Below are 121,896 nucleotides of genomic sequence, written 5' to 3' on the forward strand. Positions count from 1 at the left end.
AATGGGTATCACCATAACATAAATGCCCATCATCATAATGTAAATGAACATCATCATAATGTAAATTGACATCATCATAATGTAAATGGACATCATCATTATGTAAATGCCCATCATTAAAATGTAAATGGATATCTTCATAATGTACAATGACATCATATATTGTAAATGAACATCATCATGATATAAATGGACATCATAATGTAAATGCCCATCATCATAATGTAAATGGGTATCATCATAATGTAAATGGGTATCATCAAAATGTAAATGGGTATCATCATAATGTAAGTGGACATCATCACGATGTGAATGGACATCACTATCGTGTAAACCAGCTTCACAATAGAGTAAATGAAGATTATCATAATGTTAATGGTATAATCATAATGCCAATACACATTGTTGAGTTGGTAACAGCTCCCTAAGACAGTGACGGCTTTCCATACAGTACGGCACTTTATACACGAGAGACGCTATAAAGAATCGTTACTATTTAAACATTACGGTACCCTATATGTGTCTTTCAGGTATTGGGTACCGTAATGTTTAAACACAGTACGGCACTTTATACACGAGAGACGCCTGTAGGGTACCGTTACCTTTTAAACATTACGGTACCCTATATGTGTCTTTCAGGTATTGGGTACCGTAATGTTTAAACACAGTACGGCACTTTATACACGAGAGACGCCTGTAGGGTACCATTACCATTTAAACATTACGGTACCCTATACTTGTCTTTCAGGAATAGGGTACTGTAATGTTTAAACACTAGTACGGCACTTTATAAACGAGAGACGCCTGTAGGGTACCATTACCATTTAAACATTACGGTACCCTATACTTGTCTTTCAGGAATAGGATACTGTAATGTTTAAACACTAGTACGGCACTTTATAAACGAGAGACGCCTGTAGGGTACCGTTACCTTTTAAACATTACGGTACCCTATACGTGTCTTTCAGGTATAGGGTACCGTAATGTTTAAACACGAGTACGGCACTTAATACACGAGAGACGCCTATAGGGTACCGTTACTAATTAAACATTATTGTACCCTTTACGTGTTCTTAAGGTGTAGGTCCGCAGTATTTTAACTTTACTTTATACTTTACTTTATTGCTCAACAACACACTCAAGGAGTATGGTAAGGCCACGTTACCATTTAAACATTATGGTACCCTATATGTGTCTTTCAGGTATTGGGTACCGTAATGTTTAAACACATTACGGCACTTTATACACGAGAGACGCCTGTAGGGTACCATTACCATATACATTACGGTACCCTATATGTGTCTTTCAGGTATTAGGTACCGTAATGTTTAAACACAAATTGGCACTTTATACACGAAAGACGCCTGTAGGGTGCCGTTACTAATTAAACATTACTGTACTCTTTACGTGTTTTTAAGGTGTAGGTCCACAGTATTTTAACTTTACTTTATACTTTACTTTATTGCTCAACAACACACTCAAGGAGTGTGGTAAGGCAAAAATTACAAAACTCGGCAAACACTGGCTGATGCTACTGCTGGGGGAGGAACTAAATTTGAAAATACATTTGGCGAGAGGTAGTTTATCTTTGTGAGTAAAGATATACGTGAACTTTCTCTGTCATTCAAATCATGAAAGCCAGGATTATACAAACTGGTGGATGAAAATAGACTATCTCGATAAGTTTCGTAATTTCGACATTCTATTACAAACTAAAATTCATCCTCAACTAAAGACTTGAAATACTTGCAGAATATTTCATTTGCAGGAACTTTTGGAATTTACCTTCTACGCAGTTCTATTAGTAGGTTGTGATCTGAAATTCTTAGTTTTGTCAGCCACCTCCTATAGATAAAAGATCTTATATCTAGCAAGTAACTTTCAAATTCGAATTTTGTCTTAAATATTCTGTAAGTTCGGAGCTTGTTCCTCTGCATTCCACACTTCCTTGTATCATTATGAATATTTCTCAGCCACGTTTGTTCATAGGGAACAGATGAAAGGACCCTGGGGTGGGGAGGAGGGTTTTTTGTGCAACGGTTTACCTTATTTGATTTTATTAATTTTGACTGTGATATTTCAAATAAAGCTTTTGACTCTAAACTGTCTGACTGTGTTTTCAATACCTACAATGCCTTATCTCCTCTTCAACCAGTGCACATACCATTCTAATTGCTGATTATCCTTTTTGCCACAAAAACGTTGATAACGATGAGTTTGAGAACATAAACAAATATTCTGAAAATTCTGCACAGAAAGAGCTGAAGGGTGAGCTATCACGTTTCCTGCCTCTCGCATCTTGCACATACATCTACACAAACCTTGGTCAATCGAGGTGGTAGCTTCTTCAGCCACAGAAAAGGAGAATTTTTTCTCCTTTTACCGAGGCTCGGACAGCATCAACCGAACGAACACCGCTGCAGGCAGCTCAATATAGCTTGATGTCATCATTAATACAAGTATTGTACACTCTCCGTATTATTCGATGCCACCATGGATTCATCGTTATCGTACATCTATAGCGTGTATCGTAAACTTAGCACACCGTCATCGACTGTGACCATTGATGTAAAAAATCGTCTTTTTTTTACATCCATGCTGTGACCGACTCGTTTGCCCGGCTTCCCCGATAATACATCAGCGACTATCCATACTAATGAAGTTCTCACCTACAGTATTTCAAAAGAACCTCCACCATGTTCACATCGTATCAACAAAACATCTTGAATGGCAAGGAACACGACTTAGACTTCCTTGTATTACCCGCGGTATTACCAGGCTTATGAATTTGCTTACACTTTCTTGCCTGTTCTCGTTTTAAAATGTTAGTGTGTTTTTCACTTCCGCGTCCATGTGAAGCGTAAGTCATAGTATTTTCCCCAAAAGACAGACAGCCCGTCAGCCGCTGCGTTTAGGTTGTTGCGCGGCACAACAGAGGGTCCACGCTGACTTTTATATATTTTCGCTGTATTGTAACTGTTATGCACTAAAACCATTATCATTCTTCAAACACGCAACTCAACGACGGCAGAACATAATATGAATGAGTTTAAAGCATGGACATAGCTTTTTAAAGTCCTAGGGTAGGAAAATGCAGTCAGGAACTTAATCTATGTCATCAAAAATTTGTAACGTAACGGTTGCTGTTCTCCTTCAGGCCGTTCAGATTTATTTTGATTTTTTCTGAGCTGTCTCTCCACATGGCTGTTTCTATTGACTTTTTAACTTTTCTACATTTTCTCTCCTGATCGGTCGGACGGTAGCCTAGTTGATTTCATCACAGACAAGGAGCTTAAATTTCTCCCAACGAGAATATTTTAAGCGTCGACGGTCGTAGATTTCAGGTTTCCGATTTTTTCTCAATATTTTATCTCCACAACCGATCGCGCCAGGTCGTGGCTGTAAGGTGTTGAATTTTCACGACATGTTTCTCAACGACCGTGGCTTTCAGGTATTCAACTTCATTTTCTGTCCACGGCCGGTTGAGGTCGTGGCCGTAAAGTGTTAAATTTTTCCCGACATTTTCTCAACAATCGGTCATGAGGTTACGGCTTTCAAGCTTTGAGTATGACTTTTTTCCCGGTAATTTTTCTCAACGATCAGTCGTGAGGTCGTGGCTGTAAAGTGTTGAATTTAGCCCAACATTTTCTCAATGATCAGTCTTGAGGTTATTGCTTTCAGGCTTTGACTTTTTTCCTGGTAATTTTTCTCAACGACCGATCGTGAGGTCGTGGCTGTAAGTGTAAAGTGTTGAATTTTTGCCAACATTTGTCTACACGACCGGTCGCGAGGTTGTGGCTTTTAGGTTTTCGACTTTTTTTCAGTCATTTCTCTCAATGGTCTGTCACTAGGGAGCTCCTTTACCGTTTATTAATGAACAATAAGTTGTTTAGTTTCCTGTTTATTTACGAATTCATGAATATTTTAAGCGTCCACTAGTTTTACGGACGACATCGTGACACTGTGTCTGTGATTTTCAACCCTTTCCTTATTTTAATGCGTGTGGGACGGCTGTGGTGTTGACTCAATCACTTAATCCGCTGATACCGACAGCGGATTAGCAAGTTGACAATGTTTTCGGAGCAATTACAGTGGTGTATACACAAGTTGGAAAGGAGATAAGGACTTGTCGGTAATATATAAAGCAGTCAGATGGCGTGGAGTTGAATTCTTTACCTGAAATATCACAGTCAAAATTAATAAAATCAAATAAGGTAAACCCAGGGTCCTTTCATCTGTTCCCTATGGTTTGTTCATACATTTCACATAAACTATCATATACATTATTAACTGTGGAATTGATATTGCAAACACAAGACCATATATCGCTCCCACTGTGAGAATTCAATGTGCCTTGTATGTAATTAGACCAATCTGAATTCAACCTGGATGTATAAGCAGATCTCAGTAAGATGTCATCTGATAAAACAAATCTATGCCAGTATTTGAGCATGTGCTTTATCACCATAAAGTGAATTGGATATCTACCCAGCTCTCCAACAACACCATCAGACGGTGCATGTTTAGGAACTCCTGGTATAAATCTATAATATGATATACTAACATCATTGAGAAAGTTATACTTGTCATTAATTTCATGTCCCCATATATCGCAGCCATATGTCGTAATAGGAAAAATTAAACTATCAAACAGTGATAATGTAACTTATACAGAAAGTGAACCATTTTGAACAGTGACGGTACCCTGTACGTGTCTTTCGGGTATAGAGTACCGTAAAGTTTTCAATATTATAAGACACTTTAGACCCGAGAGACGCGTTTAGGGTACCGTTACCATTTCAACATTACGATACCCTATACGTGTCTTTCAGGTATAGAATACCGTAATGTTTAAACACTTCACGACACTTTATATCTGAGAGATGCGTATAGGGTATCGATATTGAGTACATTTTTATATGGCGTACAAATTGTTTCCTGTGACATATCCTTAAGAAATAGGGTTGCTAGGTATGGAAAATATATCTACCTTATTCTTCAAATTAAAATTAGGAAAAACAGTATCCAAAATGTTAGTAGTTTTAAGCTCTTGTTTTATTTCTAAAGGGATTTGCTTTCAAACATGAAAAAAGTTATGGGTCAGAAGAGTGTGGAAACACTTTTTCTACGCTTAAAATTGTTTTTTTCAGTATAGCACTAACAAGACATGGGTTTGAGTGTTCTGATTAGTGGAGCTTGTAGGCATATTTGCTGTCTGTCAATCAATCAATCAATCAATCAATCAATCAATCAACTCAGGTTGTACAAGGTTGTTTTTTACCATTTTAATGCAGCATAAATCTTAATCCATGATTGGGCAGTTATAAACTAAAACCATATTGTATGGAACTTCCGTATTTGAAATTTTGATATATAAAAAAGGTGTATGATTGTATTATTGACATGTTATAGGGACAAAGTCTCTCTTCCCCCCCCCTTTTCCGTTAATTATTTTTGATACAAGACACTGTTTACGATATTTGATACCATGAAGGATTGAGAATCAATGTTCGACCCAGGCACGACTTCCATCCTGCTTGTAGACATGAGAGTTAACAAGCGACCTAACGGCCGATATAGCTCCACTGTGTTTATGTAGAGCATAACTATTTTTGACACATATGTGGTGATGAAGGCGGAATGTTTTGACCAAAAGTGGCAAAAATGCCACAAAAATACAAAATTACAGATTTTTATCATAATTTCTATATTTCACATTTAGTTCAGCTGTAGTAACCGGCATACCAAATTCAAAGCTATCAGAGAAGTAGTTTTGGAGAAAAACATTTTGTGACAAAAAATGGAAAAAATTGCCCTAAAAATACAAATTTGCATATTTCTGCACAATTTGAACAAATCTGAAATAGATCATCTCTAGAGACCTATATACCAAATATAAAAGCTAACCGACAAGTAGATTTGAAGAAAAAGATTTTTAAATATTTGCCAAAAACTACCAAAATTGCCTTAAAAATACAAATATGCACATTTCACCACGATTTGAACAAATCAAACTGAAGGCACCCGAAGTAAACTGAATATCAAATTTCAAAGTCATTGGATAAGCGGTTCCAGAGAAGAAGATTGTTTACCAAAGACAGCGAAAAATGCCCCCAAAATTCAAATATGCAAATTTCACCACGATTCGAACAAGCTTAGGTGAAATCACCCTACGTGAACTGCATATAAAATTCCAAAGCAATCAGACTTGTAGTTTCAGAGGAGAAGGCAATTAATGAGGGTCGACGGACGGACGACGGACGGTTGACGACGGCGGAATATCAACCTATTGATAAAGCTCCGCATCGCTGACAGTAGAGCTAAAAAACTCAGAAGAATAAAATAAAGTCATTACCCTGATAATCGCAGTATGCAACTAGACTTCACTTGCCAGGGTTGAACATGGCGGTTGGTTCAAATTGTGCATATGGCCAGACGTAAATTTAATCTTAGAACAGAGTCCGTGGATAGAGGGACTGTGCTTAGAATAAAGGGCAAAAACATAGTTCACGGTATTCTTATGCTATACTAGATATTTGACAAAACAATGACGACATTAGGTAGGGACAGTTTCTCAACTTGATCGCTAGTGTTTGAAAACATTTTTACATTTGGTAATATAGGAACATACCTGCAGCAAATAAGGGCACCACATGGTTGATATCCCCTCTAGGATTTCTTATTGCAGTCCATGAAATGTGGATTGGGTCCTTCATCTCAGTAATACAACTACATGGTTGTAAGCCATGGCTATACCCTGGTGTCCCTGTCGTACAGTATTGGTACACGAAACGATGGCATGCAGTTGCTAGAAACACAGTCCCTCTGTGCTAGAAATAAGACTTGAAGTCCCCCTGTTGGTAAAAAACAGAAGATATACACACAATGGTGAATTCACATACGGGTGAACCCCCACATTCGATATTATTGGCAAAAGCCATACTGTAAATGGATTGAGCAAAAACAAATTTCTTGCAGGTGATGCCACAAGAGAAAATGGGCCATAAATTACAATTTGTGTTTGTTAATTACATGCCAAGATCTAGGACATAGCCCTTCCACCACCTAATAAACATGACATGTAGTCAGAGACTGACATTTCTTCGAGAAAGTCACTTGGATAAATGTAATTGGCCAAACATTGATCCCCTAAGCCCCGTTACCGCCACTAAAAAGGTTCATATCTTCCTTTATATTTTTCAACAAACTTTTGACTTTTCTGTCCATACGAATACCAGAAAGAGAATCAAAAGGTGAAATTGGTTTTACCGTGAATCACAGTGATATGTGTTTTGGCAGATTCTGTTTACCATATTTTTACCATTAAAAATATTAAACATAGAATTCAATATCCTTAATATCTATAAATACGGTAGAAAAGAGGTTTATAAAAGAGGTTTATTACCTTCAGTGATTTCATTACCAACAAAGATACTTCCTACAATTAGTATATACACCTATATCACCTTAAAAATGAAACTCGTGGGCAGTTTCAATCAACTGTGTCTGAATGGTGTAGCGGACACAGTTTTCAGTTGTTTTTTTCCAGCGATGACTGCCTCCATTCTGCCTGAGTTTGATCAGTGCTTGAAAACTGTAGTAAGAGCTGCTCTGCATCCCATACATTTTCTGTACACAGGGCTTCATTTTTCTGTTAGGAAAGAGCATGAAGACATTGTCGAATTATCAATCATACCCAGGAATATTGTTAGAAGTCTTAAACAGTGCACAAAAGTAATACTATTAGGATAAAATGGATGTTTTGAAGTCTAGGGAAAGCTCTTTTTTTCAAAGACATCAATTACTGGCAACTTAAATATCGCTGGTAATGCTTTATCATTCAGACCTTATTATGGGAAAATCAGTGTCAATGCATTGTATAATGGAATACAAAGCATATAAACATCCTTTAGTTAGAACAAAAATCTGTTGTACATTTCTGAATAAAAATGGTGATAAATGTCATCAAAAGACAGCTACTATCCCTTTAAATTACAAAGAATACAAAGGTATCATTAGAAGAGAAAGTATGACACCATCCACCATGGTCAATTAAACTCTAGATATAGAAAATTGCTGATAATGATATTGAGGATGTGGCTAAAATTACCATTTGGACAAAATGTTCAATGTGTTGGAAACCATGCAGCACAGCTACCAGCAGAAGAAGCCAAGCCTTATCTTCACTGCCACACAGGAGTTTGCTTACAGAATTGTTCAGGCGATTCCCATTACCTGGACAGTACTTCTGCAAGCTAAGGTTGTAAAAAGCATTATTATACACCTACTGCTCCAACATTATCAGTGTACAGCAAAATAGCTAAACAAATTACCAACACGTCCTCATTTTATTGGACACTGCCTCCTAATTTGCATAGTTATCGGACACTGCCTCTTCATTTGCATAATTATTGGACAATTCGTGTTGCTGACTTTTATACAATGTAGCAAAATGTTTTTTGCGTTGTTTCAAACAGATAAAACGACCGTTCTTCTCCATAGCTTTACCGTGCACGTATGTAAAAGATGTATAATAATAAAGTTATTCAGAAAATACCAGAATTTATCATATACCATACGCTCCGGTATTGTCCTTGCCGCTGCACGTCTCAGACAATACCTCTGCTGTACGATGGTCTATATGTCATTTACTTACAAGGGCACTGTGTTAGTACAATTGAAGTTTGACTTTATCGCATGACAATCAGAATGCAGGATTAAAATTTCAGTTGGTAGTTACATTTGGCTCCATTTTCTAAAGTGAGTAGAGGTCTATAGAAATGACTGAGTAGTAAGAATATTTTGTAATGATATACAAATTACAATTACCGTAAATGCAATGACATAAAATTTGTTGATATCAAACGGCAGGTACATGTATTGCCTGCCCAAACTGACAATTATTTTTTTCAAGTATTTGCATTTGTACAGTTAAATGATAGCTTCCTCTGTTGGGAGTGAGCCCTCAAGCCTCTTTCCATTTGTTTTCACTAGTGACCATTTTCGAAACAGGTCATGTGATACATTTTGTGACAAACTTATCCAAGACATGTTTAAAAGAAAATAATGAGGACTTAAGGTTTACTTGGTCAGATTGAAACTTCTTAAACACAATTACCCGTTAGCAGGCAAAACCAATTTCAATCCCATATTGTATGGATTGCATCTGGTATACAGAGTTACATAGACATTTGTAGTCATGGGGTTAAGGTGTGTCAAATATCTTTTCCCAATGGGCATAGTATGGCACAGTGTCATACCAGTTTAATTTCAAATTTAAAACTTTCCATGGTAGTCAGTATATTAATATGTCTACAATATTGTCTAAAATGCGAGTCAGTCAAGACAAGACCACTGTGCCTTGCATATGTATTACAGTAACATTGGTATTTTGATGACACCAATATCTGATAACACAGTATCTTTGCAAACAAGTCTTATAAAGACCACAACATATAAACACATACTGTCTATTCACTGAAGTTATTCCTGGCTCAAATACTTGAACCCCTTCAGTAATTGGCTCAGAAACATTACTGTTTAACAGGTTTTTTGCTATGTCTCCAAACTCCTGCCAATCTTTGCTCGTGCCAGTCGCTTGAGACTTGTTTTCACTGTTATAAGAACACAATGGAAAATATAAAAATATCACTGTATGCATCAACAGTTTCAGCCACAAGCTAACCTTGAACTCTTACATTAACAGGGTTTAGAGCAGCAACATTAGCTGTCAGCATGAATTTGGATCGAGGTACCTCTATGATTAGATCAAAGTTTGTAGCACTGAAGCCAATGATGGAATAGAATTCACATTACGCTGCATAAAAAATCTTGCATTAGTGAAACAGTCAATATTTACTTACTATTAGTTTCTGTTTTCTTGTCTTTCGAAAACTTCTTTTGAACCAATTTCTCGTGGTTTGCTAGAACAATGCAAACACAAAAATGAGATGCTAAAACAGCGGTATTGTTTATGTGTCTTGGGATGCCAGGCGCTGATGCCTGCGCCAGCTGTGTTTTCCTTCCTTCTTAACAGTACGCACTTTGTGCACTTAAAGTAAATTCTTGAAAGGGCGTACAACAGATAAAAATGCGCTATTTGTGCAATTGCGCAGTCGAGAAAAAACACTCCATGAATATAAAGCCTTTAGCTGTCTTTGATGACATCAGCTTGAGAAAAATAAACCCAATTGAAATACTTAAAGATCCGCTTAAAGATCAATCAGTTGTACCTTTGGTCATTTTAAAATATTGTTTGTTCTGTGTATCATCTGCAGTTTCTGGTTTGAATCCCTGAAGCATGAAGAACAATCATCGTTGATGACACAGTCCCCACTTGTTGATGGGTACTTTAATTACAAGTCCTCAGAGAGGATGGAGTCCTCTTCATTAATTAGGTCTGTGATTAAAAATACTGCGATACAGATTTGGGCTTATAGCCAAGAATGAGTTCCATGGTGGTGAAAGCATGAGACCAATGTAGGCCGCCATCCTAATTACAAAAGGTCATTAAATAAATCAATTAGTAATTAATCGACAGGATGTTGCTAAACATTTTTGCATCCTGTCATAACACTGATAGATTATCACCAGTACCATATTTCATAAAGTTTGATGCAGTGTTTCTGGACATTCAACCAAACAACAAAATTCCATTATGTAAATGCAAATAAGCAATTATTTCAAATGATACCTCTAAGTGTCATTCAATTGTATTTGCAACGCTATGAGATCAACATCTGTACAAAGTTTCATCAAAATCGATGCAGTATTTGTGGATGTGTCACTCTAATTAGGAAAGTTCATTACATATGCCATTACACATTATTTAACTTGACACTGATAAATATCTTTTTCACTGTTAAAGTACTGTTAGTACAATTGAAGCAATTGAAGCCTCTGATTTAGCGATCGTATGACATGAACAAAAAGAATGATTGAGTGAGTTGAACAAGAAAGACTGGTTAGGGTTAGGGTTAGGGTCAGGGTTAGGGTTATGTTTACTCGTATAGGTCTACTTCATCCTCAACCCCTTAGGGCTGGACTGATCGTGCGTGTGTGAACGTACTGGCACACAAGAAAGGAAAATCGGGCATGGCGGACAGTGGAGGGATGAATGTCGGGGAAGGCGACAGTAAAATGTCGGGGAAGGCGAGAATAAAATGAAATCAAAAGGAAAACCTGAAAGCCAATAAAAAGTGAGTCGGAAAACCCGATAACAACAGCCAGACAGGGAGAGAGGGGAAAAGTCGAGAACAGACAGTCCAGAACCGGCGACACGGGGCGGTGAGAACATGACGGGCAGCAAAGAAAAAGAATGTCGAGGGAAGGCGGCAAAATAATAAAATAAAACAAAATAAAATAAATAGAGTAACTGAAAACCCATACACTGGAAGAAGATAAAATACAATAAAAAATAATTTATGAAATGGAGCAAAGTAAAGCAAAATAAAGCAGCAGAGGGAATTCAGCAGGAAAATGGGCCGACAAAGGGAAGAAAAGTCGGTCGCCGGAGGGCGCAGGGATAGTCAGGATGTATACTGCCATAGGGCCGGAGCTGCCAGTGGCAGAACAGGGCAGTGCAGGAATGTCGGGAGGGAGGGGTGAATACAAGATCGATATCGGGGAAATGTCGGGGAAATGGGCCAGCCGAGGCATCAGAACACGGTCAGAGAAAACAGAAGGGGGAGAGGGAACAAAACGCAAGGAGGGAGAGGAAATTGCATCGAGTACCGACAATGCTGAAACGGCAACACGGGGCAGTTGGATTATGCCGGGCAGTGGAGGAATGAATGTGGGGAAGGCGGCCATAAAATGTCGGGGAAGGTGACAATAAGGTCAAAAAATAAAAAAAAGAATAGAGAAAAATGACCACCAAGAAACTAGGGAATCGGAAAACCCAGTCACTACAGCCAGATAGGGAGAGAGGGAACAAAATGCAAGGAGGGAGAGGAAATGTCAGGTACAGACAGTCCAGAAACGGTAAAACCGGGAGGTGAGAACATGGCGGGCAGCAAAGGAAAAAATGACGGGGAAAGGCAACAATAGAATAAAATAAATTTAAGAGAAAATAATAAGGAGTAACTGAAAAGCAATACACAAAAAGAAAATAACATAAAGTAAAATAAAATAGAATGAAATGGAATGGACCAAAGTGAAGTAAAATAAAATAAAATAAAAGACAGTAAAATAAAATGAGATGAAATAAAATAAAATCAAACAAAAGAGGAAATTCGGTTGGGAAAAAGGCCAACAAAAGGAAGAAAAGTTTGGCGAAGGGAGGCGTAGGGCAAGTAAGGCCGTAGCCGGCCATAGGGCCGGAGCTACCGGCGGCAAAACAGGGCACTTCAGAAATGTCGGGAGGGGAGGGTGAAACGCCGGAGCACAGTAGGATGGCGAGACAGCGGAGACAGGGAAGGGGGTTGCATACAAGAAAAGAGAAGGAATTTCGAATATCAGGTATGAACAGCCAGACAGGGAGAGAGGGAACAAAATGCAAGGAAGGAGAGGAAATGTCGGGTAAAAACAGTCCAGAGACGGCGACACGGGGAGGTGAGAATATGTCGGGCAGCGAAGTAAAAAAGGCAGGGAAGGCGACAATGCAATAAAATAAGGCCGGGAAGGCGACAATTGAATGAAATAAAATAAACTGGAATAAAATAATATAAAATGAAATAAAATAGAGAAACGGAAAGCCAAGATACCGAAAGAAAATAAAATAACATAAAAGAAAATGGAAGGCATCAAAAGGAAGTAAAATAAAACAATGGAGGGAATTCGGTGGGGAGATGGACCGACCAAGGGAAGAAAAGACGGGCGCAGGAGAATGCAAGGCCGGTCAAGCGGTGTACCGCAATACCACTGGAGCACAGTGGGAGGGCGAACCAGTTGGGACTGGTTAGGGAATTGCGTACAATAAAAGAGAGGGAATACAAGGTATAAGCAGCCTCAGGCGACAAAACAGGGCGATGAATGTCTGGGAAAGGCGACAATGAAATAAAATAAAACGAAAATAGAATAAAATAAAATAAAATAAGATAAAATAAAAATAGAGTAAGTGAGAACCAAGGCACGGAAAGAAAATAAATAAAATAAAATCAATAAAATAAGGGAAAATTTAATGAATCAAAATGAAGTAGAAAAAAACAATAGGGGGAGTTCGGTGAAACGGCAACACGGAGCAGTGGGAACATGCCGGGCAGTGCAGGAATGAATGTCGGGGAAGGCGGCCATAAAATGTCGGAGAAGGTGACAATAAGGTAAAAAAAAATTTGTTCCCCTCTCTCCCTGAATGGCTGGTTTTTCCGATTCCCTTTTTATTGGCTTTTAGGTTTTCCTTTTGATTTCATTTTAAGCCTTCCCCAACATACATCCCTCCACTACCCGCCATGCCCGATTTTCCTTTCTTGTCTGCCAATACGTTCACACACGCACGATCAGTCCAGCCCAAAGGGGTTGAGGATGAAGTAGACCCTATACGAGAAAACCTAACCATATTTAGTCTAAAAGTCTAAGCATCCACCAGCGGGATTTTTATGCTGCTGAGTAGGATAACCTCGCAGGACTGTTCAGATCTGCATTCACTTAGGCTCACATTGGCTGTCTTCTATCCCACTCCCCGCTGTCCTCAGCATCTTTTATACACCTTCCACGCCCCGCCCCTTTTCTCTTCTTTCCCCTTTTCCCATTTTGGTACCTCCCCCGCTTAATTTGCATACTCGGGTTTCTCACTCACATATATCAGTTCCTCCATTACTCATTCCTCGCTTGGTAGTTACCACCGCGCCAGTTAACAAGTCGTTTACTCCCGCGGATTTCCTACTGTACGGACTCTGCTCCCTTCATCCCGCTCTTTTCCCCGACTCACCTCACGCCGCCTGGCGCCTCTTCCTCTACCCTCGCCCGCCGATCTGGCGGCCGCGGGTCCCTCCACATCGATGGCCCCATCACCTGTTCCCTCTTCTTTATCCTCCGAGGATGCCCGCGACGTCCCTCTTTCCCCTACTCATTCCATCGCAGCACTACCAACCTCAAGCCCTCCCTCACTTTCCCCCTGGCTTCCTGACTCGCTCAAATCCTTCCCACCGGCTTCCCTACGACCGTTCTCTCAAGCTCAAGTTGCCTACTCCCCCTATTCAAACGCCGATCCCTCCTTCTCCTATTTCTAACCCTTCCCCACCTCCGACTTCCCCCTCCTCTCCAAGTCCGTCCCCCCAGCTCAAATTGCCTCCTCTCCTAGCCAACCGCTGATTTCCCCTCCTCCTATTTCACGGCACCGTTCCCCGCCTCCGTTCTCCCCCTCTGCGCATTTCCTCTCCCACATACTCTCCTTTCCCTCTCTGACGACTCCCTCCTGAATCACCTACTGCTGGAATTATACTCCGGTGCCCAAGCCACCCCGCCAACGTTTTTCCACCTCCCCTCCCTCTTTCATTCCCTTTTCTCTCTGGAAGCCCAATCCTCCTACCTCTCCACCTGCATTGAATCGGAATCCAACCCGTACGGCTTTTTCATTTATAACAATCCAGTTATTCCTTCTCGCGATCCCCATCTTGCTCAATGTTGGCCTGACACCCTTACCCATACATCTCTTTCCCTCCTGAAACTTTCCTACGATGCCGTGGAATGTTCTTTTCCAACCGCCCGCAAAGCCATTGCCGCCCATATCCGTTCCCTCCTCGATACGGACCCGATTACCCTCCCCCATATTTGCCACACTGGCCATAATGTCCTAGCATCCACCCAATCCTTATACACGGCTCCTAACTTTCTCTCCTCCCCTTTTGACCTCCGCCATTGTCCCTAACCCTCCTTTTCCTTCCAAAAACGTCACTGTAATTGTCCAGTCTCGTCAACCTGTGTCCCTGCACAATCCCCGTCCTCCCATCAACTTTCCGTTCCCTCTCCACTCACTTCATCGCCACTAACTCCACCCCGCCGATCCCGCCCCGCCTCACCCTCCCCACCTTCAGCCATCACTCTACAACCTCTCATGTCTCTTTCCATTCGCCCTACAGTTGAACTTCTACGTCGTCTCCAACAATCTTCCCAGCCCCTCTCCTGCCACACCACTACTTTCACCATGAGCTCTGCTCATTCACGGCCGATTCCTTCTCTTCTCTCATTAATGTACACCCCATGGCTTCACTTCAAACAGTGGCCCCTCGCCGCCATAATCAACGCCACGCCCTACCCCGTCCAACCATTTATATTCCGGCTTCTTTGGCCCTCCCACCTTTTCCCCTCCTTTTTTTAGCCCTGCCCCCTTGAATAATGGTCCTGCCCTTCTTTTGTTTTATTCTCACCACTTGCTCCCCTTTTTTTCAACATTCATCTCGCCTCTGCTTCATTATAAGTTGCTTCCCTCAGCCGTTTCATACCATTTACTGTGGGTTTCTTTCCCATGCCACATTGCCCCTACTTCTCTCCTGCCACCATTGCTTGACTTTTACTCCGGGATGTCTTCCACACCTTCCCCCCTCGTGGGCCAACCGCTTTCCCCTCCTTTGTCGCCTTTGCCCGCCGTTCGCCCACCTCATGGTGCTGCCATTGTCGTCCTGCCATGTCCCTCCCACCCTACCCCTTTCCGCCTCTGCCGTAACCAAAGCTTCCGTCCCTGCCCATGCCATGCTTGTCGTAGGCATGGCCAACACCCCCAAACAAACTGTTGTCAATTTGAGTTCACGTGCTCTCTCCCCCGCAGAGCAGTCCATCCTCTCCAAAGGCCTTAACTTTTATCCCACTCCCCTTGACAACCTCGCCCGTCGCCAATCAGACATTGAAGCTTTTCGCCGTCGCCTACGCCTCCGTTTTCACTTCTCTGATGAACCGCCCTCCTCTCCTCCCCCTTTCATCTGAAATCCTCCTCCTGGACGCCGCTGCCCCGCTCTCCGCAAATTGAACGGTTTGTTGACTGGTCCGGGACCTCTCCGCCCTCCATTCCCTCGCCCGCGATCGCTCCATTGTTATCAAACCTGCGGACAAGGGCTCCACTGTTGTTATTCTTGACTGGGCGGACTACATTGCCGAAGCCAATCACCAGCTCTCCAATTCCCTTCATTATACCCTCTCAACACGGACCCGACACCACATGTTGCCGCCTCCATTCCTACTTTCCTCCACACCATGCATGATGGCGGCTACCTGACTGATGACACCTTTCACTATATGCTCCCTCAGCTCCCATCCCGTACACCGGAGTTTTACCTCCCAAAAATTCACAAACCCAATCACCCTGTCACCATTGTCACCTTCCCTGCCTTTTTTACTTTGCTGCCTGACGTATTCTCACCTCCCCGTGTCGCCGTCTCTGGACTATCTTTACACGACATTTCCTCTCCTTCCTTGCATTTTGTTCCCTCTCTCCCTGTCTGGCTGTTCATACCTGGTTTTCCTTCTCTTTTCATGTATGCAACCCCCTTCCCTGTCTCCACTGTCTCGCCATCCTATTGTGCTCCGGCGTTACCCCTCCCCTCCCGACATTTCTGACCTGTCCTGTTTTACAGCCGGTGGCTCTGGCCCTATGGCGGGCTACGGCCTTACTGGCTCTACGCCTTCCTGCGCCCGACTTTTCTTCCTTTTGTTGGCCTTTTTCCCAACCGAATTTTCTCTTTTGTTTGCTTTTATTCATTTTATCTAATCTTGTTTTATGGTCTTTTATTTTATTTTATTTTACTTCACTTTGGTCCATTCCATTCCCTTTTATTATATTTTATTTTATTTTATGTTATTTTCTTATTGTGTATTGGTTTTCAGTTACTCCTTTTTATTTTCTCTTATTTTATTTTATTCTGTTGTCGCCTTCCCACGTCATTTTGTTTCCTATGCCGCCCCCCATGTTCTCACCTCCCTGTTTTGCCGTCTCTGGACTGTCTGTACAAGACATTTCCTCTCCCTCTTTGCATTTTGTTCCCTCTCTCCCTGTCTGACTGCTGTGACCGGGTTTTCAGATTCCCTAGTTTCTAGGTTTGCATTTTGTTCCCTTTCTCCCTGTCTGGCTGCAGTGACCGGTTTTTCCAATTCCCTAGTTTCTTGATGGTCATTTTTCCCGATTTTGTTTTTTTTTCACCTTATTGTCACCTTCCCCGACATTCATTCCTTCACTGCCCGGCATGTTCCCACTGCCCCATTTTGCTGTTTCAGCATTTCCTCTCCCTCCTTGCGTTTTGTTCCCTCTCCCCCTTCTGGTTTACCTGACCGTGTTCTGATGCCTCGGTCAGCCCATTTCCCCGACATTTCCCCGATCTCGCACTTGTATTCACCCCCTCCCCTCCCGACATTCCTGCACTGCCAGGTTCTGCCACCGGAAGCTCCGGCCCTATGGCGGTATACATCCTGACTGGCCCTGCGTCCTCTGGCGACCGACTTTTCTTCCCTTTGTCGGCCCTTTTCCCTGCTGAACTCCCTCTGCTGCTTTATTTTGCTTTACTTTAATCCATTTCATTTTATTTTTTATTGTATTTTATCTTCTTCCAGTGTATGGGTTTTCAGTTACTCTACTCATTTTCTCTCCCTGTCTGGCTGTTGTTACCAGGTTTTCTGATTCCCTTTTTATTGGCTTTCAGGTTTTTCTTTTGATTTCATTTTATTCTCGCTTTCCCCGACATTTTACTATCGCCTTCCCCAACATTGATTCCTCCACTGCCCGTCATGCCCGATTTTCCTTTCTTATCTGCCAATACCTTCACACACCCACGATCAGTCGAGCCGCAAGGGGTTTGGGATGAAGTAGACCCTATACGAGAAAACCTAACCCTAACCCTAACCCTAACCCTAACTCTAAACCTAATATCAATGTATCATATGAAGATAAACCCTAGGAACCTATATACCAAATATAAACATAGGGCCAAAGTCCCTGAAGCTACAATAGACATGGATATATGACTGTATGTAATTATCTCACAAAGGTCATCCTGGAGACTTGTAAACCAAATATTAAAGCTGTCTGACCAGCGGTTTTGAAAAAACAAGCGGCTCAACAGTTGACAGAGCTCTGCTGCGCTATGTAGAGAATAACCTTTTGTGACACATGTATTGATGAAGAAGGTGGATATCTGTGATAGCTCATTTCAGGATGGCCTCACCAAAAATGGAAAAAAAAATTCCGTTAAAATACAGATTTGCATATTTCATCACAATTTGAACAAATCTAAGTTGGGTTATCCCTAGGGACCTGTATACCAAATAACAAGCTGTCTGACCGCGGTTATGAAGAAGAAGACTTTTTACCAAAAACGCCTTTTTTGGCATTAATTTGCCTATTTTCAACAATATCAAAAAATTAAAAAAAATAGTTTCTCAAAATCCTATTTTTCATCCACACAACAAATATCAAAGCAGTAAGTACTGCAGTTGTCAAGATATTTAAGTGGACGGACGCCTAAGAAACGGACATACATACATACATACATATATACATACATACATACAGACTGACGGTGCACGCCAGACGGATACCCATCGCAATAGCTTTTATAGACTATATTAGTCTATACAAACTAATAAACGAGAGTTAATTACATTTTAATTAAAGTAAACAAGACTTGCTTAAATCATGATTTACATCATAAAAAATAGCATATATGTATCTGTCAGGTTATAAAGAATCTTAAGCTGGTTATCTTTATCAGTATTTCCATCCTATTAACAAAGCACATTTTAACTTTCAAATTAACATTGTAAGTAAGTTCTGTTGAATAAGTTGAGACTGTACGTACTCAAAGAAAGCACACTGAAGAGACAAATGTTTGAAACTTAAGAAGTTCAAGGTCATCAAAAGCATTATAAGGAATCATGTTACACTTTCATTGCACTGTTTACACAGATTGCATAATTGCTATAAATAGCACATGAGGAATCTTACAGCCCAGCTTTACCATAAAAACCCTATCACTTTGACCACTCTTTTAATTGACCACTCTATTTTTTTCCTCAAAGAGTAATTTTATCCTTACCAAGTCAACCATAAATAGAAATTAGAACTTTCTCTATCTCTATTTATTTGACCACCCTATCATGACAAACTATTATGAGCAATTTCTTTTAGATAACATACAGGGCACAATAAATGACGGTTCAGAATATGTCAAAGTTTGGATTCAGGAAAGTTGCCTTTACATGATTTCACTATGAACTGTCAAAAAGTTGAACTTTCTGATAATTCTACACTGAAATTATTTTGGCTTTGATGATTTCCTAATTAATTCAATTATTTAAAATCATATTAATTATTTTTTTCTGGGTGAATTGATAGGGTTTATACAGTACAAGAATTACATACAATGTAAGTCAAATTTGACCAAAAATGACAAAAAAATTCCTTAAAATACACCTTTGCATATTTCATCACAATTCGAACAAATCTAAGTAGGGTTATCCCTAGGGACCTGTATACCAAATAACAAAGCTGTCTGACCAGCGGTTATGAAGAAGAAGATTTTTTACCAAAAACGCCTTTTTGGCATTAATTTGCCTATTTTCAACACTATCAAAAATTTTAAAAAAAAGTTTCTCAAACTCCTATTTTTCATCTACACAACAAATATCAAATCAGTAAGTACTGCGGTTCTCAAGATATTTAAGTGGACGGACGCCTCACAAACGGACATACATACATACATACATACATACATACATACATACATACATACATACATACAGACTGACGACGGACGCCGGACGGATACCCATCCCAATAGCTTCTATAGACTATAGTCTATAGTAGCTAAAAAGCAATCAGACAAGTAATTTTTGTGAAAAAAAATCAACCAAAAAAAGGAAACATAGGGCCATATTTGATAGCTCATTTTAGGATGGCCTGACCAAAAATGGAAGAAAAATTCTGTAAAAATACAGATTTGCATATTTCATCAGACTATATTAGTCTATAATAGCAAATAAACGAGAGTTAATTACATTCTAATTAAAGTAAACAAGACTTGCTTAAATCAAGATTTACGTCATAAAAAAACAGCATATCTTTCAGGTTATAAAGAATCTTGAGCTGGTTATCTTTTAATATCAGTATTTTCATCCTATTAACAAAGCACATTTTAACTTTCAAATTAACATTGTAAGTAAGTTCTGTTGAATAAGTTGAGACTGTACGTACTCAGAGAAAGCACACTGAAGAGACAAATGTTTGAAACTTAAGAAGTTCAAGGTCATCAAAAGCATTATAAGGAATCATGTTACACTTTCATTGCACTGTTTACACAGATTGCATAATTGCTATAAATAGCACGAGGAATTTTACAGCAGAGCTTTACCATAAAAACCCTATCACTTTGACCACTCTTATAATTGACCACTCTATTTTTTTCCTCAAAAAGTAATCTTATTTTATCCTTACCAAGTCAACCATAAATGGAATTAGAACTTTCTCTATCTCTATTTATTTGACCACCCTATCATGACAAACTATTATGAGCAATTTCTTTTAGATAACATAAATGGTGGTTCAGAATATATCAAAGTTGGGATTCAGGAAAGTTGCCTTTACATGTTTAAATCCTTAATTCACTATGAACTATCAAAAAAAGTTGAACTTTCTGATAATTCCACACTAAATTTATTTTGGCTTTGATGATTCCCTAATTAATTCAATTATTTAAAATCATATTATTTTTTTCTGGGTGAATTGATAGGGTTTATACAGTACAAGAATTACATACAATGTAAGTCGAACTTTGACCAAAAATGACAAAAAAATTCCTTAAAAATACACATTTGCATATTTCATCACTATTTGAACAAATTTAAGTTGGGTTATCCCTAGGGACCTGTATACCAAATAACAAAGCTGTCTGACTAGCGGTTATGAAGAAGAAGATTTTTTACCAAAAACACATTTTTCGGCATTAATTTGCCTATTTTCAACAATACTAAAAAATTAAAAAAAAGGTTTCTCAAAATCATATTTTTCATCTACACAAGAAATATCAAATCAGTAAGTACTGCGGTTCTCAAGATATTTGAGTGGACGGACGCCTCACAAACGGACATACATACATACATACATACATACATACATACATACATACATACATACAGACTGACGCCGGACGCCGGACGGATACCCATCCCAATAGCTTCTATAGACTATAGTCTATAGTAGCTAAAAATTGCCCCAAAATATAAATTTGCAGATTTCACCAGAATTTGAATACATCAGATTTTGATCAACCTTAGGAACCTGTATACCAAATATCAAAGCTATCAGATCAGTAAGTTTTGGAAAAAAAAAATTTTGACCAAAAATTGGGAAAATTGCCCCAAATTACGAATATTAAAATTTCAATACAATTAGTATAAACTTGACCGTGGCTATCCTGAGGAACATGTATACCAACTTTCAAAGCAATCGGACAATCGATTTCAGAGAAAAAGATTTTTTGACTGAAAAATGAAAACATTACCTAAAAAATAGAAACATGCAAATGTCATCCTAATTTGTACACACCTAATTTAGAATACCTAATGGAATCTGCATGCCAAGTTTCAACCCAATCTGACCAACGGTTACAGATCTAGAGTTTTAGCAATTTGCAGGGTTTTCCTTTTTCCCTCATTTGCATAGTTTTGACACAGACAAGTTCATCTGAACAAATTCACATCTCCACGCCTTGGTGCACATGTACACCAAACACTAAGACAGTAGGTGCAGTGGTGTAGGAGTTTTTGATGTGTACATACATACATACATACATACATACATACACACACACACACACACATCACTTCTTGGTCTTTGGCCAGAGGTCCATATACCTTTCTTTCTTGAATTTGACTTTGTTTGTGTACCGTATATTTACTGTCTGTTCTTTGTTGTTTTGTGTCTATGTTTAAAACTATTGTCTTACGAATTCGGACCTAGTGTTATCGGATTATGGATTGTTATGATGGCGATTATTATACATACATGCATACATACGTACATACGTACATACATACATACATACATACATACAGACGGCATGCAAATGGCATGCAAATGAACTGATTCACCTGAAAAACGCTTGAAATACATTCTTGTATATGTCACTATTTGTGCAGTATCTTACTGTAGTTAACAGTCCTTCTAAGCTTTCAGCTTTGAGGCACTGCTTCGTATCCCTGTTTATTTTACCAACCAGAGATTCCATCTGCTAGTACAATCAGTGTGTGAAACTTACATGCACGAAAAATCTGTACTTGCCAAGCGGGCCAGCAACTCACAAAAATCACTGGCCCTGAAGGAAATCAACTGGTCCGATCCTCATGTCAGATCCAAATAAAGAGCCGATTTTTACCCGCACTCAATATAAGGGCCAAGAACATGCGGTTGAAAAAAATCAAGAGACACCATTTTGACATCCTAACATCAAACTGTTTTGTGCCTTTTAATTCTTTTAAAGGAAAGCACATGAATATGACTATCAGAACCAAAAGCTGGAGCGACTGATCTCAGTGTCAAAAAACATATGGAATCAGTGAAAGGTTAAGCACAAAACACATAAAACGTTTTTATTTCCTAAAACAGCCTTTCACAAAAAATAGTTCTAACACTGAGAAAACTAGCACAAAAATGGGCTTGAAATATATCCCAACACTCCGATCAAGTAAAGGTAAGTTTTGGCAGCACAAACACCGGATCACACACAAATGGAGTCAATACAACAGTTGACTCTTTCAAAAATGATTCTGGCTTTTCCTCTGTGAGGGACTCGTCGTCAAATTCAAGGAATGGAATACAAAATTATACAAAATTAGGGCAACTGATTAATAGAAATGATACTGAAGTGTCGAAACCAACGATAAAAGAGGAATCACAAATTTAAAATGTTAGCGTAATCTTTACAGCTGACCACGGCAAATGGCCATCAAGGTCAAATCACAATGAAGACACGACTTTGCACAATGTTTAAATATCGGGCATTTACTTTCTAGTATCGAAGTTTGATGTCCAACATATTTCTGCCATACATAGCAATCTACATATTGGGTCTTATGTGGATACTAGACTTTACAAGAATGACTTACCTTCTGTCGCGGAATGCAGGGTTTGCAAAATTGCCGATTTTTTACCTCAGGCTGATATAAATCGGCAATTTTGGGACTCCATATAATAATCGATACTAGACAATTCTAGAATGACTTGCCTTGCGTCTCGAAATGCCGGATCTGTGAAATCACAGAGATTTACTCGATATTTATCGGTGATTGGGACTCTAATATCGATACTAGAATGCCTTGCCTTGGGTCTTGGGCGCGTCTGCTCTAAGTAAAATCACCGATGTTTATCGGCGATTTCGGGACATATGTTCGATATTTATGTCGGAGATTTTGCCACCTTACAGATCTTGCTAATCCCGACTTCCTCAATCCAGCTCTAAATTTGATACTAGACAATGCTAATCGTGGGTCAATATTTGACGTATATTGGGGAGGTCGCTACCTTACAGATCTGGCCCCTCAGTCTAGCCCTGCCCGACTTCCCTAGTCTGACACGAACTTAAATTATGCGATACTAGACTTGACCAAAACGGTGGGTAAGTATCCTATATCGAAGATTTCACCACATCACATATCTGACCAATCAATTCTAATTTTGATACAGTTGTCCAGTAGCTGTAAATATCTGGTATCATATAAAAGTGCAATATTGAGGTGTCCTGAAAATTCAGTTTATATTGACACATGCAACACGGTCGATACGAGATCTTGAACCTAACACATGCTTTTTTTTTTGCTTTTTTTTTTTCTTTTTTTTTTTGAAAAAGATAAATTTATTTCAACATAGTCACAAATAAAACAAATCTACATAACTGTGAATGAATTAAAATTACAATGCGTCTTGTCTGAAAAAAAACCCAAATAATTAGCTGTTTAATTACAAAGATCATCATATGAATGCATTCAGGATGCATTCTTCTCCTTCCAGTCTTACAAGGCTTGAAAACTTTGTGATAAAATCCTCAGTTTTGTTCATCATCTTAAATACATGCTTAAAATGGAGAGCATATTGAATAGAGCCCCTACTCTCGTGAGGAAACATGAGGTAAGATCTTTCGCTTTGATGCAGTACTGATCCACTGCATAAAAACCCTATAATACTTACTGTATTAACATGGATTATTGCCTGTATTTTAGCTGAAGAGTGCATATACAGATGAATACAGTCAAGAATCCATTTTTTGTATTCAGCAAGCCTGTATTCATGTGAATTCATGTGAATTAACGTGTATAACACTATAATACAGGAAACTCATTAATTTGAATTTATCTGAATTATTGGGTTTTCATGCACTTTTTATTTGCGAATTTCACGTTTTGCAAATCTTTTGAAAGAGTAAATTTTGTATCTTTGAATAATTTTGTCAGGTATTTAGCTTAGCAAAACATTCTGGTAAACTTCTGTACATAAGGGAAAGTTACTGGCCCGCGTCTCTAAGAACAGCAGGACATCTTTCAAGAGTTACTGGTCCTGCATAAAAACTGCTGGCCTTGGGCCATCAAGTTGGCGTGAATTTCGCACGCTGAGTACAATACTATATATGTGCCTTTCTCCTGATTTGTAGACTTTTTAGTAATAAAGTAGTCATCTATAGTATTAGACAACTTCTTTTCCCGACTGCTTTCTCAGACCGGGTAAATATTTCACACAACGCTAAAAAAACATGCAGCCAATTCAAAGTGTTTTACATTATTTTATAAATATCAACAAAAATAGGGATCAAGTAGGATATTTTGTACATGTAGTCGCGCCAGTGGCTTACTGACTAGGCATGTGCAGATTCATAATATATTATCATGCATATTAAGGAGGGCATACGCAAAGAATGTTGGGATTGAATTTTAGAAAGCGCCCGCTGTGTCGATAGATTGATGCGAAAATTGCAAGTTTTTAGACGGAACACTAGTTTTTTTTAGCTTGCAATTGGAATTTAGACAGTGCAGTTACTATTGCAATGATAATGATGGCACATTAAGTCCCTTGTTAAACACAGTAGGTTGTTATCACAGAAAAAATTTGCCAATTTATGTTCAACATTTTTACACATTAAATAGAAAATCTATACCTGCAGGGTCTGATATATGTGTGTGAACTGTTTTCATCAGAGGTAAACTATAGTGGTCGTTCTTTGTTATCCTTTACTATTACTTATCATGAATCAATATAAACAAAATTTCTAATCTTCACCCCTGGCGTGACATCAAGGTCTGAGGCCCTATATGATATTAGCTCAGTGTACGTGTTACAGACTTAAAGCTCTACACTATTGTACAACTGACCATAAAATAATCGTGACATTTTGAATCCATTCAAGGTGCTTTGCTAAAGATTGGAATAAACATCAAAAGCTACAACACATGTATTGTTCACACTGAGCACAGTGCCTCTAACCACAGAACCATGCCCTGAGATGGCATTATTTCAAATTGTAACATGCTTAAAAATACCGCAATTATACGGTGTCGCTCACATTTGATCAGAATTGGTACATACCAGTATGGGAAGCAAAGATCAACAATGTTGTTTCTATCTGTTCAGTGCAGGAAAATTCTACGTTGATGTTATGAAAATGATTTCTGCACAGTGCAACCAGAAAAACAACAAGAAATATTTACACCAGAAAAACAAGAATAACAAAAGTTAGACATGCTGCTACAGAGAAATAGATGTTTTGATTAAAAAAGGGCAAAAATTGTCCTAAGAACACAAATATTGAAATTACACCAAAATTTTTGCAAACAGCTTCTCAGCTTGTCAAAAGATGATCTGCAACATTTCGCAAAATCTATCAACAATATAAATCACCAGCCATATGTATGTTGTCGTTACAGCACGCAATCTTATTTGCGTTAGTGATATGGATGTACATTGTATCCTCAGACAGCGTTGAACTAAAACAAATTAAAAATAGCGTCAATGACACTGTAGCTCCCATCCTGGACTATTTAGTGTTTGCTCTCTGGTCAGATATTTGAACATGTGTGAAAGGGATAAAGTGCATGAAGTGAAAATACTTAAATGAAATGTACTGGAGACAGTGAAATATGTTTATGTAATTATTCAGAATATAAAATGGAAAAAATACAGAATTAGATATATCGAATACTGTGATACAACCATTAACTAAACAAGTCATTTACAATGACATAGTCCCACTTGTAATAGGAGTATTAGTCTTGATGGGGCAGGAAAATGTGGTCATTAAGAAGTATCACTGGAGTGTATATGTTGAGATCTATGGGCACATAGGTCTATGTCGTTGTTCCCAATTTGAAACACATGAGGCATGTCTAAGTTATGGTTCTAAATCGGGAAAAAAGATCAGACCTCTAGCAGTATTGGCCAGCCAAGAAATACATATGCGCATTATAAATCAGGTACAAGATGTGACATCTTAAGGTCTAATATCCTATCAAATTGCAGGGTATAGAACTTGTGGTTACTGAAATATGCATATATATGTATAATCAAGGTCAAAGGTCATCGAGGTCACATGACATTTTGGAAAAAAAAATTATATTGCTAATTAATCCCTATATGCCAAAAATCAGATCTCTAGCTCTATTCGCTCCTCCAGAATTAGATGTGTACATAATTAATGAGGTAAAGCGTGTGTTGTCATAAGGTCTCCCATCCTACTAAATACAAAGGACATAGCACTTGTGGTTACTTATTTATTGACATAAACATATATTTTAGGTAAAAGGTCATCGAGATCACATGACATTTGGTCAAAAAATTTCTCTCCTATAGTTATCCCTATATACCAAAAATCAGACATCCAGCTCTATTGGCTCGCTCAGAATGAGATATGCCCATAATTATTGAGGTACAGTATGTGGCGTCATAAGGTGTCCAATCATACCAAACATGAAGGGTGTAGCACTTGTGGTTACCGAGTTATGGAAAAATATGTATATTTGAGGTCAAAGGTCACCGAGGTCACGTGACATTTTGTCAAAAAAATTGTTTTGCTAAGTTATCCCTATATACCAAAAATCAGACCTCTAGCTCTATTGGCTCGCTCAAATTAGATTTGTGCATAATTAATGAGGTACAATATGTGGCGTCATAAGCTGTCCCATCATACCATACATGAAGGAGTAGCACTTGTGGTTACCTAGTCTGGCAGAGACCCTGCGATTCGCGTTCTTCCCTGTTGGAACACGCGCGCGCCCTTCAGAGACGCGACGCGAATCCCAGGGTCTGGACGTTCTTGCAAGCGACCGGTCGGATTTCTGCCTGATCCGGGTACTTTATAGAACTCCACACATCCGTTAATCAAAACAAAAATGACAAGTACCATAGCCAAATAAATTAAAAATGAAAAATAAAAACATACCGCGTATATAAGTCTACCAGCTACTAGTATATATTCTCTCCGCCCAGTTAGATAGGTGTTTCTTTTGACATCACTACCCTTATGAATATTCATATACTTGCAAGAACCGACAGTCGCTGTGTCTGGCAGCGCGTGCGCACAGCTGCACAGCCTTCGAATGCAGGCCCATCGCGGCGCGCACAAAACAAGGCACAGCGACTGTGGAGAGTCTAGTGGTTACTGAGTTATGGACAAATATGTATATTTGAGTTCAAAGGTCACCGAGGTCACGTGACATTTTGTCAAAAAAATTGTATTGCTAAGTTATCCCTATATACCAAAAATCAGACCTCTAGCTCATTGGCTCGCTCAAAATTAGATATGCACATAAATAATGAGGTACAATATGTGGCGTCATAAGGTGTCCCTCATACTATACATGAAGGCTGTAGCACTTGTGGTTACTGAGTTATGGACAAATATGTACATTTGAGGTCAAAGGTCACCGAGGTCACGTGACATTTTGTCAAAAAAATTGTTTTGCTAAGTTATCCCTATATACCAAAAATCAGACCTCTAGCTCTATTGGCTCGCTCAAAATTAGATATGTGCATAATTAATGAGGTACAATATGTGGCGTCATAAGGTGTCCCATCATACCATACATGAAGGCTGTAGCACTTGCGGTTACTTAGTTATGGACAAATATGTATATTTGAGGTCAAAGGTCACCGAGGTCACGTGACATTTTGTCAAAAAAATTGTTTTGCTAAGTTATCCTATATACCAAAAATCAGACCTCTAGCTCTATTGGCTCGCTCAAAATTAGATATGTGCATAATTAATGAGGTACAATATGTGGCGTCATAAGCTGTCCCATCATACCATATATGAAGGGTGGTAGCACTTGTGGTTACTGAGTTATGGACAAATATGTATATTTGAGATCAAAGGTCATCAAGGTCACTGACATTTTGTCAAAATATCCGAGATATCTGCATGAACGGATGGACTCACGGATGGACGAACAGACGGACATGACCCAATCTATAAGCTCACTGGACTTCATCCGTGGGGACTAAAATTGTGTCACTGCATCCTTTTTGCAATATGAATACGATGAGAAACTAAATTTTTATTTTTTGTGGCCTTATACATGGGAGTGTATGGAGATCTGCCTTATACATGGGAGTCTATGGACGTGTAAACTAAAATATGCAAATTTCACCACGATTTGCCCAGATTTGGGAAGGTCACTCCTATGCACTTCCATACCAAGTTTCAAATCAATCGGACTTGTGGTTTCAGAGCAGGAGATTTTTTGACCAAAATTGGGAGAAAATTACAAAAAAATTCATGAAAAATAGCAAGTCCAAGATACTGACCCAAGATGAGCACAATCATTTCATGTCAGCCAAAGTACTTACATGCCAATTTTTCATGTAATCTGGTCAGTGGTTATTGAGTTTTTTCAATTTTGACTGTTTTTACATTTTTTCACTTAATTTGCATATTTTTGGCAATGACAACTTCATTTGAACAAAATCTCATCTACAGCCCATCATCCATGTACACACCAAATATCAAGATGAAATGTACAGCGGTTTTGGAGTTTTTGATGTTGACGGACAGACATACAGACATACAGACATACAGACGTACAGACATACAGACATACAGACATACATACATACAGACATTTTCCTAGCCTATAAGAATAGCTTCCATTGCCATATATACATATGGCTATGGGAGCTAAAAATCTTAAAATTTACTCAGAAAAAAAAAATTAGCACAGCTTTTCTCATTTGGGAAAAAATTTTTTTTAGAAATTTACAATTGTAAAAAAAAAGATGTTCACAATTTCATTGTGACAACTCCCCTCTCAAGATCTAATGGTTCGTCCCTTAGTTTGAGCTGGTCTGTTAATATGTAACACTTCATAAAGAATGACAGGAAATGACTAAAGGTCAGTGGAGTATCCTGTTTCAGTCATTGGCATGCCATCATTCCTGAACATTTGCAGAATTTCCCTCTTTCTTACCTCATTTTCACATTTTTGACACTGACGTGTTCGTTTGGACAACGTCACATCTCAACCCCTGCATCTACCTGTACACCAAATACTGAGATGGTATATAGCTTAGGTGGTATGGGAGCTTTTGCATGTGACGGACATACATCCACACATACATACCCGCATACATACATACATACAGACTCCACCAACTCAACATATAAGTCTTTTTGGTATTTATATAAATACCAAATATGAGCTAAAAAATATTATTTTACTCAATCACAATCTGTTCTTTTTTGTTATTCAATAATCTGATAAATGACATAACCAATAAATCTCCTGTCTGTACATGTAGGTATTGAACAAATTTTTTAAGTTTTTAAGTGAGTGCTATCCCGACCTTTGACTCCCGAGGTCTCATTAGTTACACCAAATTGGTAAAAAAGTCAAAAGTCACTAATCTAATAAATGACATCACCAATAAATCTCCTGCCTGTAAATATTAAGCAAATTTAAGTACTTTAAGTCATCTCTACATACGTAATATCTAACACAGCCTGTCTTTGTGTAATATCCAACATAGCCTGTCCTGTGTGTAATATACATGTATTATCCAACAAAGCCTGTCTATGTGTATGTCCAACAGAGCCAGTCTGTGTGTAATGTCCTACACAGCAGCCTGTCTGTGTGTGATGTACGTCCAACACAGCCCGTCTGTGTATAATGCCCAACACAGCCTGTCTGTGTGTATGTCTAACACCAAAATTTGTGAAGAACTCAAAGGTCATCTCTAGGGACATTGAGCACATTCAAGTGTGAACAGTGGCATCAAGTGTATCTAAGACACAGTACAAAACTTTTGGTACCTTTTGGCACCTTCAACTGAACTCGGGTATTGTAAAAGACATATTGAATGATTGGATATGAAAAGGCTGTTTATCTGTTGAGTCATATTATGTGTGAATGTAAGTATATCATTAGCTGTAACTTTTGATGTTTATCCCTTAAGCATGTTGTCCTATCTGTAAAAGTCACTTGGTGGTTCTACAGCTGAAAGTGCATCAAGATGGCTGAACTTCCAAATGGCAACGCAACCTGTCTATGTGTAATATCTAACACAGCCTGTCTCTTTGTATCCAACACAGCCTGTCTGTGTGTAATATATTGTCCAACACAGCCTGTCTATGTGTACGTCCAACACAGCCAGTCTGTGTGTAGCCTGTCTGTGTGTAATGTCCTACACAGCCCATGTGTGTGTGTAATGTCCTACATGTATGTACACAGCAGCCTGTCTGTGTGTGATGTACATCCAACACAGCCTACGTGAAATGTCCAAAACAGCCTGTCTATGTGTCATTACCAACACAGTCTGTTTGATTATGTCCAATTGTCTGGTCGACCACAGAATTGTAGTCCACACTATATTTCATTGGTCGATGATAACATTGTACAGTTGACACTGGCCCTACACATGTACTGAAATTTGCAATACAAACACAAATACAATTTTTTTGTCATTGTCTATGTCAAGCTTTATCACTTTTCAACAAGTTTTGATAAATGTTACTGCAAGTACTATGAATAAGTCACAACCCCTCAGCCTATTAAATGCCATGTATCGCTTTTTACATGCCGCACAATGACAGAAATATGAAAAATAGTTCCCTAAAAATTTCCCTGACAGCTACACCTGTGATCAAAACTTCACTTCCCATTACACTAAATAGTCTACATGGCAGTGCATTACATGCACAGCTAACAATGGGAGGGGTCAACACCCTTGTCATTCCACTCCTTTAAACTGCATTTGTAGATAGTGAAAACAGTTTCTTCAGACCAAATTTCAACAATGGTAGAGCTTGGGAATGAAAAAGAGGCATTCACAAACTGCTGTAAGGAAGCACAACAAATGATTTTCAAAATTACAGAGAGCAGGGCAGATATCTTTTCAGAACTTTAAAGGAATCAACAACCACAAAATGCAATTACTGTACGTGTGTTATTCATATGATCAAGAGGCTGTCCCAGCAGAATGAACTCTTCTGAGCCGTGCTGTTCATCTTCCACCATTATCAAAACATTTTTGAATAATTGTGTTTGTTCTGTGGCATGGATCAAGCCATTACGTAGAAAACTAATCCCTGGTAGGAAAGGTGCAGAACAGCTTTACAGCAACTATGATTTACCATCTCTTCTCATGTGCTCTTGGTGATCTCACTTATTTCATATTGCATGTACACAAATAATAGAGTACTACATAAATTTCATGATATTCTTGAATGACATAAGTTGTTACAAAATTTTGCAAATTAGATGCACTGCTGTCAAAAATCTTGTAAAACAAACAAAATAATACTATTTTTCCTTCTTTTCTTCGATAAGTTTTGTTTCATCAGTTCTTGTAGTGTCAGTATCAATCTTTTCTTTCCTTTGTGGTTTAAATGCCATACCGAGCACAATGAAGGTTGCGCTGAGTGCGTGACCAATGAAGAATGTAGACTTCCAGTAGGTAAGTGTGTAGTCCATCTTCAACAGAAGGAAAGCCATGCTAAGGTATTCAAAGAAACGCATGCGGACAAACCAGTTCAGCCAATCATACATCTTTTCATTGCTTGGTCTGCGGAATACCTTGATCATGATGTCTTCAGCGTAGAGCATGATAGGAACTGTCATAAAGCTGAGGTAGTAACCAGGGTGAACGCCATGCCAGAATGCACTCACAAGCATTGTTACTGATGTCCTAAAAATAACATAAAGCACATCAAGTTGTTAAATAGTGAAATCAGGGTCCATACATATACGCTCAAAGTCAATTAGAATCCAATGACTTTCAATGATTTTTCAGCAATTTTCAAAGATTTTGTGGTTTAAAATACCACTTTCTGAGTAACATTTGTTTGATATATCTTTTTCATAGGAACATCAGTTTACATATTGTTCCCTCATTGTATGTAAGACATTATAACTGATCACCTCCTTATATACTTCATCAAAGATTGCTTTCCAGGACTTTATTTCTATTTTAATGACTTTTCAGGGACCTTCAAAGGGGCTTGAAACTTCAAGGACTTTCAAGGGTTGTTGGGACCCTGAGTGGTGCAATGTGATCTGATAGTTTAGATAAACAATAGATGGACCATAACAACAAACCGTAATGATCCTAAGAAAGATGTTGTGCAAGTTTTGAAAATGAGATGGTATCACTGCAGAACACATGTGTACAATAGACCTTTTCCTCATTCAACCGGAAGTAAGATTAGAAACGGAGTCTAGGCTCCGTGCCAAGCCTAACTGACGTAACATTCTTCTCTATAGGTTCAAAATTAAGAAATCACGCAATTCTGGGATAAAAAAGTAGTTATCAGAAATTGCAGCTTGAAATTTATCTACAAAAACAACAAACTTATGCATGAAAATGTAAAGGATCTAGGTACAAAATCAACTGTCATGACATGGATCATGTATTATGCAGCATGAAAAAACTGATCTTTCAAAGATCAAAATAGAGACACTGTGTCGTTGTAGAGATCAGTATAACTCTTCGAAATAAAAAAAACCCATACATTATGACCATGCTGTGAGCGATAAAATCGCTCGTGTCAAGAGAGAAAATGATCGGCCTTTGAGTAATAGCTGGACTTGCATCGACAACTATGGCGGATGATGACATCGGGATCGACACCAATTTGAAACATTGTGTATGCAATGATTAGTGTGATTTTTTTGGCTGTAATTTCATTTATTTCCTAAATTAATACATAGGTATCAAGAGATAATGCTTCTATTGCAGAGAGTCGTTGAGGTCACCGAAATATCATATGGAAGTAGTTGGGAATCACAAAAGTATCACAGTTCAGTCATAACATGTAGGCTATGCACGTAAGAACGGCCATGCACTACGCTAAAAAGAATTGATTGGTATCTTGCCATATTTTTAGGTTCAGAAGTTTCGTTAACTTGGGCAAAAATCCTCATGCGAAACATTTTTCCCTCACATTTTGCAGTTTGAGAGCAGGAAGTGAAAAAATGGACTTCATAAAATTAAACGAGTCTTTGACGGGCCGGCTGCTAGTAAATAAGCTTATTTTGGCTACGGGGGCTTGTGACTCAAAACATGATTTGCTCACCCTGAGAAAGGAACCATGTTCAGACCGTTAAAGTTAAGCCAAAACTTCTGTACGTTGGACATTTTTTATTAAAGACTAACTGATGACAAGGAAAGAAAACAGTTGTCAAATATCATTGGGAACTGTCAATGAGTCATTGTGTTACCGGCAAGGGGCCAGCTCCAGCCAGACCAATGGTTGTTGTGCGCGCTGTTTGATAGCCTAACTTATTACAAAATTTCAATCAAATTGAAACTTGTGATATGTAAACGTAATATCTGAGTTTTGTCATACTTTAAAGCGTTTGGTCTCGTCAAAGTACGCTAGTATAACATCAGGCACGGTCCCTCCACAAAATCAGGGCTGTCGTATGGTTATCGAACTGTACCGCAATCGATCACTTTGACTTTGTCAGATATTAGAAACATTTTTACAAACTAATACCACAGCAAAATTACAGAATTAGTGTGATGATTTTCATGTATCACACAGAGGCTTTTTTCCATGAAATGGCAAAAATAGCCCGGAAATACAGGAGCAGACTTTGCATACTCTAACTCTTCGTGAGAGTCGACAAACCTTCCAGATGGTTGACTTTGACTGCAGTGGAACTAGGTCAAACCGGCGACGTGCATATAATTACGCATGCGCACGGAAACTTCCGGTGAGATTGAGGAAAGGGTCTATTCATGGTATCACTGCAGGACACCATTCATGGTATCACTGCAGGACACCATTCATGGTATCACTGCAGGACACCATTCATGGTATCACTGCAGGACACCATTAAGAGTCACTGCAGGACACCATTCATGGTATCACTGCAGGACACCATTCATGGTATTATCATATACCTACATTCACATGCCTGTGTAAAGCTATGGGAGAAAGCGCCCTCAGATCCTTCATCTTTTAGCTACGCTGTCAGCGACGCGGAGCTTATCAAATAGGTTGATTTTCCGTCGTTGTCCGTCGTCGTCGTCCGTCATCGTCGTCCGTCAACAATTGCCTTCTCCTCTGAAACCGCACGTACAATTGCTTTGAAATTTCATGTGCAGTTCACTTGGGGTGACCACACTTAAGTTTGTTCAAATCGTGGTGAAATTTGCATATTTGTATTTTTGGGGCAATTTTTGGTGTTTTTGGTAAAAAAATCTTCTCTGAAACCGCTTGTCCTATTGCTTTGAAATTTGATATGCAGTTTACTCAGGGTGACTTCAGTCAGATTTGTTCAAATCGTGGTGAAATTTGCATATTTGTATTTTGAAGGCATTTTTTGTAATTTTTGGTAAAAAAATATTTAAAAATCTTCTTCTTCAAACCTACCAGTCAGAAAGCTTTGATATTTGGTACATATGTCCCTATGGATGATCTATTTCAGATCTGTTCAAATTGTGCAGAAATATGCAAATTTGCATTTTTAAGGCAATTTTGCCATTTTAGGTCAAAAATGTATTTCTCAAAGAGTACTGGTCTAATATTTTGAAATTTGGTATACACGTTTCCATAGATGAACTGAGTAATACATATTGAATTTCTGATGAAATCTGAAATTTTGTATTTTTGGGGCAATTTTTGCCATTTTTGGTCAAAAAATGTGTATTTCCAAAACTATTCATCTGATAGCTTTGAAATTTGGTATACAGGTTCCTACATATAAACTACATGCTATTTATTGAAATTATGATGAAATCTGCAATTTTGTATTTTGGGGGCAATTTTTGCCATTTTTGGTCAAAAAATGTGTATTTCCAAAACTACTCATCTGATAGCTTTGCAATTTGGTATACAGGTTTCTACAGATCACCTTAATGATATTTGTTGAAATTATGATGAAATCTGCAATTTTGTATTTTGGGGGCAATTTTTGCAATTTTTGGTCAAATAAAGTGTTTCTGAAAAAAAGTACTGGTCTAACAGCTTTGAAATTTGGTATACAGGTTTCTATAGATGAAGTTATGAATTAAATTTGATCTCTTGAAATTATGATGAAATCTGCAATTTTTATTTCGGGGGGCAATTGTTGCCATTTTTGGTCAGAAAATTTTATCCTCAAAAAATAGTGACAACATCACTGTTCGCTCCCATATAGTTATCAAAACAAGTCAACAATTGTATGAAACATGGACATACATATACAGACAGACTGACATACACAGACTGGCACAGAGTGATGACATTGACGCCAAGTGTGCCTTGGCCCATTGAGAGTGATAAAGATATAACAAACAGCTGAATGTAATGATAAAATAGTTAAGTATAGGCCTATACAGGCACTGAGAGTGAATATGTTATACAGCAATTTGATTAGTTTCTTTTCCTTTTCTACTTCTGTGATAATATTTAAGACAATCAATCTGCAAGGCAGTTTATGTATTGACAAATATGTTATCTTTTACAAGCACACAGTAAACTGTTCTTGATTTTTCATTTACAATATTTGACATAGACTGAAATACATAACATGCAACCAATGTTTACACTTTGCCCATACACCAGATACATGGCCAGAAATGTCAACATACAATCATCAACTCAGAAACCCTACAGGAAAAGTAATCATTGTTTTCTTCCAGAACAGCTGGTACATCCACATCTGGAACAACTTACAATTTAACAAGGATGATGACACAAGAGATAAAGTTAAACTGTGGTGAACTTGACTATTCCTTTCAAATCCTTACCTAACTTGACATCTACTAAAATACACTGCATGGTTAATTGTGCACAAAAATATATCGGGGTGAACCATTTGATAAGGGATGGTGTCTGGAAGATCGAAGAGGTACATTATCTTTTTTATCCGATCCATTGTACATTCTTTTTTCCCCACTCTCCCACCTTTTCTTTTTGTCAAACCTTCTCTGGCTGAAATTTTTATTGGCATTTTTTTGGAATTTTCTCAAAATCTGCCAGGATTTTTTTACCGCCAAATACAGTTTGCCATATCAAATGCTTACTAAATCACCACATTATATACTCTTAGTTCCAGTAGGTATAAAATTACCAAAAAAAATCTTAAAAATACAAAATGAAAGATATCCCAGTAAAACTCAAAGTTTCATAAAGTTGCCCCAAAAATTCAAAATTCCGGATTTCAACTTAATTTCAATATATCTTATTAACTAAAACCCTAAGGACCGGTTTACTAAATATCAAAGCAATCAGACTGGTAAATTTTTAGAAACAAATTTTTTGACCAAAAATGAGAAAAATTGTCCCCCAAAATACAACATTGCGGATTTCATCCTAATTTTAAATATATCTAATTAACATAAACCCTAGGAACCTGTACACTAGATATCAAAGCTACCAGATCAGAAGTTTTAGGAGAAAAATTTTTTGACCAAAAAAGGCAAAAATTGCCAGTTTCAACATACCTTCAATACATTATATTGAGATTAATCTTAGATACCTGTATATCAAATACATGTATCAAAGCTATCAAATCAGCAGTTTTTGGAATAAAAAATTTTTTTATCAAAACTTGGGAAAATTGCCCCAAAATTACAAATATGACAATATCAATACAATTTGTACAAGCATGATTAAGGTCATTCTGAGGAACATGAATATTAAGTTTCATAGCAATCAGACGAGCAATTTCAGAGAACAAGATTTTTTGACTAAAAACGGAAAAAAATACCCTAAAATACAATCATGCAAATTTCATCCAAATTTTTGCACGCACAATTTAGAATACCTAAAAAAATCTGCATGCCAAGTTTCAACCAAATCTGACCAATGCTTACTGAGTTTTTAACCATTTGCAGGATTTTTCCTTTTTTCCCCCTCATTTGCATATTTTTGGCACTGACATGTTCATTTGAACAAATTCACATCTCCACCCCTAGGTGCACCTGTACACCAAATACTAAGACAGTAGGTGCTACGGTTTAGGAGTTTTTGTGGACGAACTAACAGACATACGTACATACTTACATACATACACACAGACGCCATTTTGCCACCTTATACGAATACCTCCCATTTGCATATATACATATGCATATATGGGAGCGTAAAAACTACTTATCAGATAGCTTTGGTTGACATGTTCTTAGGGATGATCCGATGTGATATTCAAAGTATGATGAAATCTTCAATTAAGTATTTTTGCAGCTTATTTTCTGGCCTCTGCATTGAGCTATCAAAGATTTTCACCTTCTTCATCAACATGTGTAAAAATAGTTATTCTCTACATAAACACAGCGGAGCTATATCGGCCGCTAGGTCGCTTGTTTTACGTATCACACCCCCGGCCTGGTGCCCAAATATGGGCAATCGCATGCATTTCTGAACTTTCTAGATTCCGGTTACTACACGCGTTGCTATCTGCAAACGTTCCATTCGTACACAAAGCCAGCGCCAGATTTGGAAAACGTCTGCTCGCTCAGATCATAGTTGCGTGAGGCGACAGTGGAGCCGCGCCGGTGACATTGGCTTTTATTTCTAAATTCTAGTGAAATCCTGTGTATATTAAGTGCATGCCTGTTCAGTATAAATTACAATAAACTGACATCACGTTTTTATCCTTCTTACACCTCGATTTCAGCCTTGATCACTGTCGGTCACTATGCGCTTTCTGGAATTGTGCAGGTAAACAAATGACGTCATTATGTATGTCAATCCGCGACGGGAAGCGGCCATCGTATTTATGAAAAACTGACACAAATTGCGATGAATTTTTGATATCGCACGCATTTTTATCTCCTACACAATGTTGAATATTATGTAAACTATATATTTATCATTCCATAAGGTATATGATAAAACCTTTACGGCCCTGATACGGCTTTTGCAGCCCTTGGTCGTATGGCGTACGGGCCCTCGCACGCTCGGGCCCTTCGGCCGTACGACCTTGGGCCGCAAAAGCCGTATCAGGGCCGTAAAGATTATTAGTGCAGGACATCATTCATGGTATCATCGCAGGACACCATTCATTGTATTGGTGCATTACACTATTCAGAGTCACTGTGCAGGACACCATTCTAGTATCACTGCAGGACACCATTCATGGTATCATTGCAGGACACCATTCATGGTATGACTGTAGGACACCATTAAGAGTGTCACTGCAGGACACCATTAACCCTTTTCCTGCCAAGTCCACATTTCACCATCAGGTCAAGATGGTTAAAATTAATGAAACACAACATATTCTATATGGTGTATTTTAACATAATACTGTACATTTGACAGCTGTTGAAAACATAAATACTGTAAACTTAATTTTTTTGGACTAAAGATGCTATAACAGACCGAGCCAAGTGGGTGAATATATATACATCAAAATTTGGCTTAAAGGTATACAGTCACCTGTATTCTAAATATGCCCATATACGGTCAAAGGGGCGTTCCCTGGTATTGAAAATCCCATGTGAGGGTGCTGTTTTTAAAAAGCGGCCATCCGCTTAAAATCTGTGATTGGTTAGATTTTCTCTTTCTATGGTAACTGTGGCAAAATTGGAACAGGTGACAGTATACCTTTAATACTGCTTTTTACTGACTTGGCTGATGGGGAAGTGATACTGTCTGGCAGGAAAAGGGTTAAGAGTGTCAGACTCACTGCAGGACACCATTCATGGTATCACTGCAGGACACCATTCATGGTATCACTGCAGGACACCATTCAAGGTATCACTGCAGGACACCATTAAGAGTCACCATTCCGTGTATCACTGCAGGACACCATTCATGGTATCAGTGAAGGACACCTTTCAGAGTCACTGTGCAGGACGCAATCCAGTTTATCACTGCAGGACACCATTCATGGTATTACAGTGCAGGATGCTGTTTGTTTTTAGGATCACTGCATGGCACCTTTCGTAATGTGAAGTGAATTGTGAAGTATATTTAATTTCACCAGAAACACTAAGACAAAATATATACAAGTGCGAAAGAGAAGACAAAAATATGCTTAAATCTAGTGAAGGTCACAGAAATAGTTCTCAGGGAACTAGTCAAGTCTGTGACCCAAACAAAAAGTATACAGACAGATAATTATACGTAACTGTGTTGGATGGCCATTTTGTATGTACATGGTGAAAACGTAAAACATTTAATGTGCAAAGGAGACAACTGAAGTGAAATCTCAGGCTCTTTTACATGTTTACAATAAAGGTATAAAATATCATGTTCACCAAAATTGTACAGATATTAATCAATGATCTAGAAGGTACATGTAAGCTTTCAGCATTTTGTTAAACACATTTCTACTTGACGTACTTTTGATTTCGCATGGGAGCAAATTCCAGTGGTAGGTAGCAGCGTATTTTATGCCGTGTTTACTTTGTGTAAGATTTACTCTAGGTAAATAAAAATTTTCTTGTTTGGAAAAGCGGGTTGGGTAATCGTGGGGTATTGAATCTAAATATTGATTTACATCATGGGCAAAATGGCCATGCAACAAATCAAAAATAGACATGCAAGAATGAAATTTACATAGTCTAAAAATGTCTCATTGGTTCTAAGAAGGTCGTAAATGTGTTTCCCCAAATTTCAATACAATAGTTTATGTGTGGAAGGATCATTGAATTATACAGTAAAACAAGTATATTTTTAGGGACATAATGCCTTATCTGTGAGATAATGCCAACCTCTGGGGAGATAGATTTAACAACCTTCTTAATATGAGACTGCCAGTTGAAGTCTTGGTCGACAGAAATACCAAGGTAAGTTGAAGAGTAGACTCTTTGCAATAAACGTCCACCTATTTCAATACTGCCTGTTAGATGCATTTGTTTACGGGATGTTTTAATTACCATGTAATTTGTTTTCTCTGCATTAATTGTAAGCTTATTTGCAGTACACCAATGGAGGACTTTTTGAAAATCCATGTTAGTTTGGGTGAGATCAATATTGCTGCATTTGAAAGATTTGAATAAATTGGTATCGTCAGCGAAAAGCCTAAACTGAAAAGAGTCAGTACAGTTGGAAATGTCATTTATGTAAATCAGAAATAGAATAGGGCCGATGATTGAACCTTGGAGCACACCACAATTTATTGTCTTGTAGGATGATGAAGTCCCGTCAACGGAAACAGACTGGAGCTATGTGAGAGGTCTGAAATCGGCAGTCTGCGCCCCAAAACTGCGCTAGTGCATTTCAATTTGCGATATCAATCTGCGCTCCCATTCTGCGCTATCGATCTGCGCCCTTGTTTTGCACTCACTATTTCTCCAAACCATACATGTATGTGCTGTGAAAACGACCCAACTAGCACAAGAACATACTACGTCGATTATGATTTTACTATTTCCATCATTTGATTTTTTTATATGACATCGGATCGAGACATGGTGCTACAGGCGCATTTAGGGAGCTGCATTTAGGACCCTGGTAGCGAGTCCTGTATCATCGATGGCTGCCAGACCTACGTGGAGATAGAGTTGACCTTTCAAAATTCTGCCTTCTCAACATACACCTACATACTTTTTTGACTTTCCAAACATGTAAACTACTTGTATGAGTGTGATAAAAATGACACCAACCACTTAACTTAACCATGTATCCGTGGTTTGAAACATACACTCCCAACATTATGATTTACATCCCTCGGACTGGCACTGTTGCGATACAAACCCTCGCCCCGTCCGGCTCATTCATTGACTCGGATGTGATACATTGTGGATGAAAATTCTTTTTTTTTTTAATATAAATATTGTAGAATCAGTAGATGCGGTCCCCTGTCAATCAAATAGGTGTGTATACATACAGGTTCAGTAAGGTTGTACTTTCACTCGGACGCTAGTTGACAGGTTCACAATCGATGAGATTGTGAGTGCACTGAACAGATAGGACGTACGTGTTGTCATGCTGAACTGTGGCCCACGGTTAGTGGTTTTCAATGTTAAAACTCGTTGAAGTGCAAATATGTGCGTAAAACTAGCCGTTAAAGGATGACCAGTCGATGAAAATACAAAATCTTTCCATACAATATGCATTATTCACACTGAATGCTAGAAAGTGGAGATATTACAGAATTGTGGCTGCCGGGGGTGGCCACTGGCACTACCACTATGTTTATAATGTTTCTAATAACTATATTGCTGAAAATGTCACGGTGATCTTCCACTCTGACATCTTGTGCCCCACTTGCCAAAAACTTTGAAAACGGTTTTTCACTCGAATTTAGGCTATCGCTTGGCAGATCGTCCATGTAGCCGAAATGAAGTGTCTGTTAGCGGCTACCAAAAACTATGAAAAATAGTAAAGAATGAGCTACAAAATCCCTATCAGTTTCGCTGGGAACATATTCGATGGCTTGTTACACAACTGTTACCAGATTTCAGGTAACACTGTTTACCACACGATGGATCTTTATTTAATAAAGTAACCTTTAGAGATAGCTGATTGATATCGTAAATGAGGCAGGTGCCTCTACGGCGGTAAAACTAATAGTTTATCCCTATTGTAAATCCGGTCCCCCGAGAGTTGAAATGTCCGACTTCTGCATGGTCACCGCGCCGTGCAGTGTAGCGAAAATGATATGATTGCAATTTCGTTTGAGTTAGTTTACATGTATGTTAACGCAAATAAGGTGAAAAATATCAATATTTACCAATATCTTATTATACGGGACGAGATCGTGATGCTCTTGTACTGCATGAGCTTTGATCGAAGTGCGTTGGCCGTCTTTTGGTTTTGAATGTCGAAAATTGCATAATATAACCTCTCCTAAAGCCTTGTGAACTGTGATTTGTTTGCATTTTTTCACGATTTTACTTTCTAACAAAAATAAGTTCATGTAAAATGTATGATTTTACTTTCTAACAAAAACAAGTCATTGACAATGTGGTCATTAAGAAGTATCACTGGAGTGTATGTGTTGAGATCTATGGGCACATAGGTCTATGTTGTTGTTCCCAATTTGAAACACACGAGGCATGTCTAAGTTATGGTTCTAAATCGGGAAAAAAGATCAGACCTCTAGCTGTATTGGCCAGTCAAGAAATACATATGCGCATAATATATGAGGTACAAGATGTGACATCTTAAGGTCTAATACCCTATCAAAATTGGAGGGTATAGAAAAAATCAAAAAAATTCTAAGCTACAGTATAAACTGCCTAAGATAGTTCAATGTGGAAAAAAAGTTAAATAATTCAGAAATAAGAATTAACAGTCCAAAATAGTAATGACGCACTTCCCTACTGACCTGAGTGCATGTGAAATACACAACCTGGCATCTGTAAATTAAATGTATACCAAGTGATCATTTTAAGTCACTTTTAACTGTTTTTTAATGGATTTTCCAAAGAGTCCTGTGGAAATGATGAAAAACGCTTATCTGGTCTTGTGTTTGTATAACCTCATTGCTGATAATTGTCATAGTATTGGAAAAAAATTGAAAGTGAAGAAATTACTGTTTTTAATAGCCATATTTTCCTTGAAATACATGACCGTGTGAAGGATATATGCTAAAAGTGTTTAAGAGTAAATTTCTTTTCAAAAAATAATTTAATCTGTGACCAAAGGATTTTTATTCTTTGAGTTTACAAATTCAAACATTGCAATTTGTTCAATCATCTTGTGCAGTGCAAAATTTATAACATAGGGCCAAAGTCCCTGAAGCTACTATAGACATGGATACAAAATTAAGTATTTCCTGACTGTATGAAATTATCTCACTAAGGTCATCCTAGGGACATGTAAACCAAATATTAAAGCTGTCTGACCAGCGGTTTTGAAAAAACAAGCGACTCAACAGTTGACAGAGCTCTGCTGTGTTATGTAGAGAATAACCTTTTGTGACAGTGACACATGTATTGATGAAGAAGGTGGATATCTTTGATAGCTCATTTCAGGATGGCCTGACCAAAAATGGAAAAAAATTCCGTAAAAATACAGATTTGCATATTTCATCAGACTATATTAGTCTATAATAGCAAATAAACGAGACTTAATTACATTCTAATTAAAGTAAACAAGACTTGCTTAAATCAAGATTTACGTCATAAAAAAACAGCATATCTGTCAGGTTATAAAGAATCTTGATCTGGTTATCTTTTAATATCAGTATTTTCATCCTATTAACCAAGCACATTTTAACTTTCAAATTAACATTGTAAGTAAGTTCTGTTGAATAAGTTGAGACTGTACGTACTCAGAGAAAGCACACTGAAGAGACAAATGTTTGAAACTTAAGAAGTTCAAGGTCATCAAAAGCATTATAAGGAATCATGTTACACTTTCATTGCACTGTTTACACAGATTGCACAATTGCTATAAATAGCACATGAGGAATCTTACAGCCAAGCTTTACCATAAAAACCCTATCACTTTGACCACTCTTTTAATTGACCACTCTATTTTTTTCCTCAAAAAGTAATTTTAGTTTATCCTTACCAAGTCAACCATACATGGAAATTACAACTTTCTCTATCTCTATTTATTTGACTACCCTATCATGACAAACTATTATGAGCAACTTCTTTTAGATAACATAAATGGTGGTTCAGAATATATCAAAGTTGGGATTCAGGAAAGTTGCCTTTTATACATGTTTTAATCCTCAATTCACTATGAACTGTCAAAAAAAGTTGAACTTTCTGATAATTCCACACTAAAATTATTTTGGCTTTGATGAATTCCTAATTAATTCAATTATTTAAAATCATATTAATTATTTTTTTCTGGGTTAATTGATAGGGTTTATACAGTACAAGAATTACATACAATGTAAGTCAAACTTTGACCAAAAATGACAAAAAAATTCCTTAAAAATACACATATGCATATTTCATCACAATTTGAACAAATCTAAGCTGGGTTATCCCTAGGGACCTGTATACCAAATAACAAAGCTGTCTGACCAGCGGTTATGAAGGAGAAGATTTTTTACCAAAAACACCTTTTTTGGCATTAATTTGCCTATTTTCAACAATATCAAAAAATTAAAGAAAATAGTTTCTCAAAATCATATTTTTCATCTACACAACAAATATCAAATCAGTAAGTACTGCGGTTCTCAAGATATTTGAGTGGACGGACGCCTCACAAACGGACATACATACATACATACATACATACATACATACATACATACATACAGACTGACGACGGACGCCGGACGGATACCCATCCCAATAGCTTCTATAGACTATAGTCTATAGTAGCTAAAAATGACTGAAAAACAAAAAAAAAATGGCAGAATTACAGTCTTTGTGATGTAAAATTATGGGTTGACATCACGATAACTGTTAATCTGTTTGAAGTACTAATATACTATAATTTAAAAAAGAAAAGTTCATGCAGAAACGGTAACATATATTGTCAGCAATGTAGTGTTAATTTTGACTTTACATCAAAATATGCCTTTGCTGGATACCAAATATATAGGGCGAAATATTAAAGTGTATGTCCCGCATAAATTCAAAGTTAATTTTGCTTAAAATGAGCCATGCTATATGATTTTGCCACCCCTACTTTATCAAATAAATGCATCACCCCAATGAAACGACGCGGTTAAATATTATTAAAATGCAATATGTTGTGCGACTTTGAAGTTAGCTGCCATTCGGGTCGTTTCGGAATTCGCGGGCATTGCCACCGGAAATGACGTAACTAATAGAATGTACGAGTGAGTGTGTTCACCTCGGCCATAGCGAATGCTTACCGCTGTGGCTTCAACATGGTGAGAAGTTACGCCTTTGGTGGCTGAAGTAACTGCAGCCATTGTCAGTTTATTGCATTTTAGGATGATGTAGTAGCCGCATTTGACAAAATTACAAGAAAGGGTCGGAAAAGAGGCATTCAGACAAGCGTTTTCTGCGGTGCACATTTTCGAGTGCCGTGACTTAGAATAAACACGGTTCGGAAGCCAGATGTACGGTAAGAGAGACTTTAATTCCTGGAGTTACTACATCGATTATGTAATCGCAATGCCGTACCAGTACGACCATTGTCACCAGAAAGCTTCGCGTGTATCATCATCAACTGTGGACAAGAGCGAGAACAGCAGCAAGACTGCGACAGGTTGCCCAAAACATGTCAAGGATGCGGGGCCGCGGAGAAGTATGGCCGTGTTTACATCCCCCAAGACTGATCGCCGATTCAGAGGCTTTACGAAAGTGATTGTAAATAATAAATGAATACAAGGACTAGATCTCATGCATGTGTGACTCTATAATTAGTAACGTTAGGAAATATCTAATTTTATATTCCTAAAAAGTTTACGTAGTGATTGACTGACTCTTTGCGAGACTGAACGATAGGTTGTGTATAATACAGCACGGCGCTGCCAGTAACAGTGACACAACGTGTAGCAAAGAAGTTCATACTGTTGACGAAGCAGTCGCGTTGTCGTCATCTGTTCCCTTCTGCTCGACTAAGTCTCCCCTAAAATTTTAGCTTCTTTGAAAATTTCGCAGTCATGAAACAATGAACACTGTGCTTTATATCACTGACACTTAATCAAGAAAAAAAATGCGGAAGCGTAGCTGATCACTCCGTCACAGAAATGGCCGGCTGAGCCGCCCGGCCTCGGGTGCCAGTGTGCCCGATATTTACATCATGTCAATTTTAATTTATCTCTTCGCGAGAATTTGGCTAGACATGTCTTTACGGTCACATATTTTTAAAAGTGCCAATGTTCATGTGAGGTTTTATAACGCCAAACTGAGATTTTGCGGCGAGAATACTACCTTTGGTGTTTATGCTAACATGACCCTCAGCCTGTTCCACTTCCAGCTGTTGATAGGAAAGATGTGTTATGAACGGTGGACAATTTTCAACTTGATCTCTTTACTACATTTATCTACAAGCGTCATGGTGTAATTCAAATTTTTATATACAGATTTTGAACGAGGCAATTTGTGTTGAGAAGTAATAATAAGGTGGGATGGCAACTCCAGACTTATATTTATATTTTGTTAGCTTGCGGTTGTGTGTGTACGGTAGTGCACTGGTGTGTTTGACTGTGGTCACGGTGGGCTTGTCACTGACGCGACGGTCAACAAGAGTTCCGCTCTTGTTCTCGTTTAGGTTAAGGTTCCGACTGTTAAAATTTGCAGGCCTGTAAATTCTGAACAGCTTTGTCATATCTTCTGTGACGATGATATTCTCAGTTGCACTGCTTTCACTCATGAAATTATCACTATCTCCATAGTCAATGCACGACGTCACCATCACCCATTCTATTAGTGACGTCACAGCTACTTACGCCAAAACGGGGCGAGCTCGGCAATTTCCGGAAAATGTCGCCATGATGGAAATCGAAAAGTGCAACTTTTTCCGTGTTTTCGTCGAAATACATAATACAACCGTCTAAAAACCGCTCAAATAAGCTTCAGTTTGTGTGTAAATGTTTGTTTTATTAATACCAATTTCATTGACAACCAGAACTATAGTATATGCCCAAGTCAAACGAAAAAGTCTCAAAATGTGGCAGGACTCACACTTTAAAATAAGCCATGTTCAGCAAAATCCACACAACAGCATTGATCCTTTTCTAATTTGATTTGATTTGCTTATGTTATCCTTGTATGACAGTCAGTACAATATGGAACTTGAACACAACACAGTGAATAAGTATGCTGTAAATAAAATGGTGTGGCTGCATCCACATGCAGCAATAGGAGTGCCTTTGTCTCTCACCCCTCATTTCCAACCTGTCCCATCCCTGAAAAAATAGTTTGGTCTTATATTTATAATGTTAATAATTTCTGTATTTGTTAAAATGTGCGCATCTCAAAAACTTTTGATCATAAACATTTTCATTGTTTTTTACAGCTGACCAGTCAGTTAACCTGTTTATTTTGAATATTTGCACATTTTTCCTCAGTATTCGACATATTCAGAATACCTTCTTATTCAATGTCATTTTCTAAAAGTTTAAATGCTCCTTTGTGTGGTCAAGCTTTCCACAATCATCAAATGTGGTACTTCATATAGGAAGGTCTGCCTCTAGAGGGCGGGCATCATGAGCAGTGTTTGTTGGTTATTTCCTCCACATAAACTTCTGAGTGTACTGTAAACATTGAACATGGCCGACGTCCGATTTTCCTGTCTAAAACTTTCACTCATTTTCGTTCATATGACTCTGAAACTCCAGGAAACGATTGGGAAGAAAGAGTTATCTTGAAATATGGAGGTACTCGCCGATATTTTGCAAAATTAAATGAGAAAAAATGCAAGGAAAATGCCGACAGGCTTACACAATGACCGTTTTCAGACTCAGAGGCATATGATCATCTGCAGATTATGCAACAGGCCGGCGAGTCCCAGAACCCGGGCCGAGACGAGTCGAGACGAGACCATAATGACCCCTCAGGCCAGGCGTTGTAAATACATCATAATACAATGGTACAATACTACAGAAAGCTTGCAGTTTGTTGAGAGTGTCAAAGATCGATGCACAAAGCAAAAGATAGCACAATCAACGATTGGAACAACTGAAAAAAGGTTTGTTGAGGTTTTTCAACTTGAGTTCAAGGCGAACTCGAAACATGCAAACTGCGACGCGACGTCGGCATTATGGCCTAAGCGATAAGCGCCAGATTCAGATTCTACTATGATATCTACTGTGAATTCAAAATAGGTAACCTGGTATTAGAAACATACATACAGAAGATTTAAGTAATCATTTTTTAGAAATTAGATTCACCATTTATAAACACATTATAGGAAAGTAAACTGAGAGCTCATATGTTTAATTTTATTACAGTGGCTCTGCACCATTTTTCTACATTACCTGATACTACAGTACATGTATGTTATGTGTTTGGAATCTGAGGCAGCTTCAGATTAAGATTCAGATTCGGAGAGCTATGTAACCACTGACTAGAATGTACGAAAATGAACAAGCATAAGTCGATGGTAGGAGAGGGATATCACTTCTTTGAATAACTAAGACAAAAGTGGAACAACGTCCTTTTTTTCACCGTGGCATTGATACAGATGCTGCCTATGTGCAAAAAAAACGTAACTTTTCTATCAGTAAGATAGGAGGTCTTTTGGTCTCGTCTTGACTCGTCTCGGTCCGGGTTTTGGGACTCGCCCAACAGGCCCATATCACGTGAGGCCATGAGGGGATATCCACGCAACTCAGTACCAAACACAAGCGCACAGAGTGAGCAAACACAAAGTGAGTACCCCTAACGTCAGCTCAGCAGTCTGTAATAGATCGTAGTCAACTAAGAAACCTTGGAGAAAGGCTTTTAACTCTGTGGCTATGCCGCTAAGTCCCTTTTGATTTTGTCACAGCTCAAAATCGTTCTCCAACACCTCAACCTGAGCCATAAACACCCCCACCAGTTTATGATATGACCCATCACAAGGCATGACGTCAACGGATCTTGACAGACGGAAGTCTTGATAGACGATAGTAGAAGTTGACACCAGCATACTGGTTTTCAACTCTAATACCTTCTCTGTCTATAAATAGACACGAGAAGGTAAAAATTCATGATCTGTATGATCTTGCCAGAGCTCTTTAAAACAACAGAACTTACAATTTTTCATGTAAATTCCATTATCAGGGAACATTTTAATAAGTGCCATACAACATACATGTACGCCAAAATGAATATCTACAAAAGTACTGAGAATTTATAATGGATATTTTTCTTACACAAAATTCAATATTGATTTATTTTTACTGACTGTTACAAGTACTAATTAAAATTTGTTATGTTTAACTGTGGATGACGGATCTGTATAATCTTGTCAAAGCGTTTTTAAACAGATAGAATTTACCAAAAGATTTTCACGTTCACTTCATTGTCTACACTGTTGGTTATGTTTCCAACATATTGTTTTCTACAAACATTTTGCATTTATTGTCTCATATTATAGATCAACCTACAAACGTTTTATATTTTGTATCAAACCAACATTTATAAAGAATACAATGTCATATATTTTACAGCTCATTTTATGTAGAAAGTACTGTTATTGTATTTTTATTATAGAAGAGATATTTTGTTCTCTTCTACAGTAATACATTATTTTTTGTAATGAACAATTTATTGCCTGATAAGTTTTTTTCTTTTTACAGTATAGTGCAGTACATCACAGTACAGTACGTGGAATGCGTTTTAGCATGAGTGCATGTTGGATGTAGTGATATCCTATCAGCTTTTTCATCACTGTTAATATCTAGCATCTTGATACATGACTCTAAGGGGAATTTTTAAAATTTGCTGCTCACACGGTAAACATTTCTCAAGAGTGAAAATTTATAAGCAAGTTTAGAAAAATCATTTGTATACAATACAGTGGGGAGAAGCAGCACAACGATGTCATGTACCACATGCTGTGTAAACATTGCTGTGAAAAAGACATTGTCAGGAATTACAATCATCTAAATCCCCTAAATTTTACCAGGGCAACAGTATTTCTGCTGTTGCTAAGGCAACAGTTACCATGCCCTTGATATGGAATCACCCCAACCCCAAGCTTGGTGCGCTCTCCAGACAAACAAAACCATACAAACTTGATGCAAACTTGATGCAAAGTTCATCACACTCTCCACACATACTTGCTGCTAACTTAGCCTATGTTTGAATCAAAGTGTATATAACTGACTAGCAAGATTGGTACTTGTTTGGATGTCAGAATTTGTATCAAGTTTGTAACACATTAGGAATGTGGACTTGTGGCAAGTTTTGATCTTTCGTAAGGGGCATAAAAACTTTGAAGCCAACTGGAGGAGGGTTTCAGAGAAGCTGTGAATATGCTAGATAAAAGAACGTTTGAATTATTAATAAATGTCAAGGGTATCAGACAAGAACTTCTGAGAAACGTGTGGAAACAAACATTTTGACCAAAAATGGCAAATTTTCCAAACTTCGAACAAATCTAAAATAGTTCACCCCTATGGACCGACTTACCAAATAATCGCAATCATACCAATCTATAATCCAATAGCACTAGGTCAAAATTTGTAAGACAATAGTTGTAAACATAGACACAAAACAGCACAGAACAGACAGTAAATAGACGGTACACAAACAAAGTCAAATTCATGAAAGAAAGATATATGGACCTCTGGCCAAAAGACCAAGAAGTGATGTCAGGTGTTTCGAAAATAGTAAGCGCATCCTGCCCCACATGTGGCACCCGCCATATATCAATCTGTAAGTCAGATATGTAGTGGTCACTAACTAAGGCCCCATGTCACCGATGCCATCAGTGATCATTTGTCGAAGAGAGATATTGTATTTATCTACCAGCTTGCGATACCTGCCAAAAAAGCGTTTGAATGTAGAGACAAGTCTTGCTCTGGTGTAACCTTGATTTAACAGTTTGTAAGAGAGATGGCCATGTCTCTCTACAAAATCACCATATGAACTGCATGCTCTTGCATATCGAATAAGCTGGGAAATGTATACCCCATAAGCAGGCGAGAGTGGAATATTACTGATGAGGTGAGGAAAATTGATTATACTAAAGTTGAAATCATCTCTCTTGTCATATAGCCTAGTAGAAAGGTGACCATTAGAGTCAAATTCACGTAAAATGTCCAGATATGAAGCAGAAGAGGCCGTTTCTGTAGTTTCTTTAATCTCCAATTCTGGAGGATAAATCATAGCGAGATATTTACTGAATTCAGAGTTATTCAATGAAATAACATAGTCTATGTATCTAAATGTAAGGTTGAAAGTACGAGCTACAGAGACCTTTTTCTGCTTGATAAGGTTCTGGATAAATTCTGCCTCCTATGAGAACAGAAGTAAGTCGGCAAGTAAGGGAGCACAGTTAGTGCCCATGGGAATTCCTATACACTGTTGGAAAATGTGTCCTCCAAATTCAACAAATTTGTTGTCAATGAGGAAATCAAGCATACTGATAATGTCTTTCTCGGTATAAAACACTTTTGCGTTAGTAATATTTTTAACAAAATATGTAGAATTATACCCTAATACCACATATTTGTAATTGCATGAACTGTTTTTGTAGAAAAATGCAAGCGTTCTTTCAATTTATCATGTGGTATTGTGGTATACAATGTGGAAAAATCGAAAGTTTTAATAGATGTTATTTTTGAAACAGATCTTGATTTCAAATTTTCCAAGAGTTCCTTCGAATTTTTTAATATCCACATTTGATTTATACCACTCCGAGAAAAGACAACATCACAGTATGCTTGAAGTCCCCGTTTAACAGTACAAAGAACAGAAGTCAGTATCTTCGATAACTCTGTTGTTGAACATTTTGAAGATCCTGCGATAAACCTAGCTTTGTAAGGTGTTTTGTGGAGCTTTGGTATTCAGTATAAGCTAGGCAACTTATTATGGTCATCCTTTGTTGTAATATTAAAATTATCCATGAATGACTTATGGTTTCACTGCCAAAATTTCAGATTTGTTGAACATTGATTGTCTGTAAGTGGACTTGGTGGAGGTCTTAGTTACACCAAGTTCGTCTATAAGACATTCAAAATAATACTTCTTACAGACAAATACAATGTTGTTGGCAGCTTTATCAGCAGGGACGACAACATATTTGTCATGGATATCATTCAAACACTTAACAGCAACAGGATCTTTAAATACAGAATAGGGTCTTCTGCAAACATGTGATCTTAGTCGACCAAATACGGCCACGCACTATTTTCCTCACAGATTTGACCCATTCTGACAGTGTGTCCAGCTCTACATCCTCCCTTTTAGTTTTAGCCCATCAGCAATTTTGAAGATCTTAAAGCTGTCATAAGTTCAATATATCATATTTAGATCATCTGTAGGAACCTATATAGCAAATATCAAAGCTGTCAGACGATTTTTTTTGAGAAATATTTTTTTTGACCATAAATGGCAAATATTGCCCCAAAAAATCAAAATTGTAGATTTCATCATAATTTGAATGTATCATATTTTGATTATCCCCTGTAAACCTGTAAACCAAATATCAAAGCTGTCAGACAAGCAGTTTTGATGAAATAAATTTTTGACCAAAAATGACAAAAAAATTCTTTTAAAGTACAAATTTGCATATTTCATCACAATTTGAAGAAGTCTAAGTTGGGTCATCCCTAGGGAACTGTATACCAAATATCAAAGCTACCGGTATCTGACCAGTGGTTATGAAGAAGAAGATTTTTTACCAAAAACGCCTTTATTGAGCTAATTGCATAATTTCAACAATATCAAAAACAAAAAACATAGGGTCAAAGTCCCTGAAGCTACTACAGACAGGGATACAAAATTAAGTACCGGTATTTCCTGACTGTATGAAATTATCTCACTAAGGTCATCCAAGGGACCTGTAAACAAAATATTAAAGCTACATGTCTGACCAGCGGTTTTGAAAAAACAAGCGACCAACAGTCAACAGAGCTGTGCTGTGTTATGTAGAGAATAACTTTTTGTGACACATGTGTTAATGAAGTAGGTGGATATCTTTGACAGCTCCTTTCAGGATGGCCTGACCAAAAATGGCAAAAATAGCTGCAAAAATACAAAGTTGAAGATTTCATCATAATTTCAATATACCAGTATTACATTGACATAAAGCCTAGAAACCTGTATACCAAATATCAAAGCTATCAGATGAGTAACTTTTCAGAAACAAATATTTTGACCAAAAATGGCAAAAATTGACCTCAAAACACAAAAATTGAAGATTTCATCAAATTTTAATATATCACACTAAGACAACCCCTAGAAACCTGTATACCAAATAACAAAGCTGTCTGACCAGCGGTTATGAAGAAGAAGATTTTTTACCAAAAACGCCTTTTTTGGTGCTAATTTGCATATTTTCAACAATATCAAAAAATTAAAACATAGGGCCAAAGTCCCTGAAGCTACTATAGACATGGATACAAAATTAAGTATTTCCTGACTGTATGAAATTATCTCACTAAGGTCATCCTAGGGACTTGTAAACCAATATTAAAGCTGTCTGACCAGCAGTTTTGAAAAAACAAGCGGCTCAACAGTTGACAGAGCTCTGCTGTGTTATGCAGAGAATAACCTTTTGTGACACATGTATTGATGAAGAAGGTGGATATCTTTGATAGCTCATTTCAGGATGGCCTGACCAAAAATGGAAAAAATTCCGTAAAAATACAGATTTGCATATTTCATCAGACTATATTAGTCTATAATAGCAAATAAACGAGAGTTAATTACATTCTAATTAAAGTAAACAAGACTTGCTTAAATCAAGATTTACGTCATAAAAAAACAGCATATCTGTCAGGTTATAAAGAATCTTGAGCTGGTTATCTTTTAATATCAGTATTTTCATCATATTAACCAAGCACATTTTAACTTTCAAATTAACATTGTAAGTAAGTTCTGTTGAATAAGTTGAGACTGTACGTACTCAGAGAAAGCACACTGAAGAGACAAATGTTTGAAACTTAAGAAGTTCAAGGTCATCAAAAGCATTATAAGGAATTATGTTACTTTCATTGCACTGTTTACACAGATTGCATACTTGCTATAAATAGCACATGAGGAATCTTACAGCCCAGCTTTACCATAAAAACCCTATCACTTTGACCAATCTTTCAATTGAACACTCTATTTTTTTCCTCAAAAAGTAATCTTATTTTATCCTTACCAAGTCAACCATAAATGGAAATTAGAACTTTCTCTGTCTCTATTTATTTGACCACCCTATCATGACAAACTATTATGAGCAATTTCTTTAGATAACATAAATGGTGGTTCAGAATATATCAAAGTTGGGATTCAGGAAAGTTGCCTTTACATGTTTTAATCCTCAATTACATTCACTATGAACTGTCAAAAAAAGTTGAACTTTCTGATAATTCCACACTAAAATTATTTGGCTTTGATGATTTCCTAATTAGTTCAATTACTTAAAATCATATTCATTATTTTTTTCTGGGTGAATTGATAGGGTTTATACAGTACAAGAATTACATACATGTAAGTCAAACTTTGACCAAAAATGACAAAAAAATTCCTTAAAAATACACATTTGCATATTTCATCACAATTTGAACAAATCTAAGTTGGGTTATCCCTAGGGACCTGTATACCAAATAACAAAGCTGTCTGACCAGCGGTTATGAAGAAGAAGATTTTTTACCAAAAACACCTTTTTTGGCATTGATTTGCCTATTTTCAACAATATCAAAAAATTAAAAAAAATAGTTTCTCAAAATCATATTTTTCATCTACACAACAAATATCAAATCAGTAAGTACTGCGGTTCTCAAGATATTTGAGTGGACGGACGCCTCACAAACGGACATACATCATACATACATACAGACTGACGACGGACGCCGGACGGATACCCATCCCAATAGCTTCTATAGACTATAGTCTATAGTAGCTAAAAATTAAAACATAGGGCCAAAGTCCCTGAAGCTACTATAGACATGGATACAAAATTAAGTATTTCCTGACTGTATGAAATTATCTCACTAAGGTCATCCTAGGGACTTGTAAACCAGTTAATATTAAAGCTGTCTGAAAAAACAAGTGACCCAACAGTTGATAGAGCTCTACTGTGTTATGTAGAGAATTAAACCTTTTGTGACACATGTATTGATGAAGAAGGTGGATATCTTTGATAGCTCATTTCATTTAATAGAAATAGTTTCTCAAAATTATATATTTTATCTACACAACAAATATCAAATCAGTAAGTACTGCAGTTCTCAAGATATTTGAGTGGGCGGACGCCTCACAAACGGACATACATACATACATGCATACATACAGAATGACGGTGGACGCCGGACGGATACCCATCCAAATAGCTTCGATAGACTATATTAGTCTAAAGTAGCTAATAAATGAGAGTTAATTACATTCTAATTAAAGTAAACAAGACTTGTTATCAAGATTTACGTCATAAAAAAACAGCATATCTGTTAGGTCATAACGAATCTTCACCTGGTTTAATCTTTATCAGTATTTTCATCCTATTAACCAAGCACATTTTAACTTTCAAATTAACATTGTAAGTAAGTTCTGTTGAATAAGCTGAGACTGTACGTACTCAGAGAAAGCACACTGAAGAGACAAATGTTTGAAACTTAAGAAGTTCAAGGTCATCAAAAGCATTATAAGGAATCATGTAACACTTTCATTGCACTGTTTACACAGATTGCATAATTGCTATAAATAGCACATGAGGAATCTTACAGCCCAGCTTTACCATAAAAACCCTATCACTTTGACCACTCTTTTAATTGACCACTCTATTTTTTCCTCAAAAAGTAATTTTAGTTTATCCTTACCAAGTCAACCATAAATGGAAATTAGAACTTTCTCTATCTCTATTTATTTGACCAACCTATCATGACAAACTATTATGAGCAATTTCTTTTAGATAACATACAGAGCGCAATATATGATGGTTCAGAATATGTCAAAGTTGGGATTCAGGAAAGTTGCCTTTACCCTTTTCCTGCCAGACAGTAATAACTGTATCACTTCCCCATCAGTCAAGTAAGTAAAAAGCGGTATTAAGCCAAAACATGACGGATTTTCACCCACTTGGCCTGGTATGTTATAGCATCTTTAGTCAAAAAAAAATCAACTTTACAGTATTATGTTTTCAGCAGCCTTCAAATGTACATTATTATATGTTAAATACATCATATGGAATACATTTGTTTCATTAATATTAACCAACTTGACCTGGTGGTGAAATATGGACTTGGCAGGAAAAGGGTTACATGTTTAATCCTCCAAGATGGTAAGCATTTCACTATGAACTGTCAAAAAGTTGAACTTTCTAATATTCTACACTAAAATTATTTTGGCTTTGATGATCTCCTAATTAATTCAATTATTTAAAATCTTATTTCTTATTTTTTTCTGGGTGAATTGATAGGGTTTATACAGTACAAGAACTACAAACAACGTACCGGTAAGTCAAATTTTGACCAAAAATGACAAAAAAATTCCTTAAAAATACACATTTGCATATTTCATCACAATTTGAACAAATTTAAGTTGGGTTATCCCTAGGGACCTGTATACGAAATAACAAAGCCGTCTGACCAGCGGTTATGAAGAAGAAGATTTTTTACCAAAAACGCCTTTTTCGGCATTAATTTGCCTATTTTCAACAATATCAAAAAATTAAAAAAAAGTAGTTTCTCAAAATTATATTTTTCATGTACACAACAAATATCAAATCAGTAAGTACTGCGGTTCTCAAGATATTTGAGTGGACGGACGCCTCACAAACGGACATACATACATACATACATACAGACTGACGACGGACGCCGGACGGATACCCATCCCAATAGCTTCTCTAGACTATAGTCTATAGTAGCTAAAAAACTACTTTCTCATAATCATATTTTTCATATACACAACAAATATCAAATCAGTAAGTACTGCGGTTCTCAAGATATATGAGTGGACGGACGCCTCACACACATACATACGATACACCCACACACACACACACATACATACATACATACATACATACATACATACATACATACATACATACATACATACATACAGACTGACACCAGACAGACAGATACCCATCCCAAGAGCTTCTATAGACTATAGTCCATAGTAGCTAAAAACTCAGCAATGTTACATTTATCAGCCAAAAATGTCTTGAGGTCTTCATGGTTACAATCGCAGAAATGTCAGAGCAGCAGTTGGTATGCTTTGTCCAAATAAACTTGCAACATGTAACGCCTTGTAATGTACAGAAACAAAGTATGTCAAGCTCTCATGGCTCCAGAGAGCATTAGCTATGACCTTTTACACTTAGGATACCATTGGTTAAAGTTGTGCCATAATCTGTTCACACTAAAAAAGGCCACCTTAGCAATTTGCACTTTGCAATTTGCATCTCCAGACAAAATTTACAAGCATTTCGATCAACTTCAATGCACCATCTGCTTGTGTTGTACCATTTCTCGCCATGAGGTGGGCCAAAGACAGTGGCAATCCATGTCAGACAAGACATCGTGAAGATTTAAGTGTAAAGAAATTTGTTTTTTCTCTGCTAAAAGAATGTTAATAAACTTTACCAACCGAGCCCAAGACAACATTTAACTGTGACTTGTTGGATCCAATGCTGGACACCTGGCGCTGACAGCTGATTCAAAAATCAAACTTGTCTTGTAAATTTACTATATGTAAGATGCAAGATCCAACCTCTTGTGCTCTTTCATTTAATTGACATATTTTTCACTGGGTTTTCATTGATCAAACAAGTCTGAACGGTTAGTGTGTAACAGTGTATTTGTACTTGATGATTGTGTTTCATTTCTATTGTTAAGGGCGCCAAGTCCCACATTTTACAACTGCGTGATGTCTCACAAAGTGTTGTATATTATATAGTCTGTGTGTCCCTCACATGGCCCCTTACTTGCCCATTTTCGATACTCCTAATAACTTCAGGACACCGTTCATGGTATCATTGCATGACACCATTCATGGTATCACTGCAGGACACTTTTTATGCATCGTGCTCATAAAAGAAACGAGCATGATGCCATTTACTTGAATGCACAAGACATGATGGCTAACAGTTTGTTGATGTAATCTTTATTTTCTCAGTAACATGATCAGTTTTTGAAAATAACGGGAAATCTAAAACAATGTTAAAACGTTTGAATTTACATGCCACTTTCAATACGTCATATACTTTTTCAGTCTTTAATGGAGCTTATTCAAAGACAACTCAGGATATTTTCAGACCGGTTTATTAGGCTGAGTTCACAAATAACAATTAGGGGGGGCTGGAGGAATCGCGATTGAAATCTTAGATCAGATCTCCCACAACACCCTAAAAAAATTTCAAATCCCCCCCCCCTATATGATCAAAATTTTTCAAGTCCCCCACAAACTATCACAACCCCATATATCATTAAAGAATGTGCGCGCAGAAAATATAAACGCCGTTCCGCTCGCAGATGTTCAACACTACCTGTTATTAGCCATGTGGTAAGTCATATTCCTAAGGCAAGTTCTTAAATTGATCCATTTTTAAGTGCATCATTGAACTTTCTGGATTTATCAGTCAAAGACAACTTGAGTTAATCAAACTCTGGCCAGGTCAATTGCCGAAGAGCACACAAAATGACGATTATGAGAGATTAAGCAAATCATGAATTCTGGCTAATTGACATATTGTAAAAACAACTCAAGCACAATGACCTACCAACAATTTGTTTCAATATATGAATAAGATGCTACTCAAAACTGACAATACTAGAAGGTTAAAATATTCCATCAAATAAATGTTTTATCCTCTGAAATTTTGGGTGTAATAATGGCAAATTTGATTAAACAATAAATCAATTTAGTCACATATACCCCGGTAGTCTTTACTATTTAAAGTTTTACTTTTGTATTTTTTTTATGATAAGAATGTGAAAATTTAGAAAATCAAGCATGGTGACCCTATCTTTTTTCTTTAATATTTGATTATTCTCATATGCCAGAATTCGAAAATCCCCGATAACTTATACATGTACACTTAGAAGACATGGAAGACCACTCCTGGTCTTCCATGTGTTGCTCTCTGGCCTGACCTTGTGTACAAGTATGTTTCGCTGTCATGAGCGTTATTTGACCCAAACTCTTCTTCAACTACCATGTTCATTAGAGTCAGAGCTACACTGTATCTCTATCACTGCTCAGGTATGCAGTGACAGCAACATTGCAGTAGCAGGGCGGTACCTGTTAGTGACACTACCCATAGGGAGTAGCTGTATTAACTTTGATGACAATATTTTTGTTCAATTTATACAACTTTGTTCTTGTTCTACTCCCTACAGCATGTTGAACAGTCTAGTATTCCGCTTGCTATCACAGCTTGTGTATGTCTACCATGCATTTGTATCACTGACAACTGACTGTCAGTCTGGAATCTAATTAAATTATCACCTAATACATATTTTACACAGGCTTTGTCGACAAACTGAATATTGTGTGTTTGAGGATACTGTAGGGAAACAGCAAGAAACTGTAGTTGATATATTGCACAGAAATATTGCAAAAATCATCAAAAGTTGCAGCTTGCAAGTTTTGCCATGGCATCCATAGAAATTCCTGCTGTTCTAAGCAGTGTGGTCAACCCAAACCTAGTGACTTGGCAAAGAAATGCCCAAAGCTTTGGCAAAATATTTGAAATATACATACATGAACACACATACCGGTATATAGAGGCTTTATCATACACAAAGAGTTTTCCAAATGTAATGAGCTATGCACATATTCTGAACAGCTACACTAACCATGGAGGCAGTCTGGCATGCTACATTTGTACCAGTACATGTATGTGCTACCTTACAGTACAGTCGCAGATGGTATGGTGATCAAGTTTGCTCCATGAATTGATGAGAAAGAAAGAAAAATACAAACAAAATCTCATCACTACATTGTTGTAATCTTTGAACTACTGTTTTCGTCCATTATGCAAAATTATTACAATTTCATGGAAAATAATTAATTAGACTCTTGTCCGTCTTGTAAAAATACCGGTATGCTGTACAATTAACGCATCACAGCTTTACCAACACCATGGCTTTACCAACTAGCTTTAATCAAGCACCAAGCATGTAGAAGTTTAAAAGTAGGCAGTAAGGCTGCATTCAAAAAAAATTGGTGAGGGGGAGGGCTGGAGGAATTCAGGGAGGATTCGAACATTCTGGGGGTAGCCAAAGGGGTGACTTGAAAGTTTTGCTCTGCCTATAGGGGGACCTTAAAATATTTTGGTTCCCAACATTTTCATGTCGTCCAAAGGTGCTAATGTTAGCAATAAGTAAACAAAATCTAAAAGGCTATTGGTGAATTTTATGACTTTAATCTCAAAAAAGATTAAAAATCTATGAATTCCATTAAATTTTATGTAAAAACAACATGTTGGCCTTTTTAATGGGGCAGGAGCTGCAACTGTTGATAATTTTTTCAATATTTCTATTCAATATATCATTAATACAGTTTCTTGGTGTCTCTCTACAGCATGCTGAAAAACACAATATTCAGTTTGTCAACAAAGCCTGTTTGTCCAAATAGTGGTGATAGTTGAATTAAAGTTCAGACTAAAAGTTATTTGTCAATGATACAAATGCGGGAAATATACAATATATTCACAGGCTGTGTTTACAAGCTGAATACTGGACAGCTCAACATGCTGTTGGGAGTAGATCAAGAACGCAGTTGTATAAACTGAACAAAAATATTGTCAAAACGCAAAGTTAATACAGCTACACTGTACTGCCCTTCTGCTGCCTACAGGCAGTGTCACTGTAACTGCACACCAGCAGTGACACACTAGCTCTGACTCTGATGTAGATTAAGAAGAGTTTGGGTCATAGAACACTCAATTGACAATGAAATATACACAGTGTTTCCTCTGGCTAATTTTTTTCTGTTAGCCATACTGGCTAATTAGCATCAAAACTGATTAGCCACCATTTAGCAACCAAAATGTTTCAGTATGAGCGTGCCCACAGAGTTTCCCCCAGGGAAAAAAATCATATATTGGCTAATTTGCATAACAATAGATGCAATTGTTATGGTAATGATTTTTAATGCTTTTTAATGCTCTGGGGAGAACACAGTGGTATATTTCAAAGAAAACAACATACAAATGTACACACACATATTTTTAACACAGTCATGTGAACAACTTTTTATTTCTCGTTCGTCAAGATACTGTATCAACACATTGTTGAACACTGTCCCCACACTGACAGATCAAGATACTTTCTTGGACAGATCTAGAGCCAGTGATTCACTTTCACAATCCATGATCTCTCTAAAAGCATTCAGCTTTTCCACAAGTCCTTCTCTGAAAGGTATACTTGATGATTCATGTTCATTTAGTTTACAAAGTACACCAGAACAAAATATTCTTCTGTCTTTCATATTTGACCAAACAGTGAAAGCTCTGTTTGAAAGTCAAATTGCTCGATATCAGGGCCTACAATTGCAATCCTCATTAATCTGTCGACAGTTTTTGCTTTGGGGGCTGAAGCCTACAGTAAAATTACTCGCCAGTCTGTGCCCTGCGGTACGTTCATGTTTGGTGAAGTTGTCTTTTTTAAAAAACTTCATATGACCGACCAGATGTCAAAATATTGTTCTGCCCTGCTGATTGGCACACTTTACAGAAAAACATTTGTTTGTCTTTCTCTAAATTCTCAAAATCAACCAAGGGAATTCGACAAACCATTCCTCCTGTAATTTACGTTTCTTCTCAACACTGCCCTTGGTCACGTTTTCTAGCGTTTCTTGCCGCTTTCACTTGTACAGACAGTGGAGCTCGATCGCCAGTGACTGAGAGTTTACCGGTAGTGATTCAGGGTCTGTGGCTATCGGGTTGCATTCTGCTGGCCCTATTGAACTTTGATCAGTGTCGGCTGCTTTTCTGTCCGTAAGAGGTCATTATGTAAGCAACCCATCAATGCACCATGTGTGCTATTCAAATCAATCATGGCGGGTCATTAAAAACGTTTCAGCGACGTTTAGCTTAAACCCCCTAGACTATTGTTTAAAAGTCACAGAGCGTGCGCAATACCACCCATTTTTAAACCCCTTAGCCAAGAGGGAAAACAGTGGCAGATGAATCTCAACACTTCCGCATTAGGATTTGGATTCGCCAGGCTGGCGAACTGGTCTTCAAAAAAATTCGCCAAATGGACATTCCATTCGCCAATTGCCTAATTGGCGAACGGCAGCGGAAACACTGATACATGTACTTGTACACAAGATCAAGATAGTAACAACAGTTACCATGGATTTTTGAATTTTGACATATGAGACATGGAGAATAATCAAATATTAGAGAAAAAAATGGGGTCACCATGCTCGATTTTACTGTAAATCAATATATAAAACCATTCATTTAAAGTTCATGCAGTGAATGAAATATTCTGTTTCATCATACAATAACACAAAAGTAAACTTTTAAACAGGAAGACTCTAATTTAAATCAAAAAACACATGACTGAATGGAATTATTTATTTTTTACCAAATTTACCATTATTACTCCCAAAATTTCTGAGATTAAAACATTTATTTGATGGGACACTTTTGAAGAAAAATATTTTATCGGTAGATCACTGTTCTCAGTTTTTTACACTTTGGTAAAATGTAGCCAGGAATTCATAATTTGCATACTCTCTCATGATTGACATTTTGTTTGTTGTTCAGCTGGTGCCATTCACCTGGCCAGAGTTGAATAACCTCAAGTCTGCTTAGACTGATAAATGCAAAAGTCTACTGATTCATTTAAACATAGGGCCAAAGTCCCTGAAGCTACTATTGACATGGATACAAAATTAAGTATTTCCTGTCTGTATGAAATTATCTCACTAAGGTCATCCTAGGGACCTGTAAACCAAATATTAAAGCTGTCTGACCAGTGGTTTTGAAAAAACAAGCGACTCAACAGTTGACAGAGCTCTGCTGTGTTATGTAGAGAATAACCTTTTGTGACACATGTATTGATGAAGAAGGTGGATATCTTTGATAGCTCATTTCAGGATGGCCTGACCAAAAATGGAAAAAATTCCGTAAAAATACAGATTTGCATATTTCATCAGACTATATTAGTCTATAATAGCAAATAAACGAGAGTTAATTACATTCTAATTAAAGTAAACAAGACTTGCTTAAATCAAGATTTACGTCATAAAAAAACAGCATATCTGTCAGGTTATAAAGAATCTTGAGCTGAATATCTTTTAATATCAGTATTTTCATCCTATTAACCAAGCACATTTTAACTTTCAAATTAACATCGTAAGTTCTGTTGAATAAGTTGATACTGTACGTACTCAGAGAAAGCACACTGAAGAGACAAATGTTTGAAACTTAAGAAGTTCAAGGTCATCAAAAGCATTGTAAGGAATCATGTTACACTTTCATTGCACTGTTTACACAGATTGCATAATTGCTATAAATAGCACATGAGGAATCTTACAGCCCAGCTTTACCATAAAAACCCTATCACTTTGACCACTCTTTTAATTGACCACTCTATTTTTTTCCTCAAAAAGTAATCTTATTTTATCCTTACCAAGTCAACCATAAATGGAAATTAGAACTTTCTCTATCTCTATTTATTTGACCACCCTATCATGACAAACTATTTTGAGCAATTTCTTTTAGATAACATAAATGGTGGTTCAGAATATATCAAAGTTAGGATTCAGGAAAGTTGCCTTTACATGTTTTAATCCTCCAAGATGGTAAGCATTTCACTATGAACTGTCAAAAAAAGTTGAACTTTCTGATAATTCCACACTAAAATTATATTGGCTTTGATGATTTCCTAATTAATTCAATTATTTAAAATCATATTAATTATTTTTTCTGGGTGAATTGATAGGTTTATACAGTACAACAATACAATGTAAGTCAATTTTGACCAAAAATGACAAAAAAATTCCTTAAAAATACACATTTGCATATTTCATCACAATTTGAACAAATCTAAGTTGGGTTATCCCTAGGGACCTGTATACCAAATAACAAAGCTGTCTGACCAGCGGTTATTAAGAAGAAGATTTTTTACCAAAAACACCTTTTTTGGCATTAATTTGCCTATTTTCAACAATATCAAAAAATTAAAAAAAACAGTTTCTCAAAATCATATTTTTCATCTACACAACAAATATCAAATCAGTAAGTACTGCGGTTCTCAAGATATTTGAGTGGACGGACGCCTCACAAACGGACATACATACATACATACATACATACATACATACATACAGACAGACTGACGACGGACGGATACCCATCCCAATAGCTTCTATAGACTATAGTCTATAGTAGCTAAAAATGAATCAATTTAAGAACTTGCCTTATGTATGGCTCTACAAACTGCTGAAAAGAGGTAGTGTCGAACATTTGCATGCCGAAGTACGCAATACATGTTTATTTTTACTCTGTGTGCATTCCTAATAAATATGCGGGTCTATGATGATGGGGACTTGAAAATTTTTTATCATATAGGCGGGGGACTTGAAAATTTGTTAGGGTGTTGAGGGGGCATCCCAATAAAAATAAGATTTCAATTGCAATACCTCCAGCCCCCCCCCCCCCCCCCCCCCCCACCACCCATTTTTTTTTTAATGCGGCCTAAACACTATACAATGCCTCTCAAGTTTGGGAAGAAATTTACAGCTGTTTTCAAAATGCTTTTATATAAAATCTCAAAATTTGCCAGGTCGAGGCCAAAGCTTTGTAATTTTTTTGAATGGCTTCAGTTTTATTCCTAATATTTGGTTGAGATATCAGCATGCCTAGAATGGACCTGGCCATTTGGCTCAGGCTTACACAGCAGTTTAAGGTGATACCAAAGGAGTCAACACGCACATGATCACAAAGTCTGGCAGTGTTCCAAATGCACACTATTGCATGTGAAAATTGTTACCATTTACCGGTACTTACAGGTAGTTTTCTGGACACTATCGCCTTCTGCTCTTGTGCAAATGTTTAAGAGCTTTTCAGGGCTCGAAATTAAATTTCAAATGTGATGGTCCATGTGGACCACCTAACAAATAATTTGGTAGTCCAAACTAAAAATGCAGTGGTCCGTAATATAACAATTGTTTAAGATGGCGTGATAGGTTTGTGACGACATACATTCAAACGACAACTTCTCGCCCAAACTATGTTATATACGTAAAACTTGCATATCACCAGAAAGCTCTTTCTATGAATTTTAATGCTGTACCATTACATTTTGGTTTTTTGGGGATCTGAAAAGGCCGAGTTTGGGATATTTCACCATTAAAATTATAACCATCACCTCACACAGCCGATTGTCAATTTGAACAAAGCAATCTAAAAGTTTAACATACTGTCAGCATAACTGTGTCTTAAAATTTTTGAAGACGACTTAGATTTTTTGACAATCACCAGTCATGGTTTTGAATCATGTTTTGTTCATTACTTAGTTTATTTAAACTATGAAAATTAAAATCCTTAAATGTGTTTGGAAAAATCTGAGACACAGTTTGGAGACCATCTGTACGACTTTCACCTGTGAAAATTTGGTAGACTACCTGTCATCCCTTGTCGACTTACACTATTTAGACCAAGAGAATTGTGCTAAAATGGCAAGAAAAGAAAATGGAACAAGCGACCTAGCGGCCGATATAGCTCCGCTGTGTTTATGTAGAGAATAACTATTTTTGACACATGTTGATGGAGAAGGTGGAAATCTTTGATAGCTCAATGCTATGGCAAGGAAAAAGTGGCTAAAATAAGCTGCAAAAATACACGATTGAAGATTTCATCATACTTTGAATATGTCACATCGAATCATCTCTACGAACATGTCAACCAAAGCTATCTGATGAGTAGTTTTTTGAGAATAAAATTTTCTGAGAAAAAATGGCAACAATTGCCCCCAAAAATAAAGATTGCAGATTTCATCATAATTTCAAAAGATCAAATTTAGTTCATCTATAGAAACCTGTATACCAAATTTCAAAGCTGTTAGACCAGTACTTTTTGAGAAACACATTTTTTGACCAAAAATGGGAAAAATTACCCCAAAAATTTAAAATTGCAGATTTCATCACAATTTCAATAAATATCATTTAGTTCATCTATAGAAAACTGTATACCAAATTTCAAAGCTATCAGATTAGTAGTTTTGGAAATACACATTTTTGACCAAAAATGGTAAAAGTTGCCCCAAAATACAAAATTACAGATTTCATCAGAAATTCAATATGTATTACTTGGCTCATCTGTAGAAACCTGTATACAAATTTCAAAGCTATCAGACCAGTACTTTTTGAGAAACACATTTTTTGACCAAAAATGGCAAAAATTACCCCAAAATTTAAAATTGCAGATTTCATCACAATTTCAATAAATATCATTTAGTTCATCTATAGAAAACTGTATACCAAATTTCAAAGCTATCAGATTAGTAGTTTTGGAAATACACATTTTTTGACCAAAAATGGCAAAAGTTGCCCCAAAAATACAAAATTACAGATTTCATCAGAAATTCAATATATATTACTTGGCTCATCTGTAGAAACCTGTATACCAAATTTCAAAGCTATCAGACCAGTACTTTTTGAGAAACCAAAAATGGCAAAAATTGCCCCAAAATTACAAAATTGCAGATTTCATCATAATTTCAACAATTATCATTAAGGTGATCTGTAGGAACCTGTATACCAAACTGCAAAGCTATCAGATGAGTAGTTTTGGAAATACACATTTTTTGACCAAAAATGGAAAAAATTGCCCCAAAAATACAAAATTGCAGATTTCATCATAATTTCAATAAATATCATTGAGTTTATCGATGGGAACCTGTATACCAACTTAAGCTATCAGATGAGTAGTTTTGGAAATACATATTTTTTGACCAAAAATGGCAAAAATTACCTCAAAAATGCAAATTTGCATATTTCTGCACAATTTGAAGAAATCTGAAATAGATCATCCCTAGAGACATATGTACCAAATATCAAAGCTATCTGACTGGTAGTTTTGAAGAAGAAGATTTTTAAAGATTTTTTTACCAAAAATGACAAAAATTGCCTTAAAAATACAAATATGCAAATTTCATCACGATTTGAACAAATCTGACTGAAGTCACCCTAAGTAAACTGTATATCAAATTTCAAAGCAATCGGACATGTGGTTTCAGAGAAGAAGATTTTTTCACCAAAAACACCAAAAATTGCCCCAAAAATACAAATATGCAAATATCACCACAATTTGAACAAACTTAAGTGAGGTCACCCCAAGTGAACTGCATATAAAATTTCAAAGCAATTGGGCTTGCGGTTTCAGAGGAGAAGGCAATTGTTGACGGACGACGACGACGACGGACGACGACGGACGACGACAGACGACGACGGAAAATCAACCTATTTGATAAGCTCCGCGTCGTTGACAGCGGAGCTAAAAACACAAGAAGTTTGTTTGCATTCCTTTGTTGGCATAATTTTCAAGAACGAATAATTTTTTCGGCATATCTGATGATACTATACTGAAAACTGACCACCTTCAAAGGCCCTGTCCTTAGGAAGAAATGGCATGGAAAGGATAGTTTTTCGGAGTTTTGAAGGAAAATATTCATACTAATCTATCACGCTACCTTAAGATGATTTTGAGTTGTCAGTTCACATACTCTTATGTTCAAAATTATTCCGCCAGGTATCGGCTGTTAACAATTATGATGACAGAAATCCCACTATTTGCTCCATTGAACTGGAAATTCACAATATTATTTTTTCTGAACTTTATTATCTACTATAGAGAGTCAAAATATTTCCACTCATAAAAGCCAATAGCAACCAGTAACAGAACCCGATTTGAACACTGCCTGAACACGAATGGGCCTGGGCAGCGTTTCCGTTACAATTTCAAAACTTACGTACGATTTTACGCAACTGAGTTTTTATTTGCGTAAAATGTATTCAAAATGCGCACAGTAGGAATCAGTATCTGAAGTGAGCTGGGCAGTCTTTTCTGGGGGTTTTCTGTATTGCGCATGCTCTATTAACAAGGTGTAGCTGAACGTTTGCCATGCCGTGATGCATGTCCCGTATATGATCGTTGAGCAGCCCAATGAGATCATGTTCAAAGAAAATACCTTCTGACTACGAAATTAGTGTTTTCAAAGGGCCAACAAAAAGCAGATACTGTTCAAAGTCCAGCGGGACCTCTCAAGAATGCAACCCGACAGAGTCTAAATGGTCACCGGTAAACCACTTTCCAAATAACATGCGACGTAATGACCATTAACTGTATTGTGTTACCAACAACGTAGACTCGATCAATTCTCAAATTTTTTGCATCTGTAGTGCCATTGTCTGTACAGAACTGATTGATGTGATGTTTTGTGATGATGAAATACAATGTTGCATAAAGAGCTGTGGTCTGCTAAAGTCTAAAATGTTGCAATATCATGATAAATGTCATTTGCAAGCAGGTGCATATGTTCTATTTTTGTTCTGCATTGAAGCACGTTCAGGCAATGTAGTGAGGGCCAAGTACGTCGTCTTCAAAAATTTCTGACGTAAGTGGTGGTCCATTTGGACCACCCACATTTGAATTTGGTGGTCCAAAATGAAAAAGTGGTGGTCTTTGGACGCAAGACCACCGTTAATTTCGAGCCCTGCTTTTAAGTCGGCCAATTTTCCATCTGTTGAAATGAATTTCAGCAGAATTGTAGACACAGCCAAGATAAATAAGGTTGAGCATGCGTTTTAGAAAAATTCTCAATAATATGGCAGGAATAGGTTTAAAAATTGTATGAAATTACAAAGTAGATTTTTGCCATTCAAAACATTGTGTTTATTTCATGACTGACCAAATCCATACCCGGACTGTGAAGGAGTATGTCAAGTATAAATGTGTAAAATTTCATTTTGAGCAAATTTGGAGTGATTTATTCTTTTCAAACACATGCTCTGCTAATCTATACATGTATTTCTATGACGTCACGCATTCCTTGACCGGCAACCATGCGTCTGCTTGGTTTTGGTGCCATTGTTTTGCATCTTTGGGTCAATAAGAAACTTGGAAGAAACTTTAAGAAACTTTAAGAAACTTGGTATTTTAGATGTTTTCAAGCAACATAAACTACAGCTTGCAATTTTTGTACATGATGTTTTAAACCACAGACTACCAGATACTTTCAAAGACTTTTTTGTCCCGATTCAACATAGATATAGTACAAGACAAAGTGTTCGTAACGATCTAGCCATACCAAAAATTAGACATAAGGCAGGTGAATTTACTGTAAAATATGCTGCAACGAAAGTCTGGAATGCTATACCCATTGAAATAAGAGAAATACACAATAGATATCGCTTTAAAGTGGAATACAAAAATTATCTTCAGAATAGTCTCACTGGTCATTGATGTACATTAATCCTTGGTTTTTATTTCCATAAATTCCCTTTGTGTGAATTTGAAACTTGGAAACGGTTTCTTTTATCAAGTTTATGCTGTGTATCTTTTTTGTCTTCCTGAGAGCTTTCACGCCTCCATAGTTACTGCTGCAAATTTTTGATCCGCATTTTCCATGTAATTCATTGATAAAATTCAGCCCATACAGTGAATGTGTCAAATTACCAGGTATTCGGGAGTGACCCGATTAGTTGCAAGACAACTATTTTTCACTCTCGTTTTTCCTACACATATCAACACTTTCTCCATGTAACTGTCTTTGTGAGTGTGCTTTTTCACACATTTTCGAAAAGGAAATAAACCATTATTATTATTATTATTATTATTATTATTAATAAATGCACAAAAACTCTTATTTTCATGGATTTGATAAATTTTCCTTAGCAACCATTACCTAGATACTTGAATCCCTCAGTATTGCTTTAATACTGGCTCGCCAAGGCTATCATGTTCACAGTCTACAAAAGAATGTCGCTTCAATTTTGCAATCACCTCATTGCTAACACGAGTCTACAAAAGTTTCTTACTTCAATTTACTCTATTTTGATAATTATTTGTTTACAGACTTAGTGCAAGCCTAGGCTGTGTCATGTTTTTTTCATTGATTCTACAGGGGTAACAGGATTGCACAATATATAACCCAACCTGATCCATCAGCCACTGCCGTCCACTACTTATTAGCCGTATGTAATGCACAGATTGCTACAGAATATTATGGTAGCCATCACTGCCAAAGTTCTGTATCCTCTGTCATCATATACCTAGATTCACGTGTCATGTATCACGTCCTGGCCCGGTGCCCAAATTTAAATAAACGCATCAAATTCTACGCGTCCAAATATGGGCAATCGTATGCATTTTTAACTACATGAACTACTTCAATTCCAGTTACTATGCACATTGCAATCGGCAAAAGTTCTATTCGTGCACAAAGCCAGTGCGAGATTAAGAAAAGTCTGCTTGCTCAGATCGTATAGTGGCAACAGTGGAGTCGCGCCGGTGACATTTAATATTTATAAATTCAAGTGAAATCCATCATAGGCCCATTCTAAGTGCATGCCAAATGACACTAAAACTCATTTGTCCTTCTTTGATACCCCTCGATTTCAACCTGGATCTCTGTTGCTCACGTATGTCGCTTTACGTGTTCTAGAATTCTACAGGTAAACAAATGATGTCATTATGTATGTCAATCCGCGATGCAAAGCTTTTCGCTTTTCTGAAAAATTGACAAAAATGGTGATGAACTTTTGATATCACACGAATTTTATCTCAAAACAATGCCTAATATTATGTTAAGTACACATTTTATCATTCTAGAACATATATGACAAGCGACCTAGCGGCCGATATAGCTCCGCTGTGTTTATGTAGAGAGTATATCACATCAGATCATCCCTAAGAACATGTCAACCAAAGCAATCTGATGAGTGGTTTTTTGAGAGTAAAATTTTTTGTCCAAAAATGGCATCAATTGCCCCCAAAAACAAAAATTGCAGATTTCATCATAATTTCAAAAGATTAAATTTGGTTCATCAATAGAAACCTGTATACCATATTTCAAAGCTGTTAGACCAGTACTTTTTGAGAAACGCATTTTTTGACCAAAAATGGAAAAAATTGCCCCAAAAATTCAAAATTGCAGATTTCATCATAATTTCAAAAAATACTTTTAAGTTCATCTATAGAAACCTGTATACCAAATTTTAAAGCTATCAGATGAGCAGTTTTTGAAATACACATTTTTTGACCAAAAATGGCAAAAATTGCCCCAAAATTACAAAATTGCAGATTTCATCATAATTTCAATAAATATTAATAAGGTGATCTGTAGGAACCTGTATATCGAATTGCAATGCTATCAGATGACAAGTTTTTGAAATACACATTTTTTGACCAAAAATGGCAAAAATTGCCCCAAAAATACAAAATTGCAGATTCCATCATAATTTCAATAAATATCATTCAGTTCATCTGCAGAAACCTGTATACCAAATTTCAAAGCTATCAGATGAGTAGTTTTGAAAATACACATTTTTTGACCAAAAATGGCAAAAATTGCCCCAAAATTACAAAATTACAGATTTCATCAGAGATTCAATATATATTACTTAGTTCATCTGTAGAAACCTGTATACCAAATTTCAAAACTATCAGACCAGTACTTTTTGAGAAATACATTTTTTGACTAAAAATGGCAAAAATTGCCTTAAAATGCAAATTTGCATATTTCTCCACAATTTGAACAAATCTGAAAAAGATTATCCCTAGGGACATACGTACCAAATATCAAAGCTATCTGACTGGTAGTTTTGAAGAAGAAGATTTTTAAAGATCTTTTTATCAAAAATGACAAAAATTGCCTTAAAAATACAAATATGCAAATTTCACCACGATTTGAACAAATCTGACTGAAGTCACCCTAAGTCAACTGCATATCAAATTTCAAAGCAATTGGACAAGCGGTTTCAGAGAAGAAGATTTTTTTACAAAAAACACCAAAAAATGCCCCAAAAATACAAATATGCAAATTTCACCACGTTTTGAATAAACTCAAGTGAGGTCACCCCAAGTGAACTGCACATAAAATTTCAAAGCAATTGGACTTGCGGTTTCTGAGGAGAAGGCAATTGTTGACGGACTACGACGGACGATGACGACGACGGAAAATCAACCTATTTGATAAGCTCCGCGTCGCTGACAGCGGAGCTAATAAAACCTATATGGCCCTGATATGGACCTTTTCTTATGGTCATATGGAGTACGGGCTGAAGCGCGATTGGGCCCTTCTGCCCTAAGATCTCAGTCCGCAAAACCTGTATAAGGGCTATAAAGATTAAAACACAGAAGTTCATATTTGAATTGATTTGCATTCATTTAGAGATCATTCAGCCAGTGATAGCAAGATGTATAGAAGTGCAATTTGATCATGTGGGTGATGTGGTCTTAGACATCTTGTGAGATTAATGATGTCATCAGTATCAGCATTGTCAGTCACATGCACAATATAGAATTTTTCAACAAACCGATTCAGCATCTCAACTTGCTCAGGTAATATTTTGCATTTGGATGGCACTACAGCAGCACTAATCTTATCTATTTCTTTACTGAACAAGATTCTAGGACAAATATAATGTATGGGAAAAACGGACAATTTTGTTAAGAGTTATCATCACTCTGGCTTTAACCATTTTGCATAAATGAAAACACTTGTGTTGCAATATAATGCAGGTATGAGATACATAAATCAATACAAGAATTATCTCACCTCCATGCTCTATTTGTTACTCTTCTATAGATGAAATTTGCAAGCCACCATTGGACCGTCATGTTCCACCACCTCATGGCATCACGGAACGTTGCCGTGAAGTCACAGCTATACCCGCTGATGTTGTGAATGGTTTCAAAGCTGTAATAGTCATCTACAGTCTTGTCTTTATCACTGTAGGACATTTACAGAAAAAGATACTACATTGTTACAATAAATACAGATATTTATTCTAGACTACATTGCTACAATAAAAACAGAATTTTACCCTGTGTTATATAAAAATACAAATAGTATCCTAGACTAGATTGTTATAATATTGTTATATTTTTCAGCAAGCTCTTCTGTAACTTTTCATTTGCATTTCCAGGGTAATTTGCTGCTCCTATTATTTCCAGTGAGCCCCTGCGTGAAAAGGGTTACAACAAATAAATAAATACAGGTAGATAAATAAATTATACCGTACTCGTCCGAGTATAAGCCCCCGGTTCGGCAACACTGAACAGCGGTAAAACTAGGGGAGGGGCTCATACTCGAGCAACCCCATGTTATCTGGCATGGACGCTTAATTTATGCTTAGCCAAATTTTATGCACGATTTTTTTCAACACCACTCGATCTTTCTATCGCTTTCAAAATCAACTTACACATCCAAAGAAATTGATTGTACAATCTCTGAATACAGAAATGACATTTTGGTGAAATTTCAGCGTCGAAAAAAACCCAAAACTTGAAACAAAGACATCATGTATGCTGCTGATTAACAGTATACAGGCATGCATTGCCTACACAGAAAGGCAATTCAATATTCCAGTATCAAACTGTCTACATCTTGTGAAAACAACAACATAGCAGTGAAAATTGGGCACCATTTTACAAGTGGTATAGCCACAAACTGATGACGTCAAAATCGCCGTACACAAAACACGGACGCCCCGTAATTGCGGCACTGACTAACTAATAAGGTTAAAATAATATAAATTTGCACTTTCTTCAAATCACTGTCACAATCTCCGACTGCTTAGTTTTTGTATCGGGTGAAGTACTTCGCTCGCTCCGTTCCGACAATTTGGTCAGCTAACCCCAATTTCTGGCTCCCACTGTGCTTCACCCGACACAAAATCAAGCAAATGAAGACCATCACAGAGTTTTTAGGGTTAGGGTTAGTTAGTTCATGTGATCGCGGCAATAATTCCGTCTCATTCCGGGTACAATATGTCCCCTCTCACGTTTTATTATTCATCAAATTTGTTGTCATGTACAAACTGACCCCGACGGCAATGGCCATATTGACCCCTTTTCAATATAGCCGTTGCCAAAGACGGCACACAGTTACATAACAGAATTCAGAGTTCATTCAAATGCAAATAATAATCAATATGACGGCCAAAAAATCTTTTTATGTTTTCATTTGCATTACTTCTTCTAAAGACCGAAAATCACACCTGTACATTAGTTCAAACTCTGTTATTGATTGGTTTAATTTTTTGTCCACAAATTTGTTTCCTTTATCTCCGCGATATGCCATCCAATAGATTTTTAGCCAGGCTGTATTATGGAAATTTATGAATACACGGATGTAAACAAAAAAAAATCTATATTGAATTCAAGTTCCGGATGTCCAAATACAGCTTGAGTCGACACAGTGACAGACATTTGGTGATTGGAGTCATTGGTCGCGATATTTGTGCTTCCTTTTTAATTTCTGTTGACCAGTGTACGAATGCCAATGCTTTATCGATTTGTTCCTACAGGTTCCAATATTATTCCGATGAATGGTAGAAGGCTTATTCTTCGTTGTCCAAGTCTCCTCAGTTCTCTCATTTCACCGCTAATCATTGTCTTCATTTTGAGGATCCTCAAACCTTCGCCCACACCAACACCTTTGAAGGCATGTGGATGCATGCCATGCAAAATTGGATTGGCTTCACACCTTCAGAGTTATTTCCAACTTATCTTTATGAGTTCATGCGGCGGAGGCGTTTCGGCGATAAAGCTAAGGTGTGCTTGTTCAACATATTTCAATTCTCTGTCCTTCAAGTTTACAGTCCCCTTCATCGATTAATTGCAACTCTGCACATAACACCATATTATGCCAAATGTTTTGAGACGGTCTAAAAACTAATATCACGCCTACATTGACAACTCAGGAGGCCACTGCTGCCGCTGATGTGGGCATCATTTTACAACTGGTATAGCCACAAACTGATGACGTCAAAGATGTGCGTACTTATGGAAATGAGGTCAAAGGTTACGTTCTAAAAGGGGCGATAAATTATTTTGGGGGCAAGAGTTAGGAATGGGGGCTTGGAAACTTAGGGGGAAATGATTGAAAAGAAGGGTCCCAATTTTTTACTATTTTCACTCCTTTCCCTCATTTTGCAGTATCCTATTACTCTATCCATGTCTTCTTCAGCCAGCCTGATACCTATGTGGAAGCAACGGTTGATTAATGACAAGGGAGAGAAGTGTTATTTTTAAGTTACGTTTTTTTACACAACAACTATTACCGCCACCGGGGGTCGAACCCAGCACCTGCTGCATGTGAAGCACCACCTATAACCTGTACTCCACGAGAACAAGTTGCGAGAGAGGGATGCAATGTTTCATATAAACGTTAGGATGATAATGCTAAGCAGGAACTGATGAATTTATAATGTTCACTTGTAATGATTTGAAAGTCTTTTACGCATTTTCCTTCTTTTATTGAATTTATGCCTCTGCATTGATTCTTTATTGCCCGTCTTTATTTTTTTCTCTGCATTGTCGTGTTTGTTGTGCAGATTTGTTATTTTTTGAATATTTTTCATATTATTTGTTGTATTTGCACAGTTAAAGTATTAAATTGTCACTTGTTTAGGATGTTTTATATGTTGAAAACTTTGTGTTTGACATTTATTATTGAATTTGTCATTTGCTGCCTTTTTTACAAAACGAAAGGTGTGTGTTCCGTTTTTGACAGGATACTCTTTTATATAAAAGTGGTTCGTTACTCAACATGTATGCAATGCGATATTTCATTGCTATTGTAGATGAAAATGTGAACAACAATTCGTTGGATATGCCACGAAAATTACATTTTAAAAATTCCGCCGATCGACGAAGTGAATTAAGTACAGAAGCAAACGAAATTCGCCGCCAATATAATGATTTAGGGTGCATATATTGTCACTAGCACGAACTTGGTCTGTTTGTGCATTCCCAGTATCACACATCAGGGCACCATTTTACAACTGGTATAGCCACAAACTGATGACGTCAAAGATGTGCGTACTTATGGAAATGAGGTCAAAGGTTACGTTCTAAAAGGGGCGATAAATTATTTTGGGGATAAGAGTTAGGATGGGGGCTTGGAAACTTAGGGGAAATGATTGAAAAGAAGGGTCCCAATTTTCACTATTACTGTCTATGCTCTCTCTAATTCTACTACTATCTTAACTCTATCTATGTCTATGTCTATATCTTCTTCAGCCATCTATACACCTATGTGGAAGAAACAGTTGAGTTAGCGAGAGAGAGAAAGCATTAATTATAAAGTTAGTATATTTTTATAACACCTTATGCTACCGCCGGGACTCGAACCCAGGACCTTCAGCATGTGAACCACTACCTATAACCTGTACTCCACGAGAACAAGTTGCAGGAAGGGGATGCAATGTTTAATATAAACATTAGTATGATAATGGTGAACAGGAACTGGTTAATTTATAATGTTCACATTTAATGCACATTTAAATTCATTTACGTATTTTCTTTCTTTTATTGAATTCATGGTAGTGTATTCGTTTCTTTATTGTTTGTGTTGATTTTTTTTCATTTTCGTCTTTGTTGTGCACATAATTTTGTGATTTTTTTCCCATATTATTTGGTGTATTCACACAGTTATTGAAAAACTGTAGCTTCTTTAAGATACTTTATTTATTGTTACATGTGTGTTTGATATTTATTGTTGAATTGTTTGCTGCCTTTTTTTACAATATAAAAGATATGTGTTCCATTTTTGACATAATATACTTTATATAAAAGATGTTCATCAGTTAGCATATGTGAAATGCAATATTTCATTCCTATTGTGGATGAAAATGTGAAGAATAATTCGTGAAACATACTACGACAGTTACATTATAAAATTCCGCCAAATGACAAAGTCAATTCAGTACTGAAGCGAAAAATAAATTGGCTGTCAATGTCAAAATGCACGGTCCATACAGTCACTATCAGGGCTTGTTACTACTTCGGTTTTCTACCAATTGACGAAGTGCATGAAGTACAGAAGTAGACAAAATCCGCTACCAATATGATGTAGCGTCCATATTGTCAGTAGTATGAACTCATTTCTTCATGTGGTTTGTGCATTACCAGTGTCACACATCACATCCACGTTAGTGGCCTCCTGAACTGTTGACTTTGTCGTTTTAGTTTTGACACCATCTGAAAACTTTGCACAATACGCTAGCTGTTTAAAGTGCAGTGTTGGGTCGATGAAGGGGCTGTTAACTGAAAGGATAAAGAACTGAAATATGTTGAACAAGTGACATCCCAGCGTGAGCTTTATCGCCGAAACGCTTCCGCCACATAAACTCATAAAGATAAGTTGGAAATAAATCTCAAGATGTGTACCCCACCCTTCGCTTGGCATGCATCCACATGCCTTCCACGGTGTTGGTATGGGCGAAGGTTTGAGGATCCACAAAATGAAGAGAATGATTAACGGTCAAATGAGAGAACTGAGGAGACCTGGACAACGAAGAATAAGCCCTCCATTCATCAGAAATAATAGTAGAACCTGGACGAACAAATCGATAAATCAAAGGAATTAAGGTATTCGCATCACGCCGGTCAACAGAAATGAGAAAGCAAGCTGAAGAATCGCGATCGATGCCTCCAAAGACCCAGTGTCCATCACGGTGTCGACCCCGACTGTATTTGGACTTTCCGAACTTAGATTCATCAATTTCCACAATACAGCCGGGGCCACCAACCTGTTCGGAGGCATGATCGCGAAGATAAAGAAAACAAATCTCACGACAGAAATTAAACCATCCACAACAGATTTTGAAGAGATGGAGAACTGAAAAGAAATATCAGTAACTGAAAACTTAAAACACCAAAAATACATCAACTGTAGAATGGTGACAAAAGGTAAATGGCATAAATGAAACCAACTGTCAGTGCGGACTGAAATAGCCGCGCCGCAAGAGCGGTCGGGACAGCACCAATGGTATGTATCCCGGCCACTCCGGCGACGCAACCTCATATCTCTGCCGCACTGACAGTTGCGCCTCTTGTGTAACAGGCCATTCTTTGACACCATTCTACAGCGGTTTGTTCATCCGGCGTGACTTGAAGAAATAAATCACGAAGAGTTAACGGAAAAGAACAACCAATTGCTCCCAACACTGCACGCTGTGCCATGGTGTATCTAAAAGAGAAAGATAGGAATGCATGAAACATTACAGCGCCAGGAGTGCATTATTGAGTATAAAACAGAAATCCTGGTGACGAATATTATTACTGTTTGACTTACGTATATTGTATGCCTTTGAAATTATAGTTAAAATATAGTGAAAGCTATCAGGTTCGTCTAATATTTCTGATAGCAGCAAAGCAGCCAGAAAGAGACAGTGTGCAGCCTATGCCGGCTTTTTATAGTGTACGGTGAAACAATGCAGGTGTGAATTTTAGTGTGTCAGAAAAGTATGCAAATGAAAGCAGAGAAAGTTTTTTGGGGCCGTCATATCGATTGCTATTTGCATTTCAATGTACGCTGGTTTCTGTTACGTAAGATGATGCCGTCTTTGGCAAGTGCGGTATTGAAAAGGGGTCAATATGGCCATTGCCGTCGGGGTCAGTTTGTACATGATAAGAAATTTGCTGAATAAAACGTGAGAGAGGACATATTGTACCTGGAATGAGACGGAATTATTGCCGCGATCACATGAACTAACTAACCCTAACCCTAAAAAGTCTGTGATGGTCTTCATTTGCTTGATTTTGTGTCGGGTGAAGCACAGTGGGAGCCAGGAATTGGGGTTAGCTGACCAAATTGTCGGAACTCCGCTCGCTTTGCTCGCTCCGTTCCGACAATTTGGTCAGCTAACCCCAATTCCTGGCCCCCACTGTACTTCACCCGATACAAAAACTAAGCAGTCGGAAATTGTGACAGTGATTTGAAGAAAGTGCACATTTATATTATTTTAATCTTATTAGTTAGTCAGTGCCGCAAATACGGGGCGTCTGTGTTTTGTGTACGGCGACTTTGACGTCATCAGTTTGTGGCTATACCACTTGTAAAATGGTGCTGAAAATTGTAATAATCACCAGGAAAAGTCTCCACAAACTAAAGGATAATTGCTTCAAACAAAAGAAACTGCATGTTTCAAGCATGAAAACATCATGGCCGTGAATGGAAAATAAACAATGGCGGACATGAGTGAGACTATTCTATTTAGGCGACAGGGGTGAGCAGGGTCAAAGAATCAAGATACTACTGGGAAAACATGAATTTTCCTTACGATGCTGTCAAGGGAACTCCAGTTTCCCATTGTTTTAACATCTTTTAATAGTTTCTTTATTATCTAAAAGTAATTTAACCAGTTAAATGACCAAATATACTCTCCTAACCTTTCTGTATTTGAGTTACACTAGGGTAGGGGCTTATACACGGATGTAATGCATTTTCTAAATTCCTATGAAATCAGTAGGGGGCTTTTACATGAGCAGGGGCTTATACTCGGACGAGTGCAGTACAGATTTTTATCCTATGTTATGATGAATACAGATATTTATCCTACACTGCATTGTTATAATAAATACACATATTTGCTGTGCTTATAGTCAAAGTATATGTCATTGTACATTTTGGACTACCAGTACTGTACCATCTCAATCAATCTGCTTCTTTCAATATATGGTACATCTAATTGGAGTATCTTGACATGGTGTAATGATGATGTATATGAGACAAATTCACAAACATTTTAACATTTAAAATTTGTCAAACCACCATAAACCGATGGGCAATTACTGGAACAAAGTTTTACAATCTAACCTGTCTTTAGGGATCTCAATAGTTGGTCCCTGTCCACATTTTGGTTTGCTGGATGCTGGATATGCTCCAAGTGTTGACATGACACAAACACACTCTGACAGCACCCAGGCCGAGTACATCCTGGTACGAAACACAAAGAACATAGGAACCATGTAGAAAGTTGTGAACCAGGAACTGTAGGAGTAGAATTCATCTGTCATGGCATACTGTATGGTGATGTAGTGAGAAGAGATAATGAACATTGAACCATATAATGCCACATATTTCAGTCTTTGCAGGAATGGCTTCAAGATGGGTATTTCAGAGGAGTTGTCATTGTGAATCATGTCGTAATATGTCTTGTACTTGTAGTATGGACCTGAAAATAATAAACATTTTATAAGTTTGAAAATAACAGCTAACAGGGCCCACTTTGAATGTTGGTGTTTTAGACACTAAAACAAACATTTTATTCATAGATCTTGGTAATTATGTACATTGCTTGTCCTGCTATACCCCTTGCTGGTACATTCGCGTATAAGCCCCTACCCTGGTTTAGGTCAATATTTGGAAAGGTTAGATTGTGTAATGGATCATGACAGTTGCAATTGGTAAAATAACTTTTCAGACCAAAGAAACAAGTTAAATAATGCAACAATTTAAGTTTCATGACATTACCACGAGGAGAGGGCATATTTTTCCAGTGCCTCATAGTGTATTCCCTGTTGCTTAATACCGGAAGAACAGTCCTACCACATGGTCATACCCAGGGTCACAACCACCATTTTCCATTTTCTATTGTCATCCACGACGTTGGCTTTCATCCTCTAAACATGCACTTTCATTTCATTAGGCAATTATTTTTCACCATTCCATGAAGAGTTTTGAAAAGTGCAATGACTATCAAGAATTTCACTACTATGTTGTTGTTTTCACAAGATCACTTTTGATCTTGGAAAGCTAAGTTGCTCTTTTATGTGCCAATGTATGTTCACACTCTATTGTTCATCAATGCTGATAGGCAGCATACATAAAATCTTGTTTTCTCCAAGAATTTAAGCAGAAATTTCACCAAATTGTCACTTATGTATCCAGGGACTGTAAATCAGTTTAATTTGAAACAGCGCTACAACAATCCTGTCACTTAGGCTGGGAAACCATCAACAAGTAAAATAGATTTTTTGAAAGTGCTTGAAAGTTTTAATGGTGTTATATTGCCCTGTATAAAGTGTAAATTAACCATGAGTGACCACATCGAGTTGCTTGAGTATAAGCCCTGGTATAACAGGAGTTTTGTGTTGGCCAACCAGGGGCTTATACTTGGCTGAGTACAGTACAGTATATTAGAGGGACTATGTATTCCTTTGAACATTGAACTAGCATGTATGGCAATTCACAAATATACTGTACCTACTACCCCAATCAGACGTGCCATTGACATATTATTGTTCCCTTTGACTCAAAAAAGTTGCAAAAAATGTATTTGCTTAAGGATGATAAATACCTTTTAGACACTTTCAGATTTTAATTTTTTCTCAATTGAAGAAGTCCCAAACCCCAATAAAGTATATTTTCTGAAAGCCCTGATATAGAGCTATCCGACCAAGCACAGTACACGGTCTTTATTTGCATAAGAGTCACGTGACAAGCGTTTTGCTGAACCTTCCAAAAAACGGTTTTCCTGCCCTTTAGCGAGCATGCTGCAAGGTTTTCAGTTGAAATTTCTTCATTGACAAGCCTTGACAATATCCTTCAAATACGTGTCTGCAATTTTTTCTCCGCGTCTCCATTCAAATTATATGGCGTGACAATTACAATTCCTTGAAAAGCACCTTAGTCTAACACCTTCAAGAGCGCATAACAACAAAACAAAAGCATATAAAGGAAATCCCAGACACTGATTTTGAGTTCATAATGTTTCCAATGGACATTGTGAATTTCAAGCAGCTGGTGTTTGTGAGCGCAAATTGACGAGGTGACAAAGAAGGCTATCTCAATCACACATTGAATTCGAGAAAAACGCAAAAAAACTGTTTTGTTACTTTGATGCCACGGCATTTGATAATTAAACGTGCATTAACCTAAACGCGGGCATATTTCGTTACCTAGTGGTAACGTAGACCGGGAATGACAGTTGTTCAAAGAAAACGTCCTAGGAAAATAAAATGAATCGCGGAAACTACCGATTTTTTGAGCCTTCGTTCGGGCACATCACTACATCGAATGGTTTCAGAAGACGAAAACAATGACGTCAGCAGTCATTACTGATATTGGGCGTGTCCTAAATTCATATGTAAATAAGCTTGCCTGTGTTCCCTAGATAAACACTGCAATGCGACGTAGACTTAATACTATCAGACTATTGTTTATTGTTCACAAGTTGTGAGAAGTAATCTAATAAATGATGAAAACGACGCCGAGCACCGCAAAGCGGCGCGTTCAACCTCCTACACAAAACTATGGGTATTTTTGAGATATAAGCTTACATGTATAATTAGGGTTTTCATACGAAGTTTGGTAGGTACCAACTGATGTTTCCATATTTTGACGAGTAGCACAGCAACTTTATCATGCCCTCAACAAACAGCTCATTATAAATCCCCATTTAAGGTAGCTAAATACCTTTTAGACACTTTCAGATTTTTATTTTTTTCTCAATTGAACACGTCCCAAACCCCAATAAAGTATACATTTTCTGAAAGCCCTGATATAGAGCTATCCGACCAAGCACAGTACACGGTCATTATTTGCATAAGAGTCACATGACAAGCGTTTTGCTGAAGCTTCAAAAACCCGGTTTTTCCCGCCTTATGCAAACACGCTGCAAGTTTTCCGGTTAGAATTTCTTCATTGACAAGCCTTGACAATATCCTTCAAAACAATGTCTGCGATTTTTTCCCGGAGGCTCCATTCAAATTATATGGCGTGATAATTAAAATTCCTTGAAAAGCACCTTCATCTAACACCTTTAAGAGCGCATTTAAAAAAAACAAAGGCATATAAAGAAAATCCCAGACACAGTTTTGAAGGATATAATCAAGGCTTGTCAATGAAGAAATTCCAACCGAAAATCTTGCAGCGTGTTCGCATAAGGCGGGAAAAACCGGTTTTTGGAAGGTTCAGCAAAACGCTTGTCACGTGACTCCTATGCACATAATGACCGTGTACTGTGCTTGGTCGGATAGCTCTATATCAGGGCTTTCAGAAAATGTATACTTTATTGGGGTTTGGGACGTGTTCAATTGAGAAAAAAATAAAAATCTGAAAGTGTCTAAAAGGTATGTAGCTACCTTAAATGTATATTTAAATTTATTTAGTGATAACTGTCCCAGCCACACGACCTACAGTGTAACTTTTTTGCCATGTAATTTCTAGGCTGTAGACTGGCCAAAAATTTGTCTCACTGAACTTAGGTGTCATTTATTCGTGCATGTAAAACTCTAAGCACCTTCGCATCAAAGGAAAGTTTGTGGTCAACCCATTTTTTTAAGGGTCACATCTAGAACCACTTTGTAGCAAACAGTTCAAAAAACGAGTTAGTAATTACTCTCCAATTTTTCTGGCTTTGTAAGTGTGTTCTGGGCCAGACAACGATCACTGACTGTGGACTTGTCTTGAGCGGCATGATGAAAACCATTTTGTTGTGTGGCTCGCGTAAATTTATTTATGTGTCTGTGTTTTGGCTCGTAAAATGTATTAGCCGACATTTCACATTTGGTCAAACAACAATTTGATCGCGGCTGGGTCTCGGAGAAAGTTTATTGCGAGTCCGTGACCACGGGGATATTAACAGAATGCGTTATTCTTAAAAACCCACAACATTAATTTTTGTACAAATAAGGAAATGCGGTACTTCGGTTTAACACTAAAATATCGCCTTCTTTGACATGTAACCAGAAATGGCATCGTTCGTTTGTGACTGCTGCCCGTTGCTGAGGTGCGGAGAGCAGTGGATAGCATGGATAGGCCAGCAGGACTTCTCAGCCTGGTTGAGATCATCTACGCGATAAATCAGTTGTCGATCCGAAAGGTGAGTTCGGCGATGATGTAATTTTTTGAGTAAACGTAATTGTTTTTGTATTTTTGTTTTGGTTTATGTTCCTATAAACTTCTTGCCAAAGTTTAAAATTGCGTCAAACGAAAATTGGAAATATTTCAAAAAGATCATATGGACACGAATTCGGACTGTAAACTATTGTATACTTTTCAATCGAGATGGCCTATGACCCATCATCTGATCATTACTACATGTATATGATGCAAATGTCTAGCTCAAAAAGGGTCCGTGGTCTGGTTTTTGAATTGCTCTTAGCTCGGATCAGTCAGTGGAGATTCCAAACCAAAGCAAGGTCATTCGAACATAATGTAGAAAAGTCGATATGTTTTACCCGGCAACATTTCCAGATCGGTCAGAGGAGAGGTCTAGATCGGTGTATTTTTTCGCACACAATGTAGGGGGAATACAAGTTCGGGGAAGGGGGATGTAGCCTGATCGACTGTCAAATAGGCCAAACCCGGAATTCGAATCGACCATGGTACAAACAAAGCCATGTGCACAAACGCGCACAGACGTACGTGTATTTCCATACGCGTTCAGTACACATGTGGGTTTGTTTGTACCGGCATCACGTGATTATTTGGGCGTACTGAGTATGTAGAACGGCGTACGCATCACGTCTTTTTCATTCCGGAGTAGAACCATTGAATGACATTGCAACCATTTCCAAAATAAAATGAAACTGAAACCTTTGGTGAGGTACTGTGACATAATCTTTATTCACTTTGATTACGTTGAGATGCACTGAGGAAGGCGCATAATAAGCTTGCCACGTGAACTTTACCGAGTTTGACCGATCTGTAAACACAATCTCTGCACCAGAAAAGAGATGTTTCGGTTTTTTGGGGGTTCCAATTAGTTTGGAGCAGGGACAATTTTGGATGTCGGACTTTATCAGGTATAAAAACTATAATCAGAAACGAACATAATAATTTGATGTTCGGCATTATAGGTTGAGATTCTGGGAATGTCAGACATTGTATTGACCGACATTATATACCAGAAAAGGTCCTTGTTTTTGGTATTTTTTTTGGCCCTAATTTCATTCGGAGCAGGATCTAAGAATTGTGAGTGTGGAACTTTGTTGCGTGTCAACTCACATGTAAAATGTTAACAGAAGTGGACGTATTTTTTGGTTTTCGGTCGTAATATTTTAGTTCGACAGAGAACAGTTTTGGTTGTCTTACAGTCTATCGGGTATAGACGTGAAACATACTGGAAAAACATGTAGATTTTGGCCGCAATGCGTTTTCAGGGGAAAAAGTTCTGTAATATGTCGAAAACTGACTTATTGGACTAGGCTTCGGAGGGACTGTGCTTCAACAAACATTGTTACGGTTTATTGTCGGGACTGTGTTTCAACAAACATTATTGTTACGGTTTATTGTCGGGACTGTGTTTCAACAAACATTATTGTACGGTTTATTGTTGACAAGCGGGAGTAATCCTGGTTTTTGGAGAAGCCCAACCATGTCACTATGTAAATTATCCAATGTTGAGTCACTCAAGATGGATTATATGCAAATAGTAATGCAAATGTGTCCACAATGTTAACAAAAATTCCCTGATTTCACGTGGGATAGCCACGTGCATTTGTTTTGATTTTTAAAAATCGTGCATTACATGGAAACCATTACTTATCTCGAACAAGTCATTGACAATGACATAGTCCCCAATTGTAATAGGAGTATTAGTCTTGATGGGGCAGGGAAATGTGGTCATTAAGAAGTATCACTGGAGTGTATATGTTGAGATCTATGGGCATATAGGTCTATGTCGTTGTTCCCACTTTGAAACACATGAGGCATCACAGTATGTGGTTTATCCCATGATGCAACTCGATTCGTACACACTGAGATCACCATTCTACCACTGATGGGCCTGAATTAAAGGTGTATTCTCAGAGAATTTTGAAAATTAGACAGAACAAGTCATTGTCAATGACATAGTCCCCACTTGTAATAGGAGTATTAGTCTTGATGGGGCAGGGAAATGAGGTCATTAAGAAGTATCACTGGAGTGTATATGTTCAGATCTATGGACACATAGGTCTATGTCATTGTTCCCAATTTGAAACAAGGGGCATGTATAAGTTATGGTTCTAAATCAGGAAAAAAGATCAGACCTCTAGCTGTATTGGCCAGCCAAGAAATACATATGTGCATAATAAATGAGGTACAAGATGTGACATCTTAAGGTCTATTATCCTATCAAAATCGAAGCGTAAAGAACTTGTGGTTACTGAGTTATGCATATATATGCATATTCAAGGTCAAAGGTCATCAAGGTCACGTGACATTTTGAAAAAAAAAACATTGTATTGCTAATTAATCCATATATGCCAAAATTCAGACCTCCAGCTCTATTGGCTTGCCCACAATTATATATGGGCATAATTAACGAGGTAAAGCATGTGTTGTCATAAGGTCTCCCATCCTACTAAATATAAAGGACATAGCACTTGTGGTTACTTATTTATTGACATTATCGTGTATTGTAGGTAAAAGGTTATCGAGGTCACATGACATTTTGTCAAAAAATTTCTATCCTATAGTCTATCCCTATATACTAAAAATCATACATTTACTTCTATTGGCTTGCTCAAAATTAGATATGCACATAATTAATGAGGTACAATATGTGGCGTCATAAGGTGTCCCATCATACCAAATATGAAGGGTATAGCATTAATGGTTCCTGAGTTATGGACAAATATGTATATTTGAGGTCAAGGTCACCGAGGTCACATGACATTTTGTCAAAAAAATTGTATTGCTAAGTTATCCCTACATACCAAAAATCAGACTTCTAGCTCTATTGGCTCGCTCAAAATTAGATATGCACATAATTAATGAGGAACAATATGTGGCGTCGTAAGGTGTGAGTAACCTTGTGTCCCATCATACCAAATATGAAGGGTGTAGCACTTGTGGTTACTGAGTTATGGACAAATATGTATATTTGAGGTCAAAGGTCACCAAGGTCACGTGACATTTTGTCAAAAAATTGTATTGCTAAGTTATCCCTACCAAAAATCAGACCTCTAGCTCTATTGGCTCGCTCAAAATTAGATATGTGCATAATTAATGAGGTACAATATGTGGCGTCATAAGGTGTCCCTTCATACCAAATATGAAGAGTGTAGCACTTGTGGTTACTGAGTTATGCACAAATATGTATATTTGAGGTCAAGGGTCATTGAGGTCACATGACATTTTGTCAAAAAATTGTATTGCTAAGTTATCCCTACCAAAAATCAGACCTCTAGCTCTATTGGCTCGCTCAAAATTAGATATGTGCATAATTAATGAGGTACAATATGTGGCGTCATAAGGTGTCCCTTCATACCAAATATGAAGAGTGTAGCACTTGTGGTTACTGAGTTATGCACAAATATGTATATTTGAGGTCAAGGGTCATTGAGGTCACGTGACATTTTGTGAAAAAAATTGTATTGCTAAGTTATCCCTTCAAACCAAAAATCAAACCTCTGGCTCTATTGGCTCGCTCAAAATTAGATATGCACATGATTAATGAGGAACAATATGTGGCGTCATAAGGTGTCCCATCATACCAAATATGAAGGGTGTAGCATTAGTGATTACTGAGTTATGGACAAATATGTATATTTGAGGTGAAAGGTCACCAAGGTCACGTGACATTTTGTCAAAAAAAATTGTATTGCTAAGTTATCTATATATACCAAAAATCAGACCTCTAGCTCTATTGGCTCGCTCAAAATTATATATGCACATAATTAATGAGGTACAATATGTGGCGTCATAGGGTTTCCCATCATACCATATATGAAAGGTTTAGCACTTGTGGTTAGTGAGTTATGGACAAATATGTATATTCGAGGTCAAAGGTCACCAAGGTCACGTGACATTTGTCAAAGTGTCTGAGATATCTGCGTGAACGGATGGACTCACATGGATGGACTCACGGACTGACATGACCCAATCTATGAGCCCCCTGGACTTTATCTATGGGGACTAAAAACTGTGTCACTGCATCCTTTTTGCAATATGCATACAATGAGAAACTAAATTTTTATTTTTTTTGGCCTTATACATGGGAGTCTATGGACTGCCTTATACATGGGAGTCTATGGACTTCCTTATACATGGGAGTCTATGGACTGCCTTATACATGGGAGTCTATGGACTGCCTTATACATGGGAGTCTATGGACTGCCTTATACATGGGAGTCTATGGACTGCCTTATACATGGGAGTCTATGGACTGCCTTATACATGGGAGTCTATGGACTGCCTTATACATTGGAGTCTATGGACTGCCTTATACATGGGAGTCTATGGACTGCCTTATACATGGGAGTCTATGGACTGCCTTATACATGGGAGTCCATGGACTGCCTTATACATGGGAGTCTATGGACTGCCTTATACATGGGAGTCTATGGGGGTGAAAACTAAAAAGTCCTCTAACACGGCCAAATTTGATCGCATTGTGAAACAAATCGACGTGCATCTGTATGAGGTAGGGTACTATCCTTGTACCAAGTTTGAACGAAATCGCTCCAGGCGTCTCTGAGATATCTGCGTGAACGGACGCACGGACGCACGGACGGACGCACGGACGCACGGACGCACGGAAATGACCAAACCTATAAGTCCCCCGGACGGTGTTCGTGGGGACTAAAAATGACCGATTTGGTATTTATCATCCTTAAGGCAAAGTCAAGGAAATTTCAAGAAATCCTTTATCTGACTCAAAGACTTCAGAAATCTTAAAAGATTGGAACATAATTCTTATGTACCCTCTCAGATTATTGAATCAGTTCACAAAACAAAATTACTTAGTTCAGATCAAAACCCATCACCCCTAAACGAAAGTTCAAAAGCACAAAATGTAGATGTCTGATTGAGAGTACGATGTAACAATTTGCTATAGCTACTAAAGAATAAGTATCCCCTGGCTAAATTACATTGTCCAGTAACTGATCAAACTTGAGTACTAACCAGGCATTTTACCACATAAAAGTGTCATTTTACTTCCCCTTTTCACATCTCTGTGCTTTTTCTCAGCTGTTGACAAGTCATGCTGGTGTAAATACATGTACAGTGTAGGCTTCCACAAACTTTTCACAGTCATTATGGTGTTTCTTGGAACTGCTTTTATCACATGAACTGGCCCGAATTCCCACCTGTGTGACGTAGAACAGGACGGATAAGAAATCCGAATTACCCCTGTTGTACGTCATCAACCGGAACTTTTTTCTTGCATGGTACCCTTCATGCGGGTCGCGACGTGAACATAGACCGATTTGTCGTGATCGATGCCATGTGCCATGCTCCCATGACACTTTTTCAAAAAAGGTGACCCGATAATTCACACATGGAAACATAGAAGGCATGTCCAGCGAAATTTCGAGTCGCTAAAACTATAGCTGTTCCCGAGAATCGAATGGGGATACCGCCGATCCAGTCGAGTCGCCTCGTAAGGCTCAATGTGGACGTCGTACCTGGCGATCCCGGTTGGCGATAAACCTAAAATCTTCACCTCAACGGAAGTTCAACTGAATAAAGGAGTACAGTATAATCTTCGGGAAAGCGACATACAGGCACAAGCATAAAGTCATTCGACTAACAACGATAACTTTCCTTTATCATACAAAAAATTCCGTAAATTCTTGCTCGGAATCAACCTGTAGCGGCGTAAGGTTGTAGCGCTAGCGAAGACATCAACTGTTGAGCTGTAGGCTATAAGCTTATGCATTGCAGCGCTGTGGAATCCGATGTACTTCGAAAGTTGACTCAGACAACACTCAAAACAGAGTTTCCGTCAAGTAAAATTAGGATGTATCTACGGGTGAGATATATGTCACTGCAAACATCAAAATCCTTAAGACGGAAACATTGACGACCGAGATTTTTGACGCCGGCGAGGCATGGAAGAGGACGTGACGGCAGCGTTGTGGGCGTAACATGCAATGAGGTACACTCTGTGTGTCATCGAACGGAATCTTTCGCGCTCGCCACGGTCGTAAACTTGTGTGATATTTTGAAAAGCCACGGAATCTCTGAGAATGAGAATTACAGTTTCGATCGTGTCGTTGCATTTACTTCATAAATCTATTTGTAAATATTCTGAATAACTCTGAATACTATGGCTATCCGTCGCTAGCACGATGAAAGTTATGTCCACCGTACCGATGGCCGGCTTGCCTTGGCATCGGTACAGCGCGAGACAATGATTGACAGGTTCACGTGACAGAATCCGTATGTCTGGTTGGTGGAGATACTATTTGATGTAGCAAATTTCAGCTTGATGGGATTTATGAATGAAAGTATCTCCTGGGTGACGGGCTGCTTTACTCTTTAAATGAAAGTAATCCGCGTAAGTAAAACACAAATCGCGACGAAATTCATGCAATTTGTTACGATAATTTTGATCCATCTACGTCAAAAGAAAAATAAGAAGACTGTTCATGTGATAAATATATAATCCCATGGTATTTTTCTCTGTTTGACGTCATCGTATACTCGTGTTTTTCGCGGAGCCGCACAACTTACCATGGGATTATATTTAAGAACTGCTTTGAGCCAGCGCCTGGTTTACCAAATAGAGTAATTTTTCCCTGATACATGAGGTAGTTTTTTTGACAGTTTTGCTGAGAATTTTGTTTATTTTTTCACACAATGTATTGGAGAACTTGTGATCACAAAATAAAATTGTGAAAGTGAAGTTCACTAGTTGAATGGAGGTCAAACTACCTCTAAATGAACAATGTCACTTTTTGAATTAACTTATGTGATAATCTGAGACATTCTCTTAGTGATGCATTAAAAGTCTTCTAAAGAAAACTTCTTTTATAGAACATATATTGATTGGTTTAGAGCTGATGTGAAGATAGTGCATTATTATAGAAACAAACTCTCAACACAACAGGAAATCTTGTTTGTTAGAAGACCCATAGACTCAGTACCACATAATTCACATACCTGTCATGATACCAACGTAGCAATACGCATAATGGAAAATATCTAAGACTGATGGTTCATCGATGATAACTACCGGTGGTTTTTTTGAAGTGGCAGCATCACTCTGACCTATTTGGTTCACCTTGGCAGAGTTAGAGTCGTGAATCTCAAATGTCATACCAACCATCTGAAGAGAGACATACATCAATAAAATGAAAATGTTGAATTTGTTACAAATTGCAAGGGTGTAAACACTAAACAAGTTGCATGTCATGCATAAGTTGTTTGAAGTTTCTTAATCCGCCTGCAAAGCCATGGAAATCATGCAATGATTTACACTTGACAAACTTACGGTATGACTATGACATAAGAATTGTGTATATCTTGTAAGAATAAAGAAACCACATTTTTGAAATAACGGATGCAAACTTTTAGAGACACACATTTGCCACCCTAGAAACCAAAATAGTACTGTTTTACAAGTGGTATAGCATCAAACTGATGACGATAAAGATGTGTATACTTATGGAAATGATGTCAAAGTTTGCGTTCTAAAAGGGGCGATAAATTATTTTGGGATGAGAGTTTGGAATGGGGACTTGGAAACATAGGGGATAATGATTGAAAAGAAGGGTCCCAATTTTCACCATCTTCACTCCATTCCCTCATATTGTAGTATCCTAACTCTATCAACGTCTTCTTCAGCCATCCTGATACCTATGTGGAAGGAACAGATGATTAATTACAGGGAGAGATAGTGTTATTGGTTTTTTTAACTATTTTTTTATACAACAACCAACATTACTGCCAGGGCTCAAACCCAGCACCTTCAGCATGTGAAGCACTGCCTATAACCTGTACTCAACGAGAGCAAGTTGCAAGAAGAGGATGCAATGTTACAGTTAAGATTGTAATGCTATGCAGGCACTGGTTGGTTCATAATCTTCATTTGTATCGACTTTAAATTGATTTAGCCATTTTGGGCTCCTTTTCTTCAATTTTTGGCCTTGCATTTATTTCTTTATTTATTTTATTGTTATTTTTATTGCCAGGTTTGTTGTGCAGATTTCTTTACTTATTTTATTTTTGTTCTTTTTGTTTCATTGCAATGTTTGTTGTGAAGGTTTACTATTGGTTCAGTATACTTTCATATCGTTTATGGCTTTTGCATATACTCAAAAGTGTGGTTGTTGAGGATATTATATACTGTATGGTGAATATGTGGTGTTTGATATTTATTGTTCAAATTGATGTTTGATACTTTTTTACAATAACCAAAGTTATGTGTTCACTTTTTGTCATAATGCAGCTGATATGAAAGTTCTCCATCACTTAAGGCAGTATGCACCTCGAAAATGAAAGACTTAAACTTTTGCTCTAACTTTCCTCAATGAATCTTTCAATCATTCTCTTTCAAAATCAAGAATAAAAATAGGGGGTCACCGTGCAAATTTTTGTACTAGAGAAACAAATTACCCAAGATTTACCGATATTGGAAATTCAAAATGGCCGCCATCCCTGTGTTAACTCTATGGAGAAAAATAAAAATTTTCGAATTTCGAAAAACTTTGCCAGTGAAAAGTTTTCTTTCACCAAGAGCTTTAAAATGAACCCCCACATGTGGTATATCAGAAGAGAATTGTAAAAGTTTGAGAGTCCGAATGTCTGTCCCCGAGGTGCATTCTACCTTAAGGGAAACCTAAGTCCAGCGACATTGACCGTTTATCCCTTCCAAAATCACCCTTGAATAAAATGCAGCTCAATTTGCAACATAATTGCACGCGCCGACGACATCGGAGCGACGAAAAGAGACATTGAAGTAGACGACATTTATGGAAATGAGCTCGGAATCCCATGGGCGCAAAAGGGCTCATGGGAGGAGCGTGCGTGACGTCATCGGCGATACATGAACGTGTTTGACAGCCTACCAAAGCATTGGAGTCTATGACTGCAGGAGTACAGTTCTGCATGTTACGACTCTTTAATGCTCAGTAGCAAAAAAATAGTTAACTGTTGTTCAGTTGAGTGCAAAAATCACTCAGGGAAGAACAAACGGAGTCAGCTTTTACCGTCTTCCCACAGAACACCTTTTTCGAAGACACTGGCTAAAGAAAGTCGGGCGAGTTTAAAATCTGTAGGCCTAAAAGATACAACGTTATGTTCTAATTCTTTCAGGATGATTGTTTTATAAGGGATTTCGGGATTCTGATACCGATACAAGACCATACTACACAATGCGGTTCGTATCTTGACATGCTGAGTCAGCCTACTATCGCCGGTTTTAACCAGATAAATATTAATATTGGCGATTTCGGCCGGGGACTCTAAAATCCGAAGACAAAACTACACAAAGCGTCTCTTATCTTGACATCCCGGGTCTGCCACATCTCCGATATATAACCAATAAATATAGGCAATTTTGGCACTATACCTTGTAATATTGATATCACAAGATATTGGAATGACTTTTGCCTACTGTGTCTCGCACGCCGGGTGTGAGAAATCGCCGATATTATATTTACCCGATAAATATCAATTGCGCCGGAACTCCTAGGCTAATATCGATACCAGACGATCCTAGATTTACTTGCACTGTGTGGTGTTGGCATGCCGGGTCTACGAAATCACGGATATTTATTCGATAAATATCGGCGACTTAGGACTTTAACTCTGATACTAGACGATACTTTGTCAAATCGTGGGTAAATATCCGATGTATATCAGAGATCTCACCACCTAACAGATCTGACCACCCGAATACCTCTGTCCGACTCTTAGTTCAAAAATAGCATCCATGGCCGGAAGTCAAGAATACTGTATGTTTTACATTCTTAGATTTATTAATGCACGAAATACATTTTTTACATGTAAAGCATTTTTTTCATTAAATGTCCACACGGGAATTCGTCGAGAGGGCCGATCGGATATCATCAGGACTCGGGAGGCCCTTGCACAAACTAGGGCCTACATTCTTTAGCGTACATGTAAACATTTTTACTTGGCGATCAGGAATTGAACAGAGGACATATCGGAAATCATCGGGAGTTTGGGCTGGTCTTGTATGAAACACATTCCTTACAACAAGCTTTAAGACGATACTATTTTTTTAAATAGCGGGCAAATATTCATTATATCGGCGATTTCATCACTTTGTAGATCTGAGTAAGTCCGACTTCCTAAGTTCGACACCAGCTTCGAAAAACAGACGACACTATAATAGATTTGTCAAATCGCGAATAAATATTTTCTGATACATATCAGAGATTTCGCAACCTTAAAGATCTGGCCAAGCTCGACTTACACGGTAACACATACAATCAGTCAATCATTCCGTATCATTCACGAACCAAAAATTAATTTTAAGCGACTGATACAGAAAACTCTGTTTAGAAACGTAGCGTTGAAGGATCGCAGGGTCACTCAGTCTCTCCAATCCAGTTCGGGGTCTGTACAAGCACAGTGACTCCCTCCGCTGAATCATACACAAAACGCAAGCAACCAAGATATGAACGATGTTTTGAGATGCTTTCTAATTATTACATATCTTGGACAGGTTAAAATTAGTATGGTTTGATTTCAGTCAGGGAAAAGTAATACTCGATGTCAGAAATATCGCTGTCCGAACTCTCCATAGTCGTCTTACGAACGCGCTGAACTGTTCACAGTACTCCTCCAGCTGCAAGCTACAATCGTCTGTATCGCTGATGACGTCACGCACGCTTCTCCCATGAGCCCTTTCGCGCCCATGGAATTCCGGGCTCATTTCCATAAATGTCGTCTACTTCAAGTTCTCTTTTCGTCGTGCCGTAGTCGTCAGCGCGTGCAATTATGTTGCAAATTTGAGCTGCATTTTACTCAAGGGTGATTTTGGAAGGGATAAACTGTCAAAGTCGCTGGACTTAGGTTTCCCTTTAATACGCATGAAATGCAACATTTTATTGCTATTGTAAATGAAAATGTTAAAAACAATCATGGAAGATGTCACAAAAATGACATGATGAAAAATTCCATCAATTGATGCAGTGAATTAATACAGAAGTGCACAAAATGTTATGAAGGGTCCATATACTTTCACTAGAATGGAATCATTCGTTCGTCTGGTTTGTTCATTCCAAGTGTCACACATCAGAGGCCAACTCCTAAACAGTTAACTTTGGCATGTCATTAGTTGTCAGACTGTCCTAAAAATTTGGCACAATGTGCTACTATGCCAGCATTGGGACGATGAAAGGGGGTGTTATCTCAAAGGATAAAGAGAAGTGAAATACCGTATGCTGAACAAGTGACATCTATGCCTCGGCTTTGTCACAAAATGCTTCCGCAACATGAACTAATAAAGATAACTTGCTAATAAATCTGAAGATTCACTTGGCATGCATCCACATGTTTTCCATGGTGTTGGTGTGGACGAAGGTTTGAAGATCAACAAAATGAAGAGAATGACAGACAGTCAAAAGAGAGAACTGATGCGACTTGAACAACAAGATATAAGCCCTTTATTCATCAGAATACTAGTTGAACCAGGACGAACAAACAAATAAAGCATTTGGCATTATGCCGGTCAATAGAAATTAAAAAGCAAGCAGAAATATCATGATCAATGACTCCGAACACCAAATGATTGTCAGGGTGTCGACCCCAACTGTATTTGGACTTCCTGAACTTGGATTCATCATAGATGAGTTTGTTTTACATCCGTGGATTCAGATGACATAATCCTATCAGTTTTCAGTTTCATGGTGCAAAAACCCTCACATATCAGGAATGTAGACAATTTTCGTTACGGGTGGCAAAAATTAAAGTACATCGGGTACAAGTGGTACATGTATATCTGCACATAAACTTTGTGCAAAATGTCCTAATTTTTTACTAACACTAAATTTTCACAGCCAGCAAATTTTAGCTGACAGTCGGTTGTTTTTGCCGGCTTCCAGCTATTTTCTCCATCCCTGGATATACGCCAAATGTATAAACATAAGGCCAATGTCCCTGAAGCTACTATAGACATGGATACAAATTTAAGTATTTCCTGACTGTATGAAATTATCTCCCTAAGGTCATCACAGGGACCTGTGTACCAAATATTAAAGCTGTCTGACCAGTGGTTTTGAAAAAACGAGTGACCTAACAGTCGACAGAGCTCTGCTATGTTATGTAGAGAATAACTTTTTGTGATACATGTGTTGATGAGGAAGGTGGATATCTTTGATACTGATAGCTCATTTCAGGATGGCCTCACCAAAAATGGCAAAATTAGCTGCAACAATACAAAATTGAAGATTTCATCATAATTTCAATATATATACTGGTATATATAGGAACCTGTATACCTAATATCAAAGCTATCAGATGAGTAACATTTGAGAAACAAAGATTTTGACCAAAAAACGGCAAAAATTGTCCCAGAAATAAAAAATTGAAGATTTCATCAAATTTCAATATATCAGACTGAGACAACCCCTAGGAACCTGTATACCAAATATAAAAGGTATCAGACAGGTACCAGGTAGTTTTTGAGAAACAAATTTTTTGACCAAAATGGCAAAAATTGCACCAAAACTACAAAATTGCAGATTCCATCATAATTTCAATCGCAGCCCAATGACAACGACATCCTTTGGACCTCCTTAGTGTTTATCATTTGCGATAAAATGTGAAGTTTGTCAAAAATTCAAATTGTTTGGACATAAATGAAAATTATTTGAACTGGTTGGTTACTGCTTCAGCATAACTTCAAGATGGAATCTTAAGTATCAACAGCTTTGATATGTGTGAAAGTGAATTAAGACATGGAACTCAATAAGATAAAAAATATGTAAAACAGTAAATGGTGAACTTATGTATGCAGAACCGGAGAAAAACTATTTTACCGTAAGTGGACAATGGCTAATCTAAACCAAATTACTTAAACTGGATTGTTGTCATTGATTACACATGTATCTATTGTCAATCAAATAGAAAAAAAGTTTGGGCAATTGACAAAAAAAACATTTGCTTGTTACACTCACCACACCATCATGTACTTAGTGATTGGAGTGTACACCCATCTACAATACATGTTCAATGAAACAAGTTTGGAGACTGAAGTCAACCATGCATCTTAATCTATGAGACTAAATAAGTTTACCCCTCAACTGTGTGTAGGCAAAAACCAAATTTAATTTTGAATTACGTTATGCAGGGAAGGACATACTACACAATATGGTGAAAAGCAAACTAAATATTATAAAAGCTGAATATAAAATAATATATAAATGTTGTGAGACAGTCATAAGTATCTGGTGTGTGCTAAGAGACAAATGTTAAAATTGTACAGCATCATCCTGACAACAGTTTCTCTGACCATAGAGTGTAGCTCCATGCTCTGACTGGTTTATTTCCTTCTGATTTTCTGATAGTGATACAGTGGTAGTAGGTACAAAATATTTTTAATGTGCTGCTATTCACGATAGTTATTTAACATAGCTTGCATTTTTTCACAGTAGAACTCAGATTTACATGTGGGATAAATTTCTCATAAACTGTAAATTCTGGCTTCGGGCAGCTCAAACGTTGCAATACTAAAATGTTTTGATTATGATACGGGGTGACTTGCACACGTACATATATATGCACTCTGCAGTCGATGTAGGCCTAATAAGAGTCAATTACATTCAAGCATAGTGATGTTGACAATTACATGGATGCAGGTGCACGATTTCAAGTAGCCACGAGGAAATTCTCATGATATTTTCGTGGAAATATAGGTAACAACAGTGTAACAAACAACATTACTTATCGCATAGAGCTAGAAACAGACCGTGATTGTGCTGAATGCAATCTCGATCATGTACGATCATGCCAAATTGCCATGTTGGATCATGCCATGAGTCTTAAATGCATGTACTTCCTAAGTGAATCGATCAACACACTGTATTTAACGATCGAAGTCAACAATGATGTCAAAATCAACACACAACTTATAAAATTACCCAAAATAAGCAACAGAAAATGCAAAAGTTATCGCTGCGTCGAGAGGACGGCATCGCAGCATGTCTTCAACTCCACAATGACGCTAACTAGTTATGTGCACATGCGCACACTAAGAATGGCCTCGCTCTGGACCCAGCTGCATACTACGGGCCAGTGGATTGCCTTTCTCGGTAGATCTTACAGCTTTACCGGCGAAAAAAATAGATTCACCGGTACCTGTTGATTATTGCCTACAGAGGCTATCATTGTTCAGTCGATCAAAGGCACCTTTCGTACCAAAAAATACACGACGTCGGCAAAAGTACCATCACTGTCAACTTTACATTTATGAAACATATTAAAATACAAACTGAAACATTTACAACGTAAAAAATCGGACTAGTCCAAGAAACAAGATGGCGTCTCTTTCGATTCTTCAACTCGCATTTTTTGTCCTTCAATTGTACGCATGTGCAGACGGTAGCTTTAGCAAAATCGACTAAAAATCAACTGAATATAAAGTAAAAATGGATAAAAGTAGTATTTAAAAATAGTGACAATGTCACTGGTCGCTCCCATATAGTTATCAAAACAAGCTAAAATCAAGCTAAAAGATTTTTTTATCACAAATAGAAACAATTCCCCCAATAAAATAAAATTATACAAATTTCACCAGAATTTGATCAAATCTTACTGACGTCACCCGTAAAAACCTCTACACTAAGTTTCAACTCAATCGGACGTGTGGTTTCAGAGTTAAAAAAAATTTTTGATCAAAAATGAAAAAAATAGCCAAAAATGCAAATATGCAAATTTCACCACGATTTGCCCAGATTTGAGAAAGGTCACTCCTATGCACTTCAATACCAAGTTTCAAATCAATCAGACTTGTGGTTTCAGAGAAGAAGATTTTTTGACCAAAAATGGGAGAAAATTACAAAAAAATTCATGAAAAATAGCAAGTCCAAGATACTGACCCAAGATGTGCACAATCATTTCAGGTCAGCCCAAAGTACTTACATGCTAATTTTTCATCTAATCTGCTAAGTGGCTATTGAGATTTTCAATAAAATGTAAACTTGTAAACATATATACATATGGCTATGGGAGCTAACAAACGACCCAATGGTCGACAGAGCTCTGCTGTGTTATGAAGAGAGCAACGTTTTGTGACATATGTATTGATGAAGAAGGTTGAGATCTTTGATAGCTCATTTCAGGATGGCCTGACCTAAAATGGCAACATTAGCTGCAAAAATACAAAATTGATGATTTCATCATAATTATGTATAAAAATGTATACCAAATATCAAAGCTATCACATGAGTAACTTTTGAGAAACAAATATTTTGACCAAAAACGGCAAAAACTGACCCAAAAATACAAAAATTGAAGATTTCATCAAATTTCACTATATCACACTAAGGGAACCTGTATACCAAATATCAAAGGCATCAGACAAGTAGTTTTTGAGAAACACATTTTTTGACCAAAAATGGCAAAAATTGCACCAAAAATACAAAATTGCAGATTTCATCATATATTCTGTATATCATATTTAGTTTATCTGTAGGAACCTGTATACCAAATATCAAAGCTGTCAGACGAGCGGTTTTTGATGAAATAATTTTTGACCAAAATGACAAAAAATTCCTAAAATACAGATTGGCTTATTTCATTACAATTTGAACAAATCCAAGTTGGGCTATCCCTAGGGACCTGTATACCAAATATCAAAGCTGTCAGACGAGCGGTTTTGATGAAATAAATTTTTGACCAAAAATGACAAAAAAATTCCTTAAAAATACAGATTTGCTTATTTCATCACAATTTGAAAAAATCCAAGTTGGGCTATCCCTAGGGACCTGTATACCAAATATCAAAGCTGTCTGACCAGCGGTTATGAAGAAGGAGATTTTTTACCAAAAACGCCTTTTTTGGCACTAATTTGCATATTTTTGGCAATGACAACTTCATTTGAACAAAATCTCATCTAAAGCCCATCATCCATGTACACACCAAATATCAAGATGAAATGTGCAGCGGTTTTGGAGTTTTTGATGTTGACGGACAGACATACAGACATACAGACATACAGACATACAGACATACAGACGTACAGACATACAGACATACAGACATACATACATACAGACATTTTCCTAGCCTATAAGAATAGCTTCCATTGCCATATATACATATGGCTATGGGAGCTAAAAATAATACAAGGCATACATCACCACAATTTGAACATTTCTGACCATTTACCGGTAATTTATCTGTAGGAACCTGTATACCAAATATCAAAGCGGTTTTGATGAAATAAAGTTTTGACCAAAAGTGACAAAAAAAATTCCTTAAAAATACAGATTTGCATATTTCATCACAATTTGAACAAATCTAAGTAGGGTTATCCCCAGGGACCTGTATACCAAATAACAAAGCTGTCAGACCGGTAGTTATGAAGAAGAAGATTTTTTACCAAAAACACCTTTTTTGGCACTAATTTGCATATTTTCAACAATATCAAAAAATTAAAAAATACTGCAATTATACTGTGTCGCTCACATTTGATCAGAATTGGCACATACCAGTATGGGTACCAAAGATAAACAATAAATGTTGCTTCTATCTGTTCAGTGCAGGAAAATTCTACGTTGATGTTATGACAATGACTTCTGGACAGTACAACCAGAAAAACAACAAGAAATATTTAAACCAGAAAAACAAGAATGACAAAAGTTGGACATGCTGCTACAGAGAAATAGATGTTTTGATCAAAAAATGGCAAAAATTGTCCTAAAAACACAAATATTGAAATTTCACCACATTTTTTGCAAACAGCTTCTAAGCTTGTCAAAAGATGATCTGCAACATTTCGCAAAATCTATCAGCAATATAAATCACTAGGCCATATGTATGTTGTAGTTACAACACGCAATCTTATTTGCGTTAGTGATATGTATGTACATTGTATCCTAAGACACCATCGAACTAAAACAAATTATAAATCTGAAAATTTACTCAGAAAAAAAACATAGGGCCAAAGTCCCTGAAGCTACTATAGACATGGATACAAAATTAAGTATTTCCTGACTGTATGAAATTATCTCACTAAGGTCATCCTAGGGACCTGTAGACCAAATATTAAAGCTGTCTGACCAGCGGTTTTGAAAAAACAAGTGTTACGTGCAGAGAAAACGAACAAAAGGGTGAACTCAGCAGTTAACGTTTAAACAAAATTTATTACGAAAATAAAACTAATTGCTAAGTCAGGGATAGAGTACAAGCTTTAAAAAAGTGTACAGACTACTTATCTCAGCTGGGACGGCAAAGCTCCAGTCTCAGAGTTGCAACAGTCAGTTGGATGAATGAACAGTCCTTGCAGGCTTGAAGCTGCACAAAGTCCACAGTATAAATCCAGCGTTGACAGTGAAGGTCTTGAAAAGTCTTGAGAATGACTACTGCTGGAGTTTAGTAACACACAAGAGACACGATCCCAAAAGTCTGACTGCAAGCCTGCTGTCCCAGTATTTATACTCATGTGTTTACATAAGCATATAAGAACAATCTAGAACTTTTATTGACATGCTAATTACTGTTCTAAAATTATCTCTCTTACACAACTAATCAACTTTCCAGAACATTCCAAACATGACTAATTGAATTCAAGGTTGTGAGGTCATTAAGGGCAGTGACCTTGAGAATGTTCTAGACTAATTGAACTCAGGTCATGATGAGTGTGGGGGAAATGACCTACATAACACACCCCCTCTTCAAAAAAAGAAAATTTTTCAAAGAAAAATCTTTCTTTTACAAATGTAATCTTGAAAAGAATTTAAGTACTCAATTTTTTTTTTTTTTTTTTACTCTAAAGTAAAACTTCTTGAAAGCGAACAACAATAAACTCTAAATACGAGAGAGACAGTCTGCAATTAAATTGTCTCTGCCTTTGATATGTCTAATATCAAGATTAAACTCCTGTAACATTAAACTCCATCTTAGCAATCTCTGATTTTTGCCTTTAAATTTCTGCAGAAAAACAAGAGGGTTGTGATCAATATAAACCACTATTGGCTGATTTGAAGAAGTAACATAAACTTCAAAATGCTGTAAAGCTAATATCAAGATAAACACTCTTTTTCAATTGTAGAGTAGTTTCTCTGGGATTGTTAAATTTGCGTGAAAAATAGCAAAGGATGATCTACACCATGACTATCCTCTTGCAATAAAACAGCACCAGCAGCCGTATCACTAGCATCTACAGCTAATTTGAATGGCAAAGTGAAATCTGGTGCAGACAACACTGGGGCACTTTGCAGTATGGCTTTAAGTGTATCAAATGCCTGTTGGCATTGCTCTGACCAAACAAACTTTACTTTCTTTTTAAGTAAGTTAGTCAAAGGCTCAGTAATTGTGGAGAAATTTGGACAGAATTTTCTGTAGTAACCAGCCATACCGAGAAAGCGCATCAGTTGTCGTTTGCAGTTTGGTATGGAAAACTTGAAATGGCACTGATTTTGGCATCAACAGGTTTTACCTCACCCTGTCCTACAGTATGTCCGAGGTAAGTCACCCTCGCCCAACCAAACTCAGATTTGGCAAGGTTGACAGTCAACATTGCTTTGCTCAGTCTCTCAAAGAACTTCCGCATGAGCTTAATGTGTTCCTCCCAGGTGTCACTATACAGGATGACGTCGTCAACGTAAGCTGCACACCCGTCTAGCCCGGATATGACGTCGTTGATCATCCGTTGGAACGTTGCCGGAGAGTTCTTCATTCCAAATGGCATCACCTTGTACTGGAACAATCCGTCTGGTGTAACAAAGGCGGATATTTCACGAGCACGATCCGTCAAAGGGACTTGCCAAAATCCCTTCAGTAGGTCAAATTTCGTCACGTACTTGGCTTTTCCCACTTGGTCGATGCAGTCATCAATCCTCGGGATGGAAAGTGTCTGTCTTTGTTAAAGTGTTGACCTTCCTAAAGTTCGTGCACATACGATAACTGTGATCTGATTTGGGAACAAGTATACACGGCGAACTCCAGTTACTTTTACTGGGTTCAATAAAGTCATTGTCCAGCAGGTATTTGACTTCTTCCTGGAGATATTTCGCTTTTGTTGGATTCAGTCTGTATGGATGTTGTTTTACAGGCTTACTGTCCCCAACATCAACGTCGTGATAGATGACGTTCGTCCTCGTTGGAACATCTTGAAACAGGTGTTTATATTCTGGAGCAGTTCTTTCACCTGTTGTTGTTGTTCTGGCTGGAGGTGTGCCAACTTTGTAGACTCCAGCTTCTCCAGGATTTCTGAGTTCTGAAGCCTGACCGAGCCCAGCTTTGAGTTTAGAGTATTTTCACTCAAGTCAGTTTCAGTATCACTATCTTCATAATGGTTTGAACTGACTGCACTGACAGGTTGAGTTATAGTAGGATTATCCCTATCCAAATATGGCTTAAGCATATTTATGTGACATAGCTGTTTTTGTTTTCGCCTGTCAGGTGTTATTATGATGTAATTTAAATCACTCAATTTCTTATCAATTAGGTATGGCCCAAGTAACGAGCATGGAGTGGTTTGCCAGGAACCGGAAGTAGAACAAGAACTTTTTGACCTGGTTCAAACTTCCGTTTTGAGGTGTTTTTATCATATTTGGTTTTCTTGACTGCTGAGATGACTCAAGATTTTCTCTGGCTAATTCACATGCTTTAGAGAGTTTTGTACGAAAATCTGACACATATTGCAAAATATTCAGACAATCATCATCGTCTGATAGGAATTTCTCTTTAACGAGCTTGAGTGGGCCACGGACTGTATGTCCAAATACAAGCTCAAATGGGCTAAAACCAAGAGACTCTTGAATTGACTCTCTAACAGCAAAGAGCAGAAAATGAATTCCTTCATCCCACTGCTTCTCTGTGTCAAAACAGTAGGTCCTAATCATGTTTTTCAAAGTTTGATGAAATCGCTCAAGAGCACCCTGACTTTCTGGATGATAGGCGGATGACCTATACTGTTTAATGCCTAGCTGATCCATTACTTGTTGAAAAATTCCAGACATAAAGTTGGAGCCTTGATCGGACTGGACACATTTAGGGAGGCCAAATAAAGTGAAAAATTTGACTAAAGCTCTCACTATAGTCTTTGTCTTTATATTTCTCAGTGGTATGGCTTCTGGGAACCGAGTTGATGTACACATAATTGTCAGCATGTACTCATTTCCTGATCTTGTTTTTGGTAGGGGCCCAACACAGTCTATTAGTATCCTACTAAATGGTTCTTGAAATGCAGGAATTGGCTGTAAAGGGGCCTTTGGAATGGTCTGATTCGGCTTTCCTACCATTTGACATGTGTGACAAGTTTTACAGAAATGTGCTACATCCTGCCTGAGATTAGGCCAATAAAAGTGACTGAGAATTTTATGATAAGTTTTCCTTACTCCCAAATGACCAGCCCAGGGCGTTTCATGGGCCAGACGCAATATTTCAGCACGGTAGGGCTTTGGAACCACAATTTGATGTTTATAGCCCAATCGTCATCAACCAAAATGTCTGGAGGTCTCCATTTACGCATGAGAATACCAGATTTTGTATAATAGGAAACAGAGCTATCTGAAGTTTTACCTTCATCATCTAACCTGTCAAACAAAGACAAAATATCTGGGTCTTTGTGTTGTTCTGCAATGAGATTTGATCTAGAAAATGTCTGACTTTGTCAGCAGAAGTTTTACTGGAAGTTTCAAATCCACGAGGGATAACGGAATGCTCCGTGTCAAACACCTGACTGAGAAAGGTGTCATTTAGTCAACATCTGTGACATTATTTTTGAGAGTATTTTGATTCTCGGAAGTTTTCTTTGACATGGCTCGAGTAATGGCACATGAAGGAAATAAATCGGTATCTCTTGTTCAATTGGCTCTGGATCCTGATCTAAACTAGGATTATCAGTCACAAGTGGATTAGTAATGACCTTGTCCCCAGCAAGGTCGTTTCCAAGAAGAAGGTGAATCCCTTCAAAAGGCAAAAAGGGCCTAATACCTAAAGTTACAGGTCCAGAAACAAAGTCCGAAGACAAATAGACATTATGGAGAGGAACAGGAATGTAGTCATTACAATCTACCCCCTTAATAAGAACTTTAGAACCTGAAAATGACTTTTCAGAAAACGGCAGGGTATCTGCCAACAAAAGAGACTGGGAAGCCCCGGTATCTCTTAAAATTTTGACAGGGGTAGCGGAAGAGAAATCACTAGAAAGTGATATAAAACCATCATGAATAAATGGTTCGAAAATACCCATAATGCTATCTTGAGAAGAATTGACCTTGACCTCATTAATTGGGGATAAGAGGGGTTTAACCTCAGAAAATGTGTTGCACACATTATTAGACTCTAATTGAGTTGACGAAGAAATAAAGCCGGTGGGCTTAGATCCACTTTGACCACTTTGACCTTCACGTTTTCTTTTCAATTTGAAACAATCTGACATTAAATGGCCGTCTTTCTTGCAATAATTACAAGAAAGTGTACCGAACTGTTTGTCAGAAGGAGATTGAGACTTGGGATCTGATGATGTGGAAGTGTTACTTGAATTTTGTGAACTGTTGTCATTTGATTTCCTACTCTCCTTTGAAAAATTCTTGGATGAAAAGGAGGAGTTAAATTTACCTGCATTGTTTCTGTATGGAAAGGACTGGGATGGTTTGCTGAGAAATGAAGATTTGTGGGTCAATGAATAATCATCGGCCAAACGTGCAGCAACCTCCAATGTATCTGCCTTTTGTTCATTGATAAACGTCTTGATGTCACTCCGGATGCACCTTTTAAATTCCTCAATCAAAACAAGTTGTCGTAATTTGTCATAATTCTGACTGACCTTTTCCGAAGAACACCAACGATCAAACAGTTGTTCTTTTGTTCGAGCAAATTCAACATAAGTTTGATCCTTCACCTTCTCACAATCCCTAAATTTCTGACGGTAAGCTTCAGGCACCAACTCATAGCCCTTGAGAATTAATTCCTTCACAGAATCATAATTTGAAGCCTGCTCTACTGACAACTGAATGTAAATTTCTCTGGCTTTACCCACCAAAGCACTCTGCAAAAGCATAGACCAGGACTCCTTAGGCCAATTCAGACTCTGAGCAATTTTCTCAAAATGAAGGAAATATTTATCAACATCCTTTTCTTGGAAAGGGGGAACTAACCTGAAATGCTTAGTGATGTCAAACTTGTCTGAAGGGAAAAATTTTCCTGACTGTCCAAGCTCTAAACGTTTTATTTCTACCTGCAATCGCTGTTCTTCTAATCGCAATTCTTTTTCTCTCTGTCTTTCTTCCATTTCTAATCTTTCCTGCCTTTCTTTTTCTTTCATTTGTAATTCCATTTTCTTAATTTCCAAATCTGCCTGTATTTCTAGTTTTCTTAGTTCAAAAGTAGACTCGGGCTCATAATCTTTCAAGGTGGATTCCTCAAATTGGCCTAAATCAACTAAATGTTTTGCAATAATGTACTGTATTTCCCTCTTGCGCATGGATCTTTTGACTTCTACTTTAAGGAAATTGGCCAGTGCTATGAGGTCGTCTTTTCTGAGGGAATCAAATGTGTCCTGATCAAGGTCATCCATTTCCTCTGGTTTAAATTCCGCCATGATTGAATTTTGCTGAGTTCACAGTATACAGTAGTTTTGAAAAGGCTGTCAAAATGTTGTCAAACGGCTCAAAATATTCGTCTCCCGGACGAGCCCCCAATTTTGTTACGTGCAGAGAAAACGAACAAAAGGGTGAACTCAGCAGTTAACGTTTAAACAAATTTATTACGAAAATAAAACTAATTGCTAAGTCAGGGATAGAGTACAAGCTTTAAAAGTGTACAGACTACTTATCTCAGCTGGGACGGCAAAGCTCCAGTCTCAGAGTTGCAACAGTCAGTTGGATGAATGAACAGTCCTTGCAGGCTTGAAGCTGCACAAAGTCCACAGTATAAATCCAGCGTTGACAGTGAAGGTCTTGAAAAGTCTTGAGAATGACTACTGCTGGAGTTTAGTAACACACAAGAGACACGATCCCAAAAGTCTGACTGCAAGCCTGCTGTCCCAGTATTTATACTCATGTGTTTACATAAGCATATAAGAACAATCTAGAACTTTTATTGACATGCTAATTACTGTTCTAAAATTATCTCTCTTACACAACTAATCAACTTTCCAGAACATTCCAAACATGACTAATTGAATTCAAGGTTGTGAGGTCATTAAGGGCAGTGACCTTGAGAATGTTCTAGACTAATTGAACTCAGGTCATGATGAGTGTGGGGGAAATGACCTACATAACACAAGCGACTCAACAGTTGACAGAGCTCTGCTGTGTTATGAAGAGAATAACCTTTTGTGACACATGTATTGATGAAGGAGGTGGATATCATTGATAGCTCATTTCAGGATGGCCTGACAAAAAATGGAAAACAATTCCGTAAAAATACAGATTTGCATATTTCATCAGACTATATTAGTCTATAATAGCAAATAAACGAGAGTTAATTACATTCTAATTAAAGTACACAAGACTTGCTTAAATCAAGATTTTCGTCATAAAAAACAGCATATCTGTCAGGTTATAAAGAATCTTAAGCTGGTTATCTTTTTATCAGTATTTTCATCCTATTAACCAAGCACATTTTAACTTTCAAATTAACATTGTAAGTAAGTTCTGTTGAATAAGTTGAGACTGTACGTATTCAGAGAAAGCACACTGAAGAGATGTTTGAAGAAATGTTTGAAACTTAAGAAGTTCAAGGTCATCAAAAGCATTATAAGTAATCATGTTACACTTTCATTGCACTGTTTACACAGATTGCATAAGTGCTATAAATAGCACATGAGGGATCTTACAGCCAAGCTTTACCATAAAGACCCTATCACTTTGACCACTCTTTTAATTGACCACTCTATTTTTTTCCTCAAAAAGTAATCTTATTTTATCCTTACCAAGTCAACCATAAATGGAAATTAGAACTTTCTCTATCTCTATTTATTTGACCACCCTATCATGACAAACTATTATGAGCAATTTCTTTTAGATAACATAAATGGTGGTTCAGAATATATCAAAGTTGAGATTCAGGAAAGTTGCCTACATGTTTTAATCCTCCAAGATGGTAAGCATTTCACTATGAACTGTCAAAAAAGTTGAACTTTCTGATAATTCCACACTAAAATTATTTTAGCTTTGATGATTTCCTAATTAATTCAATTATTTAAAATCATAGTAATTATTTTTTTCTGGGTGAATTGATAGGGTTTATACAGTACAAGAATAACATACAATGTAAGTCAAATTTGACCAAAAATGACAAAAAAATCCTTAAAAATACAGATTTGCATATTTCATCACAATTTGAACAAATCTAAGTTGGGTTATCCCTAGGGACCTGTATACCAAATAACAAAGCTGTCTGACCAGCGGTTATGAAGATTTTTTACCAAAAACGCCTTTTTTGGCATTAATTTGCCTATTTTCAACAATATCAAAAAATTAAAATCAAAGTGAGACTTGATGGACACCGTGGGTCATCAGTATGTATAGGGAGATGGTGCAGTGGCAAAGAATGTGAAATTTTCAGAAGAGTTACTTTCAGAATGTGCTTAGGAATACAATTCAGAATAACATTCAGACACTCACTATGGAGATAATAGTCTGTATATTCCAGAAGAGTCCTTTCAGAATGTGCTTTGGAATACAATTCAGAATAATATTCAGACACTCACTATGTGAGATAATATTCTGTATATTCTAGAAGTAACAAGTCATTGACAATGACATAGTCCCCACTTGTAATAGGAGTATTAGTCTTGATGGGGCAGGGAAATGAGGTCATTAAGAAGTATCACTGGAGTGTATATGTTCAGATCTATGGACACATAGGTCTATGTCATTGTTCCCATTTTGAAACAAGAGGCATGTCTAAGTTATGGTTCTAAATTGGGAAAAAGATCAGACCTCTAGCTGTATTGGCCTGCCAAGAAATACATATGTGCATAATAAATGAGGTACAAGATGTGACATCTTAAGGTCTACTATCCTATCAAAATTGAAGCGTAAAGAACTTGTGGTTACTGAGTTATGCATATATATGCATATTCAAGGTCAAAGGTCATCAAGGTCACGTGACATTTGAGAAAAAAAACCCATTGTATTGCTAATTAATCCATATATGCCAAAATTCAGACCTCTAGCTCTATTGGCTTGCCCACAATTATATATGGGCATAATTAACGAGGTAAAGCATGTGTTGTCATAAGGTCTCCCATCCTACTAAATATAAAGGACATAGCACATGTGGTTACTTATTTATTGACATAATCGTGTATTTTAGGTAAAAGGTTATCGAGGTCACATGACATTTTGTCAAAAAAATTTCTATCCTATAGTCTGTCCCTATATACTAAAAATCATACATTTACCTCTATTGGCTTGCTCAAAATTAGATATGCACATAATTAATGAGGTACAATATGTGGCGTCATAAGGTGTCCCATCATACCAAATATGAAGGGTGTAGCACTTGTGGTTCCTGAGTTATGGACAAATATGTATATTTGAGGTCAAAGGTCACCGAGGTCACGTGACATTTTGTCAAAATAATTGTATTGCTAAGTTATCCCTACATACCAAAAATCAGACCTGTAGCTCTATTGGCTCGCTCAAAATTAGATATGTGCATAATTAATGAGGTACAATATGTGGCGTCATAAGGTGTCCCATCATACCAAAAGTGAAGGGTGTAGCACTTGTGGTTACTGAGTTTTGGACAAATATGTATATTTGAGGTCAAAGGTCACCGAGGTCACGTGACATTTTGTCAAAATAATTGTATTGCTAAGTTATCCCTATATACCAAAAATCAGACCTCTAGCTCTATTGGCTCGCTCAAAATTAGATATGTGCATAATTAATGAGGTACAATATGTGGCGTCATAAGGTGTCCCATCATACCAAATATGAAGAGTGTAGCACTTGTGGTTACTGAGTTATGCACAAATATGTATATTTGAGGTCAAAGGTAATTGAGGTCACGTGACATTTTGTCAAAAAAATAGCATTGCGAAGTTATCCGTACATACCAAAAATCAGACCTCTGGCTCTATTGGCTCGCTCAAAATTAGATATGCACATAATTAATGAGGAACAATATGTGGCGTCATAAGGTGTCCCATCATACCAAATATGAAGGGTGTAGCATTAGTGATTACTGAGTTATGGACAAATATGTATATTTGAGGTCAAAGGTCACCAAGGTCACATGACATTTTGTCAAAAAAATTGTATTGCTAAGTTATCCAAATATACCAAAAATCAGACCTCTAGCTCTATTGGCTTGCTCAAAATTAGATATGCACATAATTAATGAGGTACAATATGTGGCATCATAGGGTGTCCCATCATACCATATATGAAAGGTTTAGCACTTGTGGTTACCGAGTTATGGACAAATATGTATATTTGAGGTCAAAGGTCACGTGACATTTTGTCAAAGCGTCTGAGATATCTGCGTGAACAGATGGACTCACATGGATGGACTAACGGACTGACATGACCCAATCAATGAGCCCCCTGGACTTTATCTGTGGGGACTAAAACTGTGTCACTGCATCCTTTTTGCAATATGAATACGATGAGAAACTAAATTTTTATTTTTCTTGGCCTTATACATGGGAGTCTATGGACTGTCTTATACATGGGAGTCTATGGACTGCCTTACATGGGAGTCTATGGACTGCCTTATACATGGGAGTCTATGGACTGCCTTATACATGGGAGTCTATGGACTTCCTTATACATGGGAGTCTATGGACTGCCTTATACATGGGAGTCTATGGACTGCCTTAAACATGGGAGTCTATGGACGTGGACTGCCTTATACATGGGAGTCTATGGAGGTGAAAACTAAAAAGTCCTCTAACACGGCCAAATTTTGTGCATTGTGAAACAAATCAACATGCATCTGTATGAGGTAGAGTACTATCTCTTTACCAAGTTTGAACGAAATCGCTCCCGGCGTCTCTGAGATATCTGCGTGAACGAAAAAAGTCATAAAATATGCAAATGAGCAATTAATTAATAAGCCACACCCACCAAAATCTAATCAGATCTAAGTCTCATCATGATAATACCAAATACCAAATTGCATGACATTGGACCTAAGGGTTCTTAAGTTATGAGTGGAACAAAATCTGTCTACGGACGGACGGACGGACGGACGGACAGACGGACGGACAGACGGACGGACAGACGGACGGACGGACAGACGGACACACACACAGACATTGTGGCGACATAGGACACCTTTGGTGCTTCGCACCACGGTGTCCAAAAATTGTTTCTCAAAATCATATTTTTCATCTACACAACAAATATCAAATCAGTAAGTACTGCGGTTCTCAAGATATTTGAGTGGACGGACGCCTCACAAACGGACATACATACATACATACATACATACATACATACATACATACATACAGAATGACGACGGACGCCGGACGGATACCCATCCCAATAGCTTCTATAGACTATACTCTATAGTAGCAAAAAATTAGCACAGCTTTTCGCATTTGGAAAAAAATTATTTTAGAAATTTACAATTGTAAAAATATGTTCACAATTTCATTGTGACCAACCCCCTCCCAAGATCTAATGGTCCGTCCCTTAGTTTGAACAGGTCTGTTAATATGTAACAGTCATAAACAATGACAGGAAATGACTCAAGGTCAGTGGAGCATCCTGTTTCAGTCATTGGCAAGCCACCACTCCTGAACATTTTGCAGAATTTCCCTTTTTCTTACCTCAGTCATTTGCACATTTTTGACACTGACCTGTTCATTTGAACAACGTCACATCTCAACCCCTGCATCTACCTGTACACCAAATACTGAGATGGTAGCTTAGGCGGTATGGGAGCTTTTGCGTGTGATGGACATACATCCGCACATACATACCCACATACATACATACAGACATACAGACGCCACCGACTCACCATATAAGCTCTTTTTGGTATTTATATAAAAACCAAATATGAGCTAAAAAATTAGTTTCTCAAAATCATATTTTTCATCTACACAACAAATACCAAATCAGTAAGTACTGCGCTTCTCAAGATATTTGAGTGGATGGACGCCTCATAAACGGACATACATACGTACATACAGACTGACGCCAGACGGATACCCATCCCAATAGCTTCTATAGTCTATAGTAGCTAAAAACAATTAAAAGCATCAGCTTTGTTGCTGCTATAGCGGTTGGATTTTTTTCATTTTTCCCAGAAGGAAGGAATATCCTCACACACCATTATGATAACACGGCAGATACATATCATCTGTGCATAGACAGTTCAATGTCCTCTGCTCCTCAGTCTGTGGTTTGTGTGTGTGAGTGTCAGAGATAAAGTAATTGACTATATTTACTGTTCTAGAGAAATAAGCCAGGCCACTGAACAAAATTGAAATTTCATAATCAGATCATGAAGTGAATTAGCTTTTAAATTGCATAACATGGGTTACACAGCAAAATACCAAGAAACAGTTTCTGATAGTTTATAGAATGTTGTTTTGTGCCTCTGGTGTAACCAGCACCTTGACTTTGTGAAAAGATTCATAATTTACAACACTTGAATTTGCTGGATTTGCTCAACCCCCTTCCCCCACCCACTACTAGCTACCTTCCCCCACCAACTACTAGCTACCTTCCCCCACCCACTACTAACTAATGATGATGATTCCTTACCCGTAGCGTGAGCAGCAGTTGGACGGCATTGGCAAATGATGGTGGATATGGTAAACCAAACCAATGGACAGTGCGGAAAAATGCAATATAACCAAAGCACCAGACAAATGCGAGTTTGTGACAGTGTCTGCAATCAAGAAAGATAAAACAGTATTACTTAACCCATCTTCCACTTCCTAACATACAGCACACTGGTAGCACTGCAAGCAATATTTTGCATAACTTACTCTGACCCTGGGGCTTAAAATGGATAAATACAGTTTGTTGTGATGAAACTACTAACCTGGAGATTAAAGCAGGTGGTCGGTAGATGGACTTTTCTATGCTTTGACTATCACTGAATGATTGAACACTGTACAATGTAATAAATACTGTATTACAACACTACATGCGGTACTATACATGCATGTACTAAAAGTTGACTTTTTAGGCCCCCTGTCAATACAAAGTCTGAGAATATAAATGCGTAAATAAATACGAAGTGTGAGAAAGTTGTAATGAAAAACAGTGACTTATAGCTTGATATTAATCAAATGTCTGTTTATGATAATATTTGTATAGTGTGGCCAGCTCATTCTCGCGAGCAAGAGCATAATTTCCGCTCCGCTGACCTATGCAAAAATGGGTAGCGCTAAGCTGTTGCCGTAAAGAGGCATGTGGTTTACGACGATGGGCCAGCTCAGACACTGCACTGCTGAGACTACACTAGGTATGGTTTAGTAACTTAGCCCAACCAAAACTGCTATGGTACTTCTGATATCATGTGACTTCCCTCGAATCCATCTGCAACTTAAAAATCTAACCAGCCTCTGAGAAACTTGCCAGCTTTCTTCTCCCTATACAGCCACAAGCATGGATCTACATTAGCTGCAAAATTGTAGTGCTACGGTGAGGCTGTCGGTGATTTTTGGTTTTTGCGACTTCGCTCACCAGTAGCGCTACAATGCTGATGGCCCTGTAGAGGGTAAAATAAGCGTATCCCACTGGACCAGCGTGTTGATGTGAAATGCTACATATTTACTGCATTTCGTCATACTGATTTATCACTACTGAAGACTAAACAGTAAACTGATCTAACCTTGTTGTTTATGGGGTTTGGAAATTGTTCAAACACGTCGACCACGTACGTTCCATAAACAGTGGGCGTGGAGCATCCTTGTTTCTTGGAGCCGCCATTACCGGAAGTTGGTAATGGCGGCTCCCAGAAATGTTTATTTTACCCTCTACAGGGCCATTGGCATTGTAGCGCTACTGGTGAGCGAAGTCGCATAAACCAAAAATAGCGTCAATGACACTGTAGCTCCCATCCTGGACTATTTAGTGTTTGTTCTCTGGTCAGATATTTGAACATGTGTGAAAGGGATAAGTGCATGAAGTGAAAATACTTAAATGTAATGTACTGGAGACAGTGAAATATCAAAATTGGAGGGTATAGAACTTGTGGTTACTGAGATATGCATATATATGTATAATCAAGGTCAAAGGTCATTGAGGTTACATGACATTTTGAAAAAAACATTATATTGCTAATTAATCCCTATATGCCAAAAAATCAGACCTCTAGCTCTATTCACTTGCCCAGAATTAGATGTGTGCAAAATTAATGAGGTAAAGCATGTGTTGTCATAAGGTCTCCCATCCTACTAAATACAAAGGACATAGCACTTGTAGTTACTTATTTATTGACATAAACATATATTTTAGGTAAAAGGTCATCAAGGTCACATGACAAAAATTTCTCTTCTATAGTTATCCCTATATACCAAAATCAGACATCCAGCTCTATTGGCTTGCTCAGAATGAGATATGTGCATAATTAATGAGCTACAATATGTGGCATCATAAGGTGTCCAATCATACCAGATATGAAGGGTGTAGCACTTGTGGTTACTGAGTTATGGACAAATATGTATATTTGAGGTCAAAGGTCACCGAGGTCACATTACATTTGTCAAGAAAAATTCTCTCCTATAGTTATCCCTATATATCAAAAATCAGACCTCAGGCTCTATTGGCTTGCTCAAAATTAGATATGCACATAATTAATGAGGTACAATATGTGGCATCATAAGGTGTCCCATCATACTATACATGAAGGGTGTAGCACTTGTGGTTACTGAGTTAGGCCAAAGTAATTAAATTCTTTGTTTTGCGTCCGCGCGCGCCTAGGTTTTTGGAGATTTTTCGGAAAAAAAACACAAACTTTCCTTTCAAAATTTCGCCGTTGGTGGCGCTATTTTGTCGCAAAAACAAGTCGTGGCTTTTAACTTTGCGACGAAATACTCCTTTACGGCAGTCAGATTCCATGCGGTGACGTAAAACAGTACTCTCTACTCTCAGCCTCACGCCGGGGCCTCACGTTCTCGCTGTCTGTTGTGGCTTTGCCTGTTGTGGCTTTGTCGTCACGATAAAAAATGGATGAAAGCAGGGAAATAATCGAAGTTAAAAAACAGAGACCTTTGCACGGCAACTTGAAGGCATGGTCATTGCGAGCAATCGGGACTTGAACAGAGAGAGATTCAGTCGGCCGATTGGACTTGGGTACCACGACTCAGAGAGTATGGCAGACGGAAAAATCGGAAAGTGTTGCGGCCTATCCTAGTTAACTGGTCTTTTAGGTTTGCTACAAATTGGTTAGTTCGTCCATTTTAACTTGCAACAAAAATAAACCAGTGATCAGTACTGTAAACGAAAGGCCTTTACGTACAGTTTGGGTATGGCAAAGTATATTAGAATCCCTCTGTGAAAGTTCAAACTTGTAGTAGGCGGTCGTAGCTGCTCTTGAAGGAGGTCACACTTTCTGCATTAATGACATCGGCTGGTAATTTATTCCAGGTGTCCACAACTCTTGCTGAAAAAAGTACTTTCTTGTGTTAAGTCGAACGGTTAGTTTATGAAGTTTGGGACAGTGTCCTCAAGTTCTCGAGTCGGCTGCTAACTCAAGTGAAAGGTTACAGTGGTCATGGCCTTTGATAACTAATTCTAGAGTTGAATCATGTCGCCGCGAATTCTTCTTTGTTCAAGTGTTATTAAACCAAGCTGTTTGAGTCTATTTTGATAATTGTAGTGTTGGAGTTTAGGTATTATTTGCCATGCTAAGATTTTTATGTCCTTTTGTAGCCATGGTGACCAAGCTTGTACTGCATGTTCGAGCTGTGGTCTCACAAGTTGCTTGTAAAGACGAAGAATGACATTTTTTTATTTGATCGACAATGATCGTTTGATGAGATCAACATTCTGTTTGCTTTTTTGCAAACTTATCACATTTGCTTGAAGGTTTTAAGGTAGAATGAAGTAGATCGCCCAAGTCATTTTCTTCAGTTGTACGTCCCAGTGAAATATTGTTCATTGAGTATTTATTGAAGGGGTTGTTGTAGCCAATATGTGTCCGCCAGTGTTCACTCATTTTTTGTAGCTTGTATAAATAAGCTTGTAGAATTTCAGGATCACTACAATTTCGCAAGGGATGATATGTCTTGGTATTGTCAGTAAATTTTTGAGTTCAGAACTAATTCCACCGCCAGTATGATTGATGTACATTAAAAAGAGTACTGGTCCAAGAACTGAACCCTTTGGGACACCACTTGTGACGTATTCTCCATTCAGATGATGCTCCATGTATGACTATTTTGTATTTGTCAATCAAGCTTTGACCCACTGTAGAATATTTTCATTTATGTCATGATACTTCATCTTTTCAATCAATCTGGGGTGTGGTACTTTGAAAGTGCAAGGAATATAGATGTGAAGCTTCCACCTAAATTTGGGTCTGATGAGTCTGTGTGTGGAGACTGACAATTGCGAAATGCTTTCTTTTATTTGATGGAAAGGAAAGGTGCTGGTTTTACGGATGGTCCCGAGGAAGCTACAGGGAATACTTTTGTCAATTATATCATCAATTTCTTCTTCTCTCTGATGCCCCATCTTTCTAAAATTGAATGCAGAGGCTACAAGTTACCATTTCTGTTTGGTGTTTTCTTTCAAAACAGACACCTTTCAGCAAAACTATGACATTCCATCAGAGCATAGACATTACAAGAAACTTGAAAAAAACGTACAAGAACTTGAGGACAAAAGACCGCTACTGTATACTGTTATAGTGTACCCATTCCTCAAACTGTCCAGATTAAAGTAATTTGATGAGGCTGTCAAGTTGCTGTGCAATGGTATTGACATGTGGACACTTTGAATGCACAAGAAAGAAATCTAAAACTAATAAGAGAAAAGCAAACGTCAAAGAATGACTTTATTTTGATCCATTTGTTATGAAAATGCATACAGTGATCATACAGTGTGTCACACTGTGACAGGAGTATTCATGTGGTTTGAGAAAATTGTCCAATAAAGGCAAACAGATTTTGTGTTAAATTTTCTGTGTGTGTTTTTTAGCCGCTTACCCGCGTACCTTTTACCATTTAGAGTGGACGCAAAACAAAGAATTTACTTACTTTGGCCTTATGGACAAATATGTATATTTGAGGTCAAAGGTCACCAAAGTCATGTCACATTTTGTCAAAAAAATTGTATTGCTAGGTTATCCCTATATACCAAATATAGTTATCAAAACAAACCACCAATTGTATGAAACATGGGCCTAAATACAGACAGACTGACATTCACAGACTGGCACAGAGTGATGACATTGACCCCAAGTGTGCCTTGGCCCATGGAGAGTGATAAAGATATAATCAAAAGCTGAATGTAATGATAAAATAGTTAAGTATAGGCCTACAGACACTGAGGGTGAATATGTTACAGCAATTTGATTAGTTTCTTTTCATTTTCTACTTCTGTGATAATTTTTAAGACAATCAAACTGCAAGGCAGTTTTAATATTTAATTGACATAATTTAATTTAATATTTAATATTTAATTATCTTATATAATTTAATTGACATACATGTTATCTTTTACAAGCACACAGCAAACTGTTCTTGATTTTTCATTTACAATATTTGACATAGACTGAAATACATAACATGCAACCAATATTTACATTTTGCCCATGCACCAGATACACTGAGAGATTTCAACATGCAATCATTAACTCAGAAACCCTATAGGGAAAAGTAAACATTGTTTTCTTCCAGAACAGCTGGTATCTCCACATCTGGAGCAACTTACAAACTTAACCAATTACACAAGGATGATGACACAAGAGATAAAGTTAAACTGTGGTGAACTTGACTATTCCTTTCAAATCCTTATCTAACTTGATTGACATCTTAAACTAAAATACACTACATGTTTAATGGCACACAAAAATACATCAGGGGTGTACCATTTGATAAAGGGGGTTGTCTGGAAGATTGATGAGGAACATCTTTTTTATCCGATATACTGTACATTCTTTTTTCCCACTATCCCACCTTTTCTTTTTGACAAACCTTCTGTGGCTGATTTTTTTTTTGTCATTTTTTTGGTTTTTTTTAAAAATCTCCCAGGCCCCCCCCCCCCCCCCCCCCCCTCCATCACTCTTTAACATTGAAAAAACTTTGAATATATTTGTTGGAAACCAAACCTGCTAAAATCACCTCAGCTATGTTTTCTCATTATTTTTTACCGCATTTCAACACCAAATACAGTTTACCATTTCAAATGCTTACTGAATCACAACATTATCTTAAACATAGGGCCAATGTCCCTGAAGCTACTATAGACATGGATACAAAATTAAGTATTTCCTGACTGTATGAAATCATCTCACTAAGGTCATCCTAGGGACCTGTTAACCAAATATTAAAGCTGTCTGACTAGCAGTTTTGAAAAAAACAAGCGACCCAATAGTCGACAGAGCTCTGCTGTGTTATGTAGAGAGCAACTTTTTGTGACATATGTATTGATGAAGATGGTTGAGATCTTTGATAGCTCATTTCAGGATGGCCTGACCTAAAATGGCAACATTAGCTGCAAATATACAAAATTGATGATTTTATCATAATTATGTATAAAAATGTATACAAAATATCAAAGCTATCACATGAGTAACTTTTGAGAAACAAATATTTTGACCAAAAATGGCAAAAATTGACCCAAAAATACAAAAATTGAAGATTTCATCAAATTTCAATATATCACACTAAGACAACCCCTAGGAACCTGTATACCAAATATCAAAGGCATCAGACAAGTAGTTTTTGAGAAACACATTTTTTGACCAAAAATGGCAAAAATTGCACCAAAAATACAAAATTGCAGATTTCATCATATATTCTATATATCATATTTAGTTCATCTGTAGGAACCTGTATACCAAATATCAAAGCTGTCAGACGAGCGGTTTTGATGAAATAAATTTTTGACCAAAAATGAAAAAAAATTCCTTAAAAATACAGATTTGCATATTTCATCACAATTTGAAAAAATCCAAATTGGGTTATCCCTAGGGACCTGTCTATCTATCTCTATCTATCTATCTAAGAAATTTATAAAGCGCCAAATATCCAAAGGTAAATACCAATGCTCAGTGGCGCTAAGAGTTCATAGAAAGGCTCTCTGAAACATGTAACTTTTTAAGCGTCTTTTGAAAATGTTAATGTTAGCGGAGGTTTTAATGTCAATGGGTAGAGAATTCCAAAGAACTGGAGCTGCTGAAGAAAAGGAGCGGCGACCATAAGAAGTCATCTTCCATCTAGGTGTGTGCAGAAGAAATTGACCTGTATACCAAATATCAAAGCTGTCAGACGAGTGGTTTTGATGAAATAAATTTTTGACCAAAAATGACAAAAAAATTCCTTAAAAATACAGATTTGCATATTTCATCACAATTTGAACAAATCCAAATTGGGTTATCCCTAGGGACCTGTATACCAAATATCAAGCTGTCAGACGAGCGGTTTTGATGAAATAAATTTTTGACCAAAAATGACAAAAAAAATTCCTTAAAAATACAGATTTGCATATTTCATCACAATTTGAACAAATCCAATTTGGTTATCCCTAGGGACCTGTTATACCAAATATCAAAGCTGTCTGACCAGCGGTTCATGAAGAAGAAGATTTTTTACCAAAAACGCCTTTTTTGGCACTAATTTGTATATTTTCAACAATATCAAAAAATAAAAAAAAGCACAATTATTTCAGGTCAGCCCAAAGTACTTACATGCTAATTTTTTATGTAATCTGCTCAGTGGTTATTGAGATTTTCAATTTTGACTGTTTTTACATTTTTTCACTTAATTTGCATATTTTTGGCAATGACAACTTCATTTGAACAAAAATCTCATCAACAGCCCATCATCCATGTACACACCAAATATCAGATGAAATGTGCAGCGGTTTTGGAGTTTTTGATGTTGACGGACAGACATACAGACATACAGACATACAGACATACAGACATACATACATACAGACATTTCCCTAGCCTATAAGAATAGCTTCCATTGCCATATATACATATGGCTATGGGAGCTAAAAATCACTGAACCGCCTCACCGTGCTACAATGTTGCAGCTAGGATCTACATGGGCTATCGTTCAACGTTGTTATGACATAACTATAATGTACATACGTCATTATATTCAATGTCAACAGAAACATCGCAGCGACGTAACATATCTAACATGGGAATGAATGAGTTGTACTTTGTAACAAGCCGTCTGCAAATCATAATGCTTTCTTTTCTCTTTCATTCATTCATTCATTCAGTCAGTCAGTCAGTCAGTAAGTCACTCATTCACTCACTCAAAGCATTGGCAAAGAGACAGACGTTGTTCAGAAACTGAATGACCACACTATAGTCTAGACACTTCGCGACTCGTGAGAGCTGTGTGTACATATGATGTACGTAGCATCATAGACAGTGGCCACTGTCTATGGTAGCATGTATTGTACTGTTCTGGCTGCAGTGCTGTAGCTCGAGATTTTGCCTGGCATGTAAGTCAGACGGCAAAACCAACCTACATACCCAGGCAAATCCAGGGTTGTCTATCTTTTACATATCCATGGTGAAGGAGTGACAGGGCTCGTTTTCGCAGCAATGCTTGTACCTAGCTGCAAAATTGTAGCGCTACGCTGAGGCGGTCGGTGATTTTTGGTTTTTGCGACCTCGCTCACCAGTAGCTACAATGCCGATGGCCCTGTAGAGTTGAAAATAAGCGCACCCCACTGGACCAGGCGTGTTGATGTGGAATGCAACATATTTACTGCATTTGGTCGTACCGATTTATCACTACTGAAGACTAAACAGTATACTGCAGTAACTTTGTCATTTATGGGGTTTGAAATTTGTTCAACCACGGCGATCGCGTTCCGAAACATTTCTGGGAGCAGTCATTACCAACTTCCGGTAATGGCGGCTCCCACAAACACCGACGCCCCACGCTCAATGTTTTCAGAACGCGATCGTCGTGTTTGAACAAATTCCAAACCCCATAAACGACCAAGTTAGTGCAGTATACTGTTTAGTCTTCAGTAGTGATAAATCGGTACGACCAAATGCAGTAAATATGTTGCATTCCACATCAACACGCCTGGTCGAGTCGGGTGCGCTTATATGATACTCCCCAGGGCCATCGGCCTTGTAGCGCTACTGGTGAGCGAAGTCGCAAAAACCAAAAATCACCGACCGCCTCACCGTAGTGCTACAATTTTGCAGCTATACTTGTACCTACCTCCATCCGCCTACTTTGACTATCAGACATGTTCCTAACGTTGTGATGAGAGAATGAAGGGAGTGAAGACGGCAGAGGGTAACGACCAGTGTGACTCCTGAACCACTACTAATCAACTTTTTACTGAAAGCCGTCTTTGAATTTTTCACCAAGAGACCCAGCGGTATAGAAACGAGCAGAAGACACATATAAATAAACTCGTCGGGCGACATCTTGGATCTCGCATTAAACTCTCGTTGTAGAATCTCGTTGACTGAGCAAGACGAGACCGACACCTGTTGATCTTTATCACTGGGTCCCTTCCATCTGAGTGCGAATTTTCAACCTGGACTGGTAAATTGATGGCAGTCTCCTACTGATCGGTGAAAGAGTGTGTGCACGGGGGTACACGGTTTCTGAATCAGTACAGATGTACCTCGACATGCAGAGCACAAACACTACATTGATTTTGGAGTCTACATTTTCCGGCCAAATAAGCTTAAGCTTACTGATGTCTAGCCCTGCGTACAGGTCTGTGTGTTCCCGTAGCTCTGCATGGCAGGGCTGTGTGTAGACTCTCCACAGTCGCTGTGCCTTGTTTTGTGCGCGCCCACGATTGGCCTGCATTCGAAGGCTACGCTGTGCTAGCTGTGACCGCGCGCTGCCAGACACAGCGACTGTCCGTTCTTGCAAGTATATGAATATTCATAAGGGTAGTGTCGTCAAAAGAAACAACTATCTAACTGGGCGGAGACAATATATACTAGTAGCCGGTAGACCTATATACGTGGTATATTTTATTTTTCATTTTCATTTTATTTGGCTATGCTACTTGTCATTTTGTGTTTGACTACCGGTGTGTGGAGTTCTATAAAGTACCCGGATCAGGCAGAAATCCGACCGGTCGCTTGCAAGAACGTCCAGACCCTGGGATTCGCGTCGCGTCTCTGAAGGTCGCGCGCGTGTTCCAAACAGGGAAGAACGCG

General features: G+C 37.6%; 1 protein-coding gene across 1 annotated transcript; it reads right to left on the reverse strand.

Annotated features, from left to right (window-relative positions):
- Positions 1 to 28,566: 28,566 nt before the first annotated feature.
- Positions 28,567 to 121,588, reverse strand: LOC139150799 (lysophospholipid acyltransferase 7-like). The gene is made up of 6 exons (XM_070723191.1): positions 120,932 to 121,588; positions 112,317 to 112,443; positions 90,601 to 90,766; positions 79,597 to 79,954; positions 72,547 to 72,720; positions 28,567 to 32,077 (listed from the first exon to the last, which is right to left on the reverse strand). The coding sequence occupies exons 1-6, from the start codon at positions 121,141 to 121,143 to the stop codon at positions 31,693 to 31,695; spliced, it is 1,422 nt and encodes a 473-aa protein (XP_070579292.1). The 5' UTR covers positions 121,144 to 121,588; the 3' UTR covers positions 28,567 to 31,692.
- Positions 121,589 to 121,896: the final 308 nt, after the last annotated feature.

This window comes from Ptychodera flava, chromosome 15 (genome assembly GCF_041260155.1).
Source record: "Ptychodera flava strain L36383 chromosome 15, AS_Pfla_20210202, whole genome shotgun sequence".
NCBI lineage: Eukaryota > Metazoa > Hemichordata > Enteropneusta > Ptychoderidae > Ptychodera > Ptychodera flava.

Coding starts and splice junctions, on each gene's coding strand:
- LOC139150799 (XM_070723191.1), bottom strand. CDS start 121,143: ATGTCGCCCGACGAGTTTATTTATATGTGTCTTCTGCTCGTTTCTATA. Junction 90,767..112,316: donor AACTGCTGCTCACGCTACGG/GTAAGGAATCAT, acceptor GTCTCTCTTCAG/ATGGTTGGTATGACATTTGA. Junction 32,078..72,546: donor GTAACAAATAGAGCATGGAG/GTGAGATAATTC, acceptor TGTTATTTTTAG/GACATCAGTAACAATGCTTG.